The sequence below is a fragment of the Nesoenas mayeri genome, assembly GCF_963082525.1.
Source record: "Nesoenas mayeri genome assembly, chromosome: Z".
Classification (NCBI taxonomy): Eukaryota; Metazoa; Chordata; class Aves; order Columbiformes; family Columbidae; genus Nesoenas; species Nesoenas mayeri.
Window position 1 is genome coordinate 16,265,027 of NC_137542.1, and position 144,179 is coordinate 16,409,205.

The 144,179-nt window shown below is 39.5% G+C and overlaps 2 protein-coding genes across 2 annotated transcripts in view; both read right to left on the minus strand.

Moving 5' to 3' along the window:
• Positions 1 to 8,320: 8,320 nt before the first annotated feature.
• Positions 8,321 to 101,626, minus strand: SH3GL2 (SH3 domain containing GRB2 like 2, endophilin A1; the record flags this gene model as incomplete). Its single annotated transcript, XM_080362312.1, has 9 exons — positions 8,321 to 8,520; positions 10,500 to 10,630; positions 13,793 to 13,896; positions 15,402 to 15,560; positions 16,858 to 16,991; positions 18,841 to 18,984; positions 24,208 to 24,280; positions 28,710 to 28,778; positions 101,582 to 101,626. The coding sequence occupies 9 exons, from the start codon at positions 101,624 to 101,626 to the stop codon at positions 8,321 to 8,323; spliced, it is 1,059 nt and encodes a 352-aa protein (XP_080218438.1).
• Positions 101,627 to 134,100: 32,474 nt separating this feature from the next.
• Positions 134,101 to 144,179, minus strand: part of CNTLN (centlein) — a gene marked incomplete at its 3' end in the record, with an annotated part of 188,009 nt that continues 177,930 nt past the window's right edge. The window contains exons 25-27 of the mRNA XM_080362311.1: positions 142,981 to 143,166; positions 141,560 to 141,637; positions 134,101 to 134,202 (exon numbers count right to left, since the gene is read on the minus strand). Of these exons, the coding sequence (XP_080218437.1) occupies positions 134,101 to 134,202; positions 141,560 to 141,637; positions 142,981 to 143,166 (366 nt within the window). The remainder of the gene's footprint in view (positions 134,203 to 141,559; positions 141,638 to 142,980; positions 143,167 to 144,179) is intronic.

Here is a 144,179-nt window from a genome sequence, read left to right on the forward strand (position 1 = left end):
GGAATGTGTCCAGGTGGGTCTTGAATTTTTCCAGAGAATGAGACTCCACAACCTCTCTGGGCAGCCTGTTCCAGGGTTCTGGCACCCTCAAAGTAAAGAAGTTTATCTTCATGTTCAGATGGAACCTCCTTGTGTTTCAGTCTGTGGCTGTTGCCCCTTATCCTATTGCTGGGCACCACTGAAAGGAGTCTGGTCCCATCCCCTTGACATCCACCCTTGAGATACTTATAAACATTTATAAGATCCCCTCTCAGCTTCTCTTCTCCAGGCTTAACCAACCCAGCTCCCTCAGTCTCTCATAAGAAAGATGCTCCAGACCCCTAATCATCTTTGTAGCTCTCCACTGGACTCCCTCCAGTAATTCCTTGTCTTTCTTAAACTCAGAAGCCCAGAACTGGATACAGTACTTCAGATGCTGCAGAGCAGAGGGGGAGGATAACCTCCCTCAACCTGCTCGTCACACTCTTCTTAATGCACTCCAGGTACCATTGATGTTCTTGGCCACAAAGACACATTGCTGATTCATGGTCAACCTCTTGTCAACCAGAACTCCCAAGTCCTTCTCTGCAATGCTGCTTTCTATTTTGAAATAAATTAATAAAATATGACTATGTATTGGGTTCTGCTTGCAGTATTGGTGGAGGGTTATGTAGGTCATTAGTGGCAAAGGGTCACAGGTGAGTTTTGCCAAGAGTTCAGTACTTCTAGGTAAGAAATGCAGACACTTGAAGAACTTTATAAACAAAGTCTTTAATGATCACTGGGCTAAGTGGCAACTCAACAGACACTTGAAGAAACCAAACCTTAGATATAGGCCCTCGGAATGCATGTTTAATCTTTGAAACCTAGCCAAGGTATTTGTGGAATTCTCATTATGCAATTAACTCAGTTTAATTTTGTAAGCAGTTTGTTGTCACTTCCACCATTAGATGCCTCTGTACCCCACAGGTACTTCATATTGTTGGCCATTACAACCATAACTGCTACACAGAGTTGTAACTAGTCTCATTCTTACTACACATAATGTACAAGCTTTGAAGGCAGTCACTACAGCAAGCACTGAAAGCCTGTAGATATCCAAATATTCTGATGTGTAGCATATACTAGCTAACTTTTACGGTGCTGTGACTTCACTATTTTCAGTGGAAACTAATGATGTTCCACCTCTATGCAAAAATAAATAAAATAAAATAAAATAAAATAAAATAAAATAAAATAAAATAAAATAAAATAAAAACCTTCCACTTGGATATGTTCAAGTCAATTTATTATTTTGAGACTCCTGTGGTATAACATTTTCTGCAGTTTAACATCTGACTGAATCAGTTGATAAAGTATGAGTCAGAGCAGTAGACACTGAGATTGATTGAAAACTTACTGAATGACTAAGCCCAGAGGATTATGTTCAGCAGCACAACGACCAGCTGAAGGCCAACCATAAATGGTGTACATCAGCCATCAATACTGGGTCCAATTTTGTTCAGCATCTTCATTAAATGAGTCCAGAGGAGGGCTACAAAAATGGTCATAGGGCTGCAACACCTCTCCTATGAAGAGAGACTAAGAGAACTGGGGTTATTCAGCTTGGAAAAGAGAAACCTCTAGGGAGACCTTATTGCAGTCTTTCAATATATAAAAGGGGCTTATAAGAAAGATGGAGAGAGACTTTTAGCAGGGGCTGTAGTGACAGGACAAGGGGCAACTGTTTTAAACTGAAAGAGGGTAGACATACGCTGAACATAAGAAATAAATAGTTTTACAATAAGGGTGGTGAGACACTGGAACAGGTGGCCCAGAGAAGTTACATATGCCTCATCATTGGAAGTGTTCAAACTCAGGCTGTACAGGGCTTTGAGCAACCTGATACAGTGAAATATGTCCCTGTCCATGGTGGGGTGGGAGGCTGGAACTATATATCTTCAAAGGTTCCTTCCAAAACAAACCATTCTATGACACTATGATTCTAAGATTCATGGTCTGGAAGATGAGGCTGAGTACACCCTCCATAGCTTTGCAGATGATACAAAACACAGAGGAGCAGCTGATACAGAGGACTGTGCTAGCATCCAGAGGGATTTGAATGGGCTGGAGAAATGGGATAACAGGAACTTCATGAACTTCAGCAAAGGGAAATGCCAAGTCTCTCCGAGGCAATGTTAGACAGTGTGAAGGTTACACATCACAATAGAGGCCTGCAAATGGGACAAGAGAGTTTATGCAGTACACTGAATTTGTGTGTAGGCATTAGATGGGTACATGGTTTCAGACCAAGGTATGTGGCCTCCATGTGGTGGGGGGACAGCATCTAGCGTACCCCTAACAGGGGTCTGTGAGAGGTCTCTCTCACAGCCCATGAAGCCTGGTGTTGGTGCTCACTGCAGCAGGGAGAAGAAGCAGGAAGTAGCTGTGGGGTGTCAAGCATGCCCATAGCCCAGGGATATGCAGACTCCCCCAGGCATGGTGAAAGAGTCCCCATGTGGAGGCATGCCTTCTCTCTGGGCCAGTTCTCTTTGTCTTCAGTGAACCTCTTGCCACTCTGGTGTGGGAGGAGACAGAGTGACTATGTGGATCATCAGAAAATCTAGTAAAATAACTCTCCTGGTGGCAGCAGTTACAGCTGGTGCCTACTTCAGGACCTCACTGCCCATGTGGATGCCCTGAGCAAAGGACATGCCACAGGTCAGTGACTGCTGAGGGACAGGAAAGTCCCATAGATCAGCACCGTTGATGGTGGTTGGGTGAATCGCTGAATTCTCCAGGAAGCACCAGTGTGTTTCTGCCAGTACTGGGGAAGCAGACCTTGTCAGGGAGCTGCCCAGCCCCTCCTGATGCCTTGCAACTTGCAAGTGAGCAGGGACACAGGAGCTTGGGCCCCCTTTTCTTTCTCTGTTTTGTTAGTGTTTCTTTTCACGAAAGCTGAAGGTGAGAATGAAAGGCACAAGCCCTGAACACTGTGCAAGTGAGTGCAAGTAGCATTAAGGTTGGCTGCCACTGCCTCACCTAATCAGTCGGGGTGCAGGAGAGGACACTTAAAACAGAGACCTCAGCTCAGGCACTGTCTGCCCCAGCAGCACCTGAAAGGGAAAGGATCTCCGCTTCAGTCCCAGAGCTGCTGCGGCTTTCCAGAGCCTCCAGAAGCTGCTGATTCTTTGACATGCCCTCCTGTGCTTTATCTCTAAGGAGATACAATTAAAGGTAAATAGCTTAGAATTCAGCTGTACTTTAGAATGCACAGCAAAAATATATTGCAAAGCTGTTCATGTCTACTGCAACATTTTAGGCCAAATGGTAATAACGTAATGATTGCGGAGCATTCTAGAAATTCTGAGCTTAAGTCTAAGACAAAATACTGGTGCTTTACAGAACACTAGGATCAAGTTCATTCTTATAGAATGCACACATTTTTACTCACTGTTACCTGGGAATGCACCCTAATTCATCAGTTCATTTGTCCATCTCAAATTCAGCCTACTCCTATGCTGGTAAGACCCATCTGTCTGCATAGTGACCTGCATGCACCCTGTTCCTTGCTTTCATGACTCTAGCCAGGCTCCTCTGCCTGTAGATATGGTAAGCTTAGGGTACATCCTGGAGCAGAACTATTACTCAGCATAGCAGTAGCCATTTGAAAGACCTAAAAATGTGAATCTAGGAAATGTCCTCATAGCAGTTTTCAAGTCATGTAGTTCATGTGGGAAAAGCAGTATCATTATCTGCAGAGTTTTGTGTAATCACTAAGCCAAGATCCAAATACAAAATTCTCGGTGTGACTATCATCTTTGTTTCTGAAGGGAAGGGGAAGTTTTAAAAGAGGGAAAAAAAAACCACAACACCTTCATTTGGTTCAATCACTTCTTTATTTTAATGAAGAACTATTTAGGGAACTGTTAAGTACTTTTGCAATATTTTTCACAAAGTTTCACTTTGCAATAAATTAGAAGGTCTAAGAAAGTAAAACCTTCATGAAACTTCAAGTTCACTGGAAGAGAAAAAAAAAAAACAACAAAACCAAAATCCAAAAAACAAACCCACCCCCCAACAAACAAATAAAACAAACAAACAAAAACCAATAAAAAACACATACCAAAAAACCCCAAAGCAAACCAAAACATTTAGCTATATTCAGCAGCTGACAGCTCAGTGCTGGAAGACTTCCTAATTTCCTCTGTGAGGAGCAGCAGTTCTACAGCCAAATTTGGTAGTTAGGAACCCATGCAACATTTTTGAAATGTTTCTGAAAACATACACCTTAGGAAGCAGAATGACAGATGTTGTAACTCTGCCGGTGAAAAAAGGCCATTGCCTCCATCAATAGGCCTTATGTGCTTCTAGAAAGGAATGGTCACAGGGCTCCATAGGCAAAGCTTTGAACTAATTGAGATATAATGGCAAAGTGCCTCCTGCTTTCTTCCAATTCCTGGACCACCCCACTTGTCCTAGTACTGAAGCTTTAGATGCAAACTGTGGGAACAGAACAGAAGGTTGGCTAGGAGAACTGTAAATATGCTCAAGGAACTGCATTTTAGGTGTAGAAAAACACATGTATGACACTAATTGTTTTTTGGCTTTGTGTGCTTGACAAGTAGAACCTCTGTGTTTAGATAACATAGTCCTGTGAGAAACTCAAAGGGACCTTATCAAATATGCTTGAGATTCCTGCTTTGCTGTGAGAAAGATCAAAGCACGGCAGAAAAGTATGCCTGCTTGAATCCCTGAAATACAGGTGAAACCAGCAGACTTGTTGATCATCCAGCAAGGACTGAGCTCTGCAGTGCCTGCATTCCCACTTGTGTATCTCTGCCCAGGTGCTTAGGTGCTTTTTCAGAGATCCTCCAGTTAGCAAGGTAACGAAAATAAATTTACTCTTTGCACTTCAACTGTGATTTGTGGTTGTTCCTGCAACCTCTTTTGGCTCGCACACAAACTTTTGTCAGCCCTGGCAATCTCTGTCTTGGCCAAGTCAGATTTTTATTTTACCACCCAAGGAATAAAGTGTTCTTCAGGGATTACCTGCACGAGACAGAGAAAAGAGCAATACAAAACTGCCAAGAATTGTGTAACACGTCAAGGTGTCTAACAGATTTTTTTACTATTCTGTGCGTTCCTTCTGGCTCCATTTGTTGAAAGACATAACATTTCCCTACATCTTAAATAACAGGCCCTACCAGCGGGGCGGGACAGCACTGCACAACAGAAATCCTTTTGCTCTATATCACATAAAATCAGCTCTGAATTGCCCTATGTTTGCGTGTCCTCCACAAACACTACAAAATAATAATCTGATAAAACAGGTGTGGGCCATGGATGGAAAAGGGTCTCTCAGATCCAGTGGCACTACCTGTGACTGCCAAGCCTTGATAATTAACATAGTTAATTAACTGTAGCATAGTTGTTACCTGTAGCATGACAGCATTAATGCATCTGTTTAAAGCTTCACAGCCATCGGGTTTGAAACAAATGACTTCCAGTCACTGACAATATCTTACTTAAGAGTCCAATCATAAGATTTAGGCCAGATTGTAATTTTATATATCTATATATATATCTCTCTCTATATATATGTATCTATATATAGATATGGTTGGGTTTTGTTTTAAATAGTTTGGATTGGAAGGGACCTTTAAAAGTCACATAGTCCAACATCGTGCAATGAGGAGGGACATCTTCAACCAGATAAGGTTGCTCAGAGCCCTGTCCAGCCTGACTTTGAACTGAAGCGTGAATGAGTCTCCATCTCTGTCAGTGACGGTCTTGCTCTACTCTGTCAAGAGTCTCTGTCAACACATGCAGGGACATCCCTTAGGCAGGCCTATGGGGTTATGTGACAAGGTGCTGGCAGTGAGAGCTGTAGGGCAGCTTCTACGAGCAGGTGGATCTGCCTCGTGTTGGACATGGCTGGTTCCAGCCAGCTCCACTGCACCCACTGCAGGACACAGCTGAGCCCTTCAAGCGAGATGGTGGTGCCTCAAAGAAAACGTGCTTAAGAAAGGGCAAAGCACACTGGGCAGAGAGAACAAAGGGAAAAATAAAAGAGTGAGAAAGAGCAGAGGAACACCACAGCCAAAGAAGGGTGAGAAGGAGGCAGCCCATGACACATCAGCAGATACACTGTGGCCTATGCCCCCACTGCTGGAACAAGGGAGACCCATGAGGAAGAAGCAGCAGCAGAGAGGAGCTGTTATGGACTGGCCATAAACCTCCCATTCCACGTCCTCCTGCATTGCTGGTGGGGAGGAGTCAGAGGTGAAGAAGTGAATTTGAGTTAGGGAAATGAAGCAGGAAAAGTTCTGTTTCAATGTTTGTTTGTTTCTCACTACACAGATCTACTTTAATTGGCAATAAACTACTTTTCTCCAAATCAGGTCTGTTCTGCTTGTGACAGTGACCAGTAAGCAATTTCCTTGTCTTCATCTCAATCCATGAGCTTTCTCATTCTCCAAATAAGGAGAAGGAGTGAGTGAGCAGCTGGGTGGGCGTTTGGCTCCTTGCCAAAGCTAACCCACCACCATATGTGTACAACAAAGACTATAAAATTAAATAAAATGCTGTGTCATATGAAACAAAATTATAAGAAAGTTATAGTCTCCTTCTCTGGAGACATTTAAAACTCGCCTGGACACATTCCTGTGTAGCCTCATCTAGGTGTTCCTGCTCTGGCAGGGGGATTGGACTAGATGATCTTTCAAGGTCCCTTCCAATCCCTGACGTTCTGTGATTCTGTGATAAGTTACCATGTCTTTAAGCTTTTCTAAGGGGTTTGTGAACTCCAGCATTCTTTAATGAGAAACAACCTGTATCCACAAGATTGCATGCTGGTCATCATGACATTAATTTAATGTGCTCAGTGTTCAGCTCATCTTGTTTATGTGGGCCATTTAAATGTATGAGGTTTAACTGACTGAAGCAATATGATAATGACAAAGAAGTATTTTTCACATTTGCAAGAAAAGAGGAATATGCTTTCTGAAATAAAATTCTTCTTAGGTGAATTTAGCATCACAGATTTGAAAGCAACAAAGTAATAATTCACAACATTTTTGTAGTTATTGTCTCAGCATTTATTTGAAATATCAATACTTTCCATGATATAGTTTATACATTAAGCAGTAGGGAATTGTCTTCATTTCACATAATCCAGTATTGGAAGTGGCACATTCGAAGCAGCACATTAAACCTCTGAAAGAGTCTGTACAATTTAGATAAATAGAACTCTGGATAACTAAACTAACAGAACTTCTGCAACTGTTACCAACAGAATGCCAAGAAGCTAGGCACAGCACTGTACACACAAAGTGCAGGAAGGAGGAACACAAGAGAACCAACTAAACATATGGGAAATGTTTTTTGCATATACAGCCACATGTCTTTTAATTGCTCAACAGAAAAAGGTAAGTTTTATTTAGTCCTCATTGAGGGCAGAATATGCACAAATAATGTTTGAAGAACACATGGTAGACAGAAAGAAATGAAGCAAGGGTTGTGTTTGGTTGGTTATTGTATTCCTCAGTGAATGAGTTTACAAAGGATATCTGGTGCTTAAGCAGCATGATTTTGTGCAAAGACTTGACAAGAAACAGTTAACAAATGCCAGTTTTATTCCCCATCTTGCCCTCTTACTGGCATTTTGTTGAGCATGCTCAAAGTTCCTGAAGGGCAAATTCAGGTCGTTTGTGGTCCAAGGTTTTACTATAGCAATCCCCATTTTATGGTTTACAGTTTACCTCTGGATGGAAATAAGCCTTTTTAACAATAACTAAGTATATAAAAGTGAGCAGAGAGCAGCAAGACACACAATACAGTTGTTTGCTTTCCGAGAAACCAGAGGGTCTACATTTACGTTGTCTCTATGAGAGCAAGCCAGTTTGGTTGGAAGATACAATTCTGGTTAGTCGATGTTAGACCTGTGTGAACTGTATCATTAGGAAGGGAAAGACGGAATGGCAAGAACTTTTCCCTCTTTTTATAGAGAACTAAGACTGAAAAGTAATACAGTGGTGATAGGCATTACCTTCCCAATACCACCTTCACTTCCTGCTATTTCATTGAGTTACCTGCTTTGCTTGCCATCATCTTCCCATCTTCATCTCAGTAACGGCTCTGGTTACCACCAGCATGGCCAACAAACTAACCCACACTACACTGGCTCAGAAGATACCACGCATCACCACCATGCAGTATGACAATAGGTAAACCAAAGATGCTCAGTGGGAATCAATTACTCTAACCACTGCAGTTTGCACTTTTAAGGTGTAAGAAGCAGCATTTTGAAAGCAGTGGTACTGACACAACTATCTGGGTCAGAGGTGGTGGATCAGCCATCCTAATTAGGTAATGGAACAAGAATATCGACATAATTGATGGGGAAGAAACCTGACTGGCCATGAAGCATCCCCTCATACCAGTTTTCATCAATCTGGTTAGTAAGGGTAATGATATCACCCTCTTTAAATCCCAGCTCTCCTTCATTTTCTGGTTCAAAGTCATACAGAGCTCGGCAGCATGGCTGATCCATGTGAACACCTATGAAGAAGAAACACAAAGAAATAAGTGCTTAAAAATCTCAACAGTTACAGCATCCTTTTTACCGATGTACCTACTACAGATTTTGCTGTTTCTGGTATCACTCATATGCTGATGACAGTTCTTTGAGAACATCTAAATTTGGACTGCTAAACTTCATCAGAAGACAGCTATCGACTTTTGGCAGCCTTCAGTTTTCATATGTGGCTGTTAGTAAATGTCTGAGAATCCTACAAGAACAAAGATACAGTCAAGCCCACACCTAAAAGCATGGCTATGATCAGCTTGGAATCTAATTTTTGTCTGTTTACAAAGCACAAAAATTTAAGCAACATCCCCAAAGGATTTCCAGCTTTACTGGCACAGAGATGCTTTGTCTATTTACTTCACGCAGGTAGTATGAGGTAGCTTAAAATAACAGTGAAGGTCTAACTGTATTTTTGTCCTTTATTTGGAAACTGCACTGGCACAGCTGCACTATAAACCACTGTATATGCTCCTAATCCTCTGAATTTTAATATTAGGTTTCCAAAGACATTTTCTCCCCATTACCACAAAACTCTTGATTGCAGGGCCACCAGGATAGACTCAGAAAAAGTTTGAAATTGAAAGCTTTCTAGTATCCTAGTTCACAAATATCTGACCATAAACCTTTTGCAATAACTAATGCATATTATCATAAGTCATTAGTTACATTCGATTTTCATACATTATATGAAATTAACAAATATTCCTCCCATCCCCCATATTTTGCACCTGTCTGCCCTGAAGTCTCTATAGCTTCAAGCCTAATTAAACCAAAATTATTACTGGTCAAAATATTTAAGATTTAGCAGCACTAAATTGTAAGGAATCTTATATTGTTACCTGACTTTCCACAGTAAAAGTTCATGCACTTTCAGTGATCAGAATGAACCAACACACGTCACTGCACCATAAAGCACTTCTAAGCACACATATTTCAGCTTTTTCATGTGTACCAGGATCACGATGAATAAGGTTCAGATTCAAACTTTTTGCATATTAATTTCAACAACTCACTATAGCTAGAAGGTCCACGCTTAAGCTATTTCAGGACAAAAATACTCTATTTCCATAGATGTCAAAAGAGCAATTTTTTCAAATACCAGATTAAATTTATTAAATTCTGTAGAGAAACCTTATTTCATCTCTGTACATATCGCTCACAGTGTATTTTATTTGTCATGAAGACTGTTTTGCTGGCATCAGCAAGCCCTACAATGCATGTTTGGTACCCTTATTGCTACCAGATGAAATTTAGAAGACTTAGCAAATAAACTCTAGTGAACACAGAAGACTGAAGCTTTGAATGAAGCAAGCCAAACATAAATTTAATAATTGTGAAAGAAGAAGATGTTTCTCTGAAACTTATTAACACTTCAAAAGAAAGAACCCAAAATGCTAAATTCTGCTCCCTGAAGAGGAAAACATGAATGCTGAAGAGACAGAAATATCAGTCTGCACTGCCTTAGCACAGAGAAGTTTTCATGACACTACATAAAAGAGGTGAAGAAGAAAATTACTGGTGGCATGAGGGAAAATTTAGCATACAAGATTCAAGCCACAATCCTGCTCCATTGTATCCCTCTCCTCACTGGCACACTGAGATTAGTAGCAGTTTGCAGGGTTATACAAGACAATTCCCGGCTGCAAATGCCAAATGGAGATACTGTTGCTGCCTGTAGCTGGAAGAACATAAAAGATGTACATCAGGATGTGGTGGGAAAGAAAGAAATCCTTTGATCCAAAGACACATTTAAAGCAATGGATGATGCATCCCTGTTTGTTGGTCTGGGGATGTGAACACTTCACAAATAAACAACAGTTCGAACAGTTCTCCCCTACATTATCCTCACTCTCATTTCCCCTCAATATGGAAGAACTAATCCTCAGAAAAACTTCTGCAGTGCACCAAAACTTCAGACAGAGTTGGCTTCTCACATTGCTACAGCCATTACCTGACGGTTTGGGTGTGGTGGCATGGGATATTCCTCCATTGTGCTGAGTATTGTCACCAGTTGTGAAATCCAGGCTCATTCGGGGCTTGGGCTGGTATTCTCTCCTGGGCTGAGATGAAGCCTCTTTTATTCTGTCAAAACATTAAGTTAAATGTCAAGAGCTAGTTTCTTGTTAACAGATGAGATGCACCAAACAGCTTTATTTCCACAGCTGAAGTTCCCATTCACGAATCATCCAGACTAAACAAGTTTTGGCATTTGGAGTAATTTTTTGTTTACAACACTAGTTTAAATCCAAGATTTAACCAGGTGAACCAAGATTCACCTGATGTGACTATACCATGTTGTTGTTAATTTTTCTTTCCCTCTACGAACCTAGAATTTTGTCTGGCTTGCTTTTGTCTAACAATAACAAAGAGCTTTTAACAGAGAAAAACTTGTTACATGATCAGCAATGCTTACAGAAGGGCTGTGCAAATGTCTCTACCCCCATTTTTAGCAAGATTTTTGCTTCCATCCCTGGCAAGCCTTAACTGTTCAATAGCTCAATGCCAACTCTTGTCATTTTGTGAGGAGACTGTGTGGGAATGTACTGACTTCAGTTGCGGACTTAATTAATTTTTAATCTGTAATACTTGTTTCACAAAGGTACACAACTCCAGTTTTCGTGACTCTCAAAACAAAAATATTATACATCATTCATTTCAACTTATTCTTCTAATTGAGAAATCTAGAATTTCTGGGAAAGGGTGCATTTTCAGATTCTATGGTAAAACCCAGGGAAGGGATGATGACAGAATCAGAGGAGCATATGCAAAACAACTGCCTAGACTTGCTGTTGACAGAACATTTTGATTTATCTTTTGAAAAGATGTGCTTCTAACTTAAGCAGTTTTGGCCCTGATAACAAGGATTTTCCTCACTATCACTGCTTTTCTTCTTCATAAACGAAAGCATAAGCATATTAAAAACATAAATCAATTAACCTGTAAAAATAAATAAAAAGGCTTTGCTGTATTCCATTAACAGAAGTTGCTTTTTCAAAATACGAAAGTTTCGAAGAAATAAGCAAGTTCTATTACACTTGATACTTCGATCAAACAAACACCATTTTTTACAGATTATGAACTAGGTGACAGTTCTAGTGACTTGCTATAAACTACCCAAAAGCCCAGCATGAGCCATGTTTTTTAAGAAACATCTCCAAGGAAACCCTTTCTGCTTCCCAGCTGCTCTGTCACGATACCCTGTCTTGACAACTGCAGCCTCCTGGTGCTTGATGAAAAAGAGAGTTTAAAAGGAAAAGCCTTTGTTGACCTTCCAGGTTTTATTAATTTTATTGCAAGTCCCCCAATGTTTGCTAAGTTTCTAAAGCCCCAGTTCCTCCAATCATGGCATTTTAAGGAAGTTTATCCCTTCTGGTAATGTGTAGAACAAAACTGAAAATTCTTGCACTTGCAGTTCCTGCAGAAAGTTTTGAAGACCAATCTAAAGGGACCAGAAAAAAGAATGGAGAGCATTTTAAAAAATTTTTCATGGGTTTTGCAATCTAATTCATCTTTTTAAAAAAGTGATTTGGGTAATGCTTTAAATAGGACAGTCTTAGCAGTTAGAGGATGTTGTCCATGCCAGTACGAACAAGTTACATTCACATCTTTTAAAAACCATCTAGAAAACAGGCAGTATGTTCTGTAGACATCACTGAGAGTGAACAGTAACAAATTTCCTCATCCTAAAAGTAAAGCATTATTTATTTTCTGGTCCATATGGTCAAAAAAAACAAACCCGAAAATCCAGGCCCATGCATTCTTTGCCACCTGCATTTCAACAGTGGCAAAAGATATGTAGTTCAAATAGTAATAGCTCTATATCCCTGCTTAATCCCTGGAAGGAGCATATTATGTTACTTGAATTTGCGTCCAGCTGTTTGGACAAAGAATGATATAGCCAGCAGACTTTTTACAATTAGGGATGCACAGTCAGTTTATACAAAAGATTTACTTCAGCACATCTAGAAGAGCAGTCTGAAACAAGGTTCCTGAAAAGCTGAAACCATTCAGAGCTGAAACTTAAAGCAAAGATATGGACCATTCAGCAGAAGTTTCAAAGGGGCAAAGGATTATCTGAACAGATACAGGAAATCTGTTGCAGAGAGAGGTACGTATGTTCACTCTATCATGCAGCTTATGGACTACAGAAAAACCCACCTGCTCCTGAGGTTTTTTTAATACTTCTGTAAAGTAACTGAAGTATTCATTCTGAAGGGCTGAAAATCATTCTGTTAGCTGTTCAGACAGTACTGCAAAGTGTATCCAGAAACAGCTTGCTGTGCAGCATACTATCAGAAAAAGTGCTGCTCCTAATCGCAACGAAAGAAGCTTACAGACTGTGCACTCTAAGAAAATAAACAGACCCAGCAGTACCAGAAACTAGATCTATGTTAATGACATCAGGAAAGAGCAAAGAATCATCTACAATTAAAAAAGCTGCCTTTACACAGCATGTGAGCATTATCTGTTCTTGGGCATTACTCCAGAACCATGTAAACCAAAGAAATCTTTCCTGCATGTTGTTTCCTTGAAGAAAGACGTGTGTGGGAAGCTGATGAACTTTTACAAACTTTATTTCACACATTTCAAAGAGGTACAATCTGTTTTGTGTTGATAGAAATAAAAATTCTAAACTAAAAATTCTAAAATTCTGTTAAAAAGATATTGTACCAATTCCAAGATAGAATTCACAGTTACAGAAAAGTGAATGGAAGAGGTAAATTCAGTTAAGTCTTGCATCAAGTTTGATCTGATAATAAGCTGGAAAAAAGGAGTATTAATAAGGTGGCAAATGATGGGGTCTCACTACCTGGCTCAGGTAGATAAGAATGTAACAAGATACTATTTTTCATTAGCAATCATTAACATCTTATCTCAGAAAGACTACTTTGTGAATACATAGAGGAATGCTAAGGAATCTGAAGTTGTAAGTCCCACTGACTTCCAATGTTTATAAAAGCTTGCAATTAAATCACATTTAACAGCTTTATTGAGCTGAGATGCATTCCTGTTCTCATTCAGCCATACTCAGAAGTATAAGTCCCTTCAAAACACATAAAACTCAGCTTGCAATTGCCTCATGAAAGGGACCTAGTTTTCATAAAAATACAGCTACCATGTTGCAAAAGATAACCGCATTGCATTATTCCACTCTTCGGTTTTCTGCCTCTGTAAAACAAAAACCAACCAACCAAAAAAACCCAACAAAAAACCAATTCAACAAACTTAGAAAAAGTGTGTTACCTATCTTCCAGCTTAGAAGTAACTCGCTGTAGGATCTGTGTGGCCTGCTTGTGGTACTCCAGCTGGGCTTGCACAAGAGCAGAAAGCTGGCTCACTTGTTCAATCTGAGGGTTGACATTAAAACATCAGATTCTAGGCAAGTACTAGCAGCTCAGCAATAGCGAGTAAAGATCATTGTCACACTGACAATGCAAAGGAAGCTTTACTTATCTCTCTAAAACTTCATTCATCTTTGTAGTTTGTACATAAGTTACATATAAATCTTTATTCATTACCATGTATGGTTATGACCTGATCTGGAATGGTAACAGCAACTCTTGTCCGTTGATTGTCTCCATGGCTGATTTGCATGAACAGCAGCCTACAGACCTACCTCATCCAGCAAACACTATGAAAGTAAAAATGAGACTGTAATGAGAGCACAATACACCTTCTCCAGTCCTGCCTTTGAGGGGCACAAAACAAGAAGCAGCACTATGGTCATGCTTCTGTTGTACTCTGTCCTGTGAGGCACACCAAAACAAGACACTACATACTCCTGGATGCAGAATATTTGTAATGAAAGCAGATAGCATTCTACTTCATGAGGGAATAAACATTCAGAACTCTTGTGCTGTCAATACAATTGCTAGCAGTTCCCGTAACAGACAATGCTGCAATGGTGTAATGCAGGCCAGCACTCTATAGCCACGTGGCATTGGATGTTACCACAAGGACTGAATTATTTACAAACTTGTTATACTTCTTCAATTTCAGCACAGCTATATTTAATTTCTACCATGCAAATATTTTGAGGTTTGTTATGGCCCCTCTACAGCAATCTGGTAACAAAATGAAGAATTAAATTAGGTGTGTATTTAAATTTTGGACCAATCTAGTAATTTACTTCAACGGGAATATTTAAAGCGAGTTTTCTTAGACCACAAAATCTATAAGACAGATGTCAGCTAAATTTTTTTTTTTCCCTCCAAAAGAGATAATTTTTTCTTCTCTCTTGATTTTACAGTTTCAACATTAATTGTAAACAGAATATTAAAAAAGTATGGATGTTCAATCCTAAACCAGTCTGTGAGCAACAAATATGATGTAGAGTCAGATTTGAGCAGTCACAATAACTTGGGCTTTCCTATTCACTATTGCACCTGTCTACAGCAGAGACCATGGGGTTATGAGTTCATCATCTCTGTCTTTAGCAATCCTCTGAGAAGCCCACACACGTGAGCAAAAGCCTGACTCAAACCCTAATACCACAGCTAAGTAAAAGTCATGATTACTTTTATATAATCCTAAAACGGAAGACGTTTTGTTTTGTAAGTAACACTATACAATTAGTAAGCACAACGATGCTGCAAAGATTTTATGTTCTTTACCTTAGTTACCTATAAAATTAGTCCTATATGTGCATGCTGTGCATTACTATAGCTTCAGAGACTCTCACTGAGACCACCAAGGAGGCAAGTGCTTCCCCACTGTACAGTGACAGGAGTCTGTGGTGTCATGGATTTAACGAGTCTTTTAGGTTTTAGACTACCGTAGACTGCCTTCACTGCTGAACCAGTATCTTTCCCTTTTTAAGATTCAGCTCCAAGATTAAGAAGGGATAACTCACATCCATCTCCAGAAGGTTGAACATGCTTGACTCAGCAATTTCTTTTGATTCATCGAATTTCTCCAGAGCTTGGCGAAGTTCTTCATCGGGGAGCTTGCCCTGTCTTTTCTTTTTGTAATCAAAATCCAGGCGCCGACCCTCCATTTTCTTTAGGTGATGCTAAAAACGAAAAACCCAAACTCAGGCACAGAATGAAGGATGTTCCCCAACTGTCCTTATATTGCATTGCAATCAGGAAGTCATGCACATTTGCAAGCATATGCTATTTGCTGTATATCAACCTTTCCCCAGAGAGGAGAAATACAGAAAAATGAGGTAGGTGGTTTTACATATAATTTAAGAAGCCATGGTGTGTTGCTGTCTCAATGACAGACCTTCAACATTAAAAAACAGAATGGATAACTGCAATTGCCACCCATATAAATGACAAGTGAGTTTCTAGCCTTTTAACTCTGATTGGAATTACCTGAACACCACCGTTTTTCCCTAGATGTTTAAGAGAACTCTACTAAAAGCACAAGTTAGTACACTTTTTGCCTGTGTAACAGTTCTCTTAAACAAAACAACACAGAAAATATTTTTATCGTTTCCATCAAATCACCAAAGGATCTTAACATTATATTTTATTACAGATTTTTTAGTTTGTTAACTGATGTAACACTCATGTCAATCTGTTTAGCAGGTGCTACATCAAGCTGGAAAAAAGTTAATGCTACCAGCATAAGCATGAATACTTTAGGTATTTAGTTTCCCTCAGAAGCATCAATTTGTTGTCTGTTATAACATTTATAACTTTGTCAACTTTGCAAATTATATCCAACTGCCTAAGACATCTTTCTTCCACATAAATTTAACAATATGAAAGCCTTACTGAGCTCAGAAGAACACTCATATATAAAGACAAACACTTGCTGAATTTGGGAGGCACATTTACTTCCACAATTATAGAGTTAGGTCACGTCCACAGTATGTGGGCAAACAGATTTTCCTCTGTCAATGCTGTCTGGTTCTTGGATTACTAATTACGTAATTATGCAAGCAAACAGTGTTTGTGTTCTAAATTCCTGAGAATGTTTCAGACACAGTCTTCATACAGACAAAAGAGTAATGCCAGTCTATAAGCAACTGACATGTCATACACTAGAAAATTAAATTTAAACATCTGTTTATTTATTTAGTGAAATGAGCTTTCATATGGTAAGGTTAGAGAGCTATGTTCATGCTTGCATGAGCTTGACAAGCTACCATCAAAAAATGTTAGAATTTTGATCTGTCTCATTCTAAATCATCAACAAGAGAGACAGAATTGAAAAGTAAAACTCAAGCCAAAAGAGCCTAAGACCAGTTCATTTGTGAATCTCAAAGAACATTTAAAACTAAACAACTAACATAAATTTTGAACTTATACAGAGTCTGCAGATTGGACATTATTAAAATGCCAGATTGAAGGCAATACCTGTATTTCTCTCAGATCTTTGTCATGAAGATTCTGAAGTGGGTCAATGAAGTTTTGTTTCACTTCCATGTCTAAAGAATCCTTGACCTCAGAAAGTTCCTTCATGGCTTCTCCCACATCTGCAAGTGCTGGTCCTGAAAGAAAAGATGTCCAGTTTATCTCACACATAACTTCGGTCCAAATCACTGTAGAATGAATCTGAGTCATGGAAATTTCAGTTTTAACATTTTGTTTCAAGTCTCATGTTTAGGAAACAAACAGAATATGACACACTGTGTGAAAGGGCAACAAGGATTTTTCACTTCTGCAGCCCCCAAGTTTACGCCTTGTAACACAGCTGAACCTGAGGATCTATGCTGTGTCAAGACACCCTCCTCCACAGCCCTTGTTGTCCAATCATTACTCACTCTGGTGAAACAAACATGCTAGAAAATAATTATCTGTATTTGCTGTAGTGCTGCTGTCAACAGACTCTAGACTGAATACAAAAATAGCTCTAATGCAAGTCTAGGTCTCCCTATTTTTACCTGTGAGACTGCTGACAGTAACAAATGTAAAAATTCTTTAAAATTTCACAGAATTTTTTCTGATGAAAGATTTACTTGAAGAAACTATGGACTGCATATGCCTACTCAAGTTCATAAACTTCAATACGAATTATCTGCCTTCTGAGATTTCCTCCAAGATTAACTTGAGGGTCTCAAAAGTTCCCACTCTGGTTTACCTCACCTTCATGAAAACAAAAGCAAGAAGCTCAAAAATACACTCCTGGCTTGAAGGGTGGGTTGTTGGAAAACCAAATCAAAGCAAACTAAACACAATTTCAAGGAATACAAAGGGTCTGATAACTCAAAAATCTGAAAAATCAGACGGAGCTTTGACTCCCAAGCAGGGGATGCCAGCAATGATCTGCAAAACTAGAGAGCCTGGCAGACATGGATGAAGAGAGACAAACAGCCATAATAGCGGCTATTAGTAAAGAATGTGAAAATAATTGCCATATCTATTCTGCTGCATGCTACTGCAATCATCAGGGAACGTAAAGCAATTTGTGCAAACTAAATTCTATTAGTTCTTCATTTTCCCTTTAAAAATGTGTTTGAAATGTAGTAAATGAGAGGCAACCAATTAAAAAACAATTCGGTAGTCTTTAGCACAAATCAACTTACATCTGCCAAGCTAATCAGTAAATTATATAAAACAAACAAGAAAGTACCATTCCCATTGCAGATGTCTTTATGCCAGAAACAACATTCTGTGAAGATTCAGATAGGAAATAGATTTTTCACAGTCCTATTTGAGGGTCCTGTGTGTCGCCATATAAAAATGGCACCAGAGAAGCCCACACAAATTGGACATGAAGACAAAGGATCCCTTTTGGTTAGAACTCTATTGTTGAAGAACACAATTTTAAGTCTCATTTTAAAATTTCTAACTCAGGCATTTGTAAATTCATTTGGACCATGGAGGGAGGAGTGGCTGACGTATTAGACACGAGTATTCACTAGTGCCTTAAAATGTGGAATTTGGTCAGAAAAAACAACAAAGTCTATTAAAAATCTATTATCCTTTATTCCTGGCCTGTAATGAAGACAATAACTTTTATTATAAGGATTCTGAGGACAAAAAGGTTTTATTGTACACATGCATAGACAATAATACAGTTTCTGAATATGTAGGTCTTTCATTCTAACACATCCCCAGTAACAATATCTATGAAAGAGCCTAAACCCTATATGCCATGGGTCCAAATGGAAACAATTAGACTTTTATCCACAATAAAAAAATCTTTAGTCCAAACCTGCAAAAGATACTCAACAGGCCTAGATTGAACCTAAAGGAGAAGTCTGGTGGAGCAGAACTCTGATGATCCTTGCAGAAGTTCTTTCTTTATAAGAGCACAACACTTTAATAATGAAAGTTATATTAAATTTTATTACAATTTTTATTACATTACAACACAACGGGAAGTAATCAAGTTACCAAAGTTGCATTCTTCTCCAAGTTCTCGGCCAAACTTCAGCATGGCATCTGCCAGCAAGGCTTCAGCCTGAGGGTAACCTGGTCCCTTTTCCTGGCCTCGAATTTTGGACATGGTGTTGATCATGCTGAGTTTAGCTCTGGAAGCTGAAGCAGGCAATTGACAGAGGTTACAAATATGCAATCATTTGAGAATACAGACAGGAATGCACTCTTTTAATTTATCTGAACTACCTACAATGTATCTGAAGGACATTACCTAAGTTTAGGATTAAGCTCTGGTTTTCATTAATTATTTTTAGAGCAAAGCAATGAAATGTTGCTGGTCACTGACTTATTTCTTCTGGTAGTTCAGAGAGGAGGCTCTGTCCTGAACTTCAAGACAAAGCTTCCCTTGAAATTACTTCGACAGAAGAAACCCCAGAAATACCCTCAGGATAGCATGTTCGATATGTGCTACAACTCAGGCAAAAAAAATATCTTTAAGCTGTCTCCAAATTCTCAATCTTAACATCCTTGGGTACCAGATGGATAGCAGATTGAGCTAGGCTTCCTCTCAAGGAAAAGTCCAGACTAGGTACACTCAAGATTAAACTGTGGTGCCCCACATTTTTTAAATGTTTGAAGGTTTTTCTGTTGTAGAATATTAAATAAAACCTATGTCTCTAAACACGATGTTCAATAACCTTTGAAACATTTCCTGGTTTTTATGGGAATTTGGGGTAACTCCTACTTCAATTCGGTTTTCAACTGTACTTTAGCTTGTATATTATTGCAGATACAAAACTGCAGATCAGAAGAGAGGACACAATTATCATAATTGGTGAAAACAAAGACAGCAAACAAAAAAATAATTAATTTGCTGGATAATGTGCTTTAGTGAATTTCTGCAGCTACAGAATGCAAATGGCCTGCAGAGAGTGAATTAATTAATGGTACTTCAAATTTTGCCAGCTGAATCCTGTTGCCAGCAAATCGGACTCAGCAGGTGTTTCTATCTCCATTATTGTGTGTGCTACAGGAGGGCAGCTATGAATGTCTCTACCTTCCTCCTCACAAAGGCTTGACTTTGCTAGCTGCTCTTATGAGTTAGTATTTCTGTTTACCAAACATTAGTAGCTCACACTTCTGTGTGCTGATTTCATTACTTAAAACTCAACCTTGCATACACTTCTGCAACAAAACAAAACACAAGCAGACTAGAGTCATCAAGTGTTTTGCTCTTAACTTACTTTCACTTTGTAGCATACAAATGCATGCAAAGACACAGAAACAGACACAGGAAAATCAGTGTCGTACTTATTTTGCCTGAGAACCAACTATAAAAGGATGACATACTTTTAACATACAGTAATTATGTTTTTGTAAGCTTTTTCGCTACCCTTGAGTGACACCAGATCATGCTTTTTAGCATATGAATTTATTGATGCCTTCTGTTTCTACCCACTACAAAACTACAGTCAGCAGACTGGCTAACTGTTCAGTATAAGAAGTAGCATTTCAATGAAGTGTCTGGCCTTTAAAAATGGCATGAAAATAATGGTGGCAATGGGAAAATACAGAGGCACCAAAGGAACTATGGCAAAACCAAAATCAGTCAGGGGAATGAAGGCAGCAAGCTGAATTAAAATAGGAATTTGTGTGAGTATTTTCAGAAATAAAAGGAAAAAAAAAAGAGTAAATGTAAATATCAAAGTGGCTACATTCTAGACAGGCAGGTAAGAGCAGAAAGCAAAAGATACAGGAAGGAATGAAAAAGATCAAAGGACAATAAGGGAAGAGCAAGAAATAATTCATAAAGAGAAGAAAAGCATGAAAATTCATGCTTCAATGAGTCATCTAATCATTCAATAACTATTACATTAGAATACTGATTTAGTAGGAAATCTCAGAATACATCCACCAGTGGTCTCATTCCACTTTTCTTCTTTTAAATATTATTACAGTAACTTTTATGGGAGCAGAAGTAAGTTTGTGGAAAATCCCATCCTGAGCCCTTTCATTTCTGTTGCTTTATTGTGATAGTGCCACATGGTTTCTTCCCTTTTGTTTCAACCTGAGTGAGGACAGGCAGAGATGTACATAATACCCCATGGAAGTGACCTGAATGCTTGATTCTTTTCCCAGTTGCGCTCCCTCTCCCTTACACTGACTTTCATGGTGTCACCAATGCGTCGCCTTAAGTGTTAACAGAGCCACAGCAAAACATAAGCTTCCTGCCAAAGAGCTCAAAAGAAACTTCAGCAGTGGATTAAATTGCTTGTTCTTTGTATTTTCAATCTTGTTCATCCTGCACAATTTTCTTGAAATTACAGCCATGTACATCTGCATGGGGAGCTTCGGAGCCTTCATCATGTTCAATTTTAGCTATTTGCAGCCATCCTTCTTCTTTTTTTCTTTTTTTTTTTTTTTCAAAATTGAGAAGTCTAAAAATCTGTCTTTTTCATTCATGCTAACCTCAACTCAACATCTTGCTCAGCAAATTCACCTTTGTCTTTACCATCCTTTCCTTTCCTTTCCTTTCCTTTCCTTTCCTTTCCTTTCCTTTCCTTTCCTTTCCTTTCCTTTCCTTTCCTTTCCTTTCCTTTCCTTTCCTTTCCTTTCCTTTCCTTTCCTTTCCTTTCCTTTCCTTTCCTTTCCTTTCCTTTCCTTTCCTTTCCTTTCCTTTTCCTTCCCTTTCCCTTTCCCTTTCCCTTTCCCTTTCCCTTTCCCTTTCCCTTTCCCTTCCATTTCCCCTTTCCTCATTCCTTTTCCTCTTATTTTTCTTTCCCACATTAGATAATTAACTGTTTAGCAAAGTTAGACAATGCTGCATAGTTCATTTATTGATCCTCCAAAACACCACGAAGCAAACTGATTGCTAGCACTGCAGTGCTATGCTGTCAAAGCATATTGATGTTTTCAGGGCACATCATACTTATCAAGGAATGTGTGCTACATCCAAAACTCTCTTCTCCCTTATAAACTCAGCTAAACTTTAAAAAAAATATTCTGTTAAATATTGCTGTTAAAGATTTTTTTTCATTAAATTTCCCCCCTCTTCCCAATGTAATATTTCTACTTTTTATGAAAACGAGAAAGCAAACAGGAAATACTGGAAATCATGATTTTTTTGTGTCCTAGGTAAATAGTAACATAGTTGCAGGGAGAATTTTAAATAATTTTTGTTTTATTGAAAAAAAAAAAGTAATTTTCCATGCAATTCCTCTTGCTGTAGGGAGCCTTTTTTCAATTGGCATAAAACAATCTAAGATCAGGTGAAAGCTGAAAAAAGTCTGTCCTCTTTTCCTCTTACTCCATCTACTGCCATCTCATTTGATATGCGAGACAGTAAATCTTCTTCTTGCCTATTACAATTTTAATTTTCTGATCCTACTTGCACACGCCACAAGCAAATGAAGGGATGTGTAGATAGAGTACGGAAACTGCTCCTTCCTGCAGCACCACAAACTTGTGCCAGCCTGAGGTGCCTGAAATCACACCCTCAGCTACTTGCAGAGATTTTGCTCTTTGCCATTGCTGTGAGCCTCTTTCATGACTCACAGCAATCATAATCACCCAGATGTGTCAGAAAAGAAGTCAGAGAAGCACTAAAGAGCCAAAGCTTATTACTCAGTCTGTATAGTGTTGCACAACAGCAGCTTGACAGTAGTTAACAACTTTATCACTAGTCCCATAATGTTTGTCAATCCTATTGCTTTTCCTGAAGAGTACTTCTTGACGATCAGCAATGACTCAAGTGACAAACAGTATTTCATCTGTTGACATAGAAACTATCCTAGGCATCATTATCTTCCTTCCAGCAGTTAAGAAGTTGTAAATATTTTTTCTCTTTTTTTTCAATCCACTGGCAGCATCATCAAATTATCTTCCTTGCCTCTGTGGTCTAACATAAAAGTATCTCAATTAAGCTATTCCAGCAATAGTCCTTTATCCTACCACACTGGAACTGAAATATTTCACACTGGTTCAAATTTGTTTCCAGCTATTAGCAAACAAATTCCTCACAGTGAAAAAGTGAATTAGGTCTGTACTTCCATGAAACTCTGAGGTACTTGTGTTAGGCAGATAGCCTCATTTCATCTTCATACTAATTTTGCATAAGCATAAGTTTGTTGACCACATCAGTGCAGACGGCATTGACTTATGCTAGTATCAAAATACTTGTGTTTCCAGATGACTACATAAATCTTCAACTTCTTGAATTTAATGGTTTACTTGATTATAACAGCTCCAGATCACTCTTTGTGAGGCTGAGGGAGCTGGGTCTCTTTAGTTTGGAGGAGACTGAGGGGTGACCTGATTCATGTTTATAAATATGTAAAGGGTGAGTGTCACAAGGACGGAGCCAGGTTCTTCTCAGTGACAACCAATGATAGGACAAGGGGTAATGGTTACAAACCAGAACACAAGAGGTTCCCCTTAAATTTGAGAAGAGACTTCTTCTCAGTGAGGGTGACAGAGCACTGGAACAGGCTGCCCAGGGGGGTTGTGGAGTCTCCTCCTCTGGAGACATTCAAAACCCGCCTGGACACATTCCTGTGTGATCTCATCTAAGTGTTCCTGCTCCGGCAGAAGGATTGGACTAGATGATCTTTCAAGGTTCCTTCCAGTCCCTGACATTCTGTGATTCTGTGATCCTTTGGCAAGAGAGGAGCATACAGCTGTCCATCAGCCCAATAAAATATTTTCTTTCATCTCCCCATGTAAACCAATAGTTTATGTCTATTTTGAAGGTTCAATTCAGTCATCTCTGATTATGTCCATTTATCTACCCTTTTCTCTAGTTTGGCACCAACAGCTCTTTTGCACCCTCCCTTTTGTAGTAACCCTAATGAGGATGGGAAATGGCTAGAGGACAAGGTGAAAGGTGTTGTTATCATGCCTGATCCTGACGCCCACCCCTGCGCTGACTGCCTGGCCCTGGTCTGTCCCCAGGTCCCGGGAGGTGCCTGACGCCTGGGGCTGCTGCTGCCCCAGTGCCTCCGCCTGCCCTGCTCCTGCTTGGAGCACTGGGACAGGCCTTGGCTGCCAGGCCCTGCCTGGCCCCTCCTGGGCAGTCCGCAGCCACCTCCAGCTCCCCAGGAGCCCCCCATGATCACAGGGCTGACATTCAGATGCCTGCAAGTAAATACATCTGGTTTCTAGGCATATGCTGCCCTCTTACCTAAAGCAAGAACACACAAGAAGAAAACAAGCCTCCCAAAGCCAGTCGCCATTTCTTTTACTCATTTATTTTACTTCATGGTAACTGCACCAATTTTGTGTTAACTGCACCAGTGAGGATAAGATCTGTTAGACTACATATCGGTGAGAAAGAGTATTTTCAAAAAGTGCTGCAAGTACTGTGAGACTGTGAAATTACATTACCTGGATTGGGCTGAAGATACTCTATCGTTTTCGCCATTATCTCCATAACAGCCCTGCTAGTAACATCCACTTTCTAAAAGACAGAAACAGGAAAAAGAAACAGGAAAAAAATGTTAGATAAACATTAGACAAATGTTTCTCAAACATTAGACAAATGTTTCTCACTCTTCCATTTTCTTCTTATAAATTCTCTTAACTCTTCTTATAATTTTATTTTTGTGTCCCTGAGAACAGCCCTGGTACCAGAATGGTGATAATGTCTGGAAAACTTCCAAAGCATGACTCCATCATTTCAGTTTATAGTGGATCCACTCTCAAGTGAAGACATTAGTACAGAGTACCTCAGGATCTGTTAAGAATTTGATACGACTCATTGTAACATGCTGGTATTTTACAGCACCCTGGAAAGAGTCCACAATAGGTAAAGATTTTTGATAGAATAGTCACTGAAAACTGCTTGAAGAATTAGCCATCTTTGATACACTAACAGCTGGAAAAAATGAGATTAGAGCAAATGTCAATCAAAACCAACCATCAATGATAAAATGGGCTGTCTACCTCTTTCAGAGTCAGTGCTGGTAAAATTGGGATACAGAAGACTTGGTATCACTCTGTTTTGAATATGAAGAAACCTATCAACATAGATGCACTGATCGTTTGTTTCCCCTGGCTGACTCAGAAATTTAAAATGCTTAGAATTGAATAGCATTATTTTCTTCTACTGTAGTAGGAATTCTTACTTTCTTAAGAAGTACTCCACATCAGCTTCCTAATCTGCATACAGCAAAGTATGCAACTACTCTTCCACTCAGAATCAGACATCAGACACAAAAATGCTTGGGCAGATTTGGGGATGCCTGTAATCTGTCCTGTACTCTGCATTTATGAAGATACATTGCATTTCTCTGCAGGGTAGCTTGTGTCCCACAGAGTGAACTCCTTTACCATAATGACAAGTTCCTATTTTAAAAAAGAACACCTGAGCTAGGTTGGTTGCAGCACGCTGTGACCGACCTCTTTCCTGTTTCCTGTTGCCACTGCCATCTGCCAGTGCTTGCTCAATGCTTCACATGAAGAAGCTGAAGAGATCTGCCAGCCCTGGCAAAGGAGAGTGAGGGCGAGGGAACAGAAGGCCAGGGATAGGCAAAAGGAGCATGTCCACTGCCTGCAGAAAAGCTGGCAAGGGACACAGGGCCAGGCGGGGAGCGTGGAGGTAACTGATGAGTTTACTCCATTCTCTTCTCAACTCTCAGTGCCCTTATCTCCTCTGCTGCCAACCCACGCCACACATGAGCACTATGTGGGACTCACCTCCGGCTGCTGCCATGTCCTATTTTCCACTCTAAACCTTGCATCAGTTTTCTGAATCTTCGTTAACGTCTTCCAGTTTTGAGGGCAGTGCCTAAACTTGTGGCACATTCAAAGAGAAACTATGCAGAAGGGGAGAAACCAACTCTGCAGTACTTTTGCTGGAAGGAGTACAAAAGATATGCCCTTCTCCATTCAAGGTTTTTTCCATCTCACTATACAAATGTACAGATAAATAGCTTCTGTATCTCTCCATCAGAATTATATATCACATACGTACCCTACAAATCACCTAGCAGTAGCTTGTGTTAAAAGATTTGACAGTACCTTTCAAAGTCAAAGCCAGAAAAAAACTGCCCACACTGATCTTTCCAAATGAAATATTATCACCACCACACATATCTGTGCCTTTTTCTTCCTGTCCCTCCATAGAAACACTCAGTGCTATCACTGCCAGCCTCACCAAGCAGTCTGTTGGGGGTTTAACCCCATCTACACAAGACATTCTGCCAGTGGAGGCTGCATAACAGGATCTCTGAACCTATCAATGAATATTCCAGTGCACTGTCAACTCCCTTCAGCAGACAGCTCTTGCTCCTCTTGACTGACGCTCACAGAGCTGAGAATTACAGGCACCCTTTTCCATTGGAATTATCATCTTGTAGACAGACCTTATGTCAGTTAGTGATAGCCTTGGCTTCAGTGATCACAATATTATGGAATTTGGAATCCTGCTGAGCATGCTGAAGGTTAGTACTAAGACATAAGATTTAGATTTCAGAGAATCAAACTTCAGCTCGCTCAGTGCTCAGCTGGGAGGAATTCCATGGGAAGCCTCCATGAAGGATAAAGGAGCTAGCAAGTGCTGGGATTTTTTCAAGAATGCTCTCCTGGAAGGACAAAACCAGTTCATTCACCTTAGAGGTAAGTATAGTAGGTGAAGCAGAGTCCCCTTTGGCTTAACTGAGAGCTTCTGAGTCTGCTCAAAACCAAAAGAGAAGCATACCAGAGATGGAGTAGTGGATGAATACCCATTGAGAACTACAGGGGCATTGACAGGGTGTGCAGAGGTGCAGTTCAAAAAGCAAAAGCCAGGCTCACATTGAAATCAGCCAGAAATGTCAAAAACTACACGGAAGTGTTCTTCAGGTATGCACACAAGTAAAAACAGAAAGAAAATATTAGCCTGCTGTTAAACAGGAGAGGTGACTTAGTCACAACAACGCTGAAAAGGTAAACGTTCTCAACACTTTCTTCATCTTGGTCTTTAGCAGCACTGTTGTCCCCCAGGCCTTGGGAATAGAAATCCAGGTTCACACTAACACAGACCCACTGTTAGTGAAGGAAAAGTTGGTATGGGAACCAGTACAGGTGCTTGACTCCTACAAATTGATAGGCCTTTACAATATCCACCCAAGGGTGTTAAGAGAGCTGGCTAACAATGTTGTGAGGTCACTCTTCATAATCTTGGAGAAACTGTAGAGATCAGGGACATTCCAGAAGACTGGAAGAAGGCTAATGTCACTCCAGTCTGCAAGAAGGGCCTAAAGGAGGATCCAGGAAATTATAGTCCCATCAGTCTTACTTCAGTCCCTGGGAAGGTTATGGAATGAATGCCCCCTCCTGGGGGCTATCACAAGTCAGATGAAACACGTGACTGTGAAAAGCCAGCACTGATTCACAAAGGGCAAGTCATGCTCAACAAACCTCACCACCTTCTACGACAAAGTAACCTGCTCGGTTGATGTGGCGTAAGCAGTGGACATTGTCTACTTGGCTTTCTCCAAGGCTTTCAATACAGTTTCTCACAGCCCTCCTAGGGACACTGATGCATTATGGTCTAGACAAGTGGTTTCTGTGATGGGTGAGGAACTGGCTGACAGACGATACCCAGGGGGTGCTGGTAAATGGCTTCTTTTCTGGCAACCTGTCACGAGTGGGGTCCCCCAAGTATCGATATTGGGCCCAATGCTGTTTAACTTCTTCATAAGTGATCTGATGATGGCATCAAGTGTACACTGATGAAGTTTGCTGATCACACCAAACTGAGTGGGGTAGCAGACACTCCAGAGGGGAGAGCCACCCTGCAGGATGGCCTGGATAGGCTGGAAGAGTGGGCTAACAAGAACCTTATGAAGTCCAACAAGGACAAGTGTTAGGTCTTCCACCTGGGAAAACATAATCTACAAGTGCAGCACAGGCTGGTATGTACCAGGCTGGGGAGCAGCTCTGTGGAAAGGGACCTGGGAGTCCCAGTGGACAACAGGCTCAATACAAGTGAACCGTGTGTTGCTGCAGCAAAGAAAGTCAACAGGATGCTTGGCTGCATCAACAAGGGCATCATAAGCAGAGATGAAGAAGTCATTATTCCCACTCTACTAAGCGCTTGTCAGGCCACACCTGAAATACTGCGTTCAGTTTTGGTCCCTGCTATGCAAAAGAGATGTGGACAGGCTAGAGAGGGTTCACAGAAGGGCCACCAAGGTGACCAGAGGACTGAGAAATGTGTCACAGGAGGAAGGGCTGAGAGAACTGGGCTTGTTCAGCCTTGAGAAAAGAAGGATTACAGGAGACCTCATCACCACGTTACAGTATTTAAAGGGTGGCTACAAAAAAGACGGAGATTCCCTGTTCACAAGGAGTCACACTGGGAAGACGAGGGGTGATGGGTACAAGTTACTTCTCGGTAGATTCCAATTGAATACAAGATGGAAATTTTTTACAATGAGAACAATCAGCCATCAGAATAATCTCCCCAGGGAAGTGGTGGATTCCCCAACATGGGACACTTTCAACATTCAGCTGGGCAGGGTGCCAGGCCATCTTGTCTAGACTGTGCTTTTGTCAAGAAAGGCTGGACCAGATGATCCTCAAGGTCCCTTCCAACCTGGTATTCTATGATTCTATGATTGTTTTCAGAGATCCTGTATAACAGTTTAACTGAAACTAATTTGTAGTTGACATCAGTCTCAATCTCTGAACGAAGTATTAGCATTATAGAGAGTGCCATATATTATGAATGCCTTGGTTAGAAAACAAAAAGAAATAAGAAACTGAAAGATCAGTCCTGCTGAATAAAAGTTAAGTCTTTCAAAATTATTTGAATGATTCAGGGACAAAAGCTTTGAAATTCCTGTCCTAGAAATGAAAAATGAATGGTAAGAATGAAAATATGCATCTGTATTTAGACTTACCCTTTCCATTTCTTTGAAGTCATCGTCTAGCTTGGTTCCTTCTGCACCTCCTACTTTTTCACTCACTTTCTGCAGATAAAAAAACAACAAACAGATTCAGCAATAAATGAAAAAACTAGTCATCATGTTTTCCTGGAGAAATGTTTTGCGACTTTTTTTCTGTAAGCGGGTAGAACATTCAGACATAATATTCTTTTTGAAAAACTTATTTCAAACACACTTAAACTCAACTTAAACAACCAGAAAACACATTACTGCTTAAGTCTCAGAGACCAAATCTTCTGCTGGTGTTAAAAGTACATATTATACTATGATATCTTTGCAAGAACAAACCTGTTTCGTTGTTGAATTAATGTCTGTTTCTTGGAACTTATCAAGCAATTAATCAACAATGACAGATCTGTATTCAGCAGACAGAAATATCCGTGGTCATGTGTGCTGATGAAAAAGGAGGTGATTTCATAGAATGAACTGGGAAAAGGATCAAGGTACTAAAAAAATTGTCAGAGCTGAAAAATGGCCACAACTGCTTTGTCCAGTGTGTATAAATGCAACGCCAAGAGTAATAATCACAGCTAAGCACAAAGCAAGAAGCAGGTCCCAAGGCCTGACCCCAACCAATCGGAAGGTAACAGGCACTCATGCCTGAGGACTCTCAGAAAGGTACTGACTCAAGCCACAACCAGGCCTTCACTATTAGAAACCAAGTTTATAAATTAAATAGACAGATAGATAGATAGATAGATAGATAGACAGACAGACAGACAGACAGATAGATGATAGATACGAAAAAACATACATTCACACCATGCAAGAGCTTGAGGTTCACATGAGTTATATATAAAATACCCAGTTGACAGACTTACTAATATTAGAAAGAACAAAAGGGAACTTTGGTGTCATGTCTTTAGCAAATACTCTGGGTTTTTTTATAAATTAATCCATTTGAAAATAATTGGAAAACGATCTTGTGCTACCATTTAATTTCCCTGATGCAGTGGAACACACAGAACTGAGCTTCCACTTACTCTCAGTGAAAGTGACAGTAACAGATTTGAACAGTAACTACTATGCAGCACCATTCAACTGGATTTTAGCAATTGCACTGTCAGTCACAAACTGGTTTAGTGGTGTAATTCCTCAACTAAGTCAGGTGCATACGATCCAGTGAATGTACTAGTCTTTCACTGGGCTGGTATTTGTCATAAGAAATTAATCAGATATGGGAGATTGGACTAGATGATCTTTTGAGGTCCCTTCCAATCCCTAACATTCTGTGATTCTGTGATTCTGTGATTTGACTTTCTATTTTCTGTCCATTTTTAGTTCATTGTACCAAACACCATTTATTTTTAGAAACATTCCTAGGTGTCTCAGAATACTTTTTAGACTACTGATTTCAGTGAAGTGACTCCTGCAGTAAACAAGGAGGAACAGAAGAAAAATTGTACTTTTTTCCTCTTGGTTTCGACCACTGTGTTAACTCTTCTATAACTTTCTTTTAGCGTAACACCCACAGTAAATCACTCACAAGCCATTAATAATATTCAGACATTTGAATAACTTCAAATTCACTCCAGTTCTCTCCAACAAAGCTGCAAGTACAGCATGGCAAAGCACTTATTTATGCAGGCTCTAATTATCTGTACAACAGGAAATGGCTATCAGCTCTCTTTGTTTTCTGTCAGCTCCTTGCAAACTAGTAGCCAAAATGGTACACTAATAAGACATCAATACTACGAACCATCCTGAAAAAAAAACCAAAAAGAAAAACAAAGAACTTTACTATATACTTATCCCTTCTTTCCTATACAGAATAGATGTGCAAATCCATACAGATACTCTCTTGTCATTAATCTGAATGCAGACAAGCTTCTGTGGTCTGTATTACTGAATTTGTGCCTTACAGAGATCAGTCAAGTGCTACAAAAAATCATGGATTTCAAACTGAGTGCTGTTAGGAACAATTCTGCAATGGACAAGGGACAGATTCATTGTCCTAAAAGGTGCTATTCATTTGCAATTTCTGTGAAAAATGGTAACAAAGGAAGCAAAAATACCAGAAGCTTTCTTCACCAATCCATGGATGAATCTTCTGCAAATGGACCTCCTACTACAGATGATGTGGCAAAATCTGCACAGGAACTTTCTACCACAAAAGTTTCAGGTCACTGAAACAACAGCAGGCAAATGTGCTGCTACTTAAATATTCAAAACAGGTTCTGAATAACTGAAATTCAACTCTAAAAATACAAAATACCCAAAGGTAATTAATGTTCCAGCCCTTTTTAGCTGTAGCTTTACTTTTCACCACTTTGAGATATTTTCATAGTTGACAAGGATTTTCAAAGGCATGGCTTATCATCTCCAGAGATGCCCTAAAGATCCCGCCTCACATCTACAAACCACAGCAATTGCTCCTTCCCTTCATATTCGTCTTTACTCTAGCTGAGGAATGTAAGACACTTAATAGTGCAGCTCTGTAGTCTGCTGGAGTGGTCACTGCTAACTCAAAAAGGCAGGTCATTCTCCTTTCCCAAACATGCCTTCTGATTTTGGTCAATTTGTTATTATTAGCCTCACAATTGCAATCACGAGTCACTCATTTAAAGTGACTAACAAAACTATTTACCAAGCAGAAAACTAATTTGAAAAGCTATGGGTGAAGTACTGTTACAGACAACAGAGGTAAGTCAAAAGAGAGAGAAGAGCTGTGAAGACTTTAGCCCTTCTGGAGCTGGGTGACTTTTCTTTCAGGGTAGGTACATCATAGGCCCTCAAGGAAATATCTTCAACTCCATTATCCAGAAGAAGATCTGGTTTGGAAAAGCACAGACAAACCACAGGAAACGAACAGCTGAACCAAAATCCCACTAGGAATTTTAAACACTGGGTTCTTTTTCTTGAAGGCCACAGCCACTCAGCAGTCAGAGTTGAGAACTCAAATTAACGACTTACGAAAATTTAAGAAAAAAAATTAAACTCTCAGAAGTTCTTGCCCCTTAGGACAGAAGGGGGAAATCAACCCAGAAGACGATATTAAGCCCCCTTTGCAAGGCCATATATTAAAGTGGTTGGGTGGGAGCACTGGGCCCGAGAAAGGCAGACTACGCATTTGCAAAAGAGCCCACATCAATGTCATAATTGTATTGACTAAATTCAGAGATATTTTTCAGCCCATTGATATGAATCCTCCGAATCAACTGCTAAAGCACTTCATTAAGGCTACTGCTCCACCATTCCCTAAGACTGTCAGATCTGATTATCATTAGGTACAAAGCTACACCAGCTTACATCAGCTGAGGATCTGCTCTCGTGCTGAAGATTCAGCAGCAGTCAGAAACGCTGCCAGCCAACACCTACAGCTAGCCAGAAAATAAAGTCTCCTTTGCCATGTCATTTGAGTCAAGGTTTCAACATCTTCATTCTTCCTTTACAATAGAATGAAAATTGGGCCCTCTAAGTTGTCTTTAAAAACAGAAATATTACATCTCCTCCTAGTTCAGGCATGTGGAAGAATCAAGACCTAATATGACACCTCAACCAACATTATTTAGTTATTTTGTGACTGCGCCTTCTCTTTCTAATGTTGATTAGCTATTCCATCTTGCCTCCAAAAAGCCTTTACAATAAAATTATCATTATAATATCAATGTATTTTCTTTAAAAAATAAAGATTAAACATACAAACATTTTCTGTGTGGGCAAAAAATGTCATTAAAATATTTTTGTGCATCAAAAATACACATACCTTTTCTACACCTAACAATGTCATGTTTTACAGTTGGTATCTCTATATTCTATATGACTGAAAACAAATACTATGTGCCTGAGAGCAAATTCCAATTTTATAAAGTTCCCATTTCCACTCAGGCAGAATATTAACATCTGCTGGTCAGAGTTTTCAGTAGGGATGATAAAAGTGGCATGAATCCTACATCTAGGGGAAAAAATAAAATTGTTTTTTCCCTAGCAGATAATATTAAAAAGGCAGGGGTTCGGTAAATGCTGACAGGATCTGGAACATAAGCCATAGTGACAGGAGTGTGGTTTGGTAGATGAATTTCATATGAAACAAGTGGACTTATTAGGTCTTAGTTATGGACCCATTTGTTCCATTTTTCATATAGTTGACCTTATTTTTTTATCATTGTGTCATAATGCAGCATGTCACACAGGACAAAAAATGCTTGTGCAGTCACTATGAATATGCTGAAAAATTCAGTTGCCTTTTGTAGAACATACTGATGAACACTTGTTCCAGATGTCACTCTATGTTCCACAGGTTTCTATAGTCCTTCCATGTGGTTTTCGCCTTTTTGACTTTCTCCTGTCACTGTAAGTGTTAACATTCTGGAAGCACAGTGACAGAAGTAACTTCAGGTTTGCTGAAGATATTCAAACAGGCTCCAAAATGCTGTGATGCGTTGTTAGTTTTGCAAACACAAGGATGACATAGCTGATTTGCAAAAGAAACTAGTGAGAAACACACATTTTAATGGGAAGAAGTCTGTGTACACATGGTGAAGGTTCGCCAACACTCTAGGCTTTTCAGAAACAGAAAACATTTGAAGCAGAACATCGATAAAAAGCACAGACTCTAATAAAGACATTTTCTGGTTTTGGTTCTCTCTGTCACTTCACGTGCTAGAGTAAGACAAAACTGCCACTTGTAGGCTAATTTTTCTGTCTGTCTGATTCTGCAGAGTTTGACATTTATGTTATCAGAATTTGTTACTTAGAAAATACGTGACACCTCCAATACAAATTTATGGCCATGGCCCTGGTTCTCTGCAGATAACAAAGCATCCTTTCTTGTGGCAAATCACACCCTCGGAAATAACAGTAAGCCACACAGGAGATTTTCTGGTGATTTTAGATACATTAGAATCAGGACTAAAAGAAAAATTACAAACAAACAAAAATAACAAAACAAACAAATTCACAACCTCAAAAGTATATAAATTAGCTGTACTTCAGACTTCTCCTCCGTCACCAATTTACATCAGAATATGAAAGAAAAGAAGGAATTTTGCCAGATTAGTCTGGAGATAGCTTATCTCCAGAAATATTAAGAAGCTGTAAAAAAATCAGTGTTGGTTCACAGTACCTTATTCCGTACCAGAAAGGAAATTAACATCTGACTTCAACTGAGGTAGAGTGATCTTGCTGAAGCTTTTCCAGGACAGACATCTCAACATAGGAAGTCCTCATTTACAAGCCAAGTGATCCAATATCAGTACTCATGGAAAGCTTCAGGAAACTCAACAGATGTGACAAATCTCACCAGAAGCCAGAAGTGTCTGATTGGCATTATACTTATATTGCACTCATTTTTTTTAGAGAAACTGAACAAACCCCATACTTTCATTAAACACAAAACATTTCCCAAGACACAAAAGCTTATCACCCTCTCCCCTGCATTTGGAAAACTTTTTTTTTTTTTTTTAATTTGTAAACACCTTGTGCAAAGCAGGGACTGTCAACAGGATATGGCATGACAATGTAGGACAAGCCACTTCAGTGGTAAAACAAAAATAGGATCCCAGCTTATCATACATTTAAGATATGGTAATGTCCCTTTACATTACGTTAGTAAATTTCTCTCCTTCAGCTGGGATGGCTGCAAGGGCAATCCACAATGCCAGATGGAGCTCATCAGCAGAAGATCCTTTCCTTGCAGAACTGACAAGCACAGTGACTCCACTGCTACCACGGAAGCTGTAAGAGGTCATGAAGACAGCGTGAAAGGAGAAAGGGAAAAAAACTGAGAGAGCCACAAATCTCCATGGGACTTCATTGTTTATTTCCTATTTGCACTCAGACTTTGATTATGCCAATGAAGTTTTGCTTTCTCCTTGGCAAAATGAAGAAATATACCTGTCTATCACGTGGGAAAATTGCAAGCATTAATTTGCATCTGTTACTGCTTGCCATCAGGAGCATCTCTAACAGAAATGTTCATGATGTAGTTAAAGTAAGCATCTGCCAGACAAGCCTGAGATTATCTTTTCCTTTTCTCTCCTGTCACTCAGCAGCTATATTTAATCACGAAATAACATACTCCCCCCCCCCCTCCCCCCCGATAGCACTGAAGTCACTTTCTCCCTGCTATAAATCTTTGTTCACCTGTTCCACCACAACACTACACCAGCCACAGGGTGGGTGGGTTTTATCCTCCCTTAGAAGTTCTCTTGACTCTGCTCTTGGATGCAGAATTTCAACAATGAAGTACCTTTTATATACATGTGCAATAGCTTGGCATTGGTAGTCCTCATGGCTGCAAGTAGCAGGGCCCACAGACCTGTTAAGAGCTCCACTAGCAGTCTGAAGGCAGGTCAGAAGCCAGGGAAATTGGCTCTAGATGTGACATACATAAGACAGAGGAACTGGCAATTTTGAAGACAAGCCATTGCTAAAGCTTGTCCAGTCATGAAGGGAATTCTTTGTGGGATAGGATCTCCAGTAACACCAGTGACTGCCCGGAGCAAAAGCAAATTGGCTCAGTGGAACTACTTCTCCCCAGGAACAGTAAAAAATGGTCAGGATCCCAACCTCCAGCATTGTTGCAACGTAAGAAATATGCATTGTGAACCTGTCCTGTGTTCTTATCTCCTCATTTAGAATCAGTTCCTAATTTGCCTTCTTTTTTTTTTTCAGCTAAAGCTGTCAAACGGAAGGGAAGAGGGTGTCTGAATCAATCCTTTATTTGAACAACCTGATCTAGCACTTTGCTTTCTGACTGCTAACAAGGACCACACTGCATAATTCCTGCGACTCCAGCATCACAAGGGGAGTCACTCACGCTCAGCACTAGCGCGCAATATGGAAGTGTGCCACAAGCTTCTGCACTGACAGGAGTTACTGCAGAGCCGCTGCTGCAATGCCACTGCATCACATTGGAGGCTGTCCACTGCTAAGGGAAACAAAGCAGGTGAGAGCAGGGGAAGAACTGCTGAAGAAGTGCTGGTGTAGCAGTGCTCTGAGCTGTACCTCTGTATGGAAAGTCCCTGCAGAGAGGCACCCACCATGATCAATGAGGTTAGTACTATCCTCGGGCAGACAAAAATGTAAATCAATATTACGCATTGCAGTGACAGAGGTGTGCTGGCAGCTGAGACACTGCAGTGCACCCACAAAAAAAAAAGAGAATCCATCTCACGCGTTTAAACCTATTACTAAATTTTCTCATGTTTACCAAACACACTTTAGGAGGTCAGGTCTCTGCAAAGTTTAAGTTCAGCCAGAAGGCTAGTCACCTCTGCAGTTCAGAATGGCCTCAGGAGCTGGCAAAGAGAAGCTGGCAAGAGCTCAAAAGCTGTAGAAAGCTGAGGACAGTAAGAACACTGTGTGCTTTTTTAACAGTCTCTGTCCCCAGCAGGCTACTAATATGAGAAACAGAGAAGAAATTGGCATTGAAAAGGTGGCTGTATTAGGTAGAAGATGTGCCAATCTCTGTGAGTTTTTTTCTGCAGTACAGAAAAAGAGCAAAGGATCTATTCCCACGTTTTTCCCACACAGTATTTCTACTTCAGATGACAACAGTGCCATGACCCAGTCCCTTTAGTAGACCTGTGGACAATAAAATGCTGACAAGTTCTTTACTTGTGTGCAAAGGTATCAGGATCAGACCCGCTGCTTGAGTGTCTCTTCAGTGTAAGTGGCTCACTCAGCTGGATGGTGATGAGGAAATTCATAGGAGAACCAAAACTAATACAAGTACGCTAACAGTTTTCGAAGTCCTCAGATTTCTGCCTAGAGGGGTGCACAGGACCAGCTTTCTCATCTGGAACACTATCGATTGCCAGCTCCTGACCTATCATGCCCTATTACTATGAATAAATAATGGTTTTATATTTTAGAAGGAGAGTGTAAACCGTGAAATTACACATCCATTCAAACCTTCATACTTCTCTCACGCCTTCAAAGCAATTTTTTATGAAGCTTTAAGGTGAAGATGCTTCCTCTGGGTAGACAGAATCATAGCTTTAAATTTTCTTGCTGCACTTTCAGGCAGGTGAGCTGTGGATCTTAAAACCATACACAGTGGTGTATGACAGTGCATAGAACAAAAAAGAGAGGAAGAGAACACAATTCAATGTATGCATCCAGCAAGCATCCTAATCTGGAGCCCACGTACAGCATGCTGATGGATTATGATCCATCTGATATCAACTACATACATTAGCACATACTTGCTCCGTCCACATAACTTCTAAGTTCGTCAGAAACAATGATCTTTTCCTGCATACTGCTTCACTTGGCACTTGCATACCTCACCACATAGCAAACCCAATCTGGGTACGAGTGACAGGTGGCTTAAACTGTCCCATGGTTTCTTAAATGACATCACAGGACTGACTGAGCTCACCTACTCCATTTCATTACAAAGCCAGCTGGAAGGCAGAGTTCACATTCACTCCTCACGAAGAATAACGTTTAGCCTTGGATACTGATCCAGATAACTTGCATGCACTAAATGTCAATTTTGCAAAACAGTAGAGTATTTCACATACAGGCATAGCATCTGAAGATTGCTGAGGCACAGTCTATACCTTCCTAAGATCTCCACAATACATGGAGTGCAAATAGCCGAGCAGTATTATGCAAGCAGTCATGCAATGATGTCCTTTTGATTGGTAAAGCAGACTCTAGTATACATGAGCTTGTTAGGCAAACCAACTACTCATTTCTACATTTATTAAAGCTTGGCAGATGTTGCAATTTCTCTCAGTACAGGAATGAATTAAAGTTTAGCAAAAATAAACAGGACATGCTCAAGCCAATAAAAAATGGCAAAATAACATCACGAGCAATTTACAGCAATTAAATCCCATGTAAGGCATATTTAGTAGCTCTACATAATGTACACCGGTCTACATGCCTTCTGCTGGGTAAAAGTCAGCCTATAGTCCTTAGCACCTGGAAATACAAGAATGCCAGGAACATTCAGAAGCTGCTAGAGGCCAAGAGAACAAAACACAGCTTAAATATGATTCACCTATTTAACAGCTGGACAAACTGCACTATTGTGAACTCATCCCTTCTAAATTTCAAAGCGCATCTGCTGAAATCTGCCAGTGAATTAATTGCTATTTGCCAAAGACAAGATGTTAAAGGGAGTTTGTGAGGGAAAGCATGTCTATAAGCTGTTGCTGGTACTGATGTACATTTTATTTCTAGTGTTCCTATTGCCATGTGTAAAAGGCTGCAGTCTGTACAGTAAAACAAAGTGCCAGTCCAAAGTATCAGTATGTTTTCTTATGTTGTTGGCAGTGTTGATAGTTTATTAACTACACATAGAGCAAACCAAAGCCATTCACCACTTCCAGTTTAATAGCAGCACATTTAGAAATTGCCGAGATCAGCTTTAAGATCTAACACTTTTACATGAGCACTACAGAAATTCAGCTGAATGCCTTTTCCTTAAGTTCACATCCTGTGTCTCACACTCACTGTGTAACAGCAATATGTGCCAAAGCACTGGCTTGTTGTCAGAGCCAGGAAAGCACTACAGTACAACGGGAATGCTTGGACAAGCTCTGGGTATTTTTGGGATGATGCTCTTGGTTGACTGAAAGAGTGGTGTGCCTTTTTGTGCTTCTGAGATGCACACAAATTAAAAAGGAGAAGAGAAAGGGGACTGGATGAGTTAGGACTGGATGAAACATATCCAGATATTTGAAAACAAATCACAGATGGCACCACTTAGCCTTATACCGTACCGTGTACAAGCATGCTGCACAGCACAATGGCCAGTAGCAGATGCAGCTTTGGTTCTGCAGTTGCAAGGTCAGCAAGGGAATTCTGTCAGAGTCCCTGGCAGAGAGGGGGACCAGGCCCTTCCTACCATAATGAATGCATAGCCACAGCCCTAGGGGATTAATATTTAAATATGAAGATTCCATTTTCCTCCTTTCACTACTGTGTATCAGTTAGCAGTGAGAGGCCATGGTTCTAGTTGCTGGCTGAGGTTAAAGCACAACAGTCCTTTTTGGTGCCCAACGTGGGGCAGGAAGGGTAGGATAACAAAAGACCTGACCAGAGAGTGTTAAAACAAAATTGATTATATGTATGTATTATATTAGTAAAGTAGTCACTGGACACAACGTTGTTTTGTTTGCCCACATCACTGTGTTATGTAAATTCTTACATGGCTTATGTATTCCCTGCAGTGCTGTTTATCCCCTCTGGGAGAAGGACCAGGATTACCACATTGCTGTCTTGTGTAACATCGACATATGATATGATAACATCACTGGTCACGAGGCTAAGCTGGGATTTGTGTGCAGCATTGCCGTCCTGTCCATACCTCAGGTGCTTCATTAGTATCTATCTGCTGTTGTTTGATACAATAATACAATTGGTTATTAACAACTATAATGCAGTAGTTCACAGTTACAACCCACTAATACCTTTGCTTTAAGTACCATTTTAATTGATTAATAAGAACAAGTGAAAGCTTTGTCTACTCTAGGGAGTCTTTTGCAAAAACACCTGCTTTATGGCTAGAATTACCGCTGGCTCCCGCGGGCCTTCAAACGCTGCAGTGTGCTGTCGCCAGTTGGAACAACGCTGCTTCCAGCCCTGCTCAGAAGTTTTCAATGTGCAAAACCAGGTGATGTACCAACACCTGGACTCGCAATACAGTCAGCAAATGCAGAACTCAACCAGTTCAACGCTTCTCTTTCATTAGATAAGATATAGTAAGGACAACTTAGATCTGAAGACGGCTGCCAGAATTTTAAAAAGCAGTAGCATGGTGGCCTGCTAAATTACACTTACCATTGCACATGGAAGGTGGTAAAGAAGGAATGAGTGGAAATATAGATACAGGTTAGCTATGAACATCCTAAATATGCATATGAAAGCATTTTGATCTTCTAAATTTAATACAAATTTGAAAGGTCAGAATTTATTCACACAAAATTAAATTCTAGCAAGTACCATGACAGTATGCCACCTCTTTCCTAGGTTGATCCTCTACAGTATAATGGCATTACAGTATCCAAAAAAAAAAAAGAAAATTTGTTCCTTCTTCTTAAGAATAAAGAACTATTTGTGTCTTGAGCTTCTATATTCCCAAGAACAATTTGGTGTGAAATTTGTGGTATAGTTGCTCACCATGTAGTCGCATCCTAATGCAGACATTACAATACACGAGTACAAGTGAAGTTTGGTGGGTTTGTTGTTGTTGTTTTTTGTTTGTTTTATAATAAAAACCATAGAAATATACAAAATATATATATAGACATGTACGTTGTAGTGTTTCTCTCTTTCAACATTTGCTAATGGCAATACAAATCCAAGGATTTTGGTGGTTGACAAGTGCCTAGAACCAAAGCTGAGGAGTATGGAAACAGAGAAGTCACACTGGCTTTTGCAATATCTCATTTTTCATACTTCATTTATGCTAAATATGTCACTCACTCTGAAGTTTTGTAAACTGGTGGACAATAAACAAGCCACGTTGTGAATATGCACGATCCTGTGAATAATATGTTCTCTGTGTCCCAGTTCATTAGCTAGTGTGTGAAATGACAGTACCCAGAGGAATAAACCATTTTTATATCTTCTCCTTAAAGTATGCATGAGCTGGGAGGGAATCTACAAATCAATCACGTTCTGTGTTCTGATTATGACCTGATAATCTCATATAGCAGCCACCTAACGCAAATATAAGCATGAACAAATGCTAAACAAGACCTACAAAAAGACAAGATTCTTGACATACTGATATAGCAGCACTTCTCAAAAGACAAAAGAATGCCACACACAAACAACACTCTAAAAATAAGCTTGGTATAAGAAATATGACAAACCAGGGCAGATTTTAAAAATTGTATGGGTACACGTACTAGTGGTACTCTCAAGACTTCACTTCTTACTCATCAAGCTTTAGGTTCTCCATTCCCAATATGTGGGCCATGAGAAGGTGGGCCATGGCCCACTGAATCCTCTCTGTGTTAGAAACTTTCAAAAGAACCACATAGGAAAGCAAGCTGGTGGCCTTGGGAGTGATGGGGGAACAGGAGCCCGGAAAAGACTGCTTTCCAGCAGCACAGACTTGTTCAGTAAGACAACTAGTACTGTCACTACACTTCTGAAAGTGGACAGCAAGTTGGGGACGGGGAATAGGAAAATCAAGGCCAACAGCACCTTCTTTTAAAGAATGCAAAATGCACAGGCCCAAGTCTGCTTTCTAAGGGCAGAAAGGGTCCCCAGCTATACACCATCTCCTGCTCTTCACAACAAACACAGCAGTGTCTAGTGGTAGAGCTGTCAGAAAAATCATTACAAGCTCTCGTGACCTGGTGATCATCCAACCATTTGCTTTCATTTCCGATCACCACATACTACACTAGAATCTGTTCATGCATCAGTTCCGCCACAAGTCACCCTGACTTTGTATTTTCATGGTTTTAGCATCAGTACAAGTGGAGTCCTTTGCTGAGATAACCTGGCAGCACACTCCGCTCTCATGACTGACAACTTATTTTATTTAGCACTAAGTGGGGGGCTGAGAAGCCTTTGCTGCTCTACAATTTCATTCTCAAGCTTATCTTACCACAGCACTGCCACTCTAAGGGATAATGCTACTTTAAATTACTGAGGAAACTGAAGAAATAATTACTGTGCTTAATGAAAAAGAACATGTAATGTGCTGTTGTAACAAACATTGTACTTATCTTTAGAAGTAACTGATAAATTTCTAATTCTTACTTGCTGCATAACATTATTTTGTGAAGCTGGGTTTTTTTTCCAGTTCACTTTTCCTTTAACATATGAATTTGCTTCTGTCAAACTTAGCAAAAAACAAAATGAACGGTTAGAATTGCAAATGAGTGTTTCCTTCTCTTATGCTGCAGGAATATTAGTGGGGAAAAAAAATGCAACAAATCAAACAGTTTAGAATAAGGACATTATGCCCTGAATAACTTGTCAAGAACAATATTACTATGATCATAAAAGCTGAAGCTGGAAAAATAAATCAACCCCAAACAATTAAAAGTTCCAGTTCTGCTGGCCTGATACAGTAAAAATTCCTGTTTAAAATTCAGATAAATTTTACCCCTAAAAGACTGCAAGACTGGGACCAGATGTACTAACCATACGAGCTAACTGAGCTAGACATTTCTTGAAAGGAGGCTGCCAGTGTTTTTGTGTTGCTGTTCTTTGCATGAAGACTAATACCTACTTTTCCTCAACTTTTCTCTCTCATGCATTTGAGCTGTATGTCTACCTGGGTAAAATCGAAGCTATTTTTCTGCAGAATATACATCATCATACTAGATCAATCTATCAAGACTATAAGCTTGACACTCCTCAGGCACTAGTGCTGAGGAAATGTACACCTTCATTTTGACAGGAAAATGCAGTGAATTTTTTCCAGCATCAAACTGCCCAAGGATATGTCTAAAAACCTCCCACATTCCTCATTACACATGAGCTTCATAGCCTCCTGCAAACTGCAGACAAAAGCAGTTAAAACTGAAGCTATTATGACATTGGGCATCTTGTTTAAGACCATCAAGGAGGTGACTGATCCAAGCTCTGTTTAAACAGCTCAAATGATACAGCATGACAATGTCTTGTTCCTTCCTGGGATCTCTTCCACATAATAGCTTCTGATCAGTGAAATGCCCTTTGTAAAGACAGTTGGGAACACACAAGATCAACACCTTTAATAACTGCAGGAAGATTTTTATAGTTTAGGGCATGTGAATGATAACTAGACATAGTGACTGCCAGTATACTAGAGAGTAAATTTAGAGATGTTTAGGAATTTGTCAAACAGTTAGACAGATAATGCAAATTGGTAAAAAATAGGTTTTTTTTTCTGACAGGATTCTGCCAGTTTCACTACAACCTAGAAACTGTTTTCTTCATGCCAGCATAGAAATTCTGTTCAAAACCGGACATAACAAGTGACTCTGTAAGCTCACCCAAAGAGTCTCTTTTAAAACATGGGTCTCTGACATCTCAGAGCCTTAGCTGTTCAGTAAAAATGTTATACTTGGCTGAATTAGCGTTTGGAAGCAAGGGAAGGGGAGAAGAAGGAAGTTGCTCAAAGTGGAGGAGGTCCAAAATGAGAGATTTTGTGTGAAAATAATAGTGTATATTTAAGTAGGCTGCTCTCAGCTTTTTTGCACAAAAATTCCTGCTACCTCAGAACTTGCCTGTTTTCAGTGTTATACAGGTAAGGAAATTTTCTATAATCTTGGACAGGATGAGAAAATCATGTTCTTCATTTGATGAATGTGTACCTTACAGAGTTTCTAAGTATGTTTTGTTTCCAACAGATGTTATGGAAGATACCTTGCTCTGGAGGTTTTGACAAGTTGGTTTGCCAACCGCTTTTCTATCACAAAATTGACTGTGCTGAGAACTATGGCAGCAATTAATATGTGTAGGTTATGAAGTAAGGTAAGAAGGGTAGAAGCTAACATTACAAATGCACTATGTGTGAATCCTTTCATATGTGTAAATCAAAAACGACCACGCCTGGTTTGCCTTACCATGGTATCAATGAGGTTTCATTGGGTGAGTCCCACATAAAAAGGTACCAGAAAGAGCTACAGTAACTACACATGAGAAAAACAGTTTGTTTGTACAGCAAAAATATCAAGGATAAGTCTTCATTATCCATTATCTTAAGTATTTAACATTTCTTAATGTAATTACCCATTAAAAGCCATTCATCTATAGCTCTTGAGAAGTTAAAGGATCAACTGTGCAAGGCAAAGGCATTCTGGAACTCATTACAGAGTTTGCTGCTGCTAGGACAAACCAAATCTTTCTTTCTTTTGTACATTACCACAAGTTATAAATTACGTATTTCAGTTGCACGGTAATGAGATTTTTTAGTTACTTCATGGTAGCCTGCTGCACCTAATAAAAGGTTTTAGTTCTAAATCATCAGTTGTTACAAAGGATAAAATAAGTGCCAATTTTTCGCAGCAGAATAATTTTCCAACTTCTGTGAGTCTTTCCACTGGGGAAATTGGTAAGGGTTTTCAGACAGGCTTTGCTGCTTTGTGGAGATGTTCAACAAATGCCCCAGTGCAGTGCATAGGATCGCTAGGTTTTACCCCAGGGGGTATGTGTAAAATCTTTTAAGGACTAGGTCAACAAGTGAAACCTCAGTGTCTAGACATCCCACTCTCATGCTTTTCTTCATTTCTATATGCCTAATTACCTCATGGAATGACTTTGACCAGGAGAGGCAACAGAACTTGTTGATGTTAAGGATGTTGACAAAGCTGCAGAATTGTCATTAGTATCAAACACGTCTTGTTTGACATGGCTGAGGCATATTATGCATGTCTGAGGCATATTATGCATGTCTGCACTGCATAATGCAGCCCCACATCAAAGATACCCAGCTATCCCTTGGAAAGCGGGCTTTTATCAACAAGAGCACAGCATAGTGCTGTGGAGAGCAAGTGCCCTGAGATGTCCAGAGAAATGGTAGATGTTGTCCCACAGAAGGTGGTAAAGGAAGGCAAAGGACTGCAGTAAGCCTGACAGGCCCTGAAGGCCAGCCACCTCTGAGCACAAGCATGGTCTCTACACTCAGTAGAACAGGCAAACACATCAGGAAATTGGCTTGGCTAAGCACGGCACTCACAGTTGTGCTTCAGTGCTGTACACAGGAGATGGCAGCAATGAAAGGCTACAAAGAAGGAGTATAGGGACTTTGCCTGGGTGTGCAGGGGACTATGTTGGTAATCTTGAAAGCTCAGCTGGAGCCAGAACTGGCAAGGGACACCCAGAGAAGCAGGAAGAGCTTCTATCACTGTATTAAAAGAATAAATGAGCCAAATGGAGGCCCCTTGCTGAATGGAGTAGGAATTACTGCAAGGAGTACAGATAAGGCCAACATACTTGGTGTGTTCATTGTTTTCATTGCTTTGGTGTTCTCCCAAGATGTAAGTCTTTCATCCTTTTTGCCACAGTTCAAAGAGGAGAGGAGCTGCTGGGAATGGAATAAATCAGGGCTGTCTCGAGAAAATGTGATGACCATGAATCCACATGACCAGATGGGCTGCAGGCATGGCTGCTGAGCAAGCTGGCCAACGTCTTAGCAAGGGTGCACTGTATTATTTTGGAAAGGTCATGGAGAGTGGGGAAGAACCCCTTGGTGAAGAAGTACAGATATTGCACCCATCTCCAAACAGAACAGAAAGACAGATGCAGAGAACCACAGCCTCATTTTGGTCCTTTACAAAATCATACAGCATGTCCTCCCAGTAGCCATTTCTGGACACATGAAGGAGAAGAAGGGACTGGAAATAGTCAGTGTGGATCTATCAGAGGCAAATCAAACTGCCTTCTGTGGCAGAACAACTAAATCTTGGCACAAAGAAAGTACAGTAGATGTCACCTACAGTAATTTTACCAAGGCTTTTGAGAGCATCCCAGCAACAAGGCTGAGATGTGACAATCTGCATTGTTGATGAGTGAAAAAATGGCTGGATCATCAGTTTTCACAGGGTCATGGCTAATGGTTCATACTCTGCCTGCAGGCTGGTAACAACTGGAGTTCCTCAAGGGTCTGCCCTAGAATCTTACCAATGTTCATCATTTATCAGGCATCTGGCTGCCTGGGAAAGCAGTTCCAGGGGACAGCCCTGAGTGCTGGTGGGTAGTGAGCTGAGCCAGGGCCAGACATGTGCCTGGGCTGCAACAGGGATCAGCAGCACCAAGGGTAGTGTGAGCCTGGCATGGCCCTGTAAGCACAGTGGCACAACCTGAAACACAAAAGGATTCAGCTGGAAACAAGGGGAAGCTTTTTCCCCAGAAGACACCCCAGCAGTGGAGCTGGGGCAGCAGCCTATACCAGAGACCCCCTCAATGTGCATCTATCATGGGCTAGAGCTGGAGCATGAAGCAGTATAATAATTTCACTACTGTGACAGAGACAATGGTCCTTTTGAGCAGGAATTGCTTAAACTCAGTCTTCAAAAGTCTTAGTTCTCCTGGTACTTGTGGTGAAGTCATTTACAGAGCTAAGATTTTGGTTCCCATTATCAAACAGGCTTTACTACAGTGAGTGTAACTGTGCCTAAATTCTACTGAAATCTCTTCATCAAATTTTGTGCCATAATCATGGACTCACAGAATCATTTATATTGGAAAAGATCTTAAAGATCATTGAGTCCAACCATTAACCTAGCACTGCCAAGTCCCTCACTAAACCATGTCCCTAAGCACCGCATCTACACACATTTTAAACGCTTCCAGAGGTGGTGACTCAACCACTTCCCTGGGTAGCCTATCCCAATGCTGGTAGCTCTACCAGTGGAAAAAAAAATTTCCTAATATGCCATCTCAAGTTCCCCTGTCTCAACTTAAGGCCATTTCCTCTCATTCTATCACTTGCTACCTGGAGGAAGAGACCAACACCCTCCATGCTACAACATCCTTCCAGGTAGTTGTAGACAGCGACAAGGTCTCCCCTCAGCCTCCTTTTCTCCAGGCTGAACAGCCTCAGTTCCCTCAGCTGCTCCTCATCAGACTTGTGCTCCAGAGCCCTCACCAGCTTCGTTGCCCTTCTCTGAACTCTCTCCAGCACCTCAATGTCTTTCTTGTTGAGCAGCCCAAAACTGAACACAGGATTTGAGGTGCAGCATCACCCATGTCAAGTACAGGGGCACAATCACTAGTCCTACTGGCCACATTATTCCTGATACAAGCCAGGTTGCTCTTGGCCTTCTTGGGCACCTGGGCACACTGCTGGCTCATGTTCAGCTGGCTGTCAATCAGCACCCCCATATCCTTTTCTTCCAGAGAGCTTTCCAGCCACTCTTCCCCAAGCCTGCAGTGCTGCCTGGAGTTGTTGTGACCCAAGTGCAGGACCCAGCACTTAGCCATGTTGAACCTCATGCAGTTGGCCTCCAGCCAGTCCAGATCCCTCTGTACTGCCTTTCTACCCTCCAGCAAAGCAGCAGTCCCACCCAACTTGGTGTTATCTGTAAACTTACTGAGGATGCACTCGATTCCCTCATCCAGATCACTGATACAGAGATTAAGCAGAACTGGCCCCAATACTGAGCCCTGCAGGACACCACTCATGACCGGCCACCAACTGGAGGGTATACCCATCCAAGCCATAATGACCATCTCATGTCCCTTTTCTCTGTGTCTAGTTGTGTTTATGAATTACAACCCTCTTGTTAGGAGTACTGAATTCTGTAATTAAGAACTGTTTGACTAACCAAACTGTGGAAACACCAGTATATATAAAGTAGATATGGTAAGGTACCAATTTTAAACATCCTACCAGACTGGATGTATCAGATGATCTCTGCCTAAAACAAGAATAGGATGCATCAGCATCAGAAAACAGCTCAGGGAAGTTTAAGAATCTTTTAGTAAGAGAAAGTAAATTGGAAAGATCTGAATTTAAATTGATCATTAATGCAAAACTACTAAACAAATTTGTATTCAAGCTCAGACTCTGTTCCTAGAGTCCAGCTGAACAGTATGCACAGAAATGCAACATACCAAATCATAAAACATTTTCTACAATACAAGGAAGAATTACTACTTATTGCTGTAGCAACTGCTCAGGACTCTCCTTTGATTTATATCTGCATGTCATCTCTATTAAAAAAATTATTGTTAAAGAGACAAAGAATAATATTTTCACTGTGTGGGTCATTGCTAAACTAATTTTTAATTGCTTTCTGCTACAATGCAACTGGCAGGTGTCACTGATTTGAATAAAAGGTATTTCCTGACAGGCAGCAGCTGTTGCATTCACGTAATGCATGTAAAAACAGACCTAACTTCTTGTCTTCAGGCTCATTAAGCTGACTTCCAGATTAGGCCAATTTCAGTAGCAATGCCAGTGGCACAGGTTTCCTAAATTAGCTTGGCTCAAATTAAATAATTAGAGGAGAAAAGCTTTTAAGGCAGCAAGGCATCACTATGCCATAACTGTGGTGCAGAGCTACAGAAGTGTCATCTCGAAATACCTGCACAAAAAGAAATCTGCTGGCTTCAAGGCTGATAATCACCAGGCACTACTGGATAATATTAAGTTTCAGAAGCACAGTACATCATCTTATACTGATCCGTAAACTGTGAATATACATTAAAAAAAAAAAATCAAAGAGAGAGTTCTAGGATCCAAAATTACACACATGCAAAGAAAAAAAAAAATCACTTCTTTAAAAGTTGTACTCTCCAATAATGATGCCTGTTGAAAACACTGGGAGGTAAGACAGTTCCCTCAAATCAGTGAAGAGTGTACTTTGTTGTTGTTTTTCTTAAAAAGTCCTAATTATTTGGAGAAATAGTGAATTCACACCAAGAAAGGTCACTAAGTAATGCAAACACACTTAAGCAAAGCAGGGGACATATTCTTTATTTTAAAAATCTACCTGTCATCAATTTCATATACAAAAAACCACCACTTCTGTGTTAGACCTAAATTAGGTTTGCACAGAGAGGAAACAGGGTTCATCATACAGAAATTTGTACAATGTCTTTAATAACACAAATCAGCACACCACAGGTTTACTGCAACAAATTAGAAGTAAAATGTGTCTTCATTCAAAAGTTGTTTTACTTTTTTATTACAACGGTACAATTTTAGGCTTTATAAAAAATTCTCTCTCAGAAGAGAAATACACTACCAATATAGGAGTAGAAAGGTTAAAAACCACTATCCACACCACAACTTGTAGTTTTCTGCAAGCACTCTAAATGGAAGCTGAAGAGCAGAGAAGCCCTAGGTATGCTGTCAGCCATATATCCATCATGCCATGGCCTTCTGCCCAGTGTTTGGATTTGAGGGACACTCTCTGAGGTATTATAACTCAGCCTTACATGAATAATCTTGCTCTCACTTCCCACATGGATTACTAGCTTGTCCAATTTATTATCAGGTAAGCCACAACTGCTTGAGTTTTGTTTAGGAAGATGTCAGATAAGCCACTAGTCACAAGAGAGACATTATACAATGCTATGAACAAAAATAACAGGGTGCAAGAAGAAAGGAAGAACAAAAGCTCAGTCTCTGTGGATAAATTTTGAATCTTGGAATAGTCCCAGCCCTGACACAAAACAGATCCTGACATGTTTTTTGTGCACAAACTTCCCTGATGTTGAAGTAATTGCTGCTGACCTCTTCTTACTCCAGCTAGGAAGCACAGGATATTTTTAAAAGGTGTCTCTGTAAAAGATGCAAGATAGCAGGTACTATAAAAGTATTTGACATTCAGCCCCAACCAGGCCTAAACATTTTCAGCTACAGGCAGCTCCCTTATCTGGCTATACTCTACCACTGGCTTATGGAAAAAGAATAATCCAAGGTCCAATGACTGTTGAACTCTATTCTTCCCCCTGATTTTCCCCTGCAGCTTTTTCACTGTTCACAGGTTTCCCTGTGCTCTTACAAGGGTAAGAGCACAGTAAATACAAGTAAATGCCGTTACAGACACTTGCATTTTTCTTCTTCAAATCTTAGCTTCTCTGTACTGCAGGCACATCTTGCCCACCCTCTCACAGGTCTCTCTCCCTTAAATATCTGTAAAAAATAAAAAAAAAAGATTAACTACCTGCCAGTGACCCCAGCTATTGAAATATTTTATTAACTACACCTCTGGTGAACAATCTGTGTGCAGCAAAAATAATGCTAAAGAAACAGAAATCACAAACACTGAAGCTCCTGCACATAAAATATGCGATTTGCTATTCTGATGAGACTAAAGGAAAAGATGCACTGAAAGCTCAGATTGTTTGGCTGTACAGTTCGATCATATTTATAATTACCTGTGTCAAATAAAGAGTTGCGAAGATACATGAGAGAATGCTTTTTATCAAATCAGAACTCAATTGAGAGAGAACTTACACAGAAAAGAAATGATAAATTGACATGCAAACATATATATTAAATGTTACATCTGAAACCTTTACACGTACACAGGGAAGCAAACATATATTGTAACCAGCAACCTTAGTTAACAAAATTATGTCACTGCAGTTGTTTGCTTTACATATATAATGTGCAAACACAGGAAATTCAGGAAAGCCACTGTAACATGACAGTGAAAAATCTGAATACCTGTCTCAAGTCTCAGCCAGTCACCAGTTCTGAACTGCTTTGGGCAATACCTGTCGGTATATCAGTTTCTCAAAGAGAGAGGAATAATACTACTCTCCTTCATAAAACATTTAAGTATTTGTAGTGGGTTTCTTCCTTTATTCAGGATCCCTGTTTACAATTTGAGATGAAAAATATCTCCAAGTATACTCAAAACACAAATTCTTAATGATTTTTTTAAAAGGTTTCCAGTAGAATGCTTTCTCTTCTTTTTACATCGGGATTAGATATTTTCCTTCCTTCTTTATAGGGGCACCATTACCAGGAAACGGTGCTAGAGAGTTCCTTAAAATAACACTGTGTTGATTAAACTTTAAATCACATAAGGGTATGCAGCCTGTAATTGCTGTTGTCAATTTAGCCAGTTACTATGAACAACAGGGGTATCTCGTAAGTGTCCTTTGATATTCAAGATGATGATACAGAAGATCTTATTTTCTTGGACAATACCACCATTAAGTGAAGCTCTACATTGATTATTTTAAAGATACAGAACGTACTATGCTATTGTCTGCTGCAGCTATTAGAGACGTGTTGAAAGTATACTCTGAAGACTGTTCAGGATGAACCCTGCTCCAGCATCATTTTGCAAGGTGCTGTATTTGTACCTGAGCTGAGCCAATCCTTCATTTGAAAAATTTTAAGATGTATCTGTGTACACAGTTTAGTTCCACCTACATCAGCTATATGAACAGTGGTAGAGCTATGACTCAGTGCTATAATATCTTGGAGTTGTGTTTCGTAACAAGGACGCAGCTCCATCCCCTTACAGATGGTGGTGGTGGGTTTTTCTCTTCCTGGACACAAATGATTTCAAGCAAGTTCATCAGGCTGGAAATATTTAACACTACTAAATCAAAAGTTTTTTTAGAACTTAGTAAGGGCTAAGGGCTTTTATATGACAACTTTTCAGAGAGTAGCTATAAAACAAAAATTGAAAACAGCAGTAGATGCTTAAATGTCATTCTGTAATAGACAGTTAAAGAGCATCTGCAGACTTTGTGCATGAAAATAATTCTCCCAGTGTTCACCTTTTGCAGAGGTGATGTACATACACTACACTGTCACTTCAGTGCTTAATTTCACAGCCTGTTTAAACCTACAAAGGAAAATCTGTTTGGTTTCAAGCTTACTTTTAGACATCACTTGTTCATATAATGAAGCCTTTATCCAGGGTTAGTGATCTCTGTCTAGGAAAGGTTCCAGAATAGCTGAGGTGCATTAGCTTAGATGGAGAGACTGCTGCTGGGCATGATTTAGTGTTACCAACCACATGACATTGCACAGTCTTCACAGGTGCTGATTAATACTCTCAGTGCCCTTGACGTAGCAGAGGTGGTGTGATCTGAAAGCCCAAAGGCTTAGAGATTTTCAGGTCATTGTTACTAATATAATAGCTGACCTGCCAGACATTGTTACTCTTTTCGTACATGGAATACCTTTAAAAAGGAGGAAAAAAAAAGAAAGGGAAAAAAAAAAAAAAGAGAGAGCAAGAGAAAAAGAGGGAGAGAAAAGCAGGAAGTCATCTTGAAGGTGCAAGAGGTGCAAACCAGCCAGGGAGCTAGAGATGATGGGGAAATGAGACAGGTCAGACCCTTTGATGTAGAATGACACGAAGCACGTATTCCTTTGTGTGGGATTGATTGCTATTTCCTCCCTTTCCTCATTTTTTTTTCTCCACTTTAGTCCCACTTCTGGAGAAAACAAGCAGTTCAAAGAAGTTCACTATAACATCCCCTCTCTCTTCAGATGCTAAAATACCAAAGTTAAGCATCATCTTTGTCAGCTCCCTAAGCAATATCCTGAGCTAGGTTCAAGGACAGTTCTACAATACTTCTCAAACCCACAGTGTCTTTTTACAAATCTCAGACTGTCAGTATAGTTGCCAATAATATTGTTTCCAAGAAATACAAGTTAAAATTTTACTTTTTCTGACTTTCGAAATGAAAGAGATATCTACTGAAAAGTACAAGTGAAAATGACAAAGAACTGTAAAGGCAATAAAAACAATATTCAAAGCTGCACAACTAGTACTAAATGAAAGATGATGAAAATTGAACACTATAGAAACAGAAAACTGAAGAGAAATTGCTAGAAGCAAGAATGAAACAACTTAAACGGAGCAGAAGAATGCCAATGCATGCAGAGATTTTTCAGCTACACAATCTAAAATGGAAAAGGATACCTGAAACAGAACTATAAGCACAGAGCTGTGCAGCTCATATTCATCAGCATAAAAAAATACTAGCCCAGGTGGTTTGAACATGAGGGAGGAAGGTCCCACAGAGGGTAGAAAATGACAACCAATAGGTGGTTTTCAGGTAAGCAGGCAATACAAGCAAAATTTCTAATAGATTAAGACAACAGGCACAGTAATGTTACTCTGTGGTCTACATTCAAGCTAAACTGGACAGGAGGGAAAATTTCTAGTACTTTTATTTGAAGAAGACTGGACAAATCTCTTATTGGGGTGAATTTTACCTCTCTTTGTAAACTGAAGGTCTACACATCACTTAACAGCTGAATATAGAGCTGAATCCACCTCTGCAATGGGTACCAAAACGCCTTGGGTAGTAAGAAAGGCTTGGTTTGAATTTGGCTAGCTGAAAGACAACATTAGCTCTAAGGAACCTGCTTGGAGACTTGCAGCACCAAAAGCATGACCCAGTCACACCTGCCAACAGAAAGATGGGCTGCTCGTAGTTTCAGAAGGATATTTGAGATTAATAAGGCTGATACAGCACTTTGAGAGCTATAAGAGGGTCTTCTGCAGAGCTGAATCCTTCATGTGCTGCACACTCTAGTTTTAATTTTGTGACTGAGTTAAGGTTTCTAGATAGGCACCAGCTGAATTAAAATAATTCTCTAAGGTAGAAACTAAAATAAAATGATGCATTGCCACAGACCAAGGAATAAGGATTTTTATTACAAAAAATCCCTAGGGCTCTAGACAGGGATCAGTATCTTTTGTTTCGTTGCAACAGGCACATACAAGAGAGCATTTGTTGAGAATGCAATCATTTATTTTTTAACTTTGACCTAAAAGCAGTAAATACTCTGTTAAAACACTTTATCATGCCCTTAACTGAACTCTTTCCCTCTCTTTAATAACCACCTAAAACAAGTTCAAAGTTATTTTTTGCCTCAGTCTCAGACAGAACCAAAACATTTCTTTAATCCCAGCAATATCTAAAGCTACTGGACAAGGACTACATCCCAAGCAAATAGTCAATATCCTGAATGGATTCAACACTTGTTTCTGTTTCACATTAATCCTTCTGTGCATTGGCTGGCTGTGTAACAGCAAGAAAAGATATGCATGATTATAAAACTGTCTTTCTGTCGTATTAATGTTAGGACTTCTGTGAAAACAAAATAGCAAAGTACTTCCTGTAGTTGCACAGGATGTAGATTCAATTAAACCATTAGATAAGACATTTTTCCTTTTAGTATGAAATGGAATTTACACTAACCCTTGAAATCTTAAATAGTATGAAGTGTTGGGTGGGGTTTTTTTAACATGATCCATTTAGCTCATCTGCACTATTCTTGCTGTGTTTACTTTTACAGTGGAAGAGATGTTTCTGGCAAGAAAATGAAAGCTGAGTTTTTGCAAGACCTTGAACTGGAAAAGCATTTCAGCATCTGCAGTTTCACCTTCAGCTAAGCACTTGGCAATGGTTTTAGCACATGTTACAATTGGTTTTGTTTCACAGACTTCCTGTAAGAGGAGAATTTTTGCTCGCACTTGTTATCTTGCATGATGTGGATGGGGAGCCTCTGGGTCAAAGAAACAACCATATCTTTTGAAGGGACATTGATAATGGCCTAGGCTGTGCAAGAGTTCCCCCCCAAAAAGTACAGAATTTGTCAGATGTTAGTTCAAATCATAAGGAGGACTTCCCCCAGTTAGCAGGGAGAAGGTTTTTTTCTATTAAATGCTCTTAGCTTTTGCACTAAGTGGAACAGTCCAATGCTTGACCTCTGATGGTCTTTGATTTAATTTGGTGGTTGTTAATGCCAAGTCCCTGATTCAGTGTACCTCACACTGGCTTACAGGGAATCTTCTGCCATAATTATTCCTCTGATCTTTCCCTGATCCTTAGTGGGTTTTCATGTTTATTGTGATGAGCAATTAACCAAGTAGCCTAACATACACCAGTTCAATAGCTGCTCATCAGAACACATGTTCTTCCTCCCAAATAAAGACAGCAGCACACAGCTTGTAAGTAAAGCTGAAAAAATGACAGCCCAAAGTTGCTAGTCCAGAAGATCTTCCCCACATTTTTCTCCATAACATACTTGAAATCTCACAACTTCACTATAGTTTTTGAAGTATTTTCAATCCTAGAATACGTTAGAAAGAACCTTTAGATAATGCCAGTGTCCCAAAAGAGCTGACTGCCAACCCGCTAAATAACTCTGAAACATCACATACACCACTTACCATGCTCCACATCCCACAGGCAGGACATGTTGCACAACATGCACTGCGGAAAACACCTGCAACCTCTGGGCCACTTTGTAAATCCATTGTGTTTCAGTTCTGAAAGTAACACAGCAGTTCTACTTTGCTACACAAATGCAAAAGATTGATGGGAACATGAGGGTCACAATAAACACTCCCTTTACCTCCTGACAGGTAAAAGGACACTTTCATAACAAAATGATGCAGTGCCTCCACACACCTACCAATGTCACCAGGAGGTCACAGCTCACAGTTTTCTCATAATATAATTGAAATATAATTGAAAATATTAAATTGGGATTCTTGATCCCCAAATTTGCTATTCCCATGAAAGAAACTCTAAAAACTTTACAGATTAATGCATAGTTCAGGATTTTTCTCCAAAAGTTAAAATAGTATTCCTTAATGGAATAAAAGGAATGCGAAACTAATTGCCCTGTGTAATCAGATTGCTGAAACAAAAATAATTAGTGCAGTTCTTTACATTTCCCTGAGAAAGTCTAGCAATTGCTGGCTCACATACCAATTAATTCAGACAGGTCAATTCTATCAACAGGTAGGAACACCAGCAGGTATATGTGGAAGATGCAAAAGAGAACAACAATATATTCTGAATCCTGCAGTGTAAGCAAAACATTAGAGTATGTTCCCCACCAATACCAATCCAATTGAATATCCAAAAAAACCTGCATCTATTAACAATATTGTTGGGAAAAAAAAAAAGCCAAGTTCATTAGCAAGCAATTTCAATTTATGAAACTGGCCCACGGAGAACTTAACTTGAAAAACAGTGCTCTTGTTCTGTAGGTGTTGAATCAAGGTATTGATGTAATTGTACACTAATACATCACACAAACAAATCCATGTCACAAATAGCAAATGGGCCAGGAAACTGTATTACTTTATGAGAGTCCATTTCTAACACAGCACAGGCAAGCACCACACTGAATTCTAACATTTTTGACACACCAGAACACACAATCCCAAGGATGCTGTCAAACAGGCCCATTCATAAATAACGCTTTGTTCTATTTTAATGAAAGACTCAGATAAATTGTCACAGAGTCCGCTTTTTGCAGGGTGGACAAATCCCTACAGCAGCCTAGACACATCCAGACTTCTAACAGCAGAAGCTTTTTTATAAGCTGCTATCTTACTTAGTGATCACAGCAACACCACTGAAAGTTAAAAAACTAATTAATTCCCTATATGTGGTCCATTTTGTTTTATCATTTCACTGAGCAGGGATAAGCAGGATAGCAGAATGCTCTACAGCAGACAACAGCATAATTACTTTTAGGTCCAACTACACAATTTATCTTTGTACAAGCTATTGACTTTAAGATCAAACTCTGTTAACCTCAGCACCAGGGCTCAGTTATTTAACTACCTTCAGACAGGTCACTTAATGACCTTAATAAATTATGTAAAAACATGTTCACATGTTGTCCTAGGTTACACTAACCGCTTTGTTATTTGTCCACCTTCAGCTCCGTAGAATCCAGGATCACCCTTTCAACACCGCTTTCCTGAAGCAATTTCTTCAAACATGTAAGCGTCAGTTCAACTTCAAGGACTGATTTTCCAATATTTTCTTTTACATAGTTTACATTATTTCACATTGTTTTGGCAGCAGTTAGAACCACTGTGCTTTCTTAAAGTGTGAAATCAAAAACACAGCTCAAATTCGTTGCTACCACTATCTGTAAAAGATAAATAATTTTGTGATCACATTGAATGCAGAAAGCCCTTTCCTTACAGAGACCCACTGTGACAGCTGATGACACAAAGCCTAGACAGAGCCAAAACAGACAAGTCTCTGTGTTTGTTTCTTCATAGTCTAGACTTTTAGTCCTGTTCTTTATAACCAAAAATAATTATGCTTCAGGAAACTATCAGTCCTTGTTCTCACCTTATAAAACTTTCTGACTTAGCTGATGGTGACACTGGTGTCTCAGCCCTGAAGAGGTTTAAATTCTGCTTTGTTTTCTGGAACAAAACACTTTAATCAATTGCTGACTGCTTTCAAGCTGAGGTGACTATTTGGCAGGAATGTCCGTAGACAGTGATTTAACAGTTTGCTATTTCTCAGCTTCACTATTGCAATTCATTAATTGCAAGGCTCTGAGTGACCTCCATAAGCACCAACTATACAGAATACAGCCCATCAGTTCCTCAGCAGCACATCAGTTCTGTTCTCACTCTTCTGCTGAACTTCCGAATTAGCTTTAAGGCTAAATTATTGTGTGGTGAGACTGTCAGTGAAGGAGGTCCCAGATCTCCCTCACAACTTTTCATGGTTCATAAGAGTCATACATGTCGCAAGAAAAGAGTTTAGCTAAAGAAACATATAGAGCCTAGTAAGCTATGACAGCTCTTGCTCTAGAACTCTGTACATTGTAAAAATGGAACCTGGCACACTGAGGCTGAAAATTAATAGCCCAGGCCTGAGCCTATGATGTGTCTCCTATGCAGTGCAGTGCTGCACACACAAAGTGAAGACGGCAGGTGGGCACTGCGAGTCTCTGAAGCAAACACTGTCCAAGGACAGATGCTTCATACCTTCAAAACTGTGCACAAGCAGGCATGGACAACCAGAAGTCAGCTTTCAGTTTCTGCTAGTCTCATTTTATCAACAATTCTCCACTGATTTTTAGGTTAAATCATAACTAAAAATAAATCATTTTTTACAGGCAATTTTGCCTGAATGTTTCAGAACAGATAACATGTAAATTGCTATGTGCAGCACACTGCATACATTTGTAGACATTATCGCTTTTGCCATGAAAAAAGTTTAGCAGCTTATAAACAGAGGTTGTTACCTGATCGTTAATAAATCATCTGTGTTTTACGTTCACTGTGTGGCTTTGCCGTTAAACATTAAATGAGGCAGAAGCTGAAAAATTATTTCAGACAAGAGTTAAAATACAGGTAAATTATTCCAAAGTTACAAAATAAGGTGTTCCCAAGCAGCTATAAAACATAAAAAAACCCAGAAATTCCACTTTCCTTTAAGAACTACAGGATATTTTGCACTATCATGTTAGACTCATTAGCCAAGAAGTATACTGACTTCTTGCCAGTAAATATTACTAAATTATAACCAGTTTTTTTTCCATTGTTGTACCCTAGCATGGCCTATAGGCTGTTTAATAAGCTTCCTGAGCCATTCTGAATTACTTAGAAAAATTACAGTGCATTTTATTTCAATAAATTAGCTGAGAACAGTAGTTCCTAAAAGATCACGCTATTGCTTTCAAGGAATAATGAAACTTTTAGCACCATGAAGCACAGGATCTCAATATACTCCTGTACTTACCCTTTTCTCATTTTTGCCCTCCAGATGTTTTTCTTAGTAGATGAGACAGGTTTCTTTTCATAGAATCATAGAATGTCAGGGATTGGAAGGGACCTCGAAAGATCATCCAGTCCAATCCCCCTGACGGAGCAGGAACACTTAGATGAGGCTACACAGGAATCTGTCCAGGCGGGTTTTGAATGTCTGCAGAGTAGGAGACTCCACAACCTCCCTGGGCAGCCTGTTCCAGTGCTCTGGCACCCTCACTGACAAGTTTCTTCTCAAATTTAAGTGGAACCTCTTATGGTCCAGCTGTTATGCTGGTACAGCTGGGTTTATAGTTAAAACAAACAAACAAAAAACAAAGACTTCTAAGTCTAAGGGACAGTCTTGGAAAAAAAAAATCATAACTTTATCAGAAGAAAAGCCACACCAGAAGCTATTGGTCCTGACAAAACACAGTACTCTAAGTGACAGCTCTATCAGAAATCGATGTAGACATGGAGTGTCATGGGCTTGCAACTAGGTACCAATGCCAAAGAAAAGAAACATAGTCACACCTGTCACAGCTCAAAAGCTAAACCAGAGACATATATCACCCTTTAAAGTAAATGTAATGCAGTCCATGCTCACCTTTCATATGTTCACATACTATACACTAAAACACCTTAGAGAAGATGGTCTTCAAATACAGAAGTTACTGATCCGTCGTGCAGGTGTGACGTCAAATGTATAGGAAAACATGACGAGGTCCAAGTTCAGCAAAGAAATAAGGGTTATTACATAACTAATATATGAACTATACCACTGAAATAATCTGATTAGCCAGCTTGCTCACACTGACATGTGAGATGCAAACATGCAGCACATAACTGGTCTGTGCACTGTTATCAGGATGTTCTATGCTGATCACAAGGAGCTCTCCCAGGGCCAGATTTATTTCTTTCTTTGTACAAATGAATAAAAGGAAAAGCAAACTCTGCTTGAAGATGCTGGATGACAAGCAGGATAGTTACCTCTGTGGATTTTTCTGATGGAGACCAGATTGTCCTAGCTGACAGAGAAACTGGTACTGACAGCACGTGGGCAGCAGCGCTGTAAGTACCAGGTGGTACCTGAGTGTCCTTGGGGAAGGGCTGCCATGCCCAGTCTGTCCCCACACCAGACAATATGAAATGCTCCAGTGAACCTCACTCTTCCCCAAGTTCTTCCTCCCTCCCTGGAATTTCCCAGGCATTTCACCCTATCCCCCGCTCTCCAAGCCTGTTTCTGGGGAAAGAGGGCAGATGTCCCCATGTCCTCCCTCCCAGTAGACAGGGTCACTACGCACAGGCTCAGGGAAGGGAGTCCCCAGGTCTTTGATACCCCAACAACGCAAGAAGAGCAGGTTCTTGCACTGGTTTCCCCTAGAAGCAAATTCCACCAGATCTTTAGAAAGGAAGTATGTTTTTAATAATACATTTATCTCCTCCAGCCATTTGAAAGCCAGTGACTAATATTTGCATTCAAGTACACAGGCTACTGCCTGTCAATCCATCATCGCACTTCACACTGCTGTCAGGGGAGCTGGATGTGTTTGCTTCTAAGGATACAGGCACAAGTTAGCTAACTGTTAATTGTTAACCTGTTAATTGTTAGCTGTGTATTAATGAGGCAGGACTCTCCCATCTAGCAGAAATGCAAATATGCAAAGAGTGTACAAAACAAGTTGTTTATATCAGATGGTCTTTTTCACTCAGAAAATGGTTTCAGATTGAGAAAGTGGACCTAAGAAGACATTAAACTATTACAGTGCTGTTGCCTGGATACATTTTTTTCCTATTTCATTTCCAGACTAGCTTTGTTCTTCTTGAGCTTAAAAGTAAAAATTCCTTAAACTTCAGAGAAGTAATCAAGCAATTGGTTTAAACTGAAGATATTCATAGTTTGATTTGATATATATAAAATTTAAAATTGAATTAATATTTATAAACATATTAAAATGTAATCTACCTATAATTAATTCTATCTATAAGAGTAAATTTTATTTCTTATCATTTACAATTATTTCTAAAATACTGTCTATATAGATTTATTTCTAAAACACTGTATACATAACTGTATTTTACAGATATAGAAAGAGATAAAATTGCATTCATAAATTTTTTTTAAAGATAATGAAAGCTTTATAGAGACATATTCAAAAATACAAGAAATGACACAACTAAAATGACTATGTAGCTTTAATTTGGCTCTGTCTTTATGCATTATATAAACTTCACTATTTTTAAGCTGGTTGCAGCTTCATTATAATTTTCTCATTCACTGTACAGAATGGACAGTATTAATTTGAGAAAAACCTGGTTGCTTACTTTGTTTGAGCTGTACTGTGCAATGTGTGGAACACTGTCCTACCACAAAACTGTATCCTGCATAAATATTAAATTCTTCACAATGTCATTTCCCAACCAGATTAGTTAATACCTAAACTGAGTGCTACAAAACCACAGTTTAATTTATTTTAATAAGTATTCCCTGAGATTGTGGAAAAACTCAATTTTTAATGTTTGCTAACTACCGTTCCTGATATTCTTGTAATCTAGTATTTATCAATTGATGAGAATACATGAAAAAAACACCCTTGAGGTTACACACAAACCTTAACTCCTGCTTAATTTTAGCTACAAGACCTACCATTATAGGCATTCATCTGAAAATCTTACATCTTTAATATTAACCTTATGCAGTACTATATATATGAAAGTAGTTTTAATTATATTTTCAAAGTGTAACTACAGCAAATTTATCAATTTCTGACTTCATGTTTTTCTCAGTTAGTTGCACCTTCAAGAGACCAGCAACAGAAACACCACCTCAGGTGATTGATTCACCCCCCCTCTCCCCAAGACCTAAGTTAATACACACAAATTTGCCTACTTGACTTCAGAGGAAGGGAAGAAAAAGAAAGGGAAGGGGAAAGGGAAGGGGAAAGGGAAGGGGAAAGGGAAGGGGAAAGGGAAGGGGAAAGGGAAGGGGAAAGGGAAGGGGAAAGGGAAGGGGAAAGGGAAGGGGAAAGGGAAGGGGAAAGGGAAGGGGAAAGGGAAGGGGAAAGGGAAGGGGAAAGGGAAGGGGAAAGGGAAGGGGAAAGGGAAGGGGAAAGGGAAGGGGAAAGGGAAGGGGAAAGGGAAGGGGAAAGGGAAGGGGAAAGGGAAGGGGAAAGGGAAGGGGAAAGGGAAGGGGAAAGGGAAGGGGAAAGGGAAGGGGAAAGGGAAGGGGAAAGGGAAGGGGAAAGGGAAGGGGAAAGGGAAGGGGAAAGGGAAGGGGAAAGGGAAGGGGAAAGGGGCCCACAAAACATGCCCCTTTTAATAGTCCTTGCTTGCAGAGCAGTCTCTTTACCTACTTCGATGGAAGAAGCATGGCACTTAAAACTAATTTCCTGAATTGCAGTTTGCTGCTGATTTGTTGCATAACCCGGAAAAAGTAGCTTTTAATGAAGGCATAATTATTTTTACTATATAAAGTAATATTCCATCCAGCCACTTGCAGCATACTCTGTCCATTCACACAGTGAAAGACCTTGTACTCCACCCCCAAGAGTGAAGGTTGTCATGGCTACTGCAACTTCAAAAGTCTTGACTTTCTGTGACTAATATTTTATGTTTAAAAATAGTTTTATGACAAATATAAGAGACAAAAAAGACATCTCGGGGCGTGGTGCTATGCAAACACAGTAAAAAGATGGGCCTTTTTTCTTTTTCTTTCTCTAAACCAATTATAACACTATCTAAAAGAAAAAAGCTTACTTGGATCACTTTTCCATACATCTGGCAAAAGCACTCGATGTCTTTAAAAAGATACCTTTTTTAAAAGCATGATGAAATACATAGTTAAGTCCATGTTTAATAAAATGCACCAAAAAAAGAGAAAAATTATCACACTTAGAAGAATTTTGACTGTACGATCTGGTTCTAGTAACAATGTTACACATGCAAGTTCACTTAATTGATTTTTTTTAATGCCACAGGGGCACTTAATGAGTTTGTGAAAGTCTTGTTTAATTAACACACAAAATCATGACTGACATAAAACTAAAGAACAAAAGTTAAAAAAAAAAAAGACTGATGATTTTTCTACAACTATGTTGCTTTCACTTTAAGGAATGCAAGTATTTTCTCCTATTTGGGGCATAAGGACTCAGCTTTACTTACGTAAGACCAGTCAAGGGGATTTCTCCCTGCTGAAACGGCCAACTTCAGAGCCTTTATTACTTTTTAATGATTTATGTAAAAGCTTGCTATTCACTGCAGCAATGAGGTACTTTACTCTACCATAGGATTTGACCCTAACTTACCTTCAACACTTTTGTCAATTCATATGTCTTCCTCTTGATGCTATTCACAGGGTATACACAGTCAGTAGAGAGGTTTTAGAATCTGAGAGTTGATTCCCTGCTGAAGTTCAGTGAGAATGTATCTCTAGTTAAATCAATTAAGCTATAACATTTCTGCATCAGTGGAAATCTGGCAGCTGGAGAGAACCCAAACCCACTTTTTGGTTAGGACAGTTATTATTTATGTGGCATTTGTTCTTGTTTCTTGCTGAAGCTATCCCTCTCCCTGCCTGCTGAATATGTAGCCTGCAGAACAAGAAGTAAGGGCTGCGCACAAGCATCTCTGTGAGTTTATGGGGATTTTGAGTATGAAAGGTCAAGACCTTTCTTCTTTTCTTCCCTGTTTGCAGTGAGCTTTCCAAACTTACAGCTAGATAATCCATTTGATGTTAGAAGAATCTGTCTACCACAAGCAGCTGCACTATTTATAACGTGCAACAAGATTTTAAACCAACTTAGCTACAATTATTTAAACCAAACTGAAACATGCCTTGCTTAAATATGAATGTGTTCCAGAAACATTGTGGTTCTATGAAAACAGTTTTAAAATAAAATCACATATATATATCTCTCTATATACATAGAGATATATATACATTCCTCTGAAAATAGATTTTATCATGCCCACAACAGTCTTTAAATACAACTTCTGTTAGAGTGAACCTGCCTGGTGTTATGTCTATGCAGCTTAACTGAAACAGTGATAAATGTGCAGGTGCTTATGTGACCATGAAAACACTCTCAAAATGGAAAAGCTCAGCTGTTTAACAAAACACATATATCTATCTATCTATCTATATATCTATCTATCTATATATATCTATATAGATAGATAGATATATGTAATTTGCAGTAAAGATTATATATTATATGTATTCACCAGGTTCTAGAGACACTACCTGCATTACAAAGCCCTATTAGACTGTCTGGCCTGGTGCTACTGTTAAAATGCTGTATCAGGTTCTAGGTCTTATCCCAAATGTCCTACTGCAGCATTTTAAAGCTGGTAAGAACATATGTGGCCATGGCCACTTTCCTTGTTAAAGGAAAAACACCACCCTAAAGCAAAGTAAAGCAGCAGCTGGCACTCACTGCCAGGAGCACGGAGGTCGCCAGTCAGGGCTGAGCTACCTGCAGCCCAGAGGAACTACTGTCCTCCACATTTAAATGCCAAGTCAGTTTCAACAACACTGACTACCATTCAGGTGAGTTGTCACATACTCAGATGTTTGAAATACATATTAAAATGTTTCCTGGCCAACTACATAAGTCATTTGCAGCCTGAAGGCCCAGGCCCTGGACCTCTGCAACTGCAGAGGAACCTTATACTTACATGGGTGTGATTTAGTTCCAAGGATGCCTTGCTCAGTGCTAAGAAAAGGAAATCTAAGGTCAGCACCTCCTCTCTGGAGCATTAATGACCAAATATGAGGTCACCTTCTCCTTAGTTATTCTTCCTTAGTGGCTCCATATGAAAATATGCCATCCACCACAGTAGCCAGCAGTAATGGAAATCACCTCAAATATAATTCACTTACAAAATAATGTGCAAAGTAGTGCACTCCTCTGTTTTATAGTCATCAAAAAATTCAACAGAATAAAAATGAAATACTTGCTTATATGACAAGTACAAACAAAGCTGTGCACATCACACAATAGCAGATGCTTTTTCCATACCTGTTCACTTACATGTAAAGGAGAAGGTGAAGCACACTTTTAAAGTTTCCCACATAAATGTTCAAATTCTCTTTCTTCTGGAGTAACACTATCAAAAGAAAGTGTACTGGAGGAAAAATGAGCACTTCTGAGCTCACACAGCATGAAAGCAGGAGATAAAAAAGCATGACTTACTAGTTCCCAATGTTTTTCAGAAGACATGTATTTTTATTTTTCCTTGAAATTAAACAGATCCAGTCTTTCCCCTAAAGACAGCTCCAAAAGAAATTGAATATGTTTCAAGGCTGCCTGTCTGCATAACATTAGCTAAACACCATGCTCTCCTGTGATATTCCATGTGCCAAAGCTACTTGACAGACTTGGTTTGGAATATTCAGTCTCCTTAAAAATCAAGTAAAATTAAGTTAGTTTCTGCTGTCGAGTGCTGATACTGTTCAGTCATTTGAAGAAACCTAGACACAGTCTTTAATTACATGGCATTGTGTCTCCATCATAAGGTAACTCCTGTGATCATGTCTGTCACTGCCATGTTCAGCTGGCACAAAGCAATCTCTTAAGGGGGAAACATTACCCATGTTCAGCTTCCAAGAGGCTGATTTCATAGGATCATAGAATCATTTCAGTTGGAAGAGGCCCTCAGGATCAAGTCCAACCACAACCTAACCTAATTCTAGCACTAAACCATGTCCCTGAGAATCTCATCTAAATGCCTTTTAAACACCACCAGGAATGGTGACTCCACCACTTCCCTGGGCAGCCTGTTCCAATGCCTGACAACCCTTTCCGGGAAAAATTTTTTCCTAATATTCAATCTAAACCTCTCCTCGCACAACTTGAGAACATTTCCCCTTGTCCTGTCACTTGGTACTTGGGAGACCCACGCCCTGCATGCTACAACCTCCTTTCAGGTCATCACAGACAGTGATAAGATCTCCCCTCAGCCCCCTTATCTCCAGGCTAAACAGCCCCAGTTCCCCCAACTGCTCCTCAGGCTTGTGCTCCAGACCCCTCAGCAGCTTCATCACCCTCCTCTGCACTCTCTCTAGTACCTCAATGTCCTTCTTATGATGAGGGGCCCAAAACTGAACACAGTATTCAAGGTGGGGCCTCAGCAGCACCAAGTACAGTGGGATGATCACTCCTCTGGTCCTGCTGACCACACTATTCCTGATACAAGCCAGGATGCTGTTGGCCTTTTTGGCCACCTGGGCACACTGCTGGTTCATGTTCAGCTGGCTGTCAATCAACACCCTTAATGAGTTCTCAGTGCCACCTATTAACTAATTTTAAAGTCACTGATAAAGTTGATTAAAAGAGACAGAGATCTTTCTGTCACTTGTTGAATGGTTATTTTTAGAAAGTTTTAAGATAGGAGCCTGCATCTTAAGCTGTAAGTGTTATAAAAGATCATCAGAGTTGGAGATGATTTATTGCTTCTGTTTGTTATAGATGACACATGAATAATCACATAAAAGGTCAAGTACTTGCAGACTTCATTTTTTTAAAAGAGACAAGGAGATAACTGGATGTCAAGAACCATTAACTGTTCTGGGTCTGCCATGGATTTGGAATTTCACGAAGTATATTTCCTTCTTGCAAGAGATTTCTGAGGATTATGTTCATCAAGTGATCAAATGAAATAAATGTGAAAACTAACACAGACTTTAATTAGCAGATTGACATTCTTAACACAAGCTGTTCGCTTTGTGCAGTGTCTGTTTACTGGGAAAGGAACAAGTGCATTTGGATAGTTTACCAGGGGTTTTGACTAATATAGATGTAAGTAGCTGTGAGATAATCACACCTCCACTTTTATCCTTATGTCTTCCACATTCCTCTGAAAATAGATTTTATCATGCCCACAACAGTCTTTAAATACAACTTCTGTTAGAGTGAACCTGCCTGGTGTTATGTCTATGCAGCTTAACTGAAACAGTGATAAATGTGCAGGTGCCTATGTGACCATGAAAACACTCTCAAAATGGAAAAGCTCAGCTGTTTAACAAAACCAGGAATTAGTGTACTTCCCTCCCATCTCTCTCTCAACATATAATATCTTAAAACTGAAGGCTGAAATATTAGTAGTAACATCTTTTTCTCTGTTAAGAGCTTCACAAGTCCAGGAGGGTAAAAATAACGTGCAAGCAACCTGTATGTCATGGACTTTTAACTCTACAGATGAAGCTGTAACAGCAATAAGTGTGCAAGAAGGATTTTCTCTGTCTGCACATCAGTAGCAATGATATATCTTTGCCATCAAACTCAGCTTATGAGGGTTTTTTTCTATTTGCATATAAATGGATCTGAGTAATGCCGTATCCAAAATCCTGAGAGACCTCTGCATGATTTGTTTTCCCACTGAAAGCAATAACAAAACAGTCTTTGATTTTACTAATGTAAAATGGGCATCCAATACAACTGATACTTGCACAATAGAGCTGGTTTACAATTTGACCCAGGTAAATAGCCTATCCCGTTACCGCTGTTTCTTCATATGTGAAAAACAGTAAAAATCTTTGAGATGCTGCCATGGGAGGCACTATCAGTGAAAAGTGTTATTGCTGTATGAAAGGCGGTTTGTTCAGCTAAATCTCCCAGTCTCCTATGATGCCATTTTCTCTACATGCTTCTCCCCTTTTTGAACGCAGCTTTTACAAAAATGACTACATGTGATTTCTAGAAGAACTTTGCATGCACAAATATTCATGGAAGCAGTGGCAATTACAGGCAAGTTCTTAATGTAAAGCAAAACGTGGGTGAAGTTAGACTCAACAGATGCTATTCTACACATATTCCTCACAGAAAAAGACTAACAGCTGTTGAGCTCTGCTTTGTGGAGCCTAGCTACACCAGCATGATGAAGAGCACAGGAACAGATATGTAAACTTCTTGCTTGACTGTATTTGACAGATAGGGTACTTTTTCGGTCACAATATCTGGACACATTGATGAATACTCTGTAAACTGATTTCCCTCATAGTCCTACTACCCTCCTCCTATACACCTCCAAAACTGGTTGGAACGAATTGCTCTAGATGCACAGAGTTAATTGTAACCAGCTGGCCCAGAACACAGTAGGCTTTTAAATACCTTGTGAGGAAGCCAAAACATTAGACTTCCTTTTTTTCCCACTCCTTACTGTAGCTACTGCTAAAACCTGCTTTGCTCCTGGAGACGCCAGCAGACCCTGGTGTCCTGTGGAATTAATTGTTCATGATGTTTTGCTGAAAAGGCAAATGTACCAATCCACTAATCTGGAGACCATTTAAAGTTACTGTAACACACATATGCACCAGAGTGAGTTCAATTTTTGGTCTTGATTGTTCTTCTTCCCATGTTTCACCTTCCATCAGCAGCTGGGGGTCTTTTCCACTAGCAGCTTTCCAAGCCCTCAGAGAATGGTTAAAGGAAGTAAGTATAGAAAAATCAGTAAGTGCACACTGCCATGGCTTCAGTTAGGTTTTTATTACAACACTAACATTTAAGGCTCTTTGGAGAGTCCTGGTAAGCCTTAAATAACAATTTAGTATAATGAAAATGATATGGCAGTAAAATAATTTAAGCAAGTGTTACATATGTTGACTTCTTGCCATCCCCTCAGTCCCTGGACAGAAATCTTCCAAATCTGATATGGTCAAACCAGGTAGGGGAACTTCACATGTCACAGCCATGTTCCCAGTCACTCAAAACATCTCTTGCTTTTTATTAGTTCTGCTTCAGGAATAAGGTGTAACATCCCCATTTTGATGACGGAAAGACTGTTAAGAAAAGTAGGAGATGTGGACACAGAATCTAGGAAGCCTCAAGAAGAACTCTCCTGTTTTGTGAATGTTATATGAGGCCTGAGAGACGACCATCCCAAAGTGAGTATGAGATTAAATGTTCTTATTGCATGGAAGGCATGAAGCAATGATTGCTTCAGACAGTTGACGTATAAACAAAGTGCTCAGCTACTAAATTTTCCAAAGGCTAGAATTCAGTTGGTTATCCTTAAAAAAAACCAAAAAAAAACAGAACTAAAGTCACTAAGAGATTTTAAAAGCCAGTAAAAGTTTGTATGCATTCTGGCCCAGGGGTAAGCTGAGTATCTACCATTTCAGGTAACATCAGATTTACATTACAAAGCACTGTGTAACTATCATATTTCTAAGAAATCCTCAATTTTCACTCAAACTTGATGCTTAAGCAGATGATGTGCTCCTTTAAGCAGTTCAGAAGCACAATTTTTACCATCTGAGAATGAGTTACACGCACTTAGCCCTTGAAATGACAAATGTAACAATTAAGGAGGATTCAGTGCTAGGTGGACATGATAATGTATCTTCTAGCAAGAAATTCAGACTGAGGAAATGGTATAATAAGCAGACAAATGTCATATGTAGCAATGATTAGGTGAGACAGTTATTTTAGGTAACACAAAGGTAAGCATTATCGGAATGATTCATTAAGAACACATGACTGCAGACCTATATGCATCTGAGCTACCAGCTGTTGCCTGCTTAATTTAGTAGCTAACAAGAAAACTATAGTTTGTACCAAGACAATTATTTATACTGTGTGTTGGAGAGCACAGGTTATTAGACCATTACTTGCTTGACCGCATATGTTCAGAAACAAATCATCAGTGAGAAAAATACAATATAGGTAAAATATTTTGTCACAAAAAGTGGTGTCTCCGCCATTTCACCAGGTGATCCAAACTCAGAGCTGCCTACCCTCAAGTGAACCAAATGTCAGCAGTTTTGCTCAGTTACTAGTCAGGCAAGGTGTTCCTGAAGCAAATGGATTTACTTCTTGCGTAAAGACTGGATAAATGCATCAAGATTTACTCTACAAAGAGAAATTAAAACATTTCATCAGTACTTTAACCCGAAGGACTGCACTAAGAAGTAACATTTCCACACTAATTTTTCAAGGTATTATTTTAACCTCTCCTCCTTTCAACTGAACTAGCAAACTTGCTGAATGAAGACAGTTTTACTGTCTGATATTCATCTTAAAATATACTTAACAGCATCAAATCAAATATAGTCAAAATACATTATCTTTACCCATGCTCCAGCCTTTGCTAGGTAGGAAAAATGACTCAGAAAAGGTATTACGGTGTCCTTCAGAATTGTAATCTAAGAGCCTTCCACAGCCCATCCTTCTCTGGAGGGCTTTATAAGCAAAGTAACTCATAGCATATCAGACCATATCTCTTTTCACACATCTATAGTCCCACTTGAGAGTTTAGCCCATAAAGGGCAAAATACACCTGAAATACATCTCACAAACAGCAGAAAATTTTCCTAATCATATTTTTTAAAATTTAATAAAATAAGTTAAAATTTTACTTAAAGAGTTAACAGTTCTCATGAAAGTGAAATTTACCTGTAAGTTTAATTTTTATGAAAAATAAAAAACATAAGCAGAAATTGAGTTTTATTTAAAACATTTTAACCCTGCTTGCTTACTCCCATGTACCAGCTCCAGTGAAGATGTATGTGAATTAATTTCCAGTGCAAGTCATTGACCCTGCACTAGGAACAACAAACAACAACAACAAAACCACAAAACACAACCCCACCAAAAAAAAAAAAAAAAACCAACACCAAACTACAACACCTACCCTAAGGTTGAAAAAAAGATTAATGTATCTTTCTTGGATAGAGTTGTTTGTATCTGGACAAGAGACTCATACCAAGCTCCATGATCATTTTGTATTCTTATCAAGTAAATAACGCCAACTACCATCACAGCAGAAAGCAGAGGACACTATTAGTGTGAAGTGACAAGACCATATGGGTCTCCTCCTTCTCCTAACTTCTCCTTTCATTATGGTTTAAACTAAGAACCCAAGAAAATGAGAAGAGGAAACATCCTCTTGGGGTCCTGACTCATATGCAAGCTGGAAATTAAATAGGAGAATACAAGAATAAGACTTGATTGCTAAGTCATCACTAACTGATAAGGGATTGACATAAGATCCACACAGTTTCCACCACAAAATGTAATTTCAAAATGAAGAGACACTGAGAAATCTAGAAAGGAGATTGACTAATGGGAATAATCCTTTCTGGGAATTAACATTCAAGATCTCACAAAGACTACAAAAAACATTCAAAATGAAGGTTGTTATACATTGCATATATCTCTTTCAATAAGCGTAGAAATGTTTGGGGTCTACATATAGTGGGTTTTACAGAATTACAAATTAAAAAAAAAAAAAAAGGGTTTATACCTTAAGTCCAGAAAACATGTAAAATTATTCCAAAGACATGCACTTTCCTGTATTACTGAAAATCTACGCTTTGATTTAGAAACAAATCATAGAAATTCTTTGGATCAGACATTACTAGTGTCTTTCCATGTTGATACAAGTTGACACAAAGAACAAGAGAGGTAGTGGCATATTTAAGATGGAAGTTTTCCAGGGATTTTGCTTTCAGCTTGTCACAGAGACTTCAAAGTTTACCCTTCCTTTTTTTCAGAAATCAGCATCAATTTTTGAAGCACAGCTTTGCATTTGCTTTGCTAAAGGTTGACAAATACTGACCAGCATTTCTACCAATTTCTATCTGCTCCACAGAGAGTCATGAAGCCTATGAAGATGACATGTAAAAAAAGGGTCTCAAGATTAGTGACATAATCAAAACACAAGAAAATTAGAAGGCAATTGAATCAACTTGTCATATTGGCCCAGATCATCAGATTGCAAATGAATTTTTCTAGTACTGTTAGGAACATATCATGGTTTTACAATTTCCTGTTCACTGACACAGATAATCTCCAGGAAGCTTCTGCTGAACACATGCTTATTGCAGAAGCAGCAGCAGTTAAATAAGAAGCTAAGACAGCTGGATCAATTTAGGTTGTGGATTACTCTTTCACTCAAAAGATAACCACTGTTAGGCTGCTGAAAGCCAGCACTGCTGCTATTAGTGAGCCCAGCTGCTATGTCCAGCTTTCTTCTACTTAGGATATTAAGAAAATATTTCTAAAAGGCTACTATTTTCCAGGAAAAACAAAACAGGGCACAAAATTAATTTATAAACAATGACAATTCTTTCTCAAAAATAACTACTATTCTTAAAACCCAGATTAGTAAAAAATTGAAGATATTAAAAGCACAGGAAATTTGTATTTTCAGCTTCTATGATAATATTTTGCAGACATCTCCTATATTTCACTCTGTAACTGATTTGCCATTTTCTGCCTAAAGTGTTTGCATGTGGAGGAAAGGCTTTGGGTAGGGACTATTGTTATAGATGATAGTATAATTTTTTTTTCTTATTTAGGTCATAAATTAATTATAGTAGGAAACAGAAGTGTTACTCGGGGTCAATGTAGCATCTTATTCTGTGTACTTTCATTTTCCAGATGTCTCAATTTCATTTCCTGTCAGAAATCTCAATTGGTTATACATCAACTTGCAAAAAGGTACTAAAAGATTCCCTGTCATATTTTCCATGGGGTATTTAGAGAGGTCTTTATTCAAAGTACAAGTCCTATGGCTTGATAACATTCCATATAGGCTGAAAATCAAAATCTCCAAATAGTTTTTAGTGCAAAGTAATCACTTGCCAATTTCTGATTTCAGTGATTTTTCTTTTGCTTGTTTTTCCATCTGAATGTAGTATATGGTGTATCAGATTCTGCTGAAGTGAAAGACAGATAATATTGAAATCTGTTCACTGTTCACATTTGACTCCAAGCATTTCCCACATGACTAACACATAAATTCACTACCTGCTTTAATTTATCGAGGATCTATTTTAGGACGTAGGCCTCCTGCTATCAGGGTAGCTCCTGAGAACTTCCTGGCAAGGAAGAGAGAGGAAAATGGCTGATACTGTTGCAAGAGTATCCAACTACTTCATTGCAGTTTGATTTATTTATTTGTAGAATATATTAAGCAACTTTTGAGTCACTGATTAAAACTATTCTATAGCTAAAGTACCAGTTCCACACAAAAAAGACGCACCTGTACCCTGACATATTTTTAATGAAACCTGAATCATGCCTGGCAAAATTTCCCTGCAGGATCAAAGCCCAAGGGATGGCTACTTTCCCTATATGCACAGAACTTCTTGTGACAACTTGAGCTTCTTTAACAGTTTTCGCATCTTCACTACTTACTCCTATTTTCATGATAGTTACTTCTGGAATATCTCACCTTTACCGCCATGCTTGTGCACCGATGACTTCAAAGCATCAACTGATAGCTCAGTATCTTAAGATCAGAGTGCTCTAAGTCCACATACGGCAAGTCAGAATATCACTTCAGTGCACCTATGACATGCAAAGTTTCCATATATTCAGAAATGCAACCAAATAATCTTTCCAGCATTAACTGATTTCTGGGTCTGAATCTGAGAAATCAGATATGTCACAGGATGATAATATTTTTTTACCATAAGTTCCTATTTTTCATGTTTAAATTCTAGTGGCATTTCCCTGGAAACATAATGTGTTGAACAGCATCTGCACAATATAAGCTTTTCAACACAAGGACATTCTCTTTCATACAGAAGCAAGATTATTAATGACATAAATAGGCAGTTAAATTCACACCAGGGAAAGCTAACACATAGGATTTTCAAGGTAAGTAATCAACACCCATTGAAATGTTGTGCTTTCGCTATGCACATTAGTTTTACAGACATCAAAAGTTCACCTGTCAAAACATGATGGAAATAATTTCTTCAAGATCTGAAAGCTTTTGAAACATTATTCACCATCTATACGTAGCTACAGGATGGCCACAGCTCTATCCTTGTGTATGACTGCAATGGAAATAATCCTGGGAGAAAGTAATGTTTGCTGTACACTGGTAACCTGCTGACTAGTGGTTAACTGGTTCCTTGATTCCTTGATCTTTCACAGTATTCATACTGGTATAACGATCTGCCTATGAAGCACTATTTCCTAGTAGGTTAGGAACCAGGAGAAATTACTCAAGGAAACAGTAAGAGCCCACAGATTTAAAGAGACATTGTCAAGGCAGATAAAGATAATTCCTTGGTTCGTATTGTCATTACAGCAGTGCTATGTCATAAGATGCTGTAGTTGCAAGAAGCATAATTCAGAAACACAGTACTTTGCCAGTAGGTCTACAATCATAAGCCAGTGTATACCAAGTTGGAAAAAAAATATATAGAGAATAAAAAATTTCCATATCAAGCCTCTTGCTGGAAAACTGTCTTTAAACAACATCCAAGCAGTATAATATCCCCCAGTAAGTATCTTTCAATTCCTATTGTTCTCATTTTTTTTTAATTAAAAGCAAAAGTCTTGTAAGCAGCCTTTGAATACTTTAAAGAAATACTGAAGTTGCCTTTTAAAATGATGCTTAACAAAGGAAGTAAGATACAGGAACTGCAGAAGTGATAGGAAGTTCACAAATAACTGCAGCACTACCCAGTTTAAGTTCACTATTATTAAAAGAACTTTGAAAACATCAAACAGCAGTGTCCATAAGGCACAAAGAAAGTATTTTAAAAACCCTTTCAGTGATAAATTTTAATGATGAACTTGAAGTCAAACACCCAAGAACTCAAGAGTCTTTATTATTGGAATATCATGTCATCTTTTGGGAACAACGATGCTCTTAAATATTTTTAAATTATAATAGAAATTACTAATATTTAGTACTTAAGCAAACAGAACTGGACTATTTCAGGAAAAATCTGGGTCTCACCAAGGTACATAAAAGTTTAGAAATGGTAAAGCATTGACAACAGCCATTACTTAACAATATCTAAAGTCACAATATCTAAATCCAAGGCAATGGAAAATTCACATGTATGCAGCACTGTAAATAAAAAACAATAATAATTTTTAAAAGCACTTTATTCCAGATGTCTTAGCTTCTTAAGAGTTGTCCTTAACATCTGTTATAGAAGGCCACACGAAACAGAAGAGTTGTTTCTAAACAAGTCAATAAATATAGCCCATGACAACAGTGCTAGGGCTCAAGCCTGGCACAGCCAAGCCAGCCCAGAAGAGCCCCTGCCTGTGGGACGTTATGTAAGTGATGCATGGGCCACATATGGCTTATCATACCCCGTGACTCAACACAGTCTTAATTCCTCTCAGGCAAATCAAGAGAATAAAAAGTGGCTTGTACTGCATTATGAGCTGCCAATAAAGCAGTTCAGGAGTGCAGAGGGCAATACTGCCCAACAAGGGCTCATAATCCATAATTTCTGTGACCAGGTGACCTCCAGCAGCTGATCTTCTGCCCCTGCCTCCTGGGACGCTGCCATCGCCGCCTTATGTAACCACTGTAATGCTCTTAAATCCACTGCAACAGCCAGACATGGGGTAAAGCATGGCTGTCTTGCCCCCCACCTCCCTCAGCACTTATAATTGATGGTAACTGAAATTCATTAAGCGAATGCCTGACCCGACGCTGTGCTGAGGTCACCCAGCCGCCCGCCTGGGGCTCCGAGTCTGGCCGCAATGGCTCCCGCCGTGCAGTGTTCTCTGGGAGGGGGTGCAGCACCACTCTCAAAACGTCAGCCCCTGCCCCGAGCCATCCCACATCACACCAAACACAGGCAAAGGCAGTGCTCACAGCTGCAAGACACAAGAGAGAAACTGCACACAGGCACAGGCATTGAAGGTGGTCTTCAAGATTTTGCTCACAACTGCTGAAACTCTTATGCTGACGTGCTGCTTCACAGCCTAAAAACAGACCCATGCAAACAGCCAATGCGGTTCTTTGAAGAAATCAGAGTTCAGGATAGTTGCTTTAAGTACCAGTAGAAGAGAATGCGTTAAGTAGTGCTACCGACACAGCCTCAACAGCATATTTGACTACTTGGAGATGAGGACAGTGACAAATCCTCTAGAGCAAAAACACATTCTAAGTACAGCTCATCAGGAATTGTATGACTTGTGTCTCTTAGATAAACGAAGGAGATTTTTTTTCTGTTGTCATTGTCCCAGGGTTCATCCCTGTTTGAGCCAACCACCAATTTAAAAGAGTACAACTTTATTGAAAGATGGACAGAAGGATTCAGGTCTGATCCACTGACAGCTCCTTCCTATCCTCTATCTCTGCACCCTGTAAACTGTCTACAACCCCAGCCAGCGAGCCTCCAGATCCAAGATTAACCTGACCTACCTTGTGCTTTTAGTCATGGATGTTCCTCATTTAGCACCCAACAGTCAGCCACAATAGCAATCACAATTTAAGCAGGAGTCAGAGCCAAGGTCTCTGTCTGAGACTGTAACAATTCCTCTGTTTATGTGCATACAAAAATGAATTGATTGCTTTATACTGATAAAGTGAACTTTTCATTTCAAGATTTAGCCTTGAATGTCAAGTTCATTCATGTATAGCCAGAAGTGTATGAGAGGCAAAGTATTGCAGAGATCTCCTTTTTCCTTGGTGAATCCTTGCAGGAACCAGTATTTACCTGACTGCAAATTCCCAGTCTATTAACAGTGAGAAGGTGAAGGAGTAGCAAGCATAAGAAATTGTGTCTGTCATCTCTGTAGGCTAAAAATGCTATGTCCAAACAGCAAAGTGTTATTAACTTTTTGTTCCTTCACAGGAGTTTGAGGTTTAAATGGAAAATAATATTGAACAATACACTTAGACTGATGACACCACTGTTCCCCTTGGGCAGTCTCAATTCACATCACTATTTAAAGCACTAGACACTCTTCTAGTCAACACAGACAATACACAGACTATTAGGATACATTTTTAAATGCAATAAAATGCCAGTTAATTAACTTTGTAAGCCATTTTCCAGCTACCAGTGGATATTGAGATCCCCACATTGTGTGTCCATGGTACCAGGTTCTCAAGTTAAAACAGAGACAGACCGTACCATGAAACGCCTGGGCAGGTTGGTCATGTAATAAAAATTGTTTCATTTCTAACCAGCCCACACTCAGTCTAATGCTGATCTCCCTGTCACTGAAGACAACTGCAATTTTCCCTACCACCTTCAATTACTGAAGGGATCCAGCCCAAGATGACAGTAACAAAGTCTTTTCCATTTTCTGGCTCTTGTGACAAGCAAGGAGTCAGCTCATGATCCCAGATTACTTTGTTCTAAGAACATACTTGAATGACAGCAGACACACTGCTGACACTTTGATCAAGACTTTATGGACTAAGAGCTCAAAGTCTTTCAAAATCACAGCCCAAGGTTTAATCTGAATTATTCTAAGATACCATACGTGATCACGCTGAGCCAAGGGAGCATTTTTCTAGGTGCCATCTACAAAAACCTACTTGGTACCTCGCATAGTGTGTATGAGTATCTGACTACCACAAATGAGAAATTCTCACTGCTATCTCTTTTCACTTCAACCCATTTAAAATTCATTTCAGCAGCAAAACACCCTTGGTTATGAATTTTTTTTAAGCTCTAATGACAACTTAACTCTATCAAAGAGGTTTAGTGGGATGTAGAATGACAGGGGCACTCTTACCACTGAGATCACCCAACTTGCCTTAAACATCCCTGTAGACATTTAACAAAGAAATTCTGGGATATGCGTCCAACACCCCACTGCTTCTAGCTCACCCACAAGCCTAATGCCACAACATGGCAAGGCAAAGCACAGGCTGTGGTGGACTCTACAGTTCCCTTTGAACTACTGGCAACAGTCTGCACCGACAATCAATTGAAGAGGGATGGTATGTATAACACAAGTACCCTGAACAGCCCCTCTTCTGTTTCAGCAAAGTTTCACCTCCTTCCTAGTGAGAGCTGCTGCTAAAAGCTAAACCACACTGCTGTTAGTAGAACTCCGTCAGGCCTTTGGTCTGGCTACGGCAGTGCTATTCCCAGCTGCCATATCTCCCTGGGGTTGTGTTCCAGACAATAAAAAGCTGAGGATGAACAATTAAGCAAATTTCTGTTTCTATTTTTCCCCCTTTAGTCTGCAAAAGTAAAAAAATTCAAGTACTTGTCTTAAGCTCTGGATTTCCCCACTGAAAGAAGTGTTTGTCATCATTGGAAATATAGGTAATTTTACTCATCTAGTAGGTAACTGCTGATACTATTAAAAAAATATATATTTTCATGGGGAAAAAAAAAATAAACCTTTCATCTGCTGCTGAAAATGGTGACTATTTTCCACTAGTTGAACAGTACAAATTTGCTAAGTTTTTCTGTATTGTTTTTATAAGCAAACTATTCCGCTGCATATTTGTTAATGGGAAATTTTCTATTAACTTTAATTGGACTTCACCACCATGGCAAGAACTAATCTTAAATTATAATGCTACTATTGCATACTATTACCATGACCTGCAGATTTCAACAAGGTTAGTATTACATGTTTCTAGAGAAAAGTCCATACTGATAATCCCGTGAACGCTCCATATTTTCCTCTATGCTTGTGTCTTTATATGCCACCAAGCCAGACAGATACATGAACAGTATTGAATATGTCTTCTCCCTCTTTACTGCAACATGATTATGCCAAGATGGGCTTCTCAAAAAGTATGAACCTCTTATCTTCTCTTAAAATGCATTGTTAATTCCTGAAAACTAGTATTTTTTTCAATGTCTCTTCAAGACCAGCATCAAGAGAGTTAAAAAAAAGATGGAACAGCAAAATACAACAGAAAATTTCCAGTCTCCCTCTTGTAGCGGACATTTAAAGTGTATTGGAATGGAAAGGGATGTAAATGAATTAGTGTTCTGCTGGAAGAAAGGCAAAAGTAGACTACAGCTGAGCTTCTCCATAGAGAGCATTTTCTTAGGCTGAATTAAAACCAAAGCAAAAGCTGAGAGTAAATGCAGTTTCCCCTTAAGGAGAGGTCATGAGGGAGCAATACACTCTGGGGCACCAACACAGAGCACACACTACACTGCAAACCACAGACTTGACTGAAAGCGCTCCCAGCCAAAACAGGCATCACTGTTCCAATGTCACTGGTCTCTCCCCAGGCAAGCACAATGGAAAGAACAGTGGGAAACTCAGTTTTGCAAATCAGCAGTGTTCTGGGGAAGCCTAGAAGAAATGTGACCTTGTAATGTCCAACAGACAGGCACCATTAACATACGGATGTGAATTTCAGGTCACTACTGGCTTTTTGTCTGAATGTCTTCTTTGAGTCCAGAATTGCCAAAGCTCAAAATAAATACATGTATGTAGTCTGATCCATAAAGCAAATAAATCAATGTTCTTATTTTTCCTGTCTCATTTGAAAATTCCCTTGACAAATGGAGTAACCTTTTTTTCTTTTCCTCTACTTATGTACTGCAATAAATTAGAACTCATTTAACCCTTAGATCACTGATAATTCATCTACTTGGCATAGCAAGTACCTAAATCTGAAGCACACACACTGAGATGGGGGTATTCTGAACATGACAAAAATGTCAAATTGACTGTTCTATATAAATTACAAAGTGATTATTTTATTTATGCTGTTCAATTTCCAAAATACCCTGCAAATCATTTCCCTTTCTGTCTTAATCAGAGACGCTGTTCCTACAAAACATAACTATCTTGAATCTTCCACCTTCTTCAGATTCCCTATGTGGGCTTCCATATAATACAAGAGGGAGAAAAGCAGAGAAAAGACAATGAGCTTAAAAGCCTTGAACAACGCATAATCCTTTTGACAGTGCTGGATTCTGCAGAGTATCGTGCTCAAAAGCAATTTAAAGTTACTTCCTAGATTAAGTTGAATTTGTGCTTGCTGCAGACTAAAAGCATGCCATACAACAGTTACCACAGCTTAGCTGTGCTGTGGTCCTTTGATAATGAGCAGCACTATGTCGGAGCCTGGGACGTGTCAGAACTTCAGCGTCACAAAGACACTCTCATCACAAAAAAAAAACAAGACTGAAAGACCAATTGTCACTGGTGCAATTTGGAATGTACAGTAAAGAGTATTTGTGCATTACCACACATGACTAATTTCTTAACTATTTGTTTACCACCATTTTCTAAAGTTACTTGTTTAACCTGTGGTGCGCGGTGTGTCTTTCTGATAAAGACTGCATCCCCATCTGGAAATGCATTGCTTTTTCCTTGTTCAGACCAAGTATAAAAATGTGTGGGTTTTAAATCCAGCATTTGTGTTTTGAATGTTTGTGTTTCCACCTTTCAGACAGCTTACAATGGAAACTCACATTTTCAAGAGGTCTTTCTTTCTGTTCCTATTAAAAAAAGACATTGTTTATAGGAAATTACTTACTGAATATCCGTTTTTCAATAAAATTAAATTCAATTCTCATATTTGCACAATTAGAGAGTTCACACCGGAGGTCCTTAAAAAAAAGATAGTAAATACTCTTACTTGGTTTCAAATACCAGTGAGGCTGCATGTTTCAGTACTGCCCACTAATCCTCATTGTTGTGCTCATCTTCAAGCTGTTTTTGTCTCCTGAACACAGTGTTTTCCAGAGTGATACTCCACCAAAGCCGCCTTCTCTTTTTTTCCCCGGCAGTAATTCTACTAGCACTTGCATCCCTGATCCTGAGAGGTTCCTCACTTGGGCGTCTCAATCAAAAATGACTTTTCTGGCTAAGGCCACATCAGGGCTTCAGGGAAAGGCCCAGGGGATGTGGTCCTCTCTGCATTATGAAAGAAGGGACAGAATTTCTCACCAGGTAAACTCCCTTGCTCTTGTAACGCTATAACCTCCTTACTCATAAGTAGGTTGCAGTTTGCAGTGTCACTGGATGTCTTTATTGCTTTCAGTGCCTTTCACTGCTAAATAACCTCTTCTACTCTAAGAAACTGAAGCTGCTTAAGAAAGAATAGCAGACAATCAATGACACCCTGGTTTAAAATATGCTTGCAAAGACAAACTGAAACTTCTGTGTCGCAGCCAAATGCCTATATGGACTTCTTGTCTGCATCTCTACATCCCATGGATAAATGTTGCAGTCTATAAACACCTGACAAAAATTTTGTGAAAATTTGCAGTTCTGAGCAAAAATTGCTCCATTTCATAGCTGGTGCTAAAGCATTACTCCTGCATCATGTTATTACTTATTACCAAGAACCATCTCCGCAGGACAAATGAGCCAGTGGCCTACCAGCAAAAAGAAGAAACACTGGATTTGGAACTTAGCAGTGAAGATCCGGGAGGAAGATCAGTAAGAGAGGAGTGTCTCGCAAGATACAAAGCCACATATATCTACTTATATTACATTTAGTCATACAGAGAATGCTTACTCCCAAGAACATATCTGTTCTTTAAATATATCACAAACCTAACTGGGCTTTAACTATTGTTCAATTATTATTTACTGGTGAAAGACGATGTCATAACCCTCTCAGTTTGACCTACCTCTTACCTCAGTATCACAGACAGCTGTTCCCACTACCACAACCATAGCAGTCCTCATCACTGGATATACTATTTCATGTCTTCACCAAACTTTCAAAGTATTTGTGTTTTGAATATTCTTCACCATGCAAGAAGTAGCTCAAAGAAGAACAACTTATTTGAGAATTCTAGTTCAAAGAAAATCACTGTGCAGAATTTGAAGTAGAAAAATAATCTATTTTCCTTCCAAAAATATCCAGAACAAAACTTCTACAATGTATTACAATAAAGGAATAATAAACCTTAGGATTTTAAGAGTTAAAAAATTTCCATACATCTTCTGCAGTTGGAATGAATTAAGCTACAGAAAATACGTACACAAAAACATTTATGCTAGGTATAAATATATATCCCACAAGCTCCTGTTTACTATAATGTATCAAAATCTGCCTTCCTAGCCTTAAATCAAAACCTTGAGCCTACATGAAAAGTTTGAAAGCACAGCTGAATGTTTCAGGAAGCATGACATTTTCATCACCTGCACAGTGCCTTAAGACCAGGCCCTGCATCCCGTAAGAACCTGGAGATCTGAGTTGATCCCCAAGATATATGTTGACACTGTACCCCTGAGCAGCCTTCTGCAGCCTGGTGTAACCCATTATTGCTTCAGGCTCTCTGGCCAGCATGAGTGACACTACATGACCACCATCCTGTCCTTCCTTCTTCACACCCGCCACTTAAGGCAGACCTACAGTGCATACCTGCCCTGACACAACTAAGTGTTGGCTGGAAACTGACTTCACTCCTGACCTCCAGACCTCGGCCAAAAGAACTTGTTGGCACAGGAGTAGCAAAGCAATTTTTTCTTCTATAATTTGTTTTACTTGTGTGGGTTTCATAGTGGCTTTAATCACAATGGCATTGTTAATAAAGAAATCACAGCAATTTGACAGGGTCATATACTAATATTTCCATATTGGTACAGTGATCCTTGTTTAGGTAGAGCCTTCCTTTCCCACTGCCACTGAACGCCACCCTATAGGCAGAGTCTGCAACACGCAGAGCTCATTTTGTCAAATTTATCTGGAGCTGGCTCCCTCTGCTCAGTGCAGAAGAACTGAGTTGCAGTCCTGCTGTTTTTATAAAACTGCTCTACCAGGGTCAAGATATCACCTAGCACAGGTGAGTCATCTCTGCAGCTTTATATATGGGAAAACAATCCACGAAGTAGAACTGGAGGAGGTGAGTTTTAAAGCAAACTTTACGGGGGACTCAATAATAATTTTCTTATAGTCAAGATTGGTTGAAGAAGTTTCACGGTCTGCTGTTGTGAACATAAATAGTCAAAAACATATTATGCAATGGAGCAGATGTGTAGTACTTAATTAAAGCATCCATTATTTCTCACAGTATCCTCTGGACAAAATGTCCAGCACACAGACAGGTCCATAATATGCTGGGTGAGCTATTCACTGATGGGTCAAGCTCAAAGAGTTATAGTAAATGGGGTTACATCAGGCTGCGGCCAGTCACCAGTGTGGTTCCTCAGGGCTCAATTTTATGACCAGTGCTCTTTAATGTTTTTATAAATGGTCTGGATGCAGGAATAAAATATACATTAAGTAAGTTTGCCAATGATACTAAATTAGGAGGAGCTGTGGCCTCTCTCAAGGGCAGAGAGGCCTTACAGAGAGATCTGGATAGACTAGAAAGCTGGGCAATCACTAGCCATATGAATTTTAACATGGGCAAGTACAAGATTCTCTACCTGGGACAGGATAATCCTGGTTATACATATAAATTTCGGGATGAGAGGCTGGAGAACAGCCCTGCAGAAAGAGATCTGGGGGTTTGGGTTGATAGCAAATCGAATACGAGTCAACCCTGTGCCCTGGCAGCCAAAAGGGCCAACTGCATCCTGGGGTGCACCAAGCACAGCATCGCTGACCAGCCAAGGAGGTGACTGTCCTGCTCCATGCTGGTGCAGCCCCGTCTCAAGTACTGCATGAAGTTTTGGGCATCTCAGTATAAGGAGGACATCAAACTATTACTGTGTCCAGAGGAGAGCAACCAAGATGGTGAAAGGCCTCAAGGGCAAGATTTATGAGGAGCGGCTGAGGTCACTTGCTGGGAAGGATATTATCCCAAGACCAACAATGGAAAGAAAAAGCTATATACTGTACTTACTCTATGGAGGAATTAATTTTATTGATTTTGAAAGTTCTGAGCTTTTATTACTTTGAAATCTTGCAATCTTATTTAGTATTTTCCTAAAACCTCCAGAACTTGGAAGAAAATAGCTACTCAAAAATGTCTGATTAATGGATTGTTAAAGTAAGCATTTGGCCCCTGCACTTGCTGGATGGTTTGGAAGCATGAACACCCAAAGCTTCAAATCAAGAACATTACAAAACCAGTCCAAATGTGTTGTTTTAAAACTCATGCTTTTAATTCAGCCTCTCAGTATCATCATGGCCCACGTCATGAATTTTAAATGTTCACAGCTGACTATGCTGTAGATCAAAATAGTACTGCTTGTCTCAGTAAGCTACTATCATTTGCAACTTGGATCTGCAACATAAAATATTAATCACCGCTTCAGAAGCCACTTTTATCCTTCAATTTGTAACAGGATCATGTTCTGCGTAAGTCTGCTCCAAAAAGCTTACTGAAGCCCTTTCTGCTAGTATTCACATTTTTCCCTTTTGTTTGTGTTTGCAGCAGACATGTATACAATGGAAGCACCATTTTTAGATATTTTGCACTGGTCAGATGGTAGGAGTAGCTTTTCTCTGACCTATCACTTCATTCTAAATTCTGCCTGAAGAGGTACTGTGGATTCTCAGAGACAGAATGTATACATCTAAATATCTCCTATGCTGGCGCATGGAAAAAATGGACACACACAAAAGCACCTATCTCCTTTGTCTAAGTATAATGTACACATCTTCATGGCTGGGAGTGCTTGATACGCAATCCTATACAGGTTTGTGAATAGGGGATGCATTGCAGTAATTTCACTGCTAGTTCCACAACGAAAAGTAAAGCAGAGGAACATGAAATGAAAAAGACTTGCAGGTCTACAGGGAGACTCTAATTGGATTCAAGAATTTTAAATCCATCTCCAAACGCAGAGAAGCAGAGAGTGACTCACAGGCCTTTCTGCAGAGAATAGAGAGGTGAAATTAGCAGGGAAGATGAGGGTTCTGTGGGCAGAAAAACTGCTATAAAAACAAACACATTTGTAGTGTGAAAAAGCAAGAAGAAGTAACGTAATGAAGTAATTTATAGGGCTCCTATGAGCTTCATAGTTTCAGAGAGAGCACCAGGACAGCACAGAGGATGAGTAATTGCCACATACAGCATCACCTCAAGAGCGGAAAATTGCCAAGGTATCCAAAAATAGCCGAAGCTGGGTTAGTCTCAGTGGCACAGCTACTTTTAATGCTGTCACTCAAGCAACTGAGCTGTCCATCTAAGACTAGTGTTGTATAAAGGAAGTGTCTGAGGAAGTGTATCAAGGATGATGTGTCACACGCTTATTTTTGTCTGCTTTTGTCCTCAGGGCAGCAAGGACACAGGTAGAGGACGGGGTGTCTATGTAGGATGTCACTGGGATACGTCAGTTATTTGCAGCATGAGCTATAGCAGTCTGAGGGCAAAACAATCTCTGTGTTGCTTCTCCTGCACCTCTGCTGTGTGCAGCTCCCTCAAAAATTCCACTGAAAAAATACAACGCATTATTCAGGCTGAAGTCCACTTGCAAGTGCTTAGTTCATATTAAGGAACCAAAATAATTTGTCATGCTGCTTAGTGATGCCATTAAGTCTTAAACGCAAAAAATCATAACAGCCCTTGAAATGAGAAGTAAACAGAAGTAACAGAGCACTCAGGAAGGCTATTTGCACAAGTACAGATAAGTGTCCTTTCTGCAGCATGCTGGTAAAGTACACAACGGAGCTGACATTTGATTTAAAAAGATTTAAAGAAAAAAAACAATTATCCACTTCACATGAATACACTCTGTAATGAAAAAGAGCTTTCTGAAAACTTCAAAGATCCACGCAGCCTTGAAAATTTTGACATCCACAAGCCCCTACCAAGCAAGACTTCAGAGAACACACTGACCTCATAGAAGCAGAGACATATAATGAGATACATAGTAAAATGTCGTATCTGCTGCAGTTACTTCTATACCAGATATCATCTTATTGCTGGGGTACAAATGTCCCATCACATAAATAAAAGGAATTAGAGCACTGTTAATGGTTTCTTCACTCATCGGTATGTTCAGGTTTCAATGCATGCTGAGCTCTGAGAATCAGTATTATCAGTAGCAAATACATGCTAAACCAAACACAAGATATCTAACTGATGCACAGGAAGTATTAGCTACCTACGTATTTTATTGGCATGACCATACCATTCAATTCTCATGCTTCAGTGAAAGCCACACAATTAAAACTTAATAAAATCTGTCTCTAAGGAGCATGGATATAAAAGATAATAGATCAAAACAACATGGCTCTAACACTGTTCAGGGAATTGGGACTAGAAGTGTCTCTTTTTAGTCCTTTTGGAGCAGTATAGCAAACTGTTACTGGGTTTTTAATTTTTTTCTTCCTGTAACTTCTTCTGTAGTGTTGAATGCTAATGGTGTGTTAAAAAGGAGGAAAATGTAATGACTGTTTTTCTACTGAATTTCTGCTTTTCTTTTTGTTCTCAAAATTATTAGTGGCATACCAATCAGACCTTGCATGCACTAGAAGTTCTGACGTGAAAAATCATTTTATCTTCTTCAAACTCATAACACAATTCATAATATAAAAAGAAAAGCCTCCCAACAATTTCAGGGTCAAACATACAATACTAAGTTTGTTCAAACTGCTCTCTCACCAGTGGTCCTTCAAACCTTTTGAAGTCCACAACTCCAGTTCAAAGATCGAGAACAATATTCTTGTGGGTAGGTACACTGGTTATAATTGCAGAGTGGCACTTCTTCACTTATATACTAGCAATAAGACCTCTGCACTGGGACTGCTATGGCCAGCATAGACATAAAAGAAATATCCCATAGGCCTCCCACAGCTTCACTTCCATGATTAAATAGGAGGTATCCCAATCTGTTTAAAGAGAGAACGGTTCTCACCACGTATATTAACAAAACTATAAATTCTTTGATTAAAGTTGTATTCATGACAAGTGGTGTTTATTACAATTTGTCAACATTTTGTGAGAACTTTAAGAAGTGTAGCCCAAATTTTAAAAACATGATGAACTACAATCAATTCATTCTCAATGCTAAAAATTTACCTCTCCAAATAAACTCTCTTCATCTAAACCTTCAACTCTACAAATAAATTAAATATAAGGTGTTAAAAATAACATAAAGATACAGGGTGTCCCCATCTTTCTCCTACTACAGGCAACAAATCATCTGCAGTGCAAATGAAGGATGGGAAGGTAGTTAAAATATTAGCCATGTGGCTCTAGCAAAGTGCATTGCTTGACTGGAAGTATCCGGAAAGATTAAGCCTCCAGAGGCTGGGAGATATCATCCTCTTGACCCTTCAGAGAGATGCAGAGTCCAGGGACTTCCATGGCCACCTAAGATGTTCCAGTTCCTACATGGAGCTTTTCCTTTTGAGTGTAGATTAATCTTCCAGACCCACTGAATACTTGATCAATGGCAAAATCTCAGCTGGCATGTCATGGAGAAATAGTAGGTCTATTTCTGGCTGAAAAGTGTAGTTTAAAACCAACATATTTTTGAGTCACTGACAAGAGACAGGTATGCAGTACCATTACTCACCAGCACTGTACACTTAGGCAATTTAGCAAGTCAGGAATTCCGCAGCACGCCTCTGCAGCAAGACTGGCATAAGGCAGGATCACGCTCCACTCTACTCACTGGGCTCTGGTTACGTAAAAGGAATGGCTCCCATCAGAGACAAACAAAGAGATGTAACAGAAATAAGAACGAGGAAAAATAGACATTTGCCCTCAGGACCACATTTACAATAGCCATCCTTCTTGGCACACCAAGACATCAACAATTCACAGAGTTTCCTCTCTAGTTTGCAGCTGTTTTGTCAGTGTCACAGCTCTGCCATACCAGTGAGATAAAAGTGATGCAAAACAGGGAGAGGAATTCACACCAAAGCTTCCACTGCCAGTGGAAGCTTTGCTGTGAATATCTATTGTCCTGCTTTTATGTGGGTGCACAGAAAAGGAGCAGTTAAGGATCCTTCACTTCTCAGGCCAACTAAAGGCAGATAGCAGAGCTCACAACAGAGTGCAGAAGCTGCCTCACCAGCCTCCCAGGTCTGCATGATCCAAACCTTGGAGACGTGAACAATCAGTGGTATAGTGTGCCACCCATTCCCTCAGATCTGCTGAAGATGACACTTCTCCATGGCAAGTGTTACCCAAAGCACAATTGTTACCCAAAGCACCAGAGGTCACATTTAGCCACACTGCTTTTCAGAAGGCAATGGCCTCTAACTAATTCATAGCTCTGTAACAGTCTCCATAGAGGCCTCTGCCTCAGAAGATAGAATCTAGTTCTTTAAAATGCACTCAAGATAAAGAAACCTGCTCTGCCACACCTGTTCACTATTACACCATTTTTTAAAATGCAGACCTCTCTGTCCATAAATCTACATGATTTCTTTTCTCTGTGGATGATGTTGCTTTTCTTCTTTTATCTACCTACACACTTGCTTGCAAAGGAAGTTCATAGTAGACGAGAAATATACTATATTTAAAACTCAAGTCAATCCATGAGCTGAACAGAGAGCTTTCCACAGCTGTGTGAAAACAAGACTTTAAATATTCATATGACATAGAAAAGCCCTCCTGGACTCAGATTGTTTTCTGCAGTTTTCCCAAGCATTTGGATTGTGAAAGTATTTTCAGTAGTGCAAATAAATTATATATGCTTAGCAACTACCAATACCTTTTCCAGATTGGAAGTGCATTAGCACTTCAGTACAGATCAGGTGCTAACATTTTAAAATAAATCTCATGGTCATCCCCACACTCCACAATGATCTAGATCTAGATATGACCTACACTACACAGCAGTCTTGTAGCATGCGAACTGGATTCCTTTTGAATCAAACTGAAGCAGAAATCCTGATGTGCTTCAACCACTAGCAGGCATTCAGTCCACAGGACCAGACCAGAGTTAGTCCAAAATCAAACTAAAAATAAATCATAAACCTCCACTGGGGAACGCTGTGTCCTCTGTACCACTTGTTTTGTCCTACAGACCCATGTCTTTTGTGCTGTATGACTGTCCAACATAGACGGAAGCTCCGGTCAGCTGCTACATCACTCAATCCGAATGAAGGCACGAGGGAGGGGCACAACCATGCATCTGTGAAAGATCTGGCACACATTTTAAACTGGAGCAGCTCCCAAAGGAGGAAAGTTGTAAGGAGACAAAATGGTTCAGAAGAATTATTGCCAGGTGTTTGCAATGGCTGTCATCTCTCTCCTGCTATGTGTTGTTTTCCCCTCAAAGATCTTAAGTCCTCTAATGATATGGTTAAAAGAAAACATCAGTTTATACACTTAAAAGAACTAAAAATTTGAACCCTGAAGTCAAGGCAATTCAGAAAAAAAAAAAAAAAAAAGAAAGAAAGAAAGAAAGAAAAAGGATTCAGCATTAATAATTTTTAAAATATCTTGAATCTGTAATATGCTCTTGATGTTTTGGATTGTAGACTTTAAAAATACTTAGGAAAAAAAAAAAAAAGCTGTGTTAAAAATGACCTCTGAACATTCAAAATAAAATAAAGCAGCAAAATACTCCAAAACAACAGAATTTATTCTGCAGAACATTTTTTTGCTGCTGAGTGAAGGCACAGAGCACATACATTAGTGCATGTCTCCTGTTACTAACCAGGTCACCTCCATTGTTCACTTGCAACAAGTCTCAATAGGAGACAAAATTCTGGGAATATTTTTGGAAGTCTTAGTTATGCACTGCCTGCTTGAAAGACCTTCGATATTATAATAACACTTTCTGCTTTTGTGAACTGATTCATCAACCTTTTAAATATTTAAGAATTAAGAGCCATAGTGTGCTGGTTTATAATTTACAGCAGTTGTTAATGACAGCACCCTTGTTGTTTAAAGATAAAAAAGGTATCGGAACAAACCCCAACCTTTCCAGTCTGCAAACCAAACACATTATTTCAGTAAAGCCAAGGAGTCACTGTTAGTCACAATGAATTAATTAAGTCCCAGCTCCTTGGTGACATTGAGATGATGGAGAGGAAACTAGGCCCCCTACCCTGCCAGAAATTCCTCAGATGTCAAAGGATGGCACTGAAAAAAAGAGACAAAAGTCACTTTTGCCTCCCTTCAGGTCACGTTGCAGCAGAGATGTAGGAAGAGAAATGTCTGCAGAACCATGCACTGCAGAGATTTTCCTCTTGGCACAGGCTGGGAAGCGCTGGGGCAGGAAACAAAGTAACTATGCTTTCATTTATTTTTTTCCTCTTCTTCTTTTCCCTCCCCCCCCTTTCCCCGCCCTCTCAGTCATCCCTGGGTATTTTTGTCAGTGAGATACGTTTATCTATGATACAACAGGACTGAGTTTCTGTAACACATCTTTCCCTCAAGGCTTCCCCATAGCTTAGCATAGGGTACTCAGAAATGGCTATTACTTCCTTCCTCAATGTACAGAAAGTAAGCTCCAAGGCAAGCCCGAGCAGGAAAAAATGGGGCAACAACACTTCAAAGCACTCTCAGCTCTCACCTGGGAATGCTAAGGAGCAAGTTGACATTTGCTCATCCAAGCTTATTCACACTGCTAAGTTTCAACACCACACATCTTAAATCTATAACCACAAACCCAGATGCTCTCAAGGGCAACAGTGGAGATTTTAAGGCAGAAAATGGACACCCCAACCAGATGCTGACTTCTGACAGTGACACCTGCAGTGTGCCGTCCTACCATGACTACTTGCATGATGATGCATTAGAGAGCACTGTGCGAGCCAACACAAGCAGGTCACAGAAACAATCATAACTCATGGATGAAATGCAAAAAGTACATTTATTTTTGTTACCTTGCTAACTCAGGGATCCCCAAAAAAAGCACCCGGGCAGAGATACACAAGTGAGAATGCAGGCACTACAGAGCTCAGTCCTTGCGAGATCACCAAGCCTGCTGGTTTCACGTGTGCACCAGGGATTCACACCAGCACAGTTTACCACGCTGCTTTGATCTTTGCTTGCAGTAGAAAAGGAATTTCAAGGATGTTCAATAATGCCTCTGAGTCTTTCACAGGCCTGTGTTATCTAAACACAGAGATCCTACTTCATCAAGCACACAAGGCTAAACAACAATTAGTGTGATAAATGTGTTTTTCTCCACCCCAGCTGCAGTCACTTGAGCATATTTACAATTCTCCTCACCAATCTTCTGTTACATTCCCACGAAGAAAAAAGACAAAGAGTCATAATCTTCCCCACATGCTCTGCTGTTCTCAGCGTAGTGCTAATAAAGTTCCTAAAACACAGCATACAAAGTCAACACCTGGTCCCACTCTTCCCTCTTGCTGGCTCTCTGCTATCTGGTCCTTCACGTGCTCTCTAAAGCCCTAAGTCAAGCAGGTTCTGCCTCTGGCTCAGCCATCTACAGGGCTGTTACACATACTCCTGACCTGGTCTTCATTCCTTAACAAAAAGCTCATTTGGCATGTGTGGCTTATTTCCCAGCTGCTTGATTTACCTTCCCAAATTTATTTTTATTGCAAGAAAATGAATACAGCATTTAAAGGAAATACAGTTCTCAGTAATAATATTTTACAAAAGTTTGAAAGAAATATCAGGAGGAAAACAGGGAAAAAGAAGTCTACATCAGTGAGTCTGTTTGACTTCTTGTAGATGACGAAGTTGCCCTGGACAGAAGTGTAGTTAATCCGCAAACAAAAATGGAAAAAATATGGAAATACAATAGTCTGTTTTACTGAAGCTTCATTAGATTTTCAAATCTCCCTTGCTCCGATGTGCTAGGTAAGAAGAGAGAGAAAAAGTACTTCACAGAATGCAAGTGAACAAGATGTAACAGCATCGTATCTGCATGTCTCTAGAGAACCTTCCAAATCTGCTCAGGAAGACTGCCTGCTTTTCATAAAAGTTGCTAGAAATCCCACACAGCTGATTTTAATGTATGACTTGGGAAGTAGTCTTGTTCTCAAGATGAGAGGAGCGAGTCAGCAATTACCCTAATAGAGCCAAAATTACAGCAACAGAAATGAGAGTAAGGCCAGTCCTTGGACATCATTGAATCTTCTCCTATATTTTCAAATTCAAGTCCATCCACATTCCAATTTGGTTTTATCTCAGGAACTTATTTTATTATTAAACTGGATTCTGCAGTGGTACCAGTAGTGCCCAGTCAGAAACTCAACCCAAGAATACTCAGCTGCTTGCTTGGCCACTACATCTGGAATGTTCATCAAGGAATAAAACCAGAGCTGAGGCTTTCTAGGTCTTTTGAGTCACAAAAACATGTGTCCAGAGATTAACAGTGATATGGGGAAGGAGGATATATAATTTAGTCACTTATGCTATGCACTGAGCAGCACTGAGCAAAAGGATAGCTCCTTTACTAAAGATATACTACAACTCTTATCTTTCAGTCTGCAGCAATACTTTATCTCATTAAGGCAACAAAGTCTTCTCCCTGCGTCAGGGTTATGGAGAAGCAAGACAAACTGGAGCAATCTTGCCTTTAATCATGAAAAGCCCCACATCTGTATAGCTAGTAAATCTGTTACTGCCTTTTGCCTTTGTGACCCAGACAGGTTATTTTCAGCCACTCACGGCGCAGACGTCACAAGGTTGCAGAAGGCCCGGGAATACACTAACACAGAGCTCAGTTTCTGCCCAGGACAGTTTTGCACTTCAGTGAATGGTTTGATTGAAACGTGCACTTTACTGACCAAAATCTAGCAGAAGCTTTGGGAGTCAGTGCCCTGCTCAGGACAGCAAACTCTCTCTAGGGAAGGAACAAGCACCTGAGTCACAGACAGCTTATTTCCAGCGAATGTCCAGCAGTTTTTGTTAGAAGACTATGTCCAAACCAGAGCAGCAGGGAAGTATTTCCTTTTCCTTATTCTTTCTCCCCGTGAGACAGGAAATCTACAACAGATGGGGTCCTCATCTTAGAATCAATGTTGTCCTTTCCCTTCCTTAACCACGTTCCATTCCACATATACTGGTGGACACCATTAAATCCATGCTGATGTCTTTGATCTGCTGGTATTATTTAGGCTGTATGTGTTTTGGAACAGTTCTCATCATTTCTCCTGGGCTGGAACAATACACACTATCACAATGTCTAGATCAGGAACTGAAGATCCTGGCTACAGCAGGCTATCAAGATGGAAACAGCAAGTATTGGCTTCACTCACTAAGGCCTGACATTTTTTCTGCCTCTAGTCACAGTTGTCTGTACATACTGGCACACAGAACTCGTCTCTGCTCAGTTTTCAAGGATTCCTGCTGAGGAACCCTCACTCTTTCATACTCATTCATCTTCCTTTCAGTTATCTTACTCCCACCCATCTTTACAGTTAAATAAAAAACAGAATACTCCCTGGAGAACACCAAAAGCTCTACAGTCTATTTAAAAAATCACAGGTTCTTGGCCATCAAAATGCAGTCATTCTGAAATGTGCCAACCCAGACCTTTGAGGAGCGATGCGTCATCTGTGAAAATGGCAGGTCCCAAATCACCCTGACTTAAATTAGTTTGAATTACAACACTGCAAAGCAAAGAAAACAAAATACGTACCTTTTGATATCAGATATTTGTGGCTCTTACTTCAGTAAGAGAATCCCATTTCTACCATGCAAAGTTTTGCTGCTATGTGCCCTTTTTGTAGCAGTGTATTGGGTGTGCACCGCAAGGGTTTGGTAGCAGGAGGGCTACAGGGATGGCTTCTGTGAGAAGCTGCTAGAAGTTTCCCATGTCCAATGGAGCCAGTGGCAGCTGGCTTCAAGATGGACCCACTACTGGCCACAGCTAAGCCATTTAGTGATGGTGTTAGCACCTCTGGGATAACATATCTAAGAAGGCAGGTTGGAAAACGGTGCAACTGCAGCCAGAAAGAAGAGTGAGAATATGTGAGACAACTCTGCAGACACCACGGTCAGTGAAGAAGGGGGGCAGGAGGAGCCCCAGGTGGTGGAGCAGAGATTCCCCTGCAGCCCATGGTGCAGCCCATGGTCAGGCTGGCTGTCCCCCGGCAGTCCATGGAGGTCCATGGTGGAGCAGAGACCCACTTGTAGCCTGTGGAGGACCCCATGTCAGCACAGGTGGATGCTCCCAAAGAAGACTGTGGCCCCATGAAGAGCCGGCACTGGAGCAGAGTCCCGGCAGGACCTGTGGAACTGCAGAGAGAGGAGCCCACGCACGTATTCTGTCAGGACTTGTGACCTCATGGGGACATAGTGGAGCAGTCTGTTCCTGAAGGACTACAGCCTGTGGAAAGGACCCACACTGCAGCAGTCTGTGAACAACTTCAGCCCATGGGGAGGATCCACAGTGGAGAAGTTTGTGGAGGACTTTCTCCCATGGGAGGGACCCCAAGCTGCAGCAGGGGAACAGTGTGAGGAGGAAGGAGCAGCAGAGACAATGTGCGATGAACTGACCCCAAGCCCCATTCCCCATCCCCCTGCACCACGCAGGGGGAGGAGTCGGGAGTGAAGCCGAGCCCAGGAAGAAGGAAGGAGAGGAGAGAAGGTGTCTTAAGGCACCTTCTCCTTATCTTGACCCACAAGCCTTTTGTTATATTTTCTCTCCTGGTCCAGTTGAGGAGGGGAGAGATACAGCGGCTTTGATGGGCACCTGGCATCCAGCCAAGGTCAATCTACCATAAGCAGCTTATACAGGTGAAACAAACCAGACAAAACCAAGAGAGGAAAATTTTTCTGTATAAAAAAGTTAAAGATCTACATTATTCATTTCAGAACTATATAAGTTTGTCTCTGCTGTCAGCAGTTAAGTATTCCTCACATCCAGAAACTCACATTTTACCTGTCTATACTTAAGACAGGCCAGATGTATACAGTATACACCTACTGCCTGCAACAGTTGTGTCCAATTCCAACAGTGGTGGATTTGCCTCATCTATGGTAAGTTGGTTTTCAGCACTTTTGTGGAAAATAAAAGATTTCCTCACCAGCCTCAGAGTAATATGGTCATATTTTGAAAAAATTATTTAGGCCACAAATAACAGAGGTACCATAAGATCCAGCCATCCTTCCTGAGAGAAAAACTTCCATTTGTTGATGCTAGCGGAAGGCTCCTTGGGTGAGGGAATCTAATCAGTAAACCATGTGTATGTGTGGTTATTCTGCATGTCAAGGCACATTTCCACATTCAAACGTCTTCGCTCCTGAAAATGTCTGTGTATTGTTGAACTTTTCTTATGCCTCAGCTCTGTTTTAAAAGTTCTTTATTATTTTCATAATAGTAGAAAGTAAAATCAAATTCCACCTCTTCCTGGGCAACACAAGAAATGGGATAAAGCAACCAACAGAAAACTCATCTAGGACCGGCTCCTAAACACTGAAACTTTCTTCCACTTCAACTGGAGCAAGACCCAAGTTTAACTTCAGAAAGCACTCCTAGATAAACATAAATCTTGATTAGTTGAGAAAAATACAATAACTGGTCATCTCTAATGCCTTGGCCAGTTCTATGCAAACACTCTCATTCCAATGGAAGGATGGGGTTAAGTGTGCTGTCCTCAGATCCTTTTACAAACAAGGCCAATTAAATTGAAATGCTGTTCTTCTACTGGCAGAAAGAAATCCATTCATTGTAGAGTTATACTTGTAAAATTGCAGCACTTCAAATTCAGTCCTTAGATTATGATGCCATAACTTTCCAAGACAGACGAGCTCTAAGTGACTCATCTGGAAAGACAAACACTATTTTTGACATTTATACCTTATGAATTATTAACTGGTTTGCTGCATCCAAAATGATTTTGCATGAAAATGATTTTTTGGCACATACCTTGAAGGCTGAAAATTGTAAACACTTGAAAAAAGCCAGCAAAAATATCTAATTGGCTAGTGCGGCTTAAAAGAGCAAGTCTTGTTTGTCTACTGAAAGTCACAAAAGATTAAATCAATAATAGTTTTCAGGAGAATCTTCTTTCTGGGAAAAAAAAAAAAATAAAACACACTTCAACTCTTTTGTAACGTGTTCTGTTATCACCCTGTTTTGTTATGGTGCCACTCCTGCCCATAGAAGCAGAAGTTATGTCCAATGCTAAAGGATACTTTTAAATGGAAATTAAATTGTGATCTCAGTGTTAACTGCACAAAACTAATCACATTTCTTAACATAAAGGTGAAAAACAAGCCCTGTTTCAAAATGTTTAGATGAATTGTTTTCACATTTTAAGACCTTTTGCAGCCAGCAATGACTGGAATTTAGGCAATCAAAAAAATAACAATTGATCAATAAATAAATAACAAAAATGATTAAAAAGTCAAATGGAAATCCACAAAAATATGAAGAAGGCAGAGGAGGATGTAAACATTTTAACACTGTAAGGTGCTTTTCTGCCATCACCGTCGGGGGAAAAAGGAGGGGGCAGGGAGAAGCCAGCATATTTCTCTATTTCAGAACTTCTGCTTACAAAGGGTTCAGTATATCATCCCAGTCTGACAAAGCGGTAACAAACCCAAGGGACAAACGACCAAAACACAGCCCAATGGAAATTACATCAATATGACACTTGCTGTTTCACTGACAAAGAACCCAGCTAGTGGCACCTATCCTGAAACAGATGTGGATTCACTTCACCAGTCACTTCACCCTGGTGACACGTCTGTTAGCCGAACCAGTGGCTGAATGTCTCGTTATTTCAGGAGTCCCTCTGGCATCACACCAAGCCTTCTTTACAGGCTGCCATGATCAAGGCTACACGGCTGCTGCCCCAGCAGCACCTTTGCTGGGATCAAATAACACCCCTTCTTTGGTGGGGGAATGGTGATAAGGAAGGAAGCTGAGAGCAAACTGCTGCCCCTCAGTGTGACCCACGTGATACCATAACAACAACTTCAGCCCACTTTCAGTCCATAAAATTGGAAATTTTTTTTAACCGCTATTTAGTTATACAGATATGGTTCCATCATGGGCATCATCAGCTTTACATAATTTACAACTACATATCCATGAATCATTCTGTCCAGGTCTGCCACAGTGGTTTGGTTTCCATCCACAGACAGATTGAAATTATGCTGAACTCCAATGGTTACTTCTTTCTGGTTAGTTGATTCATTGGTTTGTTTAGTTTGTTTTCTCTTTTCCCATAAACAGAAAGCTTATGAATAATGTTATAGCACAGTAAAAATGAATTTCCATCTTTTTCTCTGCTTTTAGAGAAACAAAAAGGTTATTTTAATTCCTATCAGTTCTATTGCAGGTTGACATGTGCTATAACCTCGGGTTTAAAAAAAGCTACTATTTGGTCTCCAAGATTAAGTGCAGGATTAGATAAGTATTGAAGGCTAGGCAATTCTGTTGTGGCAAAGATCATAATAATAACATGCTGTAGCTCAGTTTTCTTTCATCTGCATACCTCCCTATATTTAAGAGAGGATCAGCACCACCATTGTCCATCAGGGATCACTAAGTGAGAAGAAAATGAGGACCAGAGTCACAGACTTTGCTGGAAAGCAGCACAAAGCAAGCCTTTTCAGTTCCAGGAGGAAAGGGTGCTGGAAGGATGCTTTGGCTGCCGCTGAGGTACCACAGACTTTGAGAGCCATCGGCCTGTTTCATTACATGTGGCACTTCCAATCACATACTGCCCATTCACAATTTCACTTTAGATGTACATACAGAGTTGCAACAGCTCCTTGTGGCCTGCAAGGAGATTTTCATCTCCTTCCCTCCTTTCGAGCTTTTAAAGTCAAAGACTTCACTGGCAAACTACTAGGTCATGACAGTCACTGTTCAAGCTCCTCGACCTCCCATCCTCCACAACAAATGAGTGAGCCCACCCCAGCACCTACCTTACATTTGCACTTGACAGCTATATAAAACTGCAGAACCCTCTGCACAGTAACCTCTGCAAAATCTGCTTCAGTTAAACGAATTTATGCTGCTTCAGCACTTTCATGAAGCATGCTGTCAATTAGCATGCTAGTCACAAGGGCACATTTAAATCTCAAAAACGCTGTTTTGCATGAATGACCAGGAGCAGCCAGTTCTTCCTTGCTGTGTAATACTTCTGGTGAAGATGAAGGTATAAAAGAAAAATGTCACAGAGGATGTGTTTTGAGCATAGCATTCACACATATTACTTGCCTCCACAGACCACTGGGAGAAAAACTGCAGACAGGTGTCAATCAGTGCTCCAGTTTTATTTATACTTACATACATAAAAGTGGGAACTGGATATATCAGGTGAAAGGATACTGCAGTAACAGATGCTTGAGAAATCTTCCTTCAAAAGCAAACCATTATCTTTTTTGTACACAAAGCAGCAGCTCTTTCAGTAAGATTTAGAAACAGGTTTAGAAACCAGAGCAGAGTGGGTAGGTCATCAGCAACTCAGAAGGGTTACACAGTATCCAACTAAATCATCATTCAGATTAAGGTCAATTTTTCACCCTTTCAATTATGTAATATCAATAAAAGGACACCTGGGAATGGTGCCAAATGTGAATTCTGTATCTGGCAATCAAGCTACAGTGCACAAACAGAAGGAATGTTCCTACCTGCTGTGGAAATAATCCCCTCCACAGCTAAGTAAATATTTTTTCTAAGAATAGTCTTTATTCCCAAATCAAAAATGTTCTCCCTTTCCTTGATCTCAAAATGTACCACTGTGCACTGAGATAAACCAACAGACTGCCACAGCTACACAGCTCTTGAAGAGAGGTTTCTAACAGCTGGCTGGACACAATCCTCAGAGCAACAGCACCCCGCAAATGGCTCTTTTTCCCATCCTCCACCTGCTCACAAGTTTCCACACTACAGAAGAAGGGAAGCTCTTTACGTCCAACTTAAGCAACACACAGCACAGCAGCCACACTCAGAACAAGAGAATTGTCCAGGTTCCCAGACGGGCTCACATACATACCTTTACATACATGAGAAATGACCATGATTTGGTGGGTGGGTGTGAGAGGAAACATGGAAGGAGACAGGCAGACCCAGTGTGAGCCCAGCTTCAATCACAGTCAGCTGGAGAAGACAAGTGAGGGGCTTTCACTGGAAAAGCCAAGGTGGCAAACACACACAGGTCCCACTCATCACCACAGGACAGTCAGTAACACATTATTAATATGGAGCTTGATGGGGATTTAGGAAAATGTTTGTATTAACACATCACTGTCCACATTCTCTGTCAATATGAAACGAATGGTAACAATTGGTTAGTTGCAGTTTGAAAATTTAGCAAGTGTAGAAAACATGTTGTGCATAAAGGATTGCTTTCCCCATCTCAGTTAAAAATATTTTACATATTTCTAACCAATGAATTTAAAATACAGACAGCTAGATGAATGACAGTATAAAAACATTTGACAAGGAGATGAATTTCCACCATACTCATATTCACACTCATTTCAATTGAACCAGTCACAAGTTTATGGTGATTCAGACACTCAGAACATTTGCTGGATCCATGTTAATAAGCAGACACTCTTCCAGAACACTTTCAAAACACATTATCAACATTTTCAAACTCTGCCTCAACCATAATGTGTTCTTTCTTGCAAATGAACCTATACAGACAGATTTCAATCAATGCAGAATTGCTGGGAAGCCGACAGGATTTTGTGTTACATGGGTAACAAAATAGCAAGGTGGCAGCCTCATTTGCTTCTCATTGAACATGAGGGTCAATCTCTCACTGTGCACAAAGCTGCTTTATTAATGAGAGAAGCAAGATACTTTCCACCTTAGTGTCAAGGCATGAAACAAGCTACTTACAACTATGAGTGGAAGTCTTTCAGTAATAAATGTGTTTCTCTATAAAACTGTATCAGCTGGTTACTTTTGTCTTGGTGTTAAGACAAATTAAATCACGTTTTATCATACAAGCAGAATACAGTGGTAGAAAAGAAATCGTATCACAGGCCTTTTGGTTCTAATCACCACATTCAGACTGCTATGGGCAGTCACGTGTATTCACTGGTTTGCAGGGGAATCTCAGGTGTGGCCATTTCCAGTATTTTTGTTCATTTCATTCCTTACGAAATTCTTACTTTCTGAAATCTTAGTTTTGACTGTGGCTCACAAGACCCATATTGCAGAATGAATGCAGTCATGTGGAAACAAAGCTTGTGCTGTTTTACAATAATCATTCAAATGACCCAGACTGTCAAATCTGTATCACCCAAAATGATTCTGGTGGTTTTAAAACTGTACATAAACCTGCAGGAAGCAACAGTCTCTCAGTCACAGTGACATAGCACTAATGGCAGAGTCTGCATGCCTTAATAAAAAGGGACCATTTGGTGGCACAACACTTAGTTGCTCATTTCTGGAAAAACACTCTTTGGAGCAATCTGCTTAGCTCCAGGACACTGCACAGATTTGCAGCAGAACAGTTAACATTCAAATGGGGCTGCTTCTCCTTTTTAGGGATAATAGCAGTAAATGAATAATCTAACCAGCTCTGTACTTGTCAGTCTAACATCTTGTAATTCTGCATGAATGTCACAACTTCTAGGCTCACTTTCCTCTTACAAACTCAGGAATATTACTTCTAAACTTAAGCTGCACAGAGGTTAAAATGTTAAAGTTCTTCTGAAAGGCAAAAGAGTGAATGCTGCATTAATTCTAAAATGAGCAAAGCTTCCTCTTGCTTTTCAGTGACTCACTGCTGTTGCAGTTGGTGCATGAAATTTGACAGGCATGAAGTTCTTCAGCATGGCTTCTAGCAAAAAGCAGAATGGTACTGTTTCATGCAGGTTAGTCTGATATCTTACAAGTCAAAAAATGATGAATGAAAACAAAATGCTTACATTGTATAAAACAATCCAAACATGTAAGCCACATAATTTTAAGTTGTGCTATGAAAAGCAGATTACTTCTAGATGAAAGGAAACTTTTAAATAACATTTAAATTGTGCCACAAAACTTTATACTTCTAACTGGAACTGCACTTTGTATTAATAATATTGTATGCTCATAGTCATAAACTCCCTGTGTATAAGTGGTATTTATGTTACAACAAGAATAGCAGCATTAAAGATAGAAAGAAACAAAATGAGAAACTTTAAGACTTTACAATATCAAACTCGGTTAAAGGACACAATAACCTGAGAAATAACATAAAATTATTCCTGGTATAATTTAGGACTCCCTTATGACATCACATCATGCACAAGTTCCTACATGAATGAGAAGCAAAGGAAAAATTCAGAATTTTTAGAACTTTCAATTTGTTTGGTCCTATCTGGGAAGCTTCATTCATACAGGCAATGTTAATCCATATTTCACCTGGGGATTAATCCCTAGGCAAATGGATTACTCCCTAGAGTAAGGTCAGCACGACTAAATCCTGGATTTCTCACTCATACTGAAAACAAGCCAATAAACAGATCAGACTTGCAACCTATTTGTGAGTCATTCTCATGCATGAATGTGTCTTCATGGCCTACATACAATCTGTGGAAGTCAAGGCTTGGCCCAAAAATCCCTGGGTCATCTGATGTCAGGGTGCTAAATCTGGCATCAGAAACTTAATATTTTGGTTCCAGCCAGCTAAAATCCTTCCTTCTAAATGAAAGTATTGCTGACAATCAGTGTGAGAGTGTCATCTGAAGGACAGACCAGCACGCACAGACCTTTCACACCATGCTCTCTCCAAAAACGATGTTTACCTCCGGTGCTGCAGAGGCATACTCATTAACTCACAATAATAGAGAACTGAGACCTCTATTATTAAAAAGTGCACCTCATCTTGCCTACTTCTTAAATGTCGATGACACAGACACTGTAATTATCAGTTTTGGTATCAGAGCTCCGTGCAGCAATGATGATTTCTGGGCTTCTGACAGCAATGTAGGTAGCAGGGGGAGAAATAACAAACTAGCAGCAGCAGATGGGCGCTGCAGGATGGGCTCAGGCACCCTTAACTGCTGCTTACTGCATCTGTCGTGAGTACAGCAGGTTTCTGTGAAGCTTATTTCACCAGTGATGCAGCACAATGTGGTATGAAAGGTGAGACACAATGTCACCCAATGTTTGCACGGGCCCATGCAGGACTTGACATATCCCATTGCATTCATAACAGGCATTGGTGTAATTGCAAGACATTAAGAGTCAGAATTTGGACAAATTCCTCTATTAGGTGTCATTCTTTCAATAATATTTCCTCACAGTGCAACAAGAGATGAGACGAAATATATGAGATGGATAAGAAAGGGAAAAACACAGGTTTTGAAAAGCGTAACAGCTGCTGTATCTTGCATGGCAGTACCTACAGACTGCTTACAGTGACCAAAACTGCTACCTGAAGATGACTGCAATGACAATTAGCAGGAAATAACCAGGGATTTTGTATTAAGGTAAAAAAAAAAAAAAAAAAAAAGCAAAGTACATTATAGTGGTCTTTATCTCAAATCTCTAAATACAAATAAATTCCCCAGACTTCTATGAAACCATTTTAGATTTATTCCCAAAGCACGCTGAGTCAGAACCTGATTCAGAAATTGTCCTCGTGGACTGTAACACTGAGATTTTGTGTTATGAAACAAGTTGAAGCCTGGTGAAGCAAATTGAAGCCTGGTAAATCCTGACCTTCCTTCAATATCACACCATGCCTAAAGCAACAGGACCAAACCTTATTATTCAGATTTTCTCTGTATTCGGGAGTCAGAAACCAAAAAAAAAAAAAAAGATCATGTTTACTGCTGATGTAAAAAGTCAGGCTGAGGAAACGCCAATAGACACACGGGGCACAGCTCTCTGTAAAGAACGTCCGAGACGCACGGCGGGTGTCAGCCCCAGGGGCCACCCTCGCTGCCTCGAAGCCCACTCTGTGCCCGCGCTGGCTGCCCAAGACTCGCGCCCGCACCCCGGGAGCCTCTGCCCGCCGGCCGCAGTGCGGCCGGAGCCGGGGGGGGTCGGCGACAGATGCGGCCGGACGGCAAAGCCCTGGCATGCACCGTGCACCCCACGCAGCCACGGAAAACCGCGCACTCAGACAAACCCGTGGACATCCGTGCACACCCACCCCCACACCCGCGCACATTCACGCACCATGCACACTCCTGCGCGTCCATGCAAACCTGTGAACCGCTCACGAACCACGCACATCTGTGCACCACGGACACACGTGCATACTCACGCACCTCCGTGCACACTCACATTTTACGCACATCCGTGCACAACACACGCGCAAAGCCACTCAACCTCGCACACCCGTGCACACGAACGAAAACCCGTGCGCACTCATGAACACCACACACCTGTGCACACCCGTGCACGTGCGTGCAAACCCACTCGTGCATGCTCACGCGCACAGGAGTACGACGCACGGCCAGAGACAGCCCTGCACCCGACTGCACCCCGCAGCCTGCACCGCCGAGCACCCCAGCGCGCAGCCGGGCACGGCGCACCCACGCGTGCGCCCCACGCACGCCTCTTGCCGGCCAGGGCGAGGGGTGGGGGGCTAGCGGGGGAACAGTACCTGGGTCGCTTTGTGGAACTGCTTCTTGAGCCCGGCCACCGACATGGCGAGGGCGGCGCGCTGCAGCGGAGCCGAGCGGAGCCGAGCGCAGCCGAAGGGCGATGCGGTGTTGGGCGCGCTCGCCTGCCCGCCCGCACCGGCGCCGCTCGCGGAGGCTGCCAGACAGCGGCGGCGGAGCGGGAGCGCTGTGACGTCAGGGGGGACGCACCGCCTCCCCCCGCACTGCCGCTCGCCCCCGCCCCCCAGGTGCCGTTGTCCCCGGCAGCGGACCCGCCGCGGGCAGCGCCGCCTCCGCACGGCGCGCCCCCGCCCGCCCCTCAGTTCGCGGGTGACGCCCCAACGCGTGCGTCCCGACGGTCGGTCCCCCGACCCGCGAGTCCCTCCCCACCAGGGTGTGCGCTCGTCCTGTGCGGGGCCCCCGGGGCGGCCGTCCCCGCTCCCACGCGCCGGTCTGAGCCACAGGCGGGGATTCCTCCGCACTCCCCTCCCCTCGTCGGCCTCAGCCTCGCCTCAGCAGCATCCCTGGCGGGGAGGGGTGCGCCTGTTCCACGGGACATCATCCGCGGAAATGAGCCCGAAGGGAAATTCGCGGAGCAGTAACGAGAAACAGGAAAGCAGTGGCAGAGCAGATCAACCTGGTTCAGATACCTGAAGAAACATTTGTAGCCATAGTGGCTTCTTCAGGCTTGATGTGCCTCAGACCACAGAGGGTAGTCGAACTGTGGCAATTTGGGATCTCTCCACAAGGTCTTTTTTTCTTCTTCCATCATGATGTCAGTGAGGTGTAGAAAAGCAAATCCAAAGCCTGCCCGTTCTAACCTGCTGATGTGGCTGTTGACTTGAAGATAAAAGCCTAGTACCCAGAAAAATGTCATGTACTTTAGCAGTTCAGTGTTATAAACACAAGCAGAACAGTAATGAACAATTATTAGGCTCTGCCAACAAAGTCCTAAACAACAGGAGCAATGAGATCCAAACATAACGATCCTTTGCAGGCTGGACTTGTCACTCCATATGTGTGCTGAAAATTAGCACAACCAAGATGCACATTCACACAAAGCTCTTATCAGCTGTTTTAAAGTGCGCATGCTATGTTGGTTTTGTAATTCCATCACAACAAACACTCAACACAAGCTGGTTAGAGGGGTTGACAGCATTTTTAGAATACCTAGAGCTGGGGTTGACAGCATTTTTAGAATACCTAGAGCTATTTCTAAGCTGTGTGTGGACTCACCATGGTGCACCACACAGGCTTGGTGCACCCAGCCAAGCTGCATTGCCACACTCTTCAGACCCACATATCACCTCTGCTCTAGGAGTTATGGGGGAAGCAAGTACACCAGACACCTGGGCATCCAGAGGCAGAGCAATGCTTCCAGATCACTGGGTTTTACCGATTTACTGCAGCAGTTCATGGAAGCGGCTTGTGATAAGGGAAAGGATCCTGAATGCAAGTCATGTCTGTGCTTTTGAAAGTACTACCAAAATTCCTCATCCTGAAGAACGGCAGACCAAGAATACCCCTCTGCTCACTGTGGAGTGGTAGACTATAACAGCCCAATCCTGGGCACAGTGGGGGTCATCACTTTCTGGCCTAGTCCCAAATCTGCACAGAAACACTGCAATTCATTTTAGTATTTGTATTATTTTAAAGCCTGAAAAATGAGACTGTATGGAGATTCCTGGCAAGAAGTGAGAGTTTCTTGTGCTAACCATTGTGCTTTTGACAGAAAACTCCCATTTTACCTAGTACTTGGGAAAGGGCTCTATAGTTTGCAAACATGGTCAGAGTTAGAAAGTAGACCAAAGAAAATGATGTCATAATTTTAATTATTTATATAAAATGAAAAATATGTTTCTGTGTTACTAAATAACTGGAATTGAATGGTTGCATTTCACGATCTGGCATTTGCTGGCCGTTTCAAAGAGTACACTCCTGTCTGCTACAAATTTTATGTGAAAATTATATTAATAAAAGAATAAATAAATAAGGTGGACATAGAAAAGTCCACCAAATTAAGTTTCTGGGTGATTAGCTGGCAATCCAAACCCTCATTTTCAAGGGTGTTGTGCCTCTGCAGCTGCCACTGCCTGCTGACTGAAATTGCTAGTATGCTGCCTGGCTATAAGTCAGCCCAGATAGTAGTTGAGTGCCGTGACTCACCTTATATTATTGGCTCTGCATACTTATATTCTCACAGCTGAATGCATCACTTTCACTTGCGCTCACATGTCTTTTTCTTTTTTTTCCTAGAACATCTATATTCCTGGGAGTGGAAAGCATTATCTTTATTAAAACACAATTTAGGTTTGTCAGTGTCAATGGACTTAAAACTACTCTGAGTAAATTAAATGGTGACATTTGTCAGCCAAGAAGAACTTCATTTAGTGCCTGCTCTTCAGTGCATCATGTCATTTGTGACGTTTCTTGGAGCAGTCTATGTGAATAATGCTTTGAAATCAGCTTCAGTGAGATGATTTTTGTTTTCAATAAAATGTAGTTAACAATAACAAATTGTGTTGGGCTATAATGTATCATATATCATTTTACAATATTTATATGGATATTTGAGAGCTGTGTGGATATGTGTGTATCTATATATCTTCCAACTACAAATTCCACTTATACGTTAATAAATGTAATAGGCTAAGCACTTCTTTTTATTCCATACAGCAAAATAAAATTATAACAGTAAAAAATACATTAAGAAAATGTCATTTTTACATATCCAAGCTTTTGTAGGTGCAAACCTGATACTGTCTTTTGTGCACATTCTTATGTCTTTAGGTTATTAATCACTGCTGGTGATTCACTAACTTAAACCTGTCATGACAGTACAATAGAGACTGATGCATAGGAAATCTCTTACAGAAATAATGGTATTTTTGATTACCAAAGAGCTGTAATGTGACCTTGTAAATACAGATAGTGTGGTAAAGATCATAAAAGAAATGCTTTTATCAACCAACATTATAATATTATTCCAAATAACTTAGAACAACAAGATTCTTCTCTATCATGCCAGTTTCCCAGATATGAACTCTTCAGGTTTTTAAGGAAGACAAAGAAGAAAACAGATTAAAAAAAAAAGAAAAAAGAAAAAAGGCAATTGATCTTCAAAGGAGCGACAAAATTGAGGTAGCTCATATGTTAATCTACTGGTTCAAGATACCTGATTTTTAAAACCTCTGACAAGTAAATGTTGTCAGAGTTTCTGAAAACTGTGCCTTGGCTGTCTCTAGCAGAATGCACAAAATTCCACAATCTTTTTGAAAATGTAAGTCATCTAAACTGTGTTGTTCAGCAAAAACATGGTGTAAAAATCTTTCACGGCTATCTAGATAGTAAATAAATTCCTTCCAAATGTCATTGTATCAATTTGGAGCTCACTACAGTGTTAAGCCTAATGGCAGAACTCCAGTTCCACTATATTTTTGCAACATTTGAATTGAATGATAACTATAATCAAGACTTTCTTTAATACACAGTCTGAGCCTTGTTCCCATTCACTTCGTACCCTGATTTCAGTCTTATGCTTCTGTTACTTCGTTTGGGCACAGGCAAACTAAGTGCCCAGTGTTTCTCAAGATCCTCACTTCATTCTTTTACAGTGATGTTTAATTCTCAAGTTCTCTCTCATATTTTCCTCCCAGGAACTTAAACCTGTTCTACAGAGAGACAGTAAAGGCACAACACAACTAACACAACTAGGTCATTTGTAGGGATTTGGGGTTGTTCTACTTTCCATAGTCAGGAGGTGAATATGTACCCCAGAGCTCCAGACGTCTTTAGCTTCTACAGATGCAATACCTGCTGAGGTCTTTGCAACAGTGATAGAGGTAGAACTCTAGGAAATTTCTATCAGTGGCATGAGACAAAATAGCCCCCATGCTATTTTAACCCCTTTCATAAATAAGTTGATTTTGAGAAGCAAGTCTGCTGCACAAAACAGACCTCTAAAGCCCACAGGAACTGGATCTGCAGCAGCATTCACTTTAGTCAAGAGAAAGAATGGCACATTGTCTCCTGAGTTTGCTTTGTAAACCTCACATCCAAATTCTGAGCAAGTCAAATATCTCTTTTAGAAACTATGGGTTGCTACTATGCAAAATGGTACAGCTGTTCTCATTCTGAAAGTAATTTTGTGAAATAAGTGGAAAAAAAAATAATTTCAGTAGATCCCAAATAGTATAATCCATATAGTTTTTTGATATAAGCTCCATTTTAGAAGTTTGTTTGTTTTTTCTTAAAATTCAGCTGATATTTCAATAGCAAATGAGATGAAAGGCGTAATAAAATCCCTCACTACCAAAATAAAATAAAATGCTAAAAATACAATAAAAACATTAGAAAAAATAACTTGACCAAGAGAATACAAAAAACTAATTCCAGGACAATATGGTGTGGCTGCATATTCTAGATACTTGCAGAATGTGCAGTGAAAGAAAATAACTCTGGTCAGCATTTAGGTAATAAAAGCACATTGAAAAACCAAAGGTCAGCATAATCAAACAAAAAAGAAAGCATCAAGCATTACGAATACAAGCTTTTCAAAATAACACAGAAATACCAAAATGTACTTAGTGTTTAGCCACATTTCACTGGGGAATAATTGGGATATTTCTAAAGTTACTCATGGTGCTTTGTCAATGACTTTACATGAAATCTTTGTTGATGTTATCCTCAGAATGCTTGTATAAGACAGAAAAAATATAAACTAGCCTTACAAATGGGGATTCAAGGCTCTGGGAAAGGTTTAGTCAATTACCCACAGTTGCTTAGGAACTGTGTAGCTCAGTCAGAAATTCAGCCAGAAAATAAAATTTATGTATCAGATTCATCATTTGAAACTTAATCAGAGCTGCTCTACTGCAAGTCAGCTAGTGAAGATGGGTGAGTTCAAGGAGTGAATTAGCAGGTACTGAATAATCACATGAACATAAAACCAATGCTTAATTTAAAAACAGGTGAAACATCATGGCCATGTAAGTGGGAGATGTGAAGGAAACAAACCAAAAAAAACCCATTATTGCATTATCTCTTAAAAAAATAACCCCTCCATTGATTAGGAAATATCTTGGCAGCTTCTGAAGGTAAGAAGGTACACAAGACATAGACAATAAGTTTGAAGCAAGGGAAGAAGAAAACATCTATCAAAGAAAGAAATAAGACAGAAAAATGTCAATAACCTCCATCCTCTTGTTTGAATTACAGGAGACATTTAATTTCACTTAACACAAAATAATAATATAAAGCAGGATTAACAGCATTGTTCCTAGCACTTAAGTGTTTGTCGTGGTTTAGTAACAGCAAATAACTAGGACAATATGCCACTCCTCACCCCTCCACCTGCTTGGTGGTATAGGGAGGAGAATCCAGAAACAAACAGTAAAACTCATGGATTGGGATAAAAAGTTTTACAGAACAGCAAAAAGGAAAAGATAAACAATAACTAATAACAATGAAAGAATATTGAAAGCAAAGGATACACAATGCAATTGCTCACCAACTCAGAAAATGGATGCCCAGCCCACTCCTGAGCAGCAATCGCTCAAGCAGTGGTCACAAACACCCAGCCGTAGGTCACATTTAAACATGCTCATGCAGCACCACCTGTACTGGAGAGCAAAGACTGATTCCCCAGGCAGAGTTCCTCCCCAGCAATCTTCCTCCAGTTTTATACTGAGCATAGCATATGGTATCACATACCCCTTTGGCTAGTTTGGGTCAACTGTCCTGGCTGTGTTGCCTCCCAGCTTCCTGTGAAAATCAACTCTACCTACCCAATCCCCAGACACTATCAGTTTCCTGTGAAAATCATACTCACCCCAGCCAACCCAACACATTCTACTCCTTATTCTATACTATTTATTTCGTGCTCAGGTCTCATGCTTACCAATACATTCCAGTTAATTACTACCACCTTTCCTGTACATATATATATATATATACACACACACATATACACATATATACCTATATGCACACAGATTCTATTCCCTTAGTCCATGGCATCATCCCATCCCTCTCAAAAGTTCATGGAATTTGTTTAGTCCACGTCTTTGGGTTCCATTTGTCATAACAGTCTCCCAGGTCAAGGAAGATGGTGTGTGATGCTGGAGTGTTGTACTGTTGCATGCTGCATCCAGAACTCATAGCTGGTGTATCTGGTACAGTTCATCGCCATGATCTGTGAGTTAAAGACATCAATCTCAAGGAAGTTGCTGGGCACCAGTTGTTGAAGCCAGCTCTGGTTCCATCGCCACTGCATTTTGTTCAGTTTTATTGAAGTTCATTCTTCGTTAATCTGAAAGGTACTTACTGAATACTGTTAGTATGGCTTATAGTAACCATAGTAATGATGACATATAGTATTAAGTAGCAATTAACATCATACATTTCAAATCATTGTGTATTCTCACAGAGAATCAAATCCCCTTGAGGTACAACTTGGACTTTTCCTTCCTTCACCATTACCCACTAAGTGCACCAATGCCTTTGAGCAAAAGCACCCCCAGGGATGGGTTTGCCTTTGTCCGATGCAGGAGTAACCCATACTATCTTCCCTAACACATTATTCGTGTGCACTACAAGGACTTTATACCCTTCTACAGTACATGGAAGTTTTGATTGAGCTGGGCTAGCTCGGTTGGTAGATCCCCTGGTGTTAACTAACCAAGTAGCTTTTGCTAAATGTGTATACCACTGTTGAAAGGTTTCACCACCCATTGCTCTGAGTGTAACTTTTAGCAGCGCATTGCATCATTCATTTTTTCCTGGAAGCTGGTGCATGATGAAGGATGTGATATACCCACTCAATGCCATGCTCTTTGGCCCAAGTGTCTATGAGGTTGTTTCAGGAATTAATCTCATTGTCTGACTCAATTTTTTCTGAGATGCCATGTTGCCATAGGATTTGTTTTTCAATGCCCAGGTGGTTAGTGTTCCAGGTAGTGGCATAGGATATGGCATAGGTTTCCAGCCATCTGGTGATTGCTTCCACCATTGTAAGCACATAGTGCTTTCCTTGGCAGGTTTGTGAGTGTATAATATGGTCACCCTGCAAGGCCTCCCCATATTTATATTTTAGCCATTGCCCTCTATACCATACAGGCTTTAACCATTTGGCTTGTTTGATTGTAGTGCATGTCTCACACTCATGGATACCCTGTGCAATTATGTCTATGGTTAAATCCACCGCTCGATCACAAGTCTATACACATTTTGCATCTCTTCGATGATGACCTGTGATATCATGGATCCAGCAAGCTAAAAATAATCCACCTTTATGTTGCCAGTTTTAATTTACCTGAGCCACTTTAATCTTAGCAGCCTGATCCACCTGCCGGTTGTTTTGATATGTTCCAGTGGCCTAACTTTTAGGCTCTTGTGCATATACATGACATACTTTTACAGTCAGGTTCTCTAGCAAGCAGCAATATCTTGCCATAACATGGCAGTCCAGATAGGTTGACCTCCACAATGCCAGTTGATCCACTTGCATTGCTGTAACTACCCCCACAAGGCATTTTCCACCATCCATTACTCAGTACAGAGATAATGTACTGGCCAGTTTTCTCATTCAGCAATATCTAAAGCCAGCTGGATGGCTCTCACCTCTGCAAACTGACTTGATTCACTATGTCCTTCAGTGGTGTCGAGGTTTGATCACGGGGTGACAATAAAACCATGGCAGATGTAGTGTTAACCCCCTCTCCCTTCGCTTCCCCCTCTTCAGCCCTTCCCTCTCCCCCCTTCCCACTAAGGACAGGTGACTGGGAGGGAAAGAAGGACAGAGAGAAGAGAGTTGGAAAAATTAAAAATGTTTTACTAATGCTACTAATAAAAATAGAGAAGATAATTCAAAATATACAAAACCAATCTTGAAAGTCCCAGCAATTGCTCCGGCAGATGCAGGGTTGGCACCCGAAGTCCTGGACTAGACTCTACAGCCAACCAGAACTGGATTCAGTCTGTCACTAAGGCCTCAGTTTGCAGGGACAACTCGCAAGGTCCTCGCCTTATGTTCGCCATAAGGAAAAAAGGACAAGATCCTTGTGATCTCCCACTTTTCTATGAAGCATCACGTGAATGGGATGGTATACTCAATTGGTCAGTTTTCTTGGTCACCTATTTCTTGTTGCCCCTCCTGCGAGATGTACATCCATCCTTACCAGTGACCTCGCATTCCATTGCTATGTCTGCCAAAACATGTATGTAGCTTTCGGGAAAATGCAGCTAATAAGAAGGCTTTAGCTAGCCGGCAAATTCACTAAAAGATGAACTTGTTTTTAATAACATCAGGACAGGTGGTTTCTGCAACTTATCATGTAGGACTTCACGCAGCAGCTTTCCACTTCCAATGCAGTAACGGGCTTTAAAGAACAGCCAGCTCTTCCAGCTCTGCAGCAGTAGCCAAAGCAGTGAATTGTGGTTCAGTGATGTGCCATTAGCTCTTATCCTCTTTCAGAACAAAATACACAATTTATTGTCCACATATCTGTGTTTCAAAATATTACTACAAATCTGTGTGAGTTTTTGCACACAGACTGGTCCTTCTGTACCTATTGGATATACTGCTAAGAATTATCTGCCACCCTTTACATAGATTACTAATGAAGTTCACAGATGTTATGACCTATTCCCAGTAGTCCTTAATGAAAGAATGTTAAGACATTTATGCAAGCATATGGCTCCACAAGCTTGAAAATTACCATTATTTTGGCCCAATTGGAGAAAGAATGTTTCTGAGGCTTTTGCCTGGATCAAATAGGCCAGACAAGAGACAACAGAAGCAAAGAATGAGCAATTGGTGTGCTCAAAATCTTCAACTGAAATAAGATGGTCCTGGAACATCTTGATTTTGACATGCTGCTTTGGATATTTAACAGTGTGAGTGAAACACACAGATCCTTCTCCCTCCTTTTTTTTTTTTTTATTTCTTTCCAATAGGTAGGCAAGGATTACCAGCTGCAGTAAAAACTTTGCAGTAATTATCACCTGGGAATGCAATGTACTGTACCATATAAGAGATCCCAACTTAGTACGGAGCCAGGGACCTCAGTCACAAACATATGTGCCTTGAGTTCTCTAGCCTTGATGTTCAAACTGGGAAGAAGGAGGCTTTTCCTTTGAAGCATACATCATACCCCCATTAAGTAGGATGTTCCTACACTCACTTGGTTTGGTGCTGTGAAAACACCTGTGTTAGTATGAGCCTAGGATGCTTCAGATTCTCAGTCCTGTGTTACCCTCCCCTTAGTGAGCAAATTTGCACAGATCGCTGAATAAGAGAAGCTGAAACAGGGAGAGTATCCAAACCAGAGCTTGTCATCACCCACATAGCTTGCACTTCATAAATTCCTTTCTGTTAGTTAAATAACTAATACACTTCTCTAAGCTATTAAGATAATTAATATTCAATCTTTTCTCTGCACAAGAGGAGCTTCCAGAATACCACTATAAGGTTTTTTTGTCCCATTTGTATGGTTGTACTCGAGTTACAACAGAATTCGTACAGAAAGTGAAGAATTGACCACCAATGTATCTCCAGTGGCTACACTGAAATAATACTATGAATAGAATTGACTTACATATAATAATTCATTACAAATCAGTCTGGACCAACCTCAAGGCTTAAAGTAAAAAGAAAAAGGAATAAATTTTGCTGCTTCTACAAAAATGAAACAGGTAACAAACAGAAGTCCCCCACCTCCACTGACTACAAAAAAACCAAGGAACAGTTCTGGTCTTACGCTGTGGAAACAAAGATCATTTCTTCTGTACAGCTTCTGCACCTTTGCTACAGAGAATCTCAGACATTCTTCCCAAAATTGTCACAGGGTAACTCACAAAGATGTTGTGGGATTATCAAACTATGTTTTCTTGTAACCTTTTGTATACCTGCATGAAGGAATCATTGCAACCTGGGCTGGTAGGATGAAACAGGGAGAGTTCCTGCATGACTTTTCTCAGCTTGCACTGCATTGTTGAGCAGACAGATCCTCATCAAAGCAGGCAGCAGACTCCTGCAGAGCACATTGTTTCTTTAGAAGGGCTCCAGTATTTAGACTTCATTAACTCCAGAAGTGCAATAATGTAGATAACACTGCAAGTGTACAGTACTCCCTAAAAATAAATGTAAATGCCATGCAAGAAATCGGAGCAAAAAGTCAATGAGAAAAGGATTAATCTAGAGCACTGTGCAAACTTCTCAACCCATTCTTTGATAAAAACCCTAAAGAGGCCATGACTATGGCCTAGCCTAGGTTTCAAGATATAACATCATCTCTGTGAGTCTGTGACATGTAGTCTCTTTGAAGCACTGGCTAGTTCATTTCATTCATTTGTGTCTGGGCTGTAGCCAAAAATTACAAATTTGTGTTCCTGCCCCACCTCCAGCATACACATTCAGAACAAGTATCCTTGTTCCAGACTACAATAGAGATGCTTTTTGAGACAAATACAGAAATTAGCTAGTTCTAATGAATTTGCTTTTGCCAGAGGTTTAATGTCCAATTATAACAGGGATTCACAACCACTTCCACCTGGAATTTCAGAAACATGCATTTTTTTCCACATGCTATAATGACATTTGTCTATTCTTGTATAGTCATCTGTGTAAAACTTGAACCACAGCTCTTTGCACAAAAGGGTTGTTAGGCAAAAAAAAAGTGTCTTTTACTCTTCAGTGGTGGATTATCCAGTCAAAGACACAGTATTTAGCAAACAAATAATCCTTCCTTGACTTTCTGTTCAAATGTGGTATCACAAGGGGAAACCCACTCTGTGTTGTAAGTACAACTCTGTTTTGCGTGGAGGTGTTATATTATTGGAGGCTATGAAAATCCATAAGGTAGAAAGAAATCAACAACCTCAATTCATGTAAGCATATCATATAGAAAATAAAGAAGAAAAAAGAAAAAAAGGATAAATAAAAGAAAAAGGACAACAAAAAGGAAAGGGAAAAGAAGAAAAAGGAAAAAAATAAGGAAAAGAAAAAGAAAGAGAAAAAGAAGGAAAAGGAAAAGGAAAAGGAAAAGGAAAAGGAAAAGGAAAAGGAAAAGGAAAAGGAAAAGGAAAAGGAAAAGGAAAAGGAAAAGGAAAAGGAAAAGGAAAAGGGAAAGGAAAAAAAAGGAAAAGGAAAAAAAGGCAAAGGCAAGGAAAAGGAAAAGGAAAAGGAAAAGGAAAGAAAGAAAAAGAAAAAATAATAAAAAAATAAGAAAGAAGAAAGAAAAAGAGGTTGTAAACTTCCAGGAATAGGACTCTTCCTACCTAGCTTTAGATACCTAGAGCAAAGACACAGAATCATAGAATCATAAGATGGAATCATAGAATAATTTTGGTCAGAAGAGATCCTCAAGATCATCCAGTCCAACCATTAACCTAAATCTGGCACTAAACTATGTCCATAAGAAACTCATCTATACATCTTTTAAACACCTTCAGGGGTGGTGACTCAACCACTTTGCTGGGCAGCCAAGGGTTGCTTGGCAACCTTTTCCTTGAATAAATTGTTCTTAATATCCAATCTCAAGTTCCCTTGTCTCCACTTGAGGCCATTTCTTCTCATCCTGTCACTTGGTACTTGGGAGAAGAGACCAACACCCTCCATGCTACAACCTCTTTTCAGGTAGCTGTAGACAGCGATAAGGTCTGCCCTCAGCTTCCTATTCTTCAGGCTAAACATCTCCAGTTCCCTCAGTCACTCCTCATCAGACTTGAGCTCCAAACCCCTCACCAGCTTCATTGCCCTTCTCTGCACTCTCTGCGGCACCTCAATGTCTTTCCTCTAGTGAGGGGACCAAAACTGAACACAAGATTTGAGGCGGGGCCTCACCAGCACAGAGTACAAGGGGATCACTTTCCTGGTCCTGCTGGCCCCACTATTTCTGATACAAGCCAGGATGCTGTTGGACTTCTTGGGCACCTGGGCACACTGCTGGCTCATGTTCAGCCAGCTGTAAACCAACACTGCCAGGTCCTTTTCCTCCAGGCAGCTTTGCAGCCACTCTTCCCCAGGCCTGTAGCACTGCCTGGGGTTGTTGTGACCCAAGTGCAGGACCCGGCACTTGGCCTTGTTGAACCTCATACAATTGGTCTCAGCCCATCGATCCAAATCCCTCTGTATGGCCTTTCTACCCTCCAGCAAATCAACAGTCCTACACAATTTGGTGTCTTCTGCAAACTTACAGAGGGTGCACTCAATCCCCTCATCCAGGTAATTGACAAAGATATTAAATGGTATATTAGATGCCTTCGGCTGGAAGGAACTTTAAAGATCATCTAGTTCCAACTCATCTGCTACAGGCAGAGACACCTTCCACTGGATCAGGTTGCACAAAACCTCGTCCAACCTGACGTTGAACACTTCCACGGATGAGGCATCCACAACTGCTCTGGGCAACTTCTTCCACTGTCTCACCACCCTCACAGTAAAGAATTTCTTCCTAATAGGTAATCTAAATCTACCCTCTTTTTTCTTAAAACTAATACCCCTTCTCCTCCAAGCTGCTCTCACTCTGTTCTCTACCCAGTCTGTATGCATGTTTAGGATCGCCCCAGCCCATGCACAGGCCCTTGCCCTAGACCTTGTTGAACTTCATGAAGTTCACACAGGCACACTCCTCATGCCTGTCAAGATCCCTTTGGTTGGCAACACTTCCTCTGGATATCAGCCACACCTGAGGGTACATCTAAGCTATCTCTGCAGACTCTTTTTTTTTTTTTTTTAATTAACAAAGAGAGATATTTTCTTCTAGAGCATAAGTTACCTGATTTATCTGTCTGTTTTCAGGAGACATGAATTGCCTTCCAGGTATGTCTGCTCTCTGACTGAACTCTAAAAGACAGTTGGACAACCAGCTTCGATGTAGACTTTTTAAAAAGCAAATGCTTAAAATTAGGTGGCAATAATATTTCTGAGGGCAGAAGACAGGAGAAAACAGTGTGGGAGGAGGGAAGCAAGTACATTTGTTTGTTGTGTTAAAAGTACAAAAGATATGCAGAAGACAGATTTTTCATTATGGTACTGGTGTAAACAGAGATGTTTCCACTTGCTGCTAACTGAAGTTGGTATGATTAAACCTGTTGTGGACACATACCAGGCAATGTTAGGCACTCAAGACAGAGAATTCAGACATGGTTTCACAACTTACCCGATAAGCCCACAGGATGCAATTCCTTCCCTAGAGAAACTCTGCAAACCACTATGTAGGGATTATTTAAGTAATTACAAAAATAACTCTAAAATAACTCTAAAGCCTCATAATGATGGAAGAGAAAAGGGAGAGACTGAGCGTTGTAATTAGAGAAATACACAAGAAGCTTTTTAACTTGTATTGCCTATTTTGTAATATTTGGGAAATCCTTGTAACTTGAAAGTTCCTCCTTTCCTCCTCCTTTTTTTTTTTTTTTAGTCTACAGCTGTTTCAGATGCCCTTCAGTCTAATTTAGCATTTGTAGCATTTGAAGACTATAGCTTCTTGTTTGATTTTTTTGTAACTTACAAGTGATCTATATTCCCTGTCCAATACCAAGTTTGAAGAGGTAAGAAAAGTTCTTGAAATAAATCAATAGCTCAAAAAAAAAGATACCTTCAGAAGCAAAACCCTCTTTCTAACCATGCCTTTTATGCATAGCTTGAAAGAAACATAATTTGTGGGCTTGTACACATTACGACAAATCTCTGTGCTCTTCACCAATGATGCCACATTCGCTACTGATTAGTAAATTTGTCATTTACATATAGCACCAATTTACACTGAGGTTCTTCTACACTGGCAAAACAATACCTCAAAATCAATAAAAACCATGTTGTTATAAATATTTCACATTTTAAAATAATATTTTTTGCTGGAAAGTGTTTCACTTTCCAGGTGAGGAAGAGAGATTGTAGGGTGATGATGCTTTGGGAAAGCAGTGAATTAATTAAAGGAAAAAGAGATATGACTAACATGTTACAAAATGGATGGTGTCTCCCCTCCTAGTTAAATAAATGAAGGTATGGTTTGCTGAAGTCACAGTGAGACTTCCATAACAGAGAAACACTGTGTATGTAATCAGAAGGTGAGATGTATATAATTGAGTATCCACGATATTTTGTTGAAATGCACACAGAGCATTTTTTATAGGTAGGTTGTTAGAACTAAGGTTATGATTGGGAAAATCAGGAAGGTTTTTGGTACATTGAGAAGCCTCAATGACTTTGTGCAGAAGACTTCTTTTTTCCAAGTATTCCAGTCTGGATATCTAATAAAAGGGAGTACCTCTCTCAGTATACTTGAGGAACCTTCTAAAAGAGGGTTTTAAACTTTCGGGGGTGCAGTCCTTGTTTAGCACATTATGTAAAACACAGTATCAACATTCTGCTCTGAACTATACTTCTGTCACTTGGTCTATGCTGCTTAAATGTGCATTTTAAAGGATAACCTATTTTAATAATCCCTAATTTTGTGTACAGTTTCCTTTGCAAACTGAATTTTAAGCCTGGTGAGAAAGGCAGGCTTGTGGTAAAGGAGACAGAAACAGTGAAGAATTGTTGTCTTCCCCCAGTATTGCATTTGGGTTCTTGAAGTTAATTCATTAAAAACAAAACAAAACAGATTCTGCAATAAACTAATCCAAGCATTAAAAACTTCTGTAGTTCCTTCTTCTGAAGAACAGTGACTTGCCTCAGGCCTGCTCTAAAGAGAAATGTTTTACATACTCCTTTCCATCTGTTGTTTGGTCTTTCAGAACCCATTAGAGTCGCTAGAACTGCTCAGTGTGCCCTGCACTTGCCTCTACAATAAGGCTTTAAAGTTGGAAACTGACATTGGATCATGGGTCACGTAGCATGATACTGTCATCAGACCATTCTTACTAATGTAATTTTAAATACTCTGGCAACATTAGTACTTGCAAGATAAAATAGCTCAGCTTCTTGCAGATGTTGATGGCATGCCAAAAGTTCGCGCTGACAGTCAGAAATGGACTATTGAAGGAAACACTTACTGCTCATCCATTCAACATCCAAGACTTCAGGCAGTGCCAAATTGTAACTATCTTCAGGCAAGCTGCTTAAGGTCAGTGAATTAGCATTAACAGTGAACAATCATTAGGGCACTAAACTCTCACATTATCATCACAATTAGTGGGTCTGCTTAGTAAGCAAAAAAGTGGCAAATAACTGCCATTGAGGAATGCACTCTTTCAACTGTATATTGTGATTCTGTGCTCAAATAATAATAGGCTAAAGTTTTTGCAGCTTTGTTCTTACAAGTCTTAACAGATTCTTATTTTAGATCACTTCCAAAGTGCTTTCTGAAGTTATTCACAGTATGTGGGAAAGGGCCAAGCACAATTGTTATTTTGAGGAGAAAATCCAATATCTTTCAGAAATCCAAATCTTTCCAACTCCTATTAAGTGTAATCTCTCCATTACATTGCTTTCAGCATTACTTTTCTCATGTGTTTGGGTAGTTCCAGTTACACCATTATAAAAAGAGGCTAAAGAACTGTAGTATGTCAGGTAAGGTACATGACTTGCATTAATCATCCAAAGAGCAGTCTTTCACACAAATTTTCAAAGCAGTCCTTGACAAACTCACAGCCACGGAAGCTGTCTTTCCTTGTATGTTTCCTCCTGACCCTCATTAACTCAACAAGATATTTTCTTACTGTCTTTTTCTTTTTGTTATTTCACAATCATTCTTTCCCTACATATTTTATCTTTCAAATGCTATGTTATGCTTTTGCCTTCGTTCCTCTTGAACCTCTTGACACCTCTTCTGCTGACTGATTCACATGTTAGATTTCACTGCATCTGTATGCCTTCTTTGCCCTTTGATCTTTCCATTTCTTTCCCTTCTGTCATAAGGATGTGGTAGGAAGTTACCTGCATCTGGTGAGACAATACCATTTTTATCTCATGGTGGAGAAAAAGGAAACCAGAAAAATTGATGTCCAAATCTTCAAACTTGCTTAAAAACAATGGCCTGGTCTTATGGGTTTCTTCCCAGATAAAGCTGGGGAATTAGTGACTCCAAATACATTATCATCTTAAAGAAGCTGATTACTGTTTTATCTGGTTTTATTTAACCCATGAGTCTGATTTCCATGTTTATGCTTCTGTTAGGTGGTGGTTACTGATATATTTTTTTTATTTGAAATACAGATGTCAATATATGGAGAGGCTTCAGATGGAAACTTACACATTGCATTACTTAGTAAATTAGGGCAAGAATAATGAGAGATTTTGATTATTGCAAAATTATTCACCAAATACAAGAATTAACATATTATCTGTGCAAAAATGACAGACTCATTTCCAAAGGGGAAGAGGAATTACAGGATGATTTCCAAAGCTGTCTCCTCTTTGATTAGTGCAGTGATCTTACTCTGAATGGAGTCTCCAAAGAGAAAATTGAAGACAACAGAATAGTTTGCAAACTCTGAATCCACTAGGATCTAGTCATCAGTGGATAACCAACTCTGCTTTTCAGATAGAAATAGGAAGCATTGTTGTCCTTGATTTCTACTTTACAAATTTTGTAAAGTGTTTAGATTTCAAATTAAAATACCTTGTTTGAATTAAGAGCAATTTTAACATCACTAGCAACCTCAAGGCACTCTTGCACTCTGTGTCATGATCTTTACAATGGGGTCTGTGACTGTTCGTATGGACCCTGGCACCCTGCTATCTCCTCCAAGGAAGATGTGCTGTTATTTGGGTGTTTTGAGAACTGCTCTGAAAGGAAGAAAAGTTTTTCAGACACAAATAATTTTCATTTGCCATGGTAGAGTAAAACATTTCGAGACTGTGTCACAAAGTACTTTTGAACATGCTGCAAGAAGAGTTTGGTTTTTTTTAAAATGAGACTGGGCACTCACTATTTTAATGCCCACAATGCTGTTAACTCTTACTGAAGCTAGGCTTTAGGTGCTATTTAATCTGAAGCTTTCTGGAGCAAACAATTTTTCTATTTGACTTAAGATTAAATTGTTCATTTGTGAATATTTCTGCCAATATTTAGGATCTTCCAGGGCATTTCTCCAGGAGGGTAAATTTGCAGGAGGCACATGAAAAGTGGTGCAGTCACTAAACAGTTTCCATTACGTTGTTGTGAGATAATCTACCAAATCTGTAGTGTAGATATATCCACAAGGTCAGAATAAGAGTTGAAACAATCTGTACACCAAAAGGTAAAACTGAGTGCTATGTTCATAAAGCTCAGTGTTTTAACTGTGGGACTATCCTGTTTGTGCATACTACTTTATCCATAGTGTATAAAAACTATGTGGTTTTCTACAGGTTCCAATCAATTCTGCTTTTGGGATCTTCACCAGCCTTAGCACTCTTAGCGTGCTAAAACACAATGAAAGATATGTTTAGCACACAGCAGCTAATAAGGACTACTTTGAATTCTGTGTTCCCAAAAGTGAAACATATATTCTGTTTAAATCAAAGGGGATCTTACATCTAATGCCAAAAGAATCTCACCCATATCTTCATTCTTGCCACATAAGAGAACCTAAATTTAGAAGCTCAGTATTACATCTGGGTCTGGACACAGCGCCTTGTTATACAAAGGCTGTTGCAGGTGAACACAAAGTAAGTAGATGTCTTGCAGGAAGATTAAGTTATGAGGATAAGGTCCCTGTCACCTCTTGCTCTCCCCCAACTTTGTGGTATTTTTCTGCCCTTCTTCCTACTCCGTGTTGTGACGAGCTGAATTTCTGCATCTTTACGGTAAGTTGAGTCAGTACAGTAACACAGCTGAAAAGTAACTGAAACAAAGAAATAAAATTAACAGCAGAGTCAATTATACTGTTAAACAGGCATTCTTTATTAACAGAGCTGGGGAACAGGCACTGGGGAACACTTGGGATCATCCTCCATAAGTGCTCCAATGATTGGAGGCTCTTGCGTTGCTTGTATTTATACAATTATTGCAAATTTGAAGCATACAATACATCTATACTAAGAAATAATTGCATAATCAGAAGGTTAGTATGAAGTTAGTTACAATTGATGAGTTTCTTACAATACATCTATTAATTACTATAAGCTAAGCACTCTGCTTCTAAACAATGCATTACTTAATCTTCTGTCTCCCTCTGGTCATGCAGAAGGATCTAAAACTTGAAAAATATCCCCTCGTTTTTCAGCAGGTGAGAAAGCATTTATCATGTCAACTGGTTAACTATTGGTATGTCTTTTGTAACTTAATCACAGCATACATTAATTTAGCAGCTTCTCTTCATAACCAAAGGAAACAAAAAAGGTTCAGTTTGCATTTACCTACATAGCTGCTAGGACTAGCCAAAGGCAGTAGCAAGACATGCAGCCAAACCAAGGAGTGATGGAGAGATCATCACTTTTAATGGCAGACAGAATTTCTGTTGGTTTAAGGTAACTGTAGAACCACAACCTGAGAAATGGCTTGTCACCACTTAGAAAGGAAAGAAATCCTAATGGGGAAGATGCAGTAGTTAAAAGCCCCACTGTATCTCAAAGTTGTATGGATGAGTACAGACTTTGGGTCTGTAGAGATGGGTATTGGAAAAGTTTTAAACAGAAGTTTACTTTGCAAGCAGAAGACAGTAGTTGTTTTTGAAGTACATGATAAATTAAATGTCTTTTTTACTTAAGCTTGGCAATGGTAACTGAATTCTATGAAACCAGGGAGAATGGCACTGCATATAAAAGTGAAATGTAAGAAAATACCTCTATTTTAAATGAAGTGAAAAGAGAGCATGTTGATAACCACACACACACACACACACACCAAAAAAAAAAAAAAGGTCATATAATTTTGGAGGACTGAACACCAACTGAGAGAGTGGATTAGGAGCAGATTCTGGAACAAGAAGCTTGGAGATGTCACTAGGTTTGGGCGTGGAGCAGAGAACACAATGAATTCCTAACAGAACAATAAGACTTTGTTAGGAACAGGAAATCAGTGTCTGTAATGAAACTAAGTAAGAGGTCACAGGACTCTGTAACTGGGCGTCCAGTACTACAAGAAAAATATCTGAGGAAGACAGGTGTTACAGTTTATCCCCAGTGGGGATCTGTGCTCCACACAGCCACTCATTCATTGCCCCTGCAGTGGGATGGGGGAGAGAACCATATGGATAAAAGTGCACACACTCGTATTTTGAAATAAAGACAGTTTAATAGGTAAAGCAAAAGCAGAGCTCAAAAGCAGAACACACAAGCAGAGCAAAATAAGGAATTAATTCACCACTTCCCGTCAGCAGGCAGGTGTTTGGCCATTCCCAGAAAAGCCAGGCTCCATCATGGATAATGGTCACTTTTGAAGACAAATACCATACCTCTAAACATCTACTCTTCCTCCTTCTTTACTCCAGTTTTGGTTTTATTTGTTTTGTTTTATTTCTCTGGGCTTGATAGTATGGGAAATCCCTTTGGGGTCAACTGTCATGACTGTGTCCCCTTCCAGATTCTGTGCACTCCAAGCCAGCTTGCTAGGGGGACAGCTTGAGAAATAGAGAAGGCTTCAATGCTATGCCAGCACAACTCAGCAATAGCTAAAATGTTGGTGTGTTATCTACACTGTTTTAGTCACAAATTTAAAACACAACATCATACAAGCTGCTATGAAGTAATATTATCTCTATTCCAGCCAAAATAAATATGAAAGGTTAGGTGGGTAAAAGTTGCATACAATAAGAAAAAGTAGAGAAATATATATATATCGCCAAGTCAATTCTTAATATACAAGAAAAAGCACCAAGAAACAAAATTCAGAAGTTTACAAATATCAGGCATGTACATTCACTGTACAAAGGTGACATCAGCCACATGCTTAGATGAGTTCTTCGTAAGGCTGGACAATTGTGGTCCTTACACATCAGACACTAGAGGCAAAAACAGAGAGCAGAAGGTACGGTAGAGGAGTTGAATGAGATTCAGAGAGATGAGCTTATCCTGGCCTAGCAATCCCATCAGAATTTAAATAAATTAATTCTGTTCTGTGCACTTCTGCTACCAGTTGCATCAAAACCATGGTGTTAATCAGCTTCATTCATGAGTATAACCAACCAGCAAGGCATCCTACATTGCTGTTCTTTGGTCATAACTTCTTGCCTAAATTCAGAGATCTCAGTGTTATCCCATTCCCAGAGTGAACTCAATCATTTATCCCATGACTTGAGTTTGATTAGGAATCAACCTCTAAAGCATAGTCTTCTTCTTCTTCATTAAAAAAACTATCACTTCTTCCTGATAGGCTTCTTGGTTTTATGGTGGGTTACAAAAATTTTAATATAAATAGTAGTAATTAATAAGCTGATCAGGATAATTATGGCCAGATAATATTCTCTGAATTGATTTTTTTTAATCAATGACTCCTGATATTTTTTTCATAAGCAGAATTAGGACAGGTGGCTTGAGTGGGCCATTGCATGAAGCCTAGAAAGTATTTAATAACTAGAATACAGCTAATACCAAGTTTAACTCACAGCAATTATCAAATTGTTTATATTTTTCCCTTTGCGTTAAGATGGCTGCTATGGCAAATGAAGGCTACAAAAAGATAAGCTCATTAGGAAGAGTCAAGGCCAGAAAAGGGAGAACGTACACATGCGTATTTCATTAAGCCAACAAAAATGATATATAAACCACTGCAATGTCAGAAGCAATTTACTGCTACTCAGGGTTGAACTCTACTGAAAATTTCATGAGCATCGATCAGGATTATTTTGTGGGACCATCTATAGATGTGTTAAAATTGATTTATTTTCCTCTCTCTGTGTTGATAGACTGGTGTGTAACCCCTGTAAAGTAAGTGCCATTGAATATTTCACAAGAAGGGAGGTTTGTTTTTCTGTCCATCCACAATTCCTTTTAAGCCAAGTCATTGATTACTTAGGAGAAATCAGCAACTGATGAAAAGGTGAGACACTTGATTTGCTTGTTGGAAAGTCACTGTATTTTTAACAATATTTTAGGATTTCTGACTCCAATCTACAGAGTGTAAGAAGAGGCCTGTTCTTCTTGGTTTATATGTGTAGCATTTCACACATTATCGACAAATGTTATGCAGGAAAGAACCATGGGCAAGAACAATGAGTCACTACTCTTTTTCAGTCAGCAGGTTTCAGAGGAATAGAAGTTAAAAGTGAATAGCCGCCGTTTGTCCCTCTCACAAAATCTTCTTAAAAGTTTGGAGGGAATAGGAAGTGAAGGAGTGAGTCGCTGATGTCAGATTTTATTATTGGATAATGTAAAAGTTATATTAGAATTGCAACAGCTTTGCATCTCTATTTTTAAATGATTAAAATATTAAAAAATCTTATTCTATAATAGTGTGCTTTTATTCCTGGACTTGTTTGTAGGTGAAATAATCCAGCTATTAAAAAGTGCTTCTTAGGTTATCTCCTTGCAGTTTTCCCATCCTTGTTATGGTATTTGCACAGGCTTCCAGTTCTTTGAGGATAGCTTCAAAACAGAATCACTAGTCATTTAAGTTTAGGTGTCTGAAGTACAACTGACCAGCATGGGACACTGCAGCAAAGCACATGACAGCAGAAGTAAAATGTAGCAAAAGCAGTATGGGTGCCCATTTCAGCTAAAAGAAACATGAACTCCACAGGCTATCATATCTAATTGTGATCTGTGATCTGCGTGGTTCTGTATTTAATACCTGACTTGGACTATGACTGATTCATCCTGTATCTCTGGATAGACACAATAATCTTGTCCCCAGTTTTCAATTCCTTGGTTGCGAAGTGTTCCTCAGATGTAAGACATAAATCATACTAGATATGTTGTATCCGTGTGTTGGCTTTTATCATTGAGGTTAAATATCAATTACTAGCCAGATGTTGATGCTAATCTGGTTCCAGATGCTGCCACCATGTGCCAGTTTCCATCATCCAGCTCTGTAGATGAAAACTTACTGATCTCAATAGTTTGTCAACAAAGATGCTTCTTAGATTGAGGGTGTCAGTATTAAGCTTTGATTAGCTTACACCTGCAACACAGAACATTCTCCAGTTCCGAAGCTGTTTTGGAGGCCACTGGAAAGGTGTTGAAGACTAGAGTTTGCATGTACAGGAAGCTGGGAGACTTCATTCAAATAATGATTGTGCTAAAAATTACAATATTAAAATTATTACTAGGCTATGTTTACTGGTCAAGGAAAACGTTGGATTTTATTTAATGAACTGATCCATCTATGATACTTATCTTTGGCTAAATACAGCATCATGTTTCAAGTTAGTGCAAGGATCAAAATTAACAGCACATATCCAAGGACAAAAATATAAATAAATGGTAACGAATCATTATGGTTCGGAAAATAAAAATAAATAAATAAAATCATATACCGCCTATTACAATTTACAAATTTTTTTTAAAAAAGGGGAAAGTCATATGAAGGAATCAGACCACCTCCTGCAAAGAGCCCCTGTGTCATAGCAAACAAGTGACTTGACAAGGTCTTAGACTTGTTCAGAATGGAAAGATCCTGCTCTTTCATTGCTCTGCTAAACACAAGACATGTTATTAAGTCACACCTTTCTTTAAGTCACCTAAACATTTCTCTGCAGCAAGCAGGACTCTAAATCACTCATCTGCAATAGATGTTAAGATCCAAGAGAGCTGCGTAACAAAAATGCAGAACTTAAAATACAGGCAAGACAACTTCTTCAAAATCAGCCCCAAATGGATTGTTTTGAGACTTGCCTTCTATGGAATACACAGTAGGTGCAGATTTGAGGAGGCATTGCCACTCATCTGGTACTTGCATTGCATCTTCATTCTTCATTCTTCTCACAACGGTCAACAACGATGCAGGAGGTTACTCAACATCCAGGGGAATTTCAGTGTGCTTACAGTTCAGCACATGCTTGGTTCCCTTCCTCATCTGAGCTGCACCACTGCAAACCCTTCATATTGCTGAAAACTGAAATTTCTCGCTTCATCAGAGAGCATGTATTCAACTCTCAACAAACTGGTATATGTCACTCAGTAAGTAAGTCATGGTCATGCAAAACCACATAGAAAATTAGTCTGCTTCGTATGAGTTTGTACTCTGCCTTGAAGTCTCAGTCTAAATTATTAAATCATCACCATTCCAAGTGTCTGCTGAATTTCTGTCACAATGCCAGGATTATTTCTGATTCAGACCTCACAAATGACTTACAAATCCTCTTTACATAGCACCTTAAATACAGATGCTATTTTGGGAGATGTTAATACCAGGAAAAACCCTTATCCAGTTAATTCCATGCAAAAAGAAGCCTTGCGATGGAACTTAGGCACTTCCTGTACCCTGCTTGTCTTCATAGTGTGTACTTCAGTGCCATCCAGTGTTAGAGACAAGGTCAGTACCTAAAACAAGCAATCTCTGCTTCTTTAATACTTCAGTTCCTGATTTACCTCTCCAAGCTTAGAGTACGTGTCCAATACCCACCCACTTAATATTTTAAAATAATTTAGAAACAGTCTATATTTAATTCAATTACCAAATTTCAAATGATAAACATAGAAAAGGAAGAGGATCACACTGATCTGAATAATTCTATGTCCTGAAAAAGATCATTTGAATCGTATTTGGTTTAGTGTTGGTTCAAATAAATTGCAAACAACGTGCTCTCCATTCATTGTTTGGAGGGGAGGTCATGGTTGTTTCAGTCTTAAAGTACTGAGAATCTATTCTGTAACCACTTCCTTCTGTAAGAAGCCCCACTAATGTCCTCCTCTGAAGGAGAGAATTTTATTAACAAAATATTAAAAAAAAAACCCAAACAACTGGTTATTTTCTTATTTTAAATGACAGACAGAGGAGAAGACCATGGCATTTCATTTTACTGTCTTTTAAAGGTGATGATCACCATTCAGTGCTGAACTGATGTACTAGATTTTTTTTCATGAGCTCTGGTAGTTTAGGCTCACACTTCACAGGCATTCCCATCCAGTATACATTACTTCTAAAACAATATATGAATACAACAACAACTAGATCAGTGGCATATGAACATTTGTTGACTTCACAGCCCTATATTCTTACCTGTGAAGACGTGGAAAGCCATGTCAGGATGAGAGCAGGAGCCAAGAAAGATCAAGGAATCAACACAAAGCTGAGAGGACCAACACACGGGAGCCTCACGGACTGAAGTGGGAAGTGAACTCTACTCTGCAGGAAAAGCAACGAAAAGTGCTGTCAGCACCATGAGGCTCTTCTGAGAATCTTCACTCAGCACCACCAGCCCCTCAGTTTAGGAGCCAAGCTGAGCTCAGGTTTGGACACCAGTCCTGCGCTAAGCTATGCTGTAGGAGTGCCTACCTCCAGTCGTTTTCCTTGCTGCTGCTGGACTGTTTTTTGGTTTTCCTGGGCTGATGTTGGACATGAGTCATCACTTCACTTTGCCTGAACGTTGCAGGTCTGTCACTCAACTGGTGGCTGTCAATACCCTGCTCTCCCAGCTCTCTGGCATGTGTTATGAGAACCGTCTCACGACGTCTGTGACCCGATTCTGGAGGAGACTGGAGTCTGCACATGGCCTCCATTGCAGGCCTGGCAGGGCACAAGGAAGTCAATGAGATGGTGCCCTAGCTCACAGCATCTTGGGGTTTTCAGGCCATTAAGCTGGTCTGTTCTATCTGAAACAGATCACAGATCCCTGGGGCTAGCTCATGTCGCACTTGTGCCAGCCAGTAGACTCACTTCCTTTTTAGTGCTGGGAAAACATGCACAACAACAAAAGAAATTGAAAAGAAAAATTCCTGTCTTGAGCCAGCTGCTCAAGGGTGGACTGTAAGGATAAGACTCCCAAAACATTTTCTATGCATTTCTTATGTATATGATATTCCACTACTATAAGCAGTTTTCATTTTTAATGTATTATTTTTCTTCAGAAGTTAAAAAGTCTGATTTTGAATAAAAATTGCAGAATCAGCAGCTTTACTATATGAACATCTCAAATTCAATAGACATAGTAAGTTACATAAATAAGCATTTAACTAACCATTCATCCTAGCTTTTCTATAAGGTCAATATTATTCTTCCATCTACATTTGTAAAAGGTACACTGTAGACAAAATCATTATTTTTACAGTAAAGATCACTGCATTTTCAATTGGCATCTGTAAACCCTGATTTTCACATAGATAAGCTACAGGTAGAGCTCTGGCTCTGGTAATTCTGAGGTGTGATCATAAACAGAAGAAAGACCTTGGCCATACCTACATTATGAGGGTTATTCCTTTGAAATAACCAGTTAAACATGAGCTCCTAATGCAAAGTTGTAGCTGAGGGTAAATGTGATCCTTACATGTACAACTAGAAAAAGAACAAATAGAACAGAGAAATAACACTACATTTTGAATAATAATCACATAGTGAGACCATTACTTGGCACATATTTTAAACACTTTTTCTGCAGAATGAGCAATGTGTAAAGATGTAGCAAAGATGCATTACACTGCTTGTGGTCCACTCATGCCCCTCCCCAGACATGTTCACCATGACTTACAATGAAAGTTCTGCCTAACTCACAGCCTTTATTACCTGCACAGGGGGAGTTTTTGATAGTCATAAATGCCAGGCATTGAAACTGAATTTAGACAATTTCAATGGGAAACCTTGAGCGGTGAGAGTTACTGATTGCAGGGCTTCTGGACTGGATTCTCCATCACATCAGTTCTTCAGCCCAGGTTGAATACCTATTGAAATACAAATTGTAACATTTTATGCTGCAAGTTCTGTTTTGTTCAACAACAAAAAAACATGAAAGAACATCCTTCAAAATCTAGGATCAGCTGAATTACAGATAATGATGAGCTATTCCTTTACCAAAGGAGTTATCATTCTCCAGAAAGATGTCAAATCTATGCTCTGCAATAGGTTCAACAGGTTGTAGTCACTTGAAGCTCTTCTCTGTATCATCTGATATGATATCAGAATAGGCTGTTAGCCTGGTAAACTCATTCTTTCACAAAGGTGTGAGCCTAACATTTCCTCAGTCATTTAACTGTGCTCTAAAATGTCCTTCACAAAATGCTGAACTTTTATGTAGCTGAGCAAGATGCAAATATTAATCCACTCATCTCAGAAAGGCTGTTGGCCTAAAAATCTCAGGATATTGAGCCAATATCCTCAACAAGCTACAGTCCTTGTTTATCTTGCTCTGGACCTGTTTGGAGATATATTCCTTTCACATAGTAGTTTCATATCCAATTTTAGTAATACGAAGCAATCCAATGGTGATGAATAAACTGTGTAAAATAGCACACAACTATTGAAATTATCTCCCTTTTTCCATGTTCTCATCTTCAGCTTAGAGGCTAGCTAAATATTAATTTGATTGTAGAGGTGAAACAGAAAAGGCAATTAACCCAGCTAAAGAAATGACAGCCACAATTAAAATACAGACATTCCTGACTCCATAGCCTGTCTGCCTTCCTGAAGCTAACAACAAAAATTTAACACAGCTAGCAACAGAACTGAATTGATTTCTAAATATGTGATTGCAGCAGAAGGGAGCATTCTCAGACCTCTCAATCATTTATACCACAGGAAATTTCAAATAATTATACCCTGGGAATCCTTAAATTGCAAAATCTCAAACCCTCATGTATAAGAATAGTGGATAATGAGAAAAAATAAAGCATGGAAGTAAATGGAATGGATTCAAGGTCTTGTAGACGTAGAATAATATTCTGAAATATTATTCTACTGAATGTAATATATCTCCCTTCAGGACACTACACAGTAAAAATAATGGTGTAGATAGGTTTATTCTTTTCCAAGGATACAAAGAGTGAGACACTGCATGATGGCTACATGAACACTTCGAAAAGTTTCCCATTTCTCCCTGAATTCCTATTTATTGTGACCATTACATTATATCATATAATTACACTTACCAGACAGTGTCTCATTCAATGTAAATAATACCTAGCCTTAAAAATTGCACCCCGGAAGATAACTGGATTATTCAGATAATGAGGAAGAGCTGAGGAACATGGGGAGACACATACAGTGCCTTCTCTAATGGAGAATCCTCAGGACAGAAGCAAATGAATCTCATTTGTAACAAGAAGTCTACATTTTGGAAGACTCACATCTTCAATTCCTGTCAAGGTAAGTTAGGATTTATGTGGGTTAAACATATGGCACAACAGAAACATATAGAAGTCACTATTGACAGATGCTCCGACTATAATTTTGACATTTTAGAGTACATAATGAAGATTTTTGAAAGCCTTAGAACATTTAAACAACTACGAAGATTTCATATTTATATATGAATATACACATACGCATGTGCGCATATACTCCCCCAACAAAGTGCGTGTGTGTGTAATACACATGTATATATACATATATATAAAAGCTGTTATATATTAGAGACTCGCCCTGTAACACTTTACATAATGACTGTAAATAGTCAGTGTATTTCACATGTTAAGACACCAGCGATTGCTGCCCGAGTGACAGCTCTGTTGGACACGGTGCTTCACAGCCAGGAGGAATCAAGTATCCCAGCCACGCTGTGTCAGAAGTCAGCACTGAATCCATTTTTTGTTAAAGTTTGCCATCTACAGACCATATCAGGAAGCACCAAGGTACAGAATGACTATCTTAATAAAAGAAGAACAGATTAAGTGACATATCTGGACGTTTGTAGGTGTAGTTAGTTCAAAACAGCACTGCCTTTAATATCTTTTATGTTTAGCTTTGTTGGCAATATCATCTTGAAAGTGTCAGCTGATACTACAGAATCCATTCTTCAATAAATTTGTAACATGTATGTGTAATCTGAACCTGGTTCCAGTGCAAAGGCATTGTTTAAATGTTCATAAAACCAATCAAAATAAGTACTTATAATGCTTTTACAGTAAGAAAGATTGGTTTAGAAGTTCTCCTTCACTGGCGGAGCAAAGATTAAATAAGCAGTAAACCCAAATGTGTTCATTTTAGAACCAGATCAACATTCATGATAGAGAAAGGTAAAAAATTGTTTTCTTCATAAAATCAGCCTTTTTATTCTCCTTACAAAAATACCTCAGACTAGATGGAAATTTTTTTCACTGAAAAATGCTGATACTTCCGTATTCATTTGTTTATATAAAATTATACAAGTTCAATGAAAAACCTTTAAAAGATTAAGAAACATCTTGAAAGGTACTTGGCAACCTTTCCAGCAAAGTTTGCAGAAAGACTAGTGGTGTTGTAATATTAGGAGCACCTGGGAAGTAGTGACGGTTGTTTTGTTTCTTCCTCTTCATCATAAAATCTAGTGCATGGCTTTGGGTTTTTTCCTTTTTCTCATTGGGGTATTTAAGTTCCATATTCACCCTAAAAAAACTGTACTAAAAAACTCCTTCAAAAATACAAGAAACTGTAGCTACCATGATTTAAAATACAGGAAGGAAGAAAATATTTGCTAGAGTAGGCCTGATAATTTTAGGATAGTAATGAGGTACTCAGCAGACAGTGTTTTATCCCAAGTGATAACCACCCTCCTCCAATCCCGGACCAGTCACTTCAGAAGCTTTTATAGGGATGAACGGGTACCTGACAGCGCGTGTATTCTTCCTCTGGAAAAATCTTGCTTGGTGACTCAAAATACCCTGTTCAGTACAATGTACAAAGAGGAACAGATAAGGTTACTTACTCTTGAATTTCATAAGTAGATGATGACTGATATTTCATGGTCTTTAAAGAGTGGGATCATGACTGCTACCTGCACTGGTTTGCTAGAGCCACCTATGTCTTCTTATTATGGGTGCTGTGGCATTGACTATAGGCAGGAGTTGAAGGTCAAAGGCCAGAGCTCAAGCCATTTCACCAATGTCCAGACCTCGTCTTTCCCTTAGAGAAGGCACCCCTGAGTCACAGCAGCACACTGAGCTCCCAGGCTCTAGCATGAGTCTAGACCCAAACAGGCTGATCCAGAATTGTAACCGCACAACTGAGACAGTGAATTATAATCTGAGCCCTGCTCTCCAGCTTGGTGTTCTTGGAGGCTGGAAGCTGATTTATAAGACAAAAGACACACCACTGACCCAAGAAAGTGATGAATGCCACAGAAGAAACACCAAACAGACCTGAATCCCTTAGTCTGCATGCTTCTGTTTTCAAAATGTTCTCTTCTTACATTTCAGAGGGGCCAAAGTAGCAAGGTATTAGAGCTGGGCGTAGGGTTTTAAAACCGTTTCTTAAAATACACCATTTAGGTTAATCCTCTCTGCATCAGAAGGAACAACTTGGTGTAGCAAATAAAACATAGTGAGAGATTTCTTCTTGCTCTTTCTACACATCTGCATTAGAGAGAAAGCACCAGACAGAAACAGGCTGCTTGAGGGACTGAGGAAGCAGACCTGGCAACCATTCATTTTGCATTTTTGCTGGCTCAGAAGGCTTGTGTGCACCAGCTTCTCTGTGCAGAACAGCACAAATGATAGAAATGGACTATATTTTCTATTTCTAAGTTCAGAAACTCGAAAAGTGACGCTATAGCAGCTATGATTTATTATGAGGATTTATTTTACTATGCTGCTATATTAGCTAGCACACATTAAGACCTACAAACAAAGCAAGGAGGCAGGTCTCCAGAGCAGCTCTCCATGGACTGTTTGCTTAGAGCAGGCTGAAGACTGCCACCCCACTCAAAATCCTGATGTAGCTGTTTGGTAGCTAAAATAACGCAGAAACTGCAGATTTTTGTAATTTTTTTCCCCCCAACATTTATATCAAGTACTTAACCATGTTCTTCCCAGGCATAAACTTGAGACCTTTCCTTAAAGTTTGCCTAGTGGTAAGGCTTCCAGGTAGACACACAGGCAGGAGGGACAAAGCACCCATTTATGAGGGCACGGGGTGCAGCTGGCAGGCGACCCGTGTGGGACCAGTTCTGGAACTGCCCTAAGCACTTGTTTATTTGTTTGCCTTCTCAATACCAGAACCAGTAATTAAAATCTTGTTAATTGCCAATAAATCTATTTTTTATCACATGAAGCTGTTTTGTTGCCTGTGACAACAGGATAAGTCAAAAGTCCTTTAAGTGATCTTTTCTAGAGGCCTTTTGCAGGACAGAGTGAGGACGTTTTTTCCTTTGTGGGAAGGGTCTGTGCAGTCCCCATGTAGCCAGCTTGCTGCTCACTTGATCAAGGCGCTGTGCTGCTGCCATCAGCGACTCACTGCCTTCCTCATCTGCCTCTTGGGCAGAGCACAAACCCTGGCAGCAGCTCTTCAGGTTCACTCCTTAACAAGTGAACAATTACGTGAAGGAGCTAAAGCCTCATCAGAGGAGTGGTGGACAATTGCAGAACACTTGGGTGAAGATGCATCTGTACTGAGCTACATCCTGCAGAACTTGTTTTGGTAGAGCCCAAATACGATGTTTTGGCTGAGTAAGTGTATCAGACTTCTTGGCCCTGATAATTTTCAAAAGAAGGAGAAAATGAATCCCGTCCTTAAGGCCTACACTTTTTTTATAGAGTTTTTTTGTGTCTCTTGTGACGTGATGCACAAGGGAAACAGCTGCAAATAAATAACATTTGCTGTATTTTCCAATACTTGAAAAAACTGCGACAATCCCAGCCCCATCTGGGTTTAAGGATCTCGTTTTGCACACTCTCTCTCTTCAGTTGAAGCAGATAATAATTTGGTTCTGCAGCATTCACTGCTCTTGTTTACTGTTTGGACAAGAAGAGAGCTTTCCCCATACCCAGGTGCCCAGGAGATAGAGAAATGCACAGGGCCAGTAAAGCAAGATGTTTAAGCTATGGGAAAAAGGTATTAGTCTGGGAAACCATCCCCAAAAGTTCTTTGTTTTCCACATGAATTAGCCGATGTTCCCTGCTCTTTCACTAAGGCAAAAGAGATCAGCAAGCACTAAGATCAGCACCGAATCAGACTTGCACCAGCAGGTCTTGCAGAGCATGGAAACGAAGACAAAGTGGCTAATCTTCACAGAGCTTTTGTTCCCATTGCCCAGCAACAGAAGTTATGTTGAAATTATCTTCAAACACATTTTGCTGGAATTGCTGGAAATCATATGAGCACAGTTTCCATATATTTTGATGGATTTATCATCTATAAAACTTACTGGCACAATTTTATTGGCATTAGAGACAATGTAAATTTTTAGCTTCAGTAAAACTCTGAGGCGAATAGTTCCACAGCTCTGTTCCCACTGCACGGGAGTGGCTTCCTTGTGCTTGCTTTGAAAATGTCACCTGATAGTTCCATATGATGCCCCTTATTTCTTTCTTTGGAAAAGGTGGTGGCTGACAACTTCTAAAGATGTGTTTCTTTTTTATGTATAGGGCTAGTTTCAAATCTTAATTTAGAGGTGTAGGTGGAATATGTTTGCTTGATTTTCAGTAATTCCAATAAAAATTCTCTCAAGCCCCTGCTGTCACCAGATGTAACTGAGCAGAAGTTTTGTGATGTCTTCCCTTCCTCATTCTTTTCTTAGAGACATCAAATAATGGACTCCATAAACCAAAAATAAGCATGGTGACATCCTAAGAAAAGTACTGGACTGACGAGCAGAAAACCCTTCTGTTTCTGTCAACTGTTGGGTGATCTTAGGTCAAAGAGATCTTGCTTCTGGTTCCTCACTCAGTATGAACAATGATAATGGTATCTGTTGTAGAACAACTTGATATCCATAGATGAAGAGCCATATATGTGAGCTAAATGTTATTACCACATGAATTCAGAAACCTGGGTCTTTTTTTTTTTTTTTCATGTGGATTGGTCCAGAGGAATACACACTCTTAAGGTTAAAGGCGTGAAGAAGACAACTGATGAAAACTCTATACCATTTTTCCATGAATAGTTAGGGCTTGCAGCTTGGTGTTAGCTCAGAAAGGACTGGGACTACTAATGAAAAAAACCCACACTAGAAATTATTTTATTTTCTTGAATCTTTAAAATACAATTAAATACATTGTACACAATACACTCTAACCTAGAACAAAATACAGCTTTTCCCAGGAATATTACTCTACATTAAATACATTTTTTCTACAATATTTTATCATTTTTTTCAACATAAAGCAAACATACAGTTTTAGGTATCATCTATCATAAAGCTGGGATTTACCAAGTAACTAAAAGAAATTAGGTATCCAAAATATCAATGATATTCCCAGTTCCTTCATAAATCCTACTTCTGCTGTTCTCAGTAGTACAACCACGAGTTACTTATCTGCTTTTTGTATTTGCTGAATTGCACAGATACATATTGGTTGTATCAAAACCATCCTCTCTCTACAAAACCTACACTGTGCTCACTGCTAATGCATTTAAAGGAAAATAATTTTTAATTTTGCATTGATTTGCAGCAATTGTCTTCAGGAATCAACCACCACACTTCTTTCTAAATAGGAACGTAATTAATTCCTCTCATTCAACAATTAATTAGTTCACAGTTTCTACTTATTTATTGAATATGCATATTGACATTTCTTTCTGTGAAGAGGAGAGACTTGAGGAAACAGAATACATATTTTAGTCACACTTTGCAAAGACAGGTCTTAGCAACATTATACAGTGTGTTTCATGAGAGAAGTGTACTCTTCTACCAGTTTCTTCTTCTCATTTAATTTTTCCAGTATGGCATCCATTAAGTATGAGGCAAAAGGAAACTGGAAAAGAAACATAGTAAGAAAAATGATCATTGAACTTCACTCCTTCATGTGAAAAACATTTATTAAATATTTTTAAACCATTAGATTTCACTTAGTTCTGACAACTAGCACACATGCACACATGTGCACTTTAAAGTTCACCTGTCTGGCTAATGTCTGAAAATTTGCTCTCTATAATAAAAATGATAAAAGAACAGTGTAAAATGAAAAAAGATAAACGCCTTATTGAACAATTCATGCTTTACTGACCATGTTAATGATGTAAACTGCAGTACCAGCATCTCTGCTATTTATCTTCAATCAGCTGATCAATAAGAGGTTACAGTCAACTCTAGGGCATGCAGAAATGGTACTGTATGTTCACTGCTCTCAGGAGGGTGAGACAGAACTACAAGTACAGCCCTCAATGCTGTGGCAACTGCCTTAGACTCACACATGAAAACTTACAAATAAAAAAAAAGAAAAACAAAGGAAAACAAAACCAAACCCCAAGCACCAAAAGCTCCAGTTGCATTGACTGGGATATTATACAAATGTCTGCTCCCCTAAAACATGATACAAAAAAAATAGTATTTACATATTCACAGAGAAAAGTTAAAAACTCTTTTATATCTCCTCCAATACAAAAGATGTATTTGCACAACCAATGTCTTCAAAGAACGAGATTTGGTATATTTTTTACTGTCACTGCTTTAATGCTTAAAGAGGTTTTCTTTCACAGCCATGGCACAGTGCACTGTATGCTGGAAAGCAGCTGAACAACTTTCCTCCACCCTTGGAAAGCCTCTGTCACCTTCACAGAGCTCTGTCAGCTTTCTTGAACTCCTGGTGAGACCAGCAGTGACCGAGGGGTCAGTCCAACACCAGAAGTAACAACTGATGCTAATATCACGAGAGAAAATTCCACCCTAATAAGGCCACCAGAAATAAATTAGGTAAAATACTAGAGCTGGTTCAGCAGGCCAGTCACCAGCTTCCTCTGCTTTTCACAACCGCAGTTCGAAGCAATACTTTTGTATCTAGAACTACTCTCTACTTCCACACCTAAGTATCGCTGCTCTGATTTTATATTTTCACCTCCATATTTCATATTATAGACAAAACTGTATGGGACTTACACCAGACAGAGTACTGCCTGCTTCCTGGACATATGAAACAAAGAATACAAAACAAACAGAAAACCTTAGACATAAAAGGACATCAAATGCAAATGCTGGTCTAATGTTTGAACTGATATAGAGATACTAATTTATATACTGATAGTTATAATTACTAACAAGTCAGAAAAAAAAAATCGAAAATGGTAGCAATGAAAATCCTGTTAATAGCAAGCATCTATCATGAAGTGACTGTAATGGAAACCTACATGTTGCTCAACAGTCACTTTGCAGTTACAGGAAAAGGACGATAATATGCATTATTCCCCTTTTGTACAGGAAAGGGGGTTTTGAAGGGCTGGTACTTGCTGGCCAGGCGTGTCTCCATCTCTTATAAATAACTTTTGTCTATGGTAAGAATTTTCTAGTAGTCATCTACAACTGTCAGCTTTCTCCTGTATGCTATTGTGATGACTTTTTGGGGAATACATGGATCCAATTCACTAAGCACAAACGCATTGAGTAATATAAGACATAATCTTATTTGAAATTCTGTGACACTTACTTGCTACTGTGCTTTAAAAACACTGACCCCAGCATCCTGTTCACTCTAATTGCTCTCTCTCCTCATCTAAATTTGTTTTTTACGAGAACATTATACCATTACCTCAAAGTCTCTAATTCTTCTTGCCTAGCTTGACTACATTAATTTCTGATACATTTCACTTCCTTAATGTTGTGCCTGAGATGAATGGATTCTTATTGATGCCTCTGGCTCATACCATTCTAGCTACGTTTTACTTGCTGCTCACTACTCTCCCTGGCTTCCATGTCATGGCAAAGTGATCTTTCAATAACTCTTTCAATTTAAATCATTAATTTAAATCAAGAGCATTTGAAAGTTGAATGTTATGTCATTCTTTCAGCATTTGTTGGTTTCAGAGAAAGTGCTGTATGTTTTTATCTGGTTTTCTTTCCATACAGACACACAGAACTGGATGATCTCTACAGTCTTAATCTTTAATAGAAGCCTGTCAGATTTACTTTTAATGATGGCTCTGTAACTATCCTGGGAAGCTTCCCGCTACATTTCTCCCTAGAACTTCACAACTGTTGAAGATGTCTCTACTCCAAAGTATTCATCCCAGCTTCCAAACCTGCCATATGCTTGGGGAAGGCTTTGGGAGTTCAGCGAGTGCTAAGTGCACACCTAAGGAGTGAAAGCTTGTTTATACCACTGATAATTATATATTTTAATACAGAATGATACTTCCTTCAAATGTTTTCCAGTTATTTGTGCCACAACCAATTTATCTGAACAGCAAGCATTAACAGTGATAGTGATCCTAAATCAGCACATTATGGTAGGCTATAAGAGAAGCAGTATTTAACTGGTTTTTATAAATTCAGAAAATTTGACAGCACAAACTACATGTGGGTTTAAAAATATTTATCTTTACCAGAATTACAGATTTCTTCTTTGATACTAAAAAGTCGTATGAATGAAATGGTGTATTTCTTACACAACTTAACAGACAGATATCTACATGTAACTGTAGGGTAACATGATCCAGAAGAGTCAAGAATGATGGTAATTATTTCTGTTTCTCTCATCTATTTATTCTGACCTTGAGTTCTACTTCTTTCTGAGATCCCTTCTGTAAAAAATAAGCTAGTAATATTTATTGACTTTACACGACATGACTGAGTCTCACTCAGCACCAAGTGCATAAATATACACTGATCTGTCAGTGAAAAGACTCATAATGAACGCAAGGCAATGTTGTTACTCTAATGAGACATAGTGTCTCCACTCACAGAGTACAACGTTATTTGGTCTCTGCTTCACAAAATCTGAAATGTGTTAACAAAAAAATAAATGTATTTAATTTCTGGAATACACGAATTAGTGGCTACCCCTATTTTAAATCTCTCCAAATGGATCATCATATTATTAATTTGCCCAAACACACTGCAGAACTGCCTCAAATTGATTAAGTGGACCACAAAGAATAATCTGAAATAAAACTAAAATACCCCAGATTATAATGACCAAAACCTCCTAATTTCACTATAAAATAAAAGTCAAAGTTAAAAAAAAAAAAAAAAATAGAGAAATGCTTCAATTCACTATTGTTCTTTGTCCATTCTGCTTTGTGATGGTCGTATATATGTGATTATATAAAGATATATGTGCCTGTCTGTATTACTATCCTGAATAATAAAGGCAATTTCTTGCGGTTTTCAGCCCAAGACAAGTGATGTAATGTGTTTTGGTTTTTTTTTCTGTGCATGAGATAAAACATAGATTTATATTGTAAAGGATTGCCAGTGCAGAGGACTGAGCTCTTATTCTTGTAATGACAAGAAAATCATGGTTACTTTCTGATGGTCTGATATCCATGTTAGTGGTGCCCAGGATATGGTTCAGATTGCGCTGGTGCTGCTTTTCCAGGTGCAGGTACTTGAAACACCTACGTGAGGAAGGAGGGTAGGCAAGTGCTGCTGTACATCTGATAAGGGACATGCTAAATCAATGTTGTCATTTGGTTCAATGCTTGGAAGAGTTGGGCAGATGATTATTATTTTATTAAAAAATAGTTCTTGGAGACTTCAGGCAACAACCTAGATTGGGATAACATATTCTACTCACATACAAAATTTATTACCAGAGTGTTCTAAGATGCTGTTCCTTACACTCAGTTACAATGAATGAAAGCCTTCGGTTGTACAAGAAATCTTCTCTACATTATGTGAAAAGAAGTCATCATTTAGCTACATAAATTCCCTATGACAGGAAAAAGCTAGAGAAGGTTGCTGTTTTGTGTGTGGCAGTTTGTGTTTTGTTGTTGTTGTTGTTTTTTGCTTGGTTGGGTTTTTTTCTTTTGTGTGGGGCTTTTATGATTATAAAAAGAAAGTGCTACTATACTGTGCGAGGTTCAAATAATAAGACATACACATCCAGATGTGATGGATAAAGTAGATAAAAGCCTCATTACTTGCCATGCAAGCTGTAAAGCCACATGCATGAGATAACCATACTTGATCCCTTCTCTCCCCAACACCATGAACTGCTAAAAACTCAGTGGTCTATAATGCAATACCTCTCCCAGCTTCTCTCTCACATGCCCCATCCCTAATGGATAATCAGTCTGATACCTGTACACGTGACTCAGCTACCCTTGTGCAGATAGCTGCATGCTCTCCCATGAAGCCTCTCCACATACAGGTTCTTCATAGGCAAGAGAACCTTTTTCCTTTTATCCCAATGTTACTTATTCAAATGTTTCATTTTTATACTTTAGTGAGAGCACTCTAGTCACTGGAAGCCAATGCACCAATCCAAAAAGGCAACTGAAAAAACACGTATTGGCCATTCAAAATGTAGGTTTAGACAATATGTTATTTTTACCTAGTCTATGTAATTCAGAACATGACTATACTTTTTGATTATATGGTTCTTATTTGCGTAATAACATATTGATGCAGAGATGTCTATCAAATTGCAAGCTTCTCAGCAGTGGGGTAGTTTATTCACATGTGTTTTCACAGTACTTGGTAAAATAAGGACACACAAGCTCTGGCTGCAGTTTGTGAGCTTCAGGAATGAAAAAAAATTTATCACTGAAATATCAACATTCTTGTAAAGCTGACAGACTTTTTCAAGTCATACGAGTATGGAAAATAAAGGTACAGATGAAATGTAAAACAGAGGTGTGCTATTCTTCATCATTACACTTTAGGGGAATCTATAAAATGACAGTAAAAAGCAACTAGTGCTTCCCTCAGTCCCCGCCAAAATTCTAATGCACCAGTAAAATGGCGTATGTCAGTAATAAAAATAAAATGTCTATGACATTTTAAATGTTATCGTACTGTCACAGCGGGATAAAATTAGCTTGAAGAATGATCTAAAGGGATATGATGCAGTTCATTATGTATAACAGCAACAGCAGCAGTTTCCCAGTGTTCATAAAGGTTTCTCCATTAAATTTACCTCCAGTCAATAATTAGGAGTCCACAAATAAACCTAGGCAATTAAATCAATACTGTTGGGCAATTATGTTCCAAGTCCTGGCTCAATGGCACAAAAAGACACTATATCAAACTGCAATATTAAGTGCTCTGATGCAATTTTCAACTGAACATTTTCTCAGAATGAAAGAAAAGGGCAAGCCTGCATTTTTGTTCAATACGCAAACGGGTACACAGTTTGCCAGCCTCTGTCGTTAAGTGAGCAGTCAGTTCTGATCAGAAATATTAGCAATGCCTACTAAAGAAAACCACAACCAAACTCTCTACAATATACGAGTTTAGCATTTTAAAGGGCATAGCATTCTTCCGTGAGCTGCTCCCAAGTAGACACCAAGAAATGCCATCTATTTCCATCCATGTGACTTAGCATGGACAGCAATGAAAAGCAGAGCTGGCCGCTTTCAAAAAGCACTAATTTTCTTGTAATTGTAAAGACGGTCAGCTTGCCAAGAACTACTTCTACCTTCAGAGCTCCTCCTGAGGAACCCCACAAGATGGAGCAAAAATCACTGAAAATCACTATTAACTTGTACACAAACTGATACAGCAATGAGATCCTCTATCCTCTGCTAACATTTGCAATCCTAGTATCATTGGTTACATACTTGACAACCCTTCACTATCCCTGCCCTGGTTTTTGTTGTGTGCCTGTATCAGCTGAAGAGAAGTGATAAAACTCTGCTTAGAATTTTGTGATGATCTGCCAAAGTATGATGATAAAAAACAGAGTAAGAATTCTCCATCATATTTCCTGAATATGATTCCAATTTTGGAGTCCATAAAATAAATAGAATTTTGAAATTTGTAGATTTTTTAAAAAATCTTAAGGCTATTTTGTGAACAGAAATATTTGTGCTTTTACTGCTGATTTTCATGTAACACTACAAGGTTGAATTAAAATGCCAGTATTTCTGACAAAGACAGTAAAAGCAAACTGATATCTCTATCTCCTCCACTACAGCAATTAAGCAGTCTTAATGATATTAAGTTTTGATAATGGAAGAGAAAAAAACCTGTCATTTCTTAAAAATCTGGTCATAGGACACAATCGAAGCACAAAAGCTATTAATGATGAAAATATATAAATCTGGATGCGATTGTTCCCTTGAAATGGCTTTCAAAATATTTTCAGTCATTCACATTCTTAACAGAAATGAATTACACTGCTAATGGACCCATGCTAGTGAATATGCATTAAGAACACTGGATTTATAAATCAAATTTTATTTCTTTTCAGACATCAGCTACCCAACATCTGAATAAAGGAGACAACTCAAATATAACGGAAAAGTTTCAAGAGTCAGTGTATGTTGTCAGTGATGTCCAAACAAAAGCTGACTACGGGTAGAAAAGCAGGGCTCTCACCTGCCAATAAACTGCCCTTGATCACTTACAAGAGGGGAGCATCCCAGCAGACTGTATGTGTATTAAAAAAAAGACTTGAAAGAGAAGAAAAAGTATCACACAGGTCACAGCGGCAGTCTCAATGGACCCCTCAGGGATTTCTGCTAGTCTCAGCCTTGTCATCCTCTATGCAGCTTTCCTCTCTGCCCAGAAAATGTCGATAAGAAAATGTTTGAGGGGCCTCTGGTGGAAATTTTTTCATTCTTTCTGCATTGACAGGATGCCAAATCAATATTTACTTCCCACTAACAAGCTGCTCGAGGTCTCAGTAGAAAATATTGTAGAGAATGCGGGAAGACACGATAATAAACAGCTGTCTGGCTATGAGGAAAACATGAATTGACTGGAAACAGGTCCACAGTAAAAGGTCACTGAAACCCATGAACTCCTCAGGTGTCCATATCAACTACTAACTTTAAAGGCACATAATAAAAAAAATCTCTTTTTCCTAAGAGGTATGAGAGAATGGATCCTTCTTACTCTTGCAAGCATTACACACTGTCTCAATAATTCAATTAACACATTTGCCAAGGTCTTTGCTGTTTTTCCCAGCATTGGTTCACTGGTTTCAGCTGTTAAGTTAGCTATCACGGATCCTTGGCTAACATCTCTTCAGTTTCATCCAGTGACTCTTATTTTAAAAGAAATAAAAAGGAAATGCTACAAAACAAGGATTTTACCTTGTCTTTTCACAGTATAGTCTGGGACCATCAATGGAAACATAATTACAAGTGAAACAGATTAATTGCAACCTAAAACCACTTAGCTACTGAGAGTAGAAAGTTATAATGCATTAAGGGAAGATGTAAATTTAGCACCTGTGCTTCAAGAAGCTTCTGTATATGCTGCAGCCATTCTTTATCTTTTTCAAATTCCTTTTTTGCCTTCACTGTTTCCTAGAAATAAAGAAATATAACAGACACAATATTTTGACACCACCTGAGAAGAACATAATGAACAATAAATGTGTACCTGCATATCCATTAAATAAACAGCATGTGGAGGTGGGAACTATTGTAAAATCAGTTATCTGCTGCATTTCCACCAAGTGTGAGGGCTCTGTCACATTTAAAAACCTATCCTTGTCTCTCATTGTCCCTAGAAATTTGCGCAGCATGTTCTTTTCATATGAATGTACAGTTGTACATATGATCTATGTGTAAATTCTACAAGTTCAATGTAAAGGTCCCTGAGTATACACACTGATAAATGGAATTTGTATCTAAAATTTGTTCAGTGGAAATTCATCACCTGCATTTAAAATTTATCTTCTGTCTATAGTTAAGGATATTTCTGTGTTTTACACATAAGTTCACAACAGTGATTGCAACGAAGTACATAGCATGTAGAAATTACTTTGAAAGCGAAGTAAGGATGGAACAATTCTGACAAAGTGAATCTCTCTACGAGGATGTACCGATATTGGTAAATAGGCTAGAGATTGGTCCATTTTATTTGTATTCATGAATATAATCCATATCAGTGCATATACATACAATGCATCTTTACTAACCAGCATGAAAACTCTCTTTTGTGACTTCAGTAATATAAAGCTCCAATAGGGCTAAATCTGAGTCATCACCAGAGTACTGTTACAGCCCAATAATGGTCAACTCTTAGACACTCTTATTAAAGCAAGTCTACAGGCTTTTCCGTGTATTATTTGATCAGGCTTAAATAAATCTGGATAAGAAATCAGATTATTATATATTTAATAAAGGGTGATTTGATGAAACACTATAAAATACTTCATAGTGAAATGTATGTTACAATCAACAAAAAAAAGCCTTGGATTCCCCCAGAAACCATGTCTCTACTAGGAATACTTTTAATAGGTATCACAATTCAAGAAAGGAAGCATCAACAGAATCAATTTGGCACAGCAAGACACATTCTAATTTTGTTTTCATTAATGCAGAAGTCTATTTAAAATGTGTAACCCTGCCAAATACTTTCACGGAAAAGGAAACTACTAAGGATTTTCAAATAATGTCTCCACATTTACATGCTCAAAACAGTATATTTATATTTTATTTATGCACACCCAAAGTCTTGCAACCTTATGAGTCTCTAACCTGACCTTTTTATTCAAATCCAACTGCTCTGTTGGTTTTGTGCTGGATGCTGCTGCACAATGAAATTCTAGTCTTCAGATGGAAATCCTTTTCCTCAAGAACAAAAAGATACAGCGTTTTCTGATCTACCCCCTTTCTAGTGAAGAGTCCTTAAAGTAACTTACCTCATCTTCTTCTACTTCTAATATCTCCTCAAGATCAGCTGTTGAAACATTAAGAATAGATGCTGCCAACTGAACAGACTCTTGAGAAAGACTCTTTGTGCATGCTTTCAATTCTCCCATTTTTTTTGCCTGTTTGATTTTTGTTCTCAGCTCTTGTACGCTGTGCTGTAACTCTCTGGTTAGAGCCTGGAAGGTGCAAGCAAAAAATACTCGGTTGCAATTTTTCTTAAAGTGCAAACACTATGAAAACCACAGTATTATTTAGAATAAGCTCCTTTAGATGGGAACTATCTTCATTCTGTGTAACTGGTTCAATAGGATACCTCCTCTACTATTAAATAACATGGTATTTTGAACACAAAATCGGAATTAATACATTAAACTAGAAAATTTTGTGAAATACAGGTACTTTTTTTTATGTCTTCAGCAAAATAGCTTTATCCATAATGCCATCAGTAGTAAGAAAAAAGCAGCTTCTGCAGAATCAATTAAAAATCCTTTCCTGATCCAGTCTACCAGAAACATTATTGAAATAACAACTGAAGTGTCAGGCTCTCCTGCAATCAGATGTATTTTTAAAGCTTATTCATGCCTCACTGCATGAAGATACACCGCTATACCTCTTCATGCAACACCTGAAATTTTGGTTCCCACCAGGACAGAGTAGTTCAAAACTGTCCTGGCTACTTATTCTTCCCGATATAATTTCTGCAATCTAAATCATCACAGTACTGGTTATCTGTTGCTGATACACAGCACGCCCTCGGAGCACACAAATCCACTGCATTATTTTTGAAGGCTTGCATAGGAAGGGCTGTATTCTCTAAGCAGCTGGCCCGTACAGAAGGCCCAGCCAGACCAGGCAGTCTCTCTGCAAGAACGCTCTTAGCAGATACTAGGCGCTTTAAATAATAACATTAACAATAACTAATAATATTAGAATTAATACCAGCTCAGGCAGAGGGAGGAAGATCAGGTGCAAGACCAGAACCATTGCAATTGTTCTTTAACCTGGACTTTGACAAGGTCTGAAGCAGGGGTGCTAAAAGAAAACTCAATTTTAGATCCAATTTCCATTGTTGAAGATTTTTAGCTAGTTTTAAGCAAGAACTAGAGCTTGATAGGATGCCTGATGCTGCTAATGCTGCATAATTAAACTGCCTTTATTATTGCTAATACTATTACTAGCGACAAGGACA